This window comes from Chenopodium quinoa, unplaced genomic scaffold (assembly GCF_001683475.1).
Source record: "Chenopodium quinoa cultivar QQ74 unplaced genomic scaffold, ASM168347v1, whole genome shotgun sequence".
NCBI lineage: Eukaryota > Viridiplantae > Streptophyta > Magnoliopsida > Caryophyllales > Amaranthaceae > Chenopodium > Chenopodium quinoa.
The window spans coordinates 885,213-1,024,792 of NW_018742881.1; the positions used below are offsets into that span (position 1 = coordinate 885,213).

The 139,580-nt window shown below is 35.3% G+C and overlaps 17 protein-coding genes, 1 long non-coding RNA gene and 2 other non-coding genes across 35 annotated transcripts; 14 read left to right on the plus strand and 6 right to left on the minus strand.

Moving 5' to 3' along the window:
• Window positions 1–8,142: 8,142 nt before the first annotated feature.
• Window positions 8,143–9,108, minus strand: LOC110726641 (putative expansin-A26). Its single transcript, XM_021906111.1, has 2 exons — window positions 8,967–9,108; window positions 8,143–8,762 (listed from the first exon to the last, which is right to left on the minus strand). Exons 1-2 carry the CDS (start codon window positions 9,106–9,108, stop codon window positions 8,143–8,145), a joined length of 762 nt encoding a protein of 253 aa, XP_021761803.1.
• A 4,746-nt stretch (window positions 9,109–13,854) lies between these two features.
• On the plus strand, window positions 13,855–13,925 carry TRNAG-GCC. The gene has a single exon. It is a non-coding gene; the product is annotated as a tRNA-Gly (tRNA).
• Window positions 13,926–15,218: 1,293 nt separating this feature from the next.
• On the plus strand, window positions 15,219–15,289 carry TRNAG-GCC. Its single transcript has one exon. It is a non-coding gene; the product is annotated as a tRNA-Gly (tRNA).
• Window positions 15,290–15,622: 333 nt separating this feature from the next.
• On the minus strand, window positions 15,623–17,200 carry LOC110726742 (peroxidase 60-like). Its single transcript, XM_021906229.1, has 4 exons — window positions 16,926–17,200; window positions 16,649–16,828; window positions 16,328–16,493; window positions 15,623–16,205 (listed from the first exon to the last, which is right to left on the minus strand). Exons 1-4 carry the CDS (start codon window positions 17,145–17,147, stop codon window positions 15,787–15,789), a joined length of 987 nt encoding a protein of 328 aa, XP_021761921.1. The 5' UTR covers window positions 17,148–17,200; the 3' UTR covers window positions 15,623–15,786.
• Window positions 17,201–18,656: 1,456 nt separating this feature from the next.
• Window positions 18,657–20,558, minus strand: LOC110726743. The gene is made up of 2 exons (XM_021906230.1): window positions 19,762–20,558; window positions 18,657–19,020 (listed from the first exon to the last, which is right to left on the minus strand). The coding sequence occupies exons 1-2, from the start codon at window positions 19,965–19,967 to the stop codon at window positions 18,798–18,800; spliced, it is 429 nt and encodes a 142-aa protein (XP_021761922.1). The 5' UTR covers window positions 19,968–20,558; the 3' UTR covers window positions 18,657–18,797.
• A 2,392-nt stretch (window positions 20,559–22,950) lies between these two features.
• LOC110726744 lies at window positions 22,951–24,517 on the plus strand. 2 transcript variants are annotated; one of them, XR_002512401.1, is made up of 4 exons: window positions 22,951–23,022; window positions 23,958–24,013; window positions 24,119–24,219; window positions 24,394–24,517. It is a non-coding gene; the product is annotated as an uncharacterized LOC110726744 (long non-coding RNA). The 2 variants fall into 2 exon arrangements; XR_002512400.1 differs by lacking the exon at window positions 22,951–23,022 and having other exon boundaries at window positions 23,773–24,013.
• Window positions 24,518–26,068: 1,551 nt separating this feature from the next.
• Window positions 26,069–32,200, plus strand: LOC110726741 (vacuolar protein-sorting-associated protein 11 homolog). Its single transcript, XM_021906228.1, has 5 exons — window positions 26,069–26,535; window positions 28,365–28,544; window positions 28,706–29,026; window positions 29,124–30,872; window positions 31,365–32,200. Exons 1-5 carry the CDS (start codon window positions 26,314–26,316, stop codon window positions 31,731–31,733), a joined length of 2,841 nt encoding a protein of 946 aa, XP_021761920.1. The 5' UTR covers window positions 26,069–26,313; the 3' UTR covers window positions 31,734–32,200.
• A 1,446-nt stretch (window positions 32,201–33,646) lies between these two features.
• LOC110726746 lies at window positions 33,647–35,820 on the plus strand. 3 transcript variants are annotated; one of them, XM_021906238.1, is made up of 3 exons: window positions 33,647–34,223; window positions 34,882–35,004; window positions 35,527–35,820. In XM_021906238.1, the coding sequence occupies exons 1-2, from the start codon at window positions 33,827–33,829 to the stop codon at window positions 34,971–34,973; spliced, it is 489 nt and encodes a 162-aa protein (XP_021761930.1). In that variant the 5' UTR covers window positions 33,647–33,826; the 3' UTR covers window positions 34,974–35,004; window positions 35,527–35,820. The 3 variants fall into 3 exon arrangements, with proteins under 3 accessions (XP_021761930.1, XP_021761931.1, XP_021761929.1); XM_021906239.1 differs by having other exon boundaries at window positions 35,632–35,820; XM_021906237.1 differs by having other exon boundaries at window positions 33,648–34,223; window positions 35,536–35,820.
• Window positions 35,821–35,953: 133 nt separating this feature from the next.
• Window positions 35,954–45,435, minus strand: LOC110726745 (E3 ubiquitin-protein ligase MARCH8-like). Of its 6 annotated transcripts, none has more exons than XM_021906236.1 (8): window positions 45,158–45,435; window positions 43,140–43,447; window positions 42,818–42,903; window positions 41,428–41,574; window positions 40,032–40,134; window positions 38,672–38,784; window positions 38,216–38,340; window positions 35,954–36,080 (listed from the first exon to the last, which is right to left on the minus strand). In XM_021906236.1, exons 2-7 carry the CDS (start codon window positions 43,357–43,359, stop codon window positions 38,251–38,253), a joined length of 759 nt encoding a protein of 252 aa, XP_021761928.1. In that variant the 5' UTR covers window positions 43,360–43,447; window positions 45,158–45,435; the 3' UTR covers window positions 35,954–36,080; window positions 38,216–38,250. The 6 variants fall into 6 exon arrangements, with proteins under 6 accessions (XP_021761928.1, XP_021761927.1, XP_021761926.1 ...); XM_021906235.1 differs by lacking the exon at window positions 35,954–36,080 and adding an exon at window positions 36,086–36,546; XM_021906234.1 differs by lacking the exon at window positions 35,954–36,080 and adding an exon at window positions 36,086–36,571.
• A 1,711-nt stretch (window positions 45,436–47,146) lies between these two features.
• Window positions 47,147–56,570, plus strand: LOC110726748 (mediator of RNA polymerase II transcription subunit 8-like). Of its 2 annotated transcripts, XM_021906240.1 has the most exons (11): window positions 47,147–47,487; window positions 48,320–48,444; window positions 49,327–49,451; window positions 49,542–49,725; window positions 50,404–50,511; window positions 50,618–50,685; window positions 51,852–52,127; window positions 54,044–54,241; window positions 55,327–55,377; window positions 55,911–55,971; window positions 56,167–56,570. In XM_021906240.1, exons 1-11 carry the CDS (start codon window positions 47,243–47,245, stop codon window positions 56,349–56,351), a joined length of 1,626 nt encoding a protein of 541 aa, XP_021761932.1. In that variant the 5' UTR covers window positions 47,147–47,242; the 3' UTR covers window positions 56,352–56,570. The 2 variants fall into 2 exon arrangements, with proteins under 2 accessions (XP_021761932.1, XP_021761933.1); XM_021906241.1 differs by lacking the exon at window positions 55,327–55,377 and having other exon boundaries at window positions 47,243–47,487.
• A 1,862-nt stretch (window positions 56,571–58,432) lies between these two features.
• On the minus strand, window positions 58,433–69,082 carry LOC110726749 (uncharacterized protein At3g06530-like). The gene is made up of 5 exons (XM_021906244.1): window positions 68,634–69,082; window positions 62,145–67,788; window positions 61,070–61,496; window positions 59,915–60,161; window positions 58,433–58,906 (listed from the first exon to the last, which is right to left on the minus strand). Exons 1-4 carry the CDS (start codon window positions 68,794–68,796, stop codon window positions 59,931–59,933), a joined length of 6,465 nt encoding a protein of 2,154 aa, XP_021761936.1. The 5' UTR covers window positions 68,797–69,082; the 3' UTR covers window positions 58,433–58,906; window positions 59,915–59,930.
• Window positions 69,083–81,683: 12,601 nt separating this feature from the next.
• Window positions 81,684–88,167, plus strand: LOC110726750 (7-dehydrocholesterol reductase-like). Its single transcript, XM_021906245.1, has 13 exons — window positions 81,684–82,007; window positions 83,724–83,946; window positions 84,058–84,113; window positions 84,864–84,966; window positions 85,055–85,120; window positions 85,521–85,634; window positions 85,917–86,043; window positions 86,556–86,656; window positions 86,774–86,899; window positions 87,090–87,154; window positions 87,318–87,399; window positions 87,496–87,578; window positions 87,799–88,167. The coding sequence occupies exons 1-13, from the start codon at window positions 81,916–81,918 to the stop codon at window positions 87,863–87,865; spliced, it is 1,305 nt and encodes a 434-aa protein (XP_021761937.1). The 5' UTR covers window positions 81,684–81,915; the 3' UTR covers window positions 87,866–88,167.
• Window positions 88,168–90,836: 2,669 nt separating this feature from the next.
• LOC110726751 (protein FAM32A-like) lies at window positions 90,837–94,169 on the plus strand. The gene is made up of 3 exons (XM_021906246.1): window positions 90,837–90,990; window positions 92,330–92,491; window positions 93,679–94,169. Exons 2-3 carry the CDS (start codon window positions 92,335–92,337, stop codon window positions 93,942–93,944), a joined length of 423 nt encoding a protein of 140 aa, XP_021761938.1. The 5' UTR covers window positions 90,837–90,990; window positions 92,330–92,334; the 3' UTR covers window positions 93,945–94,169.
• Window positions 94,170–94,900: 731 nt separating this feature from the next.
• LOC110726642 lies at window positions 94,901–95,701 on the plus strand. The gene has a single exon (XM_021906112.1). It carries the CDS (start codon window positions 94,901–94,903, stop codon window positions 95,699–95,701), a length of 801 nt encoding a protein of 266 aa, XP_021761804.1.
• Window positions 95,702–95,897: 196 nt separating this feature from the next.
• On the minus strand, window positions 95,898–100,389 carry LOC110726752 (E3 SUMO-protein ligase RanBP2-like). 2 transcript variants are annotated; one of them, XM_021906247.1, is made up of 5 exons: window positions 100,072–100,389; window positions 98,555–98,807; window positions 98,267–98,462; window positions 97,132–97,734; window positions 95,898–96,820 (listed from the first exon to the last, which is right to left on the minus strand). In XM_021906247.1, exons 2-5 carry the CDS (start codon window positions 98,713–98,715, stop codon window positions 96,140–96,142), a joined length of 1,641 nt encoding a protein of 546 aa, XP_021761939.1. In that variant the 5' UTR covers window positions 98,716–98,807; window positions 100,072–100,389; the 3' UTR covers window positions 95,898–96,139. The 2 variants fall into 2 exon arrangements, with proteins under 2 accessions (XP_021761939.1, XP_021761940.1); XM_021906248.1 differs by having other exon boundaries at window positions 95,899–96,820; window positions 98,555–98,749.
• A 7,814-nt stretch (window positions 100,390–108,203) lies between these two features.
• LOC110726755 lies at window positions 108,204–112,107 on the plus strand. Its single transcript, XM_021906252.1, has 5 exons — window positions 108,204–109,750; window positions 110,081–110,335; window positions 110,731–110,882; window positions 111,192–111,328; window positions 111,497–112,107. Exons 1-5 carry the CDS (start codon window positions 109,581–109,583, stop codon window positions 111,662–111,664), a joined length of 882 nt encoding a protein of 293 aa, XP_021761944.1. The 5' UTR covers window positions 108,204–109,580; the 3' UTR covers window positions 111,665–112,107.
• Window positions 112,108–113,244: 1,137 nt separating this feature from the next.
• Window positions 113,245–118,535, plus strand: LOC110726753. Of its 3 annotated transcripts, none has more exons than XM_021906249.1 (5): window positions 113,245–114,203; window positions 114,693–115,451; window positions 116,712–117,116; window positions 117,381–117,586; window positions 117,921–118,535. In XM_021906249.1, exons 2-5 carry the CDS (start codon window positions 115,028–115,030, stop codon window positions 118,161–118,163), a joined length of 1,278 nt encoding a protein of 425 aa, XP_021761941.1. In that variant the 5' UTR covers window positions 113,245–114,203; window positions 114,693–115,027; the 3' UTR covers window positions 118,164–118,535. The 3 variants fall into 3 exon arrangements, with proteins under 3 accessions (XP_021761941.1, XP_021761942.1, XP_021761943.1); XM_021906250.1 differs by lacking the exon at window positions 113,245–114,203 and adding an exon at window positions 114,210–114,381; XM_021906251.1 differs by lacking the exon at window positions 113,245–114,203 and adding an exon at window positions 114,230–114,304.
• Window positions 118,536–120,852: 2,317 nt separating this feature from the next.
• Window positions 120,853–125,824, plus strand: LOC110726756 (pumilio homolog 5-like). 2 transcript variants are annotated; one of them, XM_021906254.1, is made up of 9 exons: window positions 120,853–121,524; window positions 121,746–122,971; window positions 123,063–123,204; window positions 123,307–123,414; window positions 123,825–124,037; window positions 124,113–124,223; window positions 124,340–124,534; window positions 124,834–124,999; window positions 125,495–125,824. In XM_021906254.1, exons 1-9 carry the CDS (start codon window positions 120,934–120,936, stop codon window positions 125,560–125,562), a joined length of 2,820 nt encoding a protein of 939 aa, XP_021761946.1. In that variant the 5' UTR covers window positions 120,853–120,933; the 3' UTR covers window positions 125,563–125,824. The 2 variants fall into 2 exon arrangements, with proteins under 2 accessions (XP_021761946.1, XP_021761945.1); XM_021906253.1 differs by having other exon boundaries at window positions 124,834–125,824.
• A 596-nt stretch (window positions 125,825–126,420) lies between these two features.
• On the plus strand, window positions 126,421–131,885 carry LOC110726757 (protein FAR-RED IMPAIRED RESPONSE 1-like). Of its 3 annotated transcripts, none has more exons than XR_002512402.1 (3): window positions 126,421–127,425; window positions 127,836–129,024; window positions 129,782–129,910. XR_002512402.1 is itself a non-coding variant. In XM_021906257.1 (3 exons), exons 2-3 carry the CDS (start codon window positions 129,788–129,790, stop codon window positions 131,853–131,855), a joined length of 1,554 nt encoding a protein of 517 aa, XP_021761949.1. In that variant the 5' UTR covers window positions 128,837–129,024; window positions 129,782–129,787; the 3' UTR covers window positions 131,856–131,885. The 3 variants fall into 3 exon arrangements, 2 of the variants coding, with proteins under 2 accessions (XP_021761949.1, XP_021761947.1); XM_021906257.1 differs by lacking the exon at window positions 126,421–127,425 and adding an exon at window positions 131,627–131,885 and having other exon boundaries at window positions 128,837–129,024; window positions 129,782–131,112; XM_021906255.1 differs by lacking the exons at window positions 126,421–127,425; window positions 127,836–129,024 and adding an exon at window positions 131,627–131,885 and having other exon boundaries at window positions 129,035–131,112.
• Window positions 131,886–131,907: 22 nt separating this feature from the next.
• On the plus strand, window positions 131,908–132,830 carry LOC110726643 (protein FAR1-RELATED SEQUENCE 6-like). Its single transcript, XM_021906114.1, has 2 exons — window positions 131,908–132,743; window positions 132,797–132,830. Exons 1-2 carry the CDS (start codon window positions 131,908–131,910, stop codon window positions 132,828–132,830), a joined length of 870 nt encoding a protein of 289 aa, XP_021761806.1.
• The last annotated feature ends 6,750 nt before the right edge of the window (window positions 132,831–139,580 follow it).

A 139,580-nucleotide genomic window follows, 5' to 3' on the forward strand; every position in this document is an offset into this window, starting at 1 on the left:
CCGCCGCCGCCACCGCCACCACCACCAGCGCCGCCGAAGGTCCTCCCTCCGAATCTCAGCCTAATCCGCCTCGAATCACCCATTTTCTTTTGTGTTTATGATGATTGTTGTTTTTTTAAAAAATGAAGAACAATTTTGGAATTTTTTTTTTTTAAAAAAAAATTGTTTTAGAGAGTTAGAGAGTAAGAGAGTTTGAGAGTTAGAGAGAGAAGTAAAGAAGTGAGAAATGTTGGTCAGGAAGGAAAAAACCGTATTTATATATTAGGGGTAAAATTGGAATTTCAAGAAAAAAAGGGAGCGTTACCCGGTAAAATGGGAGCGACAAATAACAACACCCTTTTTTTTTTTACTACGCGGTTTTCTCTTCCAAAACGGGGTGTTTGGTACGCTCGGATATATGGACACTTCACCCAATTGTCGTAGTCGTATTGTGTTGAACATCAATACTCGTTCGAATGTTTGGTATGTGTAAATGAGAATCGCGGGATTAAAGGTTGAGCTAGGGATTGGGTTTATGTTTATTTGACTTAGGAAAGATTGAATTCGAGCTATCAATTAAGGATTAAGCATGAAAATCGGGTGAGATTGGAGAGCATATTGTTTGTAAGTGGTTTATGGATATTTTGTTTATATGCTGAGTCAAGTTTATAAATGAGTTTTTCTTGTAACTGAGATATGTGCTTTTGGCATTTGAAAATCTCAACATCAAGCATAATAATTGAATCCCGACTATATAAAGTCTAGCATTTTATTTAGACCAACTGATTTAAAGTGAGGATGGTTTCAAATAAGTAATTTTGAACATTTTCTTTTGAACATTTCGTAGGTATATAAGGGTTGTTTTTGTATTTATAGATGAGCAAGTATACTTATTTTCATGTACATGTTCGATCTCGTTTATTTTGACGAATTTCAATAATAGTTCAGATTTGGCTTATTTATCGAGAGAACATGAAAAAAAAAAAAAAAAAAAAAAAAACAAAGTCAAACCTGAGCTGTTAACTGAAAATCTCCTCTCGTGTACACTCCTCGCATTTTTTTCTTATAAACTTTGCCTTTACCCCATTTCGAGCTAAGATCGGGGTCAATAAGCTCATTAGATGGATTTTTTTGAAGGTCAAAATTAATTATGGTCTTGTTAGATTCGTAATAATGTGCATTTCATTGATATTTAATTTTCATTATACATTTTATTTCAAAATTATAGATATTTAGCGACAAAAAATCATACATAAAACGATACCAGAATTTATTTTTTCCAATCTAATTTGATTTGAACTTATTTTTTCTATATATTGTCAATTTTCGATGGTCAATGTTGTAGGGTACAAATTAACTAAATTTCCTTCATGACACTAAATTTTTTTAACACCTGCATGCACTTCATTTTTTTAATCGCATAATTTTTGAATTTTTCACTATTTACACTTTTTTTTTATTACACGTTAGAATAATATAGTCATGAGTGATGTTATTAGTTTCTCCTCGAAATATATTCTCAAAATGCTACTCAATTAATTTAAGTTGTAAAAGGGGCGCCTTAGTTCTTTAAAATGATATTATAGCTGGCTTAACAAAAAGGACACAAATTCAAATAATATGTAAGAACTCTAAAGCTAAGAATACATGAAACAACTTAAATTCATTAAATAAATCAATTGTTGCATTATGAATTTCCTGATTTATTCAAATAAATAAACTTGAAAAAAAATTCCTAGAACTAGCTAACAAAAAACTGCCAATCTATTTGTCTATTCATACGATTACGCCTATTCCTTAAATTCTCTTACGAAACATAAATAAAGAACACAAGCAAATTTCTCACATAGGAGAAGGGGAAGGTGGGCTAGTACAATGGTTTTTAACAAGTTTAAAAAGAAAGGGGTGGCGAGCCTTAAAAATAGGACAAGCCTTCCCAACCTTTTTTAGGGCTGAACAACAATCAAGACTTATGGAAATCTGGTGTGTTTTGTAGAACTTTCGAAGATCTCTTGAGCACTCTTTTAATTTCGGGTTATGGAATGCCTTAAGGCACTTGTTATGGCCATGGCCGGAGTTGGATGCAGTATTTGGATTAAAATCGTCGGTATAAGCAGCATTATCAATATAAATATCATTTTTATCATCGTTATCAATGTTGAGTTCATAACCTTGAACTTGTGTTTGTGCCATTGTTGTAATGGCCAAAAGCAAGAAGGCTAGAATAGCAAAAATTAACTTCATTTTTGATGAGTTTTTTTAAATGTGGGTTTTGAAAATGAAGGTGGTAGAAGAGAGGATATATAGTAGCTAGGTTTAATTTGATGTGGATTAAGAATAATGGGAGTTTGGAGGGTATTTATAGAGTTCTTAGTTATGAGAGTATTAAGTAAAAAAAAATTTAGTTACAAGATTGAAATTTTCAATTCACGAACCACGATAAATTTGTGTAATTAGTTGTGCTTATTACTACATGATTTCCTATAAAAATTGTCTTTGAAAGGGTAAGTAGTAAGACTAGGAGATGTAACATTACATTCTTACACATTTAATTTATAGATGGCTCTTATCAACCACAAAAAAAGAAAAAAAAAATAAGAAGAAAAACTTTTGTTTGCACCTGGTTTACACTAATATTAGTGTATATCGAGCAGTATAGGGTAACTTTTAGCTAATTTTAGGGTAACTTTTTGCTTTTTTTGGGTAACTTTAAGCATAATACAATTTTTATATAAATAGGCGACAAGAAAAAAATTATAAAAGACAATTTAATTATATTCAATCACTAATAATTGATTTTTAGTCATTCAAAATGCAATTCTTTACTAATAAAGCGTAGAAATTTTTTATATGTATTGGGTTTCATATTGGGGTAACTTTTCTTCATTTCAGAGGCAACTTTTGCTCATGTTAGGGTAACTTTATAACGGATGTACAATATTTTATTGTACACCTGATTTTTTTAAAAGTTTGTCAAAAAGGAAATAAAAAAAATCTCCTCCATCCTACTACTACTCCTACTACAATTAAACCTATAATTATGGATTATATTCTAGTTATATATGGTTGAAATAAATACAAAAAATTTCTTTATTTCCACACATTTGTGACATTATGAGCTACATCGACAACAAATTAAATTAAAAGTGCATGTTAATTTGGAGAAGAATGACATTGGATGTTCATTCAACATATAGTAATGATCACAAGTTTAATCTAATATACTTAATCGATTATTTTGATAAGAGAAACACCTAAAGCATTGTTAAATGGAAGCAATTAGATTATTTTCGATTGTTTGCCACATGAATATTCTACAAGAGTGATTTTATTCTCTTAATTTTACTCACTTAATTGATCTTTAGACATGTTGGATTAAAGAATTTATAACTTCAAAACTTGAAAATAATTAATTACTTCGTATTCTAATTTTTATATCTTAATTTTACAAATTTGTTTTTATTACCTTGATTTAATATATGTGCTTGTAGAAATATCTACACTATTTTGAAATCCATGACATGTCATTGTTGGAAACCACATGAAGTTATTATAATTATTATCATATATATGGTACTATCTAGTACATTATCTACTATGGAAGTGTTTAACACAAAATATTAATTACAAAGATGCAATCAAATTCCAAATTTCCTCCTCGACGGAGTTTCTACTATGGAAGTGTTTAAAGTGTATTAGTAATTTAATTAGTATTCATATTTTTCCGTAAAAAAAAAGGTACTCCATTTCGTATTTCACGATTTAAACATTAATTACGAAGCAATCAAATTCCAAATTTTCTTCTTTTAATTTCTTATATTAAATGATTGATTTTAAAGGGGACTAATAATGTGAAACGGATACATGGAGTATTTACCATGGAAGTGTTTAAAGTGCGTTAGTAATTTAATTAGCATTATTTTACCGGCCGTCAAAAAAAAAAAACAAAAAGAGAATTTCCTATTTTACGGTTTAAGTTATACGTTATAAATTACTAACAAAGGCATTCATTTGCCATGACTTGCTGTTAGGCATAATTAATTCAAGTACTAACAAACTTTAGAAAATGATATGTAAGCATCACAGATACGCAATCAAAATAACTAATCATCATTGAAATAAAATTAAAAAAAAATTCATTGCACTATGATCAACTTATTTTTCACATTGATAAAAATGATAAGATAAATCAAACTATGCCTAGCTTGGTTGAAAATTAAACAAATCCCTAAAATTGGCTTAAAAAAACCACCTATCAATACTTTATTAGGATAACATAAGATATGCTATATTTTCCTACTATTATGTCTATTCCTTAATAAATCTAAAAACATAAATAACGAACTAGCTACCCTTCCACTTAATTAGAAGGGGAAGGAGAAGGAGGACTAGAACAATGGTTTTTAACAAGTTTAAAAAGAAAGGGGTGGCGCGCCTTGAAGATAGGGCAAGGCTTCCCGACCTTTTCTAGGGCAGAACAACATTCGGGACTAATGGAAATTTGGTGTGTCTTGTAGAAACTTCGAAGATCTTTTGAGCAAGCTTTCAAGTGAGGGTTGTGGAAAGCCTTAAGACACTTATTGTTATGGTCATGGCCTTGTTGATGAGATAGAGTGTTTGTATCGAACAAATCAGTATAAGCAGCATTATCGATATAAATATCATTATCATTATCATTGTTGAGTTCATAGCCTTGGACTTGTGTTTGTGCCATTGTAATGGCCAAAAACAAGGCTAGAATAGCAAAAACAAACTTCATTTTCGATGACTTTTTAAGTCGGTTTGGAAATGAAGAGAGAAAACTAAAGTATGCCAAGTAAATTGTTGGTTATTTGTTGTGGTTTAAGAGTGAGAGTTTTAAAGGGTATTTATAGAGAGTTTTTGACAATGTTAAGATAGAATGAAATATTTGCACGATTGAAAACTTCAGCTAATCACGATAAAATAGTAATTTGTTGTTGTTAGAGATAAGTCTAAGTAATTTAATTAGTTTAATTTACTTAGTTAATAATATTGTTATTTCTTCGTATCTTTTTTTTGTTTTGTAAAATTGTCATACTTAGATAAATATTCTCTTGTAATTATCCCTAGTATTTAGAAAGTACATAATGTTGTATTTATCTTTCTTTTTTTTTTTTTTTTTTTTTTTAAACCATTGTATTTATCTTAGTGATGGTCTTATACAGTTATACTCTTATTATTATATGTAAGCCGATTTAAAGGGATCTTCTGACTAGTGGAAAATCATCAAAGCTTTCCAAATGGTACTATAGAATTTGCTGTTGGGTTATTAAGAAATAAGAATGATTTATTTCCCTAAAAATTAGCAGTTGAAATGGTAATTAGTAAGACTAGGTCCAACCATTAAAACGTTACTTCGTAATTTTTTTTTTTTAATTTTTTTTTTTTTTGAAGAAACCATTAAAATGTTACATTGTTGTAGTTTTTTTTTTTTTTTTTTTTTTTTTTTTTTTTTTTTTTTTTTTTGGACTACTCAATTGAAGCACACAATTAGGTACTCAATTGTTAAAAATTTCACCTTTTAGGTATTCAATTATTTTTACTTTGCTTTTGGGTACTGAGTTAAGAAATGAGGCCAAAAAAATTAAATCAGCCAAAGAATTCAGTACCTTGGGTTAAAGAATTTAGTACCCTTGGTTAAGTATGTGGGCCCCACCCGATTAAAAAATTCGCGGATCAACCCTTTTTTTTCCCTTTCTTTTTCTTTATTCCCCTTATTGCTCCTTTATTCTTTCCCATTTCTGGAAACTTTGCTGCGAACGTCGAAAAACAACGAGCAACCTTTGTGCTCGAATATGGGGAAAACGACACCAAAAGCCGCCATTTTTTTGAGGTAACCTCAATTTCTCATCGTTTATGTTGTTAATTTGATATAAATTTTGGATTTTTTGCCCATTTGTTGATGTTTGTTGCGACCTAGGGTTTTCGAATTTTGGGGTTTTTTTTGAACAAATTGATGATGTCGATTGGTTGTGGTTTTTGTGTTAAATTTGGGTTTTCGATTTTTTTTTTTTTTTTTGACAAATGGTTTTGGATGAATTTGTTAAGCAACAATGGTTGATTTTGTGGCTGGACAGAAGAAGCAACAATGGCTGATTTTGTGGCAGAGTTGAAGTACCAGCAGTAGGGGGAAGCAACAACCCTTCTGTTTCTGGTTTTTTTTTTTTTTATATTTTTTTTTTCTACAAAATCTGGCAAAACCTTGCAGAATTTATGCCTAAATAACATGGTCAATGAACCTGTTTTGTTGCTGGTTAAGCTGTTATTTTTGATGAATTTTGATGAATTTTCTTGCTGTTTTTGATGAATGAATTTTGATGAATTATTATTGATGAATTTTCTTGCTGTTTTTGATGAATTTTTTGCCAGGTTCATGCCTCTTTAAATAGAGAAACCAACGGCTAGTTTCTTAGTCAAATTTAATACAATTTTTTTATATAAATATTAATTTTTTAATCGGGTGGGGCCCACATACTTAACCAAGGGTACTAAATTCTTTAACCCAAGGTACTGAATTCTTTGGCTGATTTAATTTTTTTGGCCTGAATTCTTAACTCAGTACCCAAAAGCAAAGTAAAAATAATTGAGTACCTAAAAGGTGAAATTTTTAACAATTGAGTACCTAATTGTGTGCTTAACTCTTTTTATCTAGTAAATAGAACCAACCCTAAAATTACTTTAAGTGAATTGAAAATAATTTTACAAAAATTATATTATTTATAATTATCAATCAATAAAAAAATTTGATTTTTTAAAAAATGTTATTAAGGAAATAAATCTTATACAAAACAATTTCACAATCTTATACAATATAATTACTTAAGAAAAAAAATGACATATCTTTAACACAAATATTTATAGTTATAAAAAAATCTTATACATTCCATATTTCCATCCGATTCACCTTTTGGGCTAATCCGAATTCGATGATCAATTCTGGGTGATTAAGTTCCAATCCTCTCCCAATTGTTGTTGTGAAAAAAAAAAAAAACAAATCAATGCTAATAAAAAATCAACAACATATTTCCCAATAAAAAAAATAAATTTAACAACATATATTTTTATTTCCCCTTCGATAATTAATGGTTGTTATAATAATAATAGTCAACAATCTACTATACATATACGGAGTACTAAAATAGAGGAGCCTAATTTTTTTATTTATTTTTTTTTAAAAAAAAACACACACGTCGCTATTCATTATAAATCTCCCACAACCAATACGACTTACTTCGTATTTCTCATACATTTCAATCTTTAAATATTATTTCACAATTATGGTATTTAAATAACACACTATTTTATATCTAACATATACGAAGTATTTCGTAATCTTTTAGTTTGATCAAAATTTGTCATTTATATTTTTTGATCAAAACAAATTATAAATTATACAATGATAATTTAGGGTCTGTTTACTTCAGCTTAATTTCAGTTTAGCTTCAATCAATTCAGTTCAGTTCAGTTTAGCTCTAATCAGTTCAGTTCAGCTCCTAATTTCCTTCTCTCATAAAATATTTATTTCAGCTCAGTCCATTCAGCTCCAATCAGTTCAGTTCAGCTCAGCTTCAATCAATAAATGTGAACAGACCCTTAATAATGATGGTTTTTAAAAATTATTGTGCATAGCACGGGAACTAACCTAGTTTTTACTAGTTAAAACTTATTTTCACTAAGTTTCCATTATATTATTCAAGTTACCATACCGGTTTTTATAAATTAAACATTTTATTAACAAAAGTTTATTTTTGTTAAATTAAAATTAATTTTACGGAATATTATTTGAATGAATAATAAAAAAAACTACTTGTAATATTTTTGCCAACATAAACGGTTACACATAGATGTATGTTTAATTTTCATAATGAACATTCTTTTTTATTTTATTTTGAAGAAAAATTTATTAGAGTTATTTATTTCAAACTAATTTTGGGAGCAAATTTAAAAAGACAATAATGACAATACAAATAAATTAAAAACTCGAATTCTGATACCAGTTTTACCTAGAAATCTCAAATATTTTTATTCAATAGTATGTTGGTCATTGACATAAGAATACCCAATCCCTTCTACAACCATATGTGGCCTTTAATTCACTTATAACCCTAAAACAAAATAATTAAGGAACAAAACAATTATTAATCAGAAATTACTTTTTCCCTCAAAAGTTTGCCCAAATTGCCAATTAGTAGGCACAACATTATCAGATTGCACCATTTTACCATCACTAGTAGTAACTTGGAATGAGAAACCTTGCCCTAATAAATTTTGAGTAATTTGCCAAATTTGCCCCCAATTACGTTCCATTTGCAACCAATCATTCGAATTAGAGGGCTTAATCTTAACGTTAGCAACATCTCCTGCACCTCCAACATTAAACACTAGTACAAGTAACCAACCTTGGTTCCCTTGTAGTAGGAACTTAACGCCACCTTTCTTAACACAAGGAACTCGACGAAATTGAACTGGAACAACCCCGGCTTCATATTTTGCAATTGTTACAAACATTTTTTCCGATAAATCAAAGTGTTTTTGTGGAGGGTTACACCAAATATCGACTGTTTTTGTGTAATTAGGAGGGCAAAAATTGGTGGCCGTGATCTTAATAGTTTTAGCATCGGGTAAACAATTTTTCGAGTTAATGCATTGTATCTCGTAACATGATCCACACGCTGATCCATTGTTGAATAACGCTGTGCTTAATGCTGCTGTCTCTAGACCGTAACCTTGATCGAATAGGTTTTTATACCCACAAGCACCATCTACAAATCAAAAATAAATTCGCACATTATTTTATATTTTAACAACAAAAAAAAACACACGCTCAATTAATAATTTTACACGTCTTCTTAAACTGACACGACCAACCATCTTAATAAATTGGTTGATACTATTAGATGCATTTTGACACGAGAATATAAAAATATTAAAAAAATGAAAATAAAGTGAATAAATTCGAGCCTTACACATAGTTTCTCCTCCTTTCCCGTCACCATAAAATGTAGCACGGGCATCGGTCCACCCATCGCTAGCAGCTTGGCAGCTTAACGAAAATGCTATTGTAATAGCCAAGAAACAATAAAAGAATGGCATAACTAATCTAACCATTTCTACTGTAAAATGTAAATGTATAATTTATGCTAGAAAAAAAAGTTTTTGATGAGATTTTTTTTAATGATTATTATGGTCAGTATACATGAATTTTATAGAGGATTAATTGGTCCAAATTCGGTAATATTTAGCTGTATGGCAATAATCTTTTGGATAGAAAGGAGCATATCTCACTTTCTATGTTTATAATTATTCTCTGATTTTATTTCATAAAAAATTTGATAAAAGTGGAAGTAAATCACATTTTCTATGTTTGAAATAAATAATACAAGTATATACAGTATTTTTCCAATTTATATCATTAAGAAAATTTATTAAGAAAATATAGAAAATAAATATATAGAAACAAAAATAATTAACAAAATTATTTTCATGGCTAGCTAAGACTTCCAACCCAAACCCTATTCAGCATTATTGATCCTAGACAAATCACAGCTATTGTTAAGCAAATGTGGGTATATTCTATTCACCTGATTTTTTGTTTATCTGAACTTACTAGGCCTTATTGAAAACTTGTTCTAGTTGTAAATTTTAACTTGGGTAACCCTTATCAAAAACTTATTTTCCCGAGCTGAATTTAGGGTCCGTTCACTTCAGCTTAATTTCAGTTTAGTTTACTTTAGCTCCTAATGTTCTTCTCTCATAAAATATTTATTTCAGCTCAATCCAGTTCAGTTCAGTTCAATTCAGCTCCAATCAATTCAGCTCAGTTCAGTAAATATGAACATGCCCTTATTTAAATTAATTTGAGCTTAACTGAACTTATTAGATATGAAATAATTGAAACTAAGGTACGGTGAACATAACATGTCCTAATTGACTCACACGCTATAAGCCTATAAGATGATTTAGAACAAGTGTAAGAAAAAAGAAAAAAAAAAAAAAGAAGAAGATACTTTTCAACTTTAACTTAATCTCCTTCCATATAAGTTCATTAATAATTAAGGTGACAGTCTCACATTGAGTTTTCAATATCTTATATTTATATATTTATACATTTTTTCATCTAATAAAAGTCTTCTATTACAACAGTTTGACTTTTAAATTGTAATTGGATAAGTGGCTATGATTAGATATTTAGATGTTTATATAAATAATCCGAAATTTTAACTGATTGAACAATTAAAGATTTTTATGTTCAATATATGTTGTATGTTGGCAAAAATAATCATCAAATTATTGCTAAGAAAGCGACCAAAGTATATTTTAGAGTACATTCCTCTTGAAGGATTTACACGAGAGCTAAATTAATCAGTAATACGGGGAACTTGAACTTAAACAAACCTTTGTAATATAGTGGATTCAATTCTGCATATTAAAATGTTAATTTACAGCGAATTTAAGTTTTGATTAAGGTTTAGAGAACAACTAGCATAGTGTCCGTGCGATGCACGGTTTATAAATCAAACTATTTAATCCGTAGGAAAAATAAAAATAAAAAAAAAGGAAATTCATTTACTATTAAAGGACTTGGTTACTAATGGTCAATAAAAAAAAATTAAAGGAACGTTATTTGAATAGTATTTTATGTTATTTGAATTTCTTTTAATTTTTTATAATGTTATTTTATTTATTGAAAAATAATTGAATAATAATACTCCACATAGCTATATAAGAAGTGGACTAATTTATTTATATCTCCCGTTGAGAAAAAACTAAAATTTTCTTATCATACCATCCGCATCAGTAGCTACAATCAATCTAATATATACATGCTTTATTTACCCGTCGCACTCATTAAATCTATAGACACAATAATAACCTTATATTTGACCTACCAGAACATAAATTTTCCTAAGTTAAGCATTGTGCCAAAAACTATGTATCATATAATAGTCATATATATAACCAACAACTGATTAAATATAGTATACAACACAAATACTTCGTATATAGGTATGGATACTGATAATTTTATATAAATAAAATATACGGAGTATATATTACTAAGATTTATCCCTACCTTAAAATGATTAACAAAACTCTTATAATAGTGCATGGACATTTATATATCTAAAAATGTTCTTTTTTACATATATTTTCCCCCATTTAATTTTAAAAGCCTTAAAATTGTCTCTTGAATTTGCTAAATTGATTTAAAAGATTATGTTTATTTCAATATTTAAAGCCATTTACTATTTTCATTTCCTTTTGTTTTAATATTTCTATTTAGAATTTATTAGACTATTAGGTTTCAAGATCGAAGTCAATATCTTTTTACCGTACAATCACTAAATCAAAGTCGCTCAACTAAAGTTTTGGACATTGCATAGCTACACAACATCCAATACATTTTATGATTACATGCAAATAATTTTAATAAAACTACGCATTCGATATAAGTTATTAAACAATTTAACTATATATACATTTTGATAGGTTTATATCTTTCATATTAACAAAAATTTACAAATGTTATTATATATTGAAAAAAATTTAGACTTTGGAGTTTTGTATAAGATAGATAAAGGATAAGTTAATTCCCGTCATATATGCATTGTGTTTTGGGTGTTCTATCCGGTTCACCCTTTGGGCTAATCCAGATTTGAGGATTTGTTCTAGGCTATTAGGTTTCACTCCCCTTCTGATTGTTGTTGCAGGGGAGTGAACACAGGTCCTCCCTACCAAGTGTAGTCTCAATCACCACTACACCAACAACCAAACACTTGGTATGGAGGACACGTGTTATAAAATATTATATTATATACATATACTCTCCTAAATTTTATTTAAATGACATTTTTGTAGCATCATTTTTAATTTACTTGTATTCTTTGGTAAAAATATATGAATGCGGGTATGAGGCGAACGGGCAGTACTCATAATAGTCATAAAGTTGTAATACCAATAAGACTTCTTGTAATTTAACGACAATTTCCTCTTTTACCATTTCTAGATAAAACTAAAATAAAATCAATTTCTTTTTCCTGTTCTCCCCCAATATCCCGTAAGTCTGATTTTTCCCCAATTCCCAAAATTCTAGGGTTTGAGAAGCCCCAATTTCATTTCGTCTCAAACCCTAACTTTGAAAATTAAACCCACCCCATTAAAATGTTACCCCAAATTCCCAATTTATCATTCCTAATTCTCTCTCTCCTATTCATCTCCTCCACCCAAATCGTAATATCCGATACCCAATCCTCCATCATTCAATTGCCCACCAATACTTTCGTCAGCGATTCTAATTTATGCTCGATTGAAGAATCAGAACCTTCTGGAAAATCTTGCCCGATTAAATGTTTTCGACCCGACCCGGTTTGCGGCGAAAATGGTGTAACTTACTGGTGCGGTTGCGCTGATGCTCATTGTGCGGGTACTCGGGTCGTAAAATCTGGGTATTGTGAAGTTGAAAGTGGTGGATCGGGTCAAGCTTTTCTGTTGTTTCATTTGATTTGGCTTATTGTTTTAGGGTTTTCTGTTCTTTGTGGTTTGCTTTGAGATTTTGAGTGAATTCTTTTGTAATAGTATAAGGGATTGTTTTTATATGTAATTGAGAAGATGGGGTTGTAAATTTTGTTTTTCTTATAGGGGATTATTGATTTTTGAGTGTAATCAAATATTCATTTGTGAATGTAATATTGTAATGTAATTGGAATTTGACAAATTTATATTGAAAATTAATTATATGTGTTACTATATTGTTTGATTCTTTTGTGTGTATAATATATTGATTTTTTCCTTGGTAATCTTGTGTCATTGTTGCATTTGGCAAAAATTTCTATGAAAATATTGTCTGATTTACTTGCTGTGAAGGAATTTCATTTTAGTATTGCCATTTTGGACTGGTGTTGATACTTGATAGAGTTGCACTGTGGTAGATTGATAGAGATGGAGAGGGTTGCAATGCTGGCATGGTCGATGTCGAATGACCGAAATTCTGTTTTCTGTGTTGGAATGGTGCACCGCACAGCTGAAATTCTAGCTGGTGAAGATTCCATTTTGGCAGTGTTCAGGGAGAGAGTGAGGTGCAGCCTGCTGGTCAAGGCGTTCGGGTTGTGCAGCGAGTTGCTGCTGTTTGGTAGCCACCTGAACTAAGTTTCCTTGAACAGCACTAGAACAAACATTAGGTTAAAATTAAACTACTAACCGAAATCACTAATGCAGAAGCAGCCCTGTTACTTGGTTGATTGAGTCCATCTTTGCAGCATCTGATAAGATGCAATATTTCGGGCATTTCTGTAGAATATATTCAATATAAGCCATAGATAACAGGAACTAACTTGATGCCAAAAATGTGCAGGACTAGAGGAGTAAAACAGCCATTAAAGCCTTACTAAGGACCATACCGGAAAATGTTTGAGCTGTTGCATTGCAAAGCTGGAAATGCTATGAGCAACTTATGCAGGAATTTATTGAAAACTTGTGGTAAACTTCAACTCTTGTTTTAGTATAATCGAATTTGAGATGCTAACCTAAAAACTTCCTAAATTAAACATTACATTCTATGACCAACAATAGAATAAACTTTTCAAATTATACTGTAATCTATACACTAGTATAATATTAATCATGACTATTAGGTCCACAATGTGCAATGGAAGGGCAGAAAACACAGCATATGAATATATGAGTTGCCAATGGTAACATAAATTATCTAGATAAATTTATTTAAACTGCAAAAGTTCCACTCAAAAATTCTAATAAGTGATAGAGGAAATGATGTTTGCTTACTTTGTATATGTTATTCCAAACAATAAAGTGGTCATACTCTAATTGCAAAAATAGCTAACAAATATCAAACAAGCACCAGTGGTCTAGTGGTAGAATAGTACCCTGCCACGGTACAGACCCGGGTTCGATTCCCGGCTGGTGCACTAAACCAAGCTGTGATGAAAAATGCACATACTGTGGCCCAAGGGTTCGCCACTTTCTTCAGAACACCTGAAGAAGCAAACTGTGCAGCTGAGCTTTGTTATCTTTTTGTTTCTTGCATTAGAAACAGTAGAAGTTTGAGATCAAGTTATAGCCAATGCAGATTGCAGAGCAAAGCTACTTCCTGATGATATGAGGGGCTAGGAGTCGGTGCGCGGGATAGTATTGTTGGCTGGTGCAGTCCTTATGGGCGTGCTCAGGGAAGCGAGTGAGGTGTAGCCTCAAAGAATTAAGGTGTGCAGGGAGTTGCTGCTGTTTGGTAGCCAGTTAGCCACCTGAACCTCATTTTCTTAGAGAGCATTAGAAACCTTAGTCCAGCTAAATGGTTAATTGAGTCCATCTTTGCAGCATCTTAAGTTAATATGACAGCTTCTTATCACTCTGTTACACAAATGATGCAAGAATGATGTGATTTTCAGGCAATTCAGGAGAACATTAAGTATACATTCAGGAACTAACTCAATGCTATAGATGGACAGGACAGTAGTAAAAGTAATCATTATCGCACACCCATGACTAAGAAGCATACTGAAGAGGTTTAAGCTGTTACTTTGAGTATTATTTGAAAAGCTATGTGCAAATTATGCAGAAATAATGAGTGGTAAACTTCAACTCTGGTTTTTAAAAGGTGCTAATTGAAAAACTTCTTAAATTACACATTAATCCTAAGACCAATCATAGAAGAAAAAATTCCACATCATAATTTAAAATGTTAATCATGAATTTTAGGATCGCGTTACGCATCAAAAGGGAAGAAAACACAACATATTGTGAAGTGTCAATAGGAAGATAAGATGGTCTATAGCTTCAATGTAGACCTCTATGGCTTTATGTTCTTAGGTGGGGGATATATCATGAGAACTAACATTACCCTATCATTATTACCCGAATCGCTAATTAGAGTAATTATCTTACCAACCGTCTAGAGTGTTATCCATTTCTCATCAAAATCTTCCAATTCTATTCACAATTTCACATTAATAACTATAAAAAATTCGAGTAATTAGCTTAAAAATGTTTGCACTCTATCATAAATTGATACTCCCTTTATCTCATAATACACCGTATTTTTTGACTTTTTTTTGTGATTTTTTTCACAATAATTAAGAATTAAAAGGAGAAACTGAATGAAGTACATTGAAAAGATAAAAGTATAATCATTGGCCAAGGTTAGAAAAAGAATGACCTTTATAGACACATAGTATCTACAAAAAAAGTTAACTAACATTCAACAAGCACCAGTGGTCTAGTGGTAGAATAGTACCCTGCCACGGTACAGACCCGGGTTCGATTCCCGGCTGGTGCAAGTACACAAGCTGTGATGAAAATTGCACATATTGTTGCACAAGGGTTCGCCACTCTCTTCAGATCACCTGAAGAATCAAACTGCTTTTTTAATTTTTATTTTATTTGGCACAGCTCACATTAGTTTGCTGAACATGTTACAGACCTTAAAATCTTGACTAGATTTTGTTTTATGGTATGGAGAAGCTAAGGAGTCAGTGTGCAGGATAACAATCGCGCCTTGTTAGCTGCTATAACAAGGACACCGTGATTGTGAAATGAAACGAAGAAGAATCAATTCATGAGGCAGTACAAAGAACAGAACGCGCTTAACATTTGTATCATACACAAAACATGCTACTAAAATGATTTGTTATAAATCAAATTCTGAAGCTATTACAGAATTATGCCTCAAGAAAGCCAAACTTTATTAATACATCAGTTAGAAAAAAAAAAAAAAAAAAAACAATGTCATACATAGTTGAACAATTTACGAGTAGTACAAAATCATTAGTCCTTTTAGTGATTAACAGCACGACAAGATCTTCTAATCTCTCCTTGATTACCAGTAAGAACGCCAACTCTTCCCAAGTTAACCATTGCAGAGCCAAATCTATTGACGAAATAATCAGGGGAATAGGCCAATTTTTTCACAATGCTGTTAGTAAGTGGAGACCTTCCTATGTTTGCATCAATCTCAAGCTTTCCTTGGTTTACCAATAGTTGCTTGTAGTAGCCATTGTCAAAGTGATAATGTTTTTTCGGGTTGTACTCGAAGTAAACCTTGTTGTGAGCACCACTACCGTCTTTTGGACACATTTTCTTCAATGCATATAGCATACCGGTATGCATCCTAGGGTCTGGCTTACCGGTGTTGTGGAAATTGTATAGACGATGGTCAAATTTTTCACAGTGTGTAAATCCAACAGTATGTCCACCTGTATGATCGACGTTATAAGTTTAATTGTATAGTCTATATAGACATTAAAATAACACAAAGTCCATAAAATTTAACAACTTTTCTTTTATTTTTAGGTGAATTGAAGTTAATAATGCATACCTAGAAGAACAACAAAGTCTTCCTTGCTTAGTCCTCTTGAAGCAAATAGATGGACAGCGTCACGCACTGGCAAGTTCTCTGATGGAAGATTAGCAAGGGCTTCTTCTACTTGTGAAACAACACCATCTCGTCGTCCTGTTTCTACATAATACCATTTACCTCCAGCCTGCATTGCAACTTTGATTAGTTTGAGGTATCATATACAAAGTATATAATTGTATTAACAACTAATTAATGATGGTAAATAGGTTATTATTGTGTACAAATTTGTAAGTATACCAAATGATCAAATTGAGATTATGAAAAGATTTGCATACTCACCAAAAACACAGCACTTCTAGCAGCCATGTTAAGTACATCAGCACAAGAGACAACTCCGGGACAAACTTCCTCTACGGCCGCCTTTGCAGCATCCACAACATTAAAACCCCTAAGACTTGAGTTTGGATTTGCTGTTTTCTCTGATTTTGGCCCATCTAGTAGGACTGATGCATCACATCCCTAAATTTAACAAAGAAACAAAACCGCGAAATAAGTATTAATTAGCTAATATTGATAATAAATTGATAACATCTAGTTCATTATCGAATTTACTTACCCTAACAATGCAATCATGAAACTGTAATCGGATGAGACCAGCAACAATAGTTGGATCCTTAATGAATTCAGCCTTAACTGCGCTGAAAATAATTTCTTCAACGTTATGACCCCAACATTTATCCTTATAGTATCCGATAGACAATTGACCATAACATTGGCTAACAAGGGTTACTAGAACGAGCCCTAGGGCTAAGGCTATCGAAGGAGTGGTACACCTCATTTTCTCGAACTAGCTAGCTTGTTTAACGAATGCTAAGTACTTAATTAATTATGTTCAAGCTAAGTGATGATGAGAATTGCTAAGAAACTCTCCTTTATATATATAGTGAACCTAATGTTGTTTAAATTAAAGGATAATGAATTAACAACTAACTAGACTTATTACTTAACTTGCATGTTAGGGTGTATTATTTGTTGCTTATTATTGCAATTATACATGCATGTCATGAACGTTATATCTACGTGAAGAAATTAATATTTAATATAGCCTCATTATGCTATGATTATGGCTTTAATTTGGCTAAATTATCTTCATAAAGATTGTTTTTTTGGCTTACAATCAACATTATGCCAATCATATGATTGACACACATACCATATAATTTAACAGACATGCTTCTTGACTTTACGAGTTTATTGACTTGGATTAATAATATAAGTAGTATTAGGCTAATTAATTACAAGTCAAATTATAATTAGATTACTTATTTACAAATTGGTGGAGGTGGGAGGTTTAAGGCACATGCAATTGTGACAAATTGATGCGACTTTGTTTTTATGTACGTATATAATATGGTTTTATATGTCACGCTAGCAAAATGGTAGGTACACGAAGATGATTAGATATTTAGATGAAGCATCAAGCAATTATTTGTTTGAATTGAACTTTGAATGTTTCAAACCCAACATTTATGATCTGTTAAGGATGTCTTCCATAATTTGAATTTGATGTTTTTTAATCAAAGATTCACATTTGGCCCATGGGCCGATAACGTCGGGCCGTTCCATCATGCCATTGAGTTGCCAAAATTGATAACACATACACATTATGTTAAGGGTAGATATCATCAATTGATATCGTACGTGAACTTTAATTTATCACATTGAGTTATGTTCTTTTCATACGTATTTGACAAATTAGGGAGGAAATATAATGAATGGTTTTTGTATTGCTTGTTTTTTATTTATCAATAGGTTGAGTATTTATACAAAACCTAAGAACATAAGATAGGAAACAATCTTCCTAAAAGATATACTTAAATAATATCTTAACATATAATAAACCTAAAATATATCATACGTATTGAAAGGCAAGTTACGTCTTACGAACACTTTATATTTATATTGATTTATATACTCGTAGAATTTGATAAGCTACTAACCCCGATCTGGTGCCCTTTACATTGATATCACTTAATATAACATTTTTATTGAGTTTGTATGTAATTTAATTCTGATCTCACGCATAAAAGGTTATTTTAAGACAAAGTTGAACATCCTATTGGATTTGAATAATTCCTCATGCTTCTGTAATTGTTTTACTTTATCAAGGACGGGTCAGGTGGCTGGATATTAGTATATTACTATAACCGAGTTAATTAACATCCGGATATATCATGTTAACAAAAGAACCCTGAGTTTATCGAGTAGAGACTTTGGTTAAGTTTTGACCTAATTAAGTTCAAAGCTTCAATTTGCTTGCAAGAGAACATAGACAAAGTACATTTGATTAGCACTCTAATATAATTAAGCATCCTATAATATAAAACAAACTCTATAGTCCATGTAACTTATGGATAAAAAAGGCATAGTATAATATTAGAAAAGAAAATAAAAATTAAGATAAAAATGCTTAAAATTATGGTTTGAATTAAAGTTCATCCTGGTGATGGTGATGAGAGAAGGCCTCCTTCATAATGTCCGCAGTCTTGTGCACCGCCTCGCCAACCATCTCCGCCGCGGTTTTAGCAGAATCCTCCATCATCATTTTTGTTTTCTCTATACTCTCCTCAGCTGCTTCTAATACCTTGTTCTTTTCCCTTTCATCTGCTATATTGGCTTCAACTATTGGGAGCCCTATATCATCATTTCTCCTATACAACAAATATTACCACATTGTTAATAATTGTTAGGAAAATAACTCACATGTGAGCTGGATCGGGACTAATTGTCGGTTTATTAATGAAATTATTTTTACTGATTCTCTGTTATATTTTATTTTTAAAGTTACTGATTTTATTGAACTAAAATTATTTTTACTGAATATTATTTTTTTAAGGTGAAGTGAACAACACTTTAGTTGGTGAGCTACTCCTACTATCACTAATCGTCTTAAAATATAGATTGGATTTGTATGTGATCAAAATCTTCTCCTCATGTCACGGGCTAACTTTTATATTTGAAATGAGAAATTAGTCACAACACTGTGACGGGCTTATTAACCACCATTTTTGAAGTTGAATGAAAAATTAATTAATTTGGTTCACAAGCTAGTTAACCATTGAGATGCAAATTTGCTAATAAGCTATAAATGAGAGTAGCTTCAAAAATTATATTTGCACTATAGAAATTAGAACACTAATTGTATCCAATTTATAGTGTGAAAAAATAAATCGTTTATATTATTTATCATTAAAATAATAAGATAGTCATATTTCAAACAACTGCAGTAGAAACATCCAACAACTTCTTAGAAATACTAATTCCTATGTTCAATCAACCAAACAAGCAATTAATTGGTACAAGCTAGAATACTACGTAATAATCGTACATTACACTTAAGACTTGAGATTAAATTTCATCTGTGACAAATAAAAGTAAGGGATCGAACTTACTCGATATGCTGAGAAGACGGCCAAAAGAGGTAGAATTGTTCCGGAATCGGAGGCAGGTTAAACTTGTTCCAGTAATGGCTTCCTCGACTAGTAAAACAATGCAACTGTCCTAATTTTTTTTGTAATGGAGAATTTGTGAGATAATAGAATACAAAACATAGCACCATTGCTATTATAATTATTCTCCAAGTTGATACTTTAGCCATTATTATCCTAATTTGATTACAACTACTACAAACATAATTTAATAAATTTTTACTCCGATTCTATGAATTTAACAAATTAATTTTTGTTTGGTATTTTATCTGCTCAATACACAATGATGAGCTAGATCGTGGTGGATTAGTGTTTACTGTTTAGGATAATTTTAAATATGAATTTTATATTTTTGTTGCTATTAATTATACTGACACGTGGAATGAACTTTTTAAGGGTGACGTGTTATTCATGCATATAGATTTTATCAAATGTAACGTGGCTTCTTCTCCACATTCCGTCGATGGATGTTATAGTTTTCGTCTTTTTTTACTGCTTTTCATGTCATTAATATTTTTATTATTTCTATTTTGATGATAAATAAGGAGAAAGCTTTTTATTAAATCAGAGCCTCTCATTAGCCAACTTGATTTGGGTACACAGGCAAAGCTTTTAAGAATAGGGGAAGGGTAATTAATCACCATCTCTAAATCTCTAAGTTATAACCTCGTGATTGTGAGATGAAAAATACGAAATAGATTTGTAAGTAATTAACTGTAAAAAGTATAAGTAAAAGGAATAAGGGCATGTACTTATTTATAGAACTGAGTTAAGATGAATTGAATTGAACTAAACTGATTGGAGCTGAATTGAACCGAATAGAGTTAAAAAATAAATATTTAATAAGAGAAAAAAAATTAAGAACTGAACCGAACTAATTAATGCTAAAATAAATTGAATTGAACTGAAATTAAGTTGGAGAGAACAAACCCTAAGTTAGCTGCAATTTTGCCAAAGACACATTTGCAGGTCAAATAGCTTGCCTAATTAGGCCTGCAAACGGTCCAAATTCATAATTTAGGAAAGTCAATTGCAGACCCTTTTGGGCCACATATCCCAAAAGAAGTCCACTAGCTAGGACTAGGCCCAACTGTTAAAAGGTATTGAGAGTCAATATATGCCAAAAGGTAAATCCAAGATACATTCATTTTTATATTGTTGGGAAAGATGCACACAAAATTCATAATTACGAATCCAAGATACAAAGGGAGTGTTTGGTTCGCAGAGTAGTATAGGTTTGGAATCAGGAATAGGGTTAAGGTGATATCGGGTTGGAACTTGATACTTAATATCATCTGTTTGGTTTAATTATAGAATGAAATATCATCCCCTTAATTTCATATATTTGCAAGGGAATGGAATGAGCCAAACCCACCTTCCCCCCACACTACTACAAAATCTAGAAAAGTGACCCCTAATAAAAGGCCCGTTATCTCAATAATAGGTATGCTTGATGTAAAAGATCTAATATTAGAGGTAACGGGTCTCTTATGTGTAGAAGAAAATAAGTCTAATAGATAAGAGACCCGTTGGTAAATTAAACGGGTCTCTTAAATGTACTAGGGTCCACTACTGTGGTGGGAAAAAGAGAGTGAGATGCAAAAGGCCTGTCGTTTTACTTATTGAAGGTTTTATTTCCTTTGCTCCTTCTCTCTGTCTAAAACCCACATTGGAATCATCTCCTTTTTCTATTTTTATCACCTAAAATTATTACAATCTACTTCATCAAGTCGCCAAAGAATTGAAGTACTTTAGATATCAATCACCTAGCACTGTCAAAACGGTTTGACAGTTCGGTTTCGATTCGGTTTGAAATCGGTTCGGTATTTAATCGGGTCGGTTTGGAATCGGTTTAATTGTCTCACGGGTCGGTTTTGGTTCGATTTAAATAGTTATCGGTTCGATTCGGTTTTGGTTTATTCTTAAGCGGTTTTAATTCGGTTCGGGTTGTAAACAGTCTGGGTAGTAAACAGTTCGGTGCAGACGGGTTGCGGTTTGTTAACGGTGCGGTGTAAACGGTTTTTATCCCGGTTCAAACAGTTTCGGGTTGGAAACTGTTTCGGGTTGGAAACTGTTTCGGGTTAGAAACAGTTCGGTTTTTTTTTGGTTCAGTTTATAACTGGTTCGGTTCTTTTTCGGTTCAGTTTTTAACTGGTTCGGTTCTTCAATTACATAACCACTTTAACGTTATTCATATCGGTTCCATTTCAAGTTTACTAAATTATAGTTGAATCTGAATTAAAACATAGCCTAATAGTATATTCATGTCACTAGCACACTCCCATTTTTATTTCATTATTACTCACAGAATCAATGTAATCATATGCTTAATAGTCTCTGTGAATTAATTTTATTTATTACGCCTTCAACCAAGCCTTGGTACTTAATATTACAAGATTTTTGTTCATTTGGTTTCATCACCTCAAATGTATACATGACTAGAGGCAGTAGTGTTGCTAATAGTTTGAGGCAGGGCCTGAGCCTGCTTGTTTTGCTCTTGTTTGTGAACACTAATTATCCTTAAGACCTTAATGAATGATTTGCCTTGCTATTTTAAAAAAAATATTCTAAGATTTCTAATATTTAATCCATTTAATTATATCCCCGTCAAAAAAAAAAAATCCATTTAATTATATAAAAAAGTTTGTAAACGGTTCGATTTAGAAGCGGTTTGGTTCATAAACGGTTCGGTTTATAATCATTTCGGTTTACAATCAGTTCGGTTTTTAAATGGTTCGGTGCAAACGGGTAGCAGTTTGCTAACGGTTCGGTGTAAGCGGTTTTTTTGCAAGTTTAAACGGTTTCGGGTTGGTACCGGTTTCGGGTTAGATACGGTTCGGTTCTTTTTCGGTTCGGTTTTCTTTCAGTTCGGTTTATATTCGGCTCGGTTTGTTAACGGGTTCGGTTCTTATACGGTTTAACATTATTCAGGTCGATTCGGTCTCGGGTTTACTAAAATACGGTTCGGGTCGGTTTTCGATTTCAAAAAAATCAGTTTTTAATCGGTTCGGTTCTCATTTGGGTCGGTCGGTTTCGGGCAGTTAAACGGTTTCGGTTTGAAATTTGACAGCACTACAATCACCAAATAAACCAAGATCTGATTTACAAGTGTTTCACCACCACTTAAGGCGGCATCCGGTTGACCACACAACAACAACGGCTATAGTTCGAATTTTCTTTTTCTTTTTACGGCATAGTTCGAGTTTCTTCTTCAATTATTCAAAGGTTAAGTTTTTTTTTGGTCAATTGCTAATTTGTAAACTGAATTCATATCTAATTTGTTGCTAATTGCGATTTTGTTGTTTTGAGTTAGATATTAGATTAGCTTCTGAATTGTGAAGAGTAGGGATGGCAACGGGTCGGATCTGGACCGGGTCCGGATGGACCTGGATCCAAATCCGTTTTTGTATATAGGATCCAGATCCGACCCGGATCCGTCGGGTCTAGAAAATGAAGACCCGGACCCGGATCAATCGGGTCCAACGGATCCGGGTCCAGATCCGGGTCCAAAACGGGTCCAATATATTTTGCCTAATTTTTTGCAATAAATGTAATGTTCGGGTCAAAAAAATTATTTCAAACTTATGGTTATTAATTAAGTTCAACCCCAAATTAACCAACTTATACACTCATATTTTGAATTAAAATTATAAACATTAAAAAAAAAATACGATGTTACATATGAGCTAGTGAAAAAACAACGATGCTGTATATAATATGAGCATCCAAAATTCATCTCTTGAAAGGGTTAATCTTTATCATTACTAACATTATCAACATTTTTAATAAAGAAACAAACAATTTTAGTTTTTTTAATCGGAAAAATTAAAAAAACGGGTCCACGGATCTGGATCCGGGTCTAGGGCCCAGACCCAGATCCAGATCCGTTTTTGTCAGCAGGACCCGGATCCGTCGGGTCCAAAATTTGAAGACCCTGATCCGTAAAAAACGGATCTGGATCCACGGATCCGGGTCGGGTCCAGATCCATTGCCATCCCTAGTGAAGAGTAATTTGGATGGATTAGATCTAGGGTTTCATTTTTTTTATATAAAAAAAATTTGCTGAATTAATTAAACATTTAATTTTTTTTTTCGCTAATAACTATCCGTTTATTTGTTATTTTTTTTTTAACTTCATTTGGTTTGATTATTTGACACAGGAAGTCTCAATAAGACGGGAAAAACTAATGGCCCTAAAATTTGATGAATGAAGGGAGTAAGTGATTATGCATTTTAATCTGTTTTTTTTGTCAAATTATCCTCATATTTATTGTACAATTCCTTTTAATAGCGTGAAAATTTGGTTGATATAATTGTTAAGAAGGCAAGGCTACGCTGGTGGTCTAAGCTTGCGGAAGCGGTGGATTCGTACTATGGTTTGCAGGTGCCCTGAATCATGGTTGGGTGATTGATTAAGCAGAGGTCACACCTTTTCCATTTCCATATACTTCGTATATCATTTACATATATAATTGTGGCCTGCGGCCTGCCTGGTTGTAGTGTTTAATTAATTGTGCATCACTTATTTTATTCATTAATTATTGGGTTTATTTTCAATGATATTGATTCTTTTTTTCTTTCTTTTTTGTTTGTCAGATGTGCATATGCTAAACAGAAATCTCACTTGGAAATAGTACTCAAGCTCCATATTGATGTAACTATATTTGTAATTTTTAGTGAAGTTAAATAATTTTATTTTTATTATTATGGTTCAATCTAATTTTTGTTGATTTTGATTGTATATCATGAATTCTATTTAATACAATGTTATTCCGCCAATTTGAATTCAACATAAAAATACAAATTTCAAATGCGAATTGTACATATGAAATGTAATTTTTTTTTTTTTAATTTTCAAAAATACAACAAGAGACCCGTTATCTAACGTAACTGGTTTCACTGATACCACCAAAGAGACCCCCTATCTCAAGAGACGGGTCTGTTTACCTTCTAAAATATCAATTCCATACCTTACCTAACAGACCCCTTATCTCTAACAACAGGTCTTGTTGTTCTACTAAACAGACCCCCCCATTAGAAGGGTCTCTTTATCAAAGAGACCCCTGAGATAGAGACCCGTCCAAATGAGGTCTCTTATGCATATTTTAACGGGTCTCTTTGCCCATTTTTGTAGTAGTGCCAAGGTTTCTAAAACCCATACCTCATGGGTTTGAGGTATGAATTTAAAAATTATATTTTTGACAACCAAACATATGGTATGAGTTTTGGTCATTCTAAACCCATACCTAATACTTATAATCCGCGAACCAAACGCCCCCTTATTTCATTAAGCCCTAGTGTGTTGTAGAATGGGCAAACACTATCAAACTCGAGAAAACACGATATGGTCAGCAACAAGCAATTCTAAATAGCCTAAAGCACACCAAGCTACACATGGAAATCCAAATCAGAAAAAAAAATGTTGTAAATCGACACCAAGCCCTTCCACTATCAATAATAATTAATGGGTATGTCAAATTATCCTTCTAAGCAATGTTAGAGGCTTTATAACATCAAACAACATGTTGGAACAAACCATTCTTTATATACATCACTAATAAGTTGATAAATTCAACCATAAAGAGGAATTAGGGCTAAAATAGAAATTGACAACATTTATAGCACAAAACGATAATTCAACCATAAAATATGTAGCATAGGATGACAAGAACTTTGTGTCAAAATTTGGCATTGAACGACTCCATTTGGATCTCGAACAAATGACAAAAACGACAGCTTGTTTGGAGAACTCTCTTTCTCCTTTTTTGTCTTCCCCTCAATTTTGTGCATGAGATGCTTGTAATGGAGCGACCCCTGCTTAATAAGGCTGATATACAAAAGGGTAGCTATATAAAGTAACGATTTTACCAATAAATTAAACGATATATTTTCGGCTTGTGATATACTTTAACTTGCAGAAGCTACTTTTCTTATCTCAATCCATCTTTTAGGAAATAACCTCAACATATACTCCTTACTCCTTACTTCTTACTTCTTAAGTATTATCAAACACTCCCAAACTCAATTTTATCATATTTGTTCGAAGATAAAAATAATAATAATAATAATAAATAATAATAAAAAAAAACCTTCAAGATTAGATTATCTATTATCATATCCTCAGTTTGGTGATTATTTTATTCTCAAAAGTATTCGATCTTGGATGTTTAGACTTGAAATAGTAATTTCAGGGTAAAACTCCTATTTCAATCGATTTATCACGATTTTACCCTTCGTCATAAACAACATACGAGTATGTTTATCAAAGAGATAAAATGAGACTTCCAAATTTTTACACATTCAAATTGTTACCTGCTTCCATCAAAAAGCATTAAGAGAGCAAATCCAGCGATTAGTGCCAGATCTTTCCAATACAAACGCTCTCACTTTCTCTCTCCTTCGTGGCCAAAATTTTCCAAAGCAAACATTTTTTAACTACTATACAACCAATTCTTCTATCTCATGACTCAAATTAAGCTTCTGATTTAATCTTCATTCTAATTCAAGCGATTTACAATGTATCAATGGAGGAAATTCGAGTTTTTTGAAGAAAAATACGGTGGAAAATTCAAGGTACCTGATGAAATTACTGGGGAAATCAAGTGTTGTTCTAGTGGAAGAGGGAAAGTTTCAATTGGATGTGATGATGGGAATGTTAGTATTCTTGATCGAGGTTTCAAGTTCAATTATGCCTTCCAAGCTCACTCTTCTTCCGTCCTTTTTCTTCAACAACTCAAGGTTTTTTTGTTTTCTTCAATCTCTATATTTCTTTCTTCATTTTGGATGGTTTTGATCTGGGGTTTTGTTTGACTTTGATTTTAGTTCGAAATTTGGGAATTCTCTATGTGATTGACTTATCATCTTTTGTTGTTTTTTGGGTTTAGAAGCTATTGAATTTTAATTTTGGGAATTGGGATTGAGATGCCCTAGAAATTTTGGATGAATTTGATGTGGGATTTTGTTTCTACTTCAGTATAGTCTGGAAATTGATCAATTTGGGTTGAAGTTGATTTGGGTTTATTTATTTATTTATTTATTTATTTATTTATTTTGAGTTTGGTAGCTATTGAAATATATGGTTTTGGCATATGGGTTGGTCTATTTGGGTCACATTAATTCATGGATTTCATGTTGCTAGTAATGCAATGCCAACTTGCCAACCCGTCTCTTCGATGATTGGGTAGCAATGGTAACCTTAATGGAATTTTGGCAAATTTGGGTTAGGCAAAGGTTGGTTGAACCAATTATAGTGGATTAGTATTATGATTAATAGTTTTATAGAATAGGTGATGTGCATATTGTATAATAATGGAAATGAGGCATAAAATTTATGTGTGATGCATTTTGTTTGCTTTCTGTAGACTGCCAACATGATCCTAAGAAGCTCAATTTTAAAAGGATGGGGGAAGGGATTGGGAAATTTGAGTATGAATATCATAACTTGAAGTCTTATTAAGATCACGAGGCGAGTGAGGAGAATTAGAGTTGAGCTCAATCCCTTTTTATGCTCTGGATGAGTGTGAATTTCTAGAACTTATGAAATCACTTTTGAGTCTTGATTAGTGAAAGACAAGCATGTTTTCCAGTATTTGCAAGTAGATTCTTATAGAGTTTCAGGATGAATATTGCAATTTTATAGGTGCATCAGGCGCCACCCTGCCATTTGTGCTGCTGGAATCCAGGAAAATAATAACATATAAGTATCTGTGTATTTGAGAACTATGTGAGCATCTCATCTGAAAAATTATCTTGGTGAATGTTCTACTGGCTCTCAAGCGTAGCTAAACTATATAACTTACCCCAAGTCTTTGCTAATTGCTAAAATTAATGTGGGCATATGGCTTAAGGCTTTGTTTCATCTGGGTGTCATAGAAAGCCTAGTGTTTTACATTATGCAATAAAAGTACTTCCAAAACCAAATTACGAAAACATGCCTTCATCGTTTTGAGAGGATTGATACTTTTCATATGAAAGTAGCGGACTGTTGTGTGAGTTGATTTTACTCAGACTGTGTTGAAACTTTGTTTATGATTTAATGAAGGTTAGAAAATTTTCAAATATATGTTTGGTCTCTGTTCAATTCTAGGGGTCTGATAAATAGTTAAACTTGACACACTCCCCCGCAAGTGCACAGAGTTAAGGAAGTTGCTCTCAGTAACATATTTGTACCTTGATTGTCCTTTGAAATCTTTTGTCAGCTCTGGAAGGATTGACGTATTGCTATTAATTGGTTGTAGCCTTCTGCCCGTTGTTTCCTCTGTGATAATATGTTCCAGACTTCCTCCCTATGAACTTGTTAAGCCTAACTTAGTATAATGTAACTCTTGGTAATGTCAAAGAGATAAATGCTGCAGCATCATCCTTATAACTATGAGAGAGATTGATGAGAAAGTAGAAAGTGGAAGTAGAAGGGCAATGTGACGTGCATATCCTGTGGGTATTTGCCTTCAAAATGAATAAGGGTTGCTAATTCCACTTGATAACAGTAACTATTACTCCATTAGCGGTGGTGATGATTTCCTTTGAGGGTTCATGCTAATTAATTTTTATCAATTCTGTGTGTACAGCAACGCAATTACCTTCTTACTATTGGCCAAGATGAACAGATTTCTCCACAGGCATCAGCTATGTGCCTGAAAGTTTTTGACCTTGATAAAACACAAATGGAGGGTACAAGCACGAGCACATCAGTTCCTGACTGTGTTCAAATATTACGTATATTTACTAACCAATTTCCTGAAGCAAAGGTAATATCTTCTATCTTTTGTTTTTTTTCAGTTTCTTCCTTCCTGTTGGTGCTTCCGTTACTTCATGCTGTTAACTGTATTTTATATTCATTTACTTGATTGCTGAATTGATTCTGTTGCTGCCTTTGACTGTCGTTATAATCACACATCTTTTCATGCAGATTACATCCTTCTTAGTTCTAGAGGAAGCGCCACCAATTTTACTCATTGCCATTGGATTGGACAATGGCAGCATCTACTGCATCAAGGGGGACATTGCTCGTGAGCGAATTACCCGTTTTACACTTAGAGTGGAAAATGCTTCAGCAGGTCATGCTGCTATTACAGGACTTGGGTTCAGAAATGATGGTCCAGACGTTCTTCTATTTGCAGCAACTCCATCTTCTATTAGCTTGTTCAATCTCCAATATCAACCAGCAAAAAGGCAAACCTTGGATCAGATTGGGTGTAATACAAAAAGTGTTGCAATGAGTGACCGCTCGGTATGCTGTTTTAAATTTCTTTGATATTTGAAAGGTAATTCTCATGCATTATAAATATTTGATAAATGACTTGTGCCAAAAATTCAACTGTAATCAGGAGCTAATAATTGGACGACCTGAAGCTGTGTATTTTTATGAAGATGATGGGCGTGGTCCTTGCTGGGCATTTGAAGGAGAGAAGAGATTCCTTGGATGGTTCCGTGGATATCTTTTGTGTGTAATTGCAGATCAAAGAAGTACCAAGAATACATTTAATATTTATGACCTGAAGAACAAATTGATAGCACACAGCGCTACGGTTAATGAAGTCTCACACATGCTCTGTGAATGGGGCAACATAATTCTCATCATGGCTGATAAATCAGCCATTTGTGTGGGAGAGAAGGATATGGAAAGCAAGTTAGATGTTCTTTTTAAGAAGAATCTCTATTCTGTAGCTATTAATCTTGTTCAAACTCAGCAAGCTGATGCTGCTGCAACTGCAGAAGTCCTTAGAAAATATGGCGATCACTTATACAGCAAGCAGGAGTATGATCAGGCTATGGCTCAGTACATCCACACTATTGGTCACCTTGAACCTTCATTTGTGATACAGAAATTCCTGGATGCTCAGAGGATCCACAATCTAACCAATTACTTGGAAAATTTACATGAAAAAGGGCTTGCGTCAAAAGATCATACTACTCTCTTATTGAATTGTTACACTAAGTTAAAAGATGTTGATAAGTTGAATTATTTTATTAAAAGTGAGGATGGTGGGGAGCATAAGTTTGATGTAGAGACTGTGATACGAGTCTGTCGTGCTGCTAATTATCACGAACATGCGATGTATGTTGCTAAAAAAGCAGGTAGGCATGAGTTGTACCTGAAGATTCTACTGGAAGATCTTGGTAGATATGATGAAGCCTTACAGTATATTTCAAGCCTTGATCCTAGCCAAGCTGGGGTTACAGTTAAGGAATATGGAAAAATTCTTATAGAGCACAAACCTAGGGAGACCATACTTATACTCCTGAAGCTCTGTACAGAGGATGGAAAACCTGCCAAAAAGGGTACCTTATCCATGTTGCCATCTCCTGTTGATTTTCTCAATATTTTTGTACATCATCCACGATCTTTAATGGATTTTCTTGAGAAATACACTGATAGAGTGAAGGATACACCAGCACAGGTGGAAATTCACAATACCCTGTTGGAACTGTATCTATCCTATGACTTGGCCTTCCCCTCAATGTCACAGTATAGCTTCAATGGAGACCTTGGTGACAAGGAAACAATATCATCTGGAGTTACGGCAGTGTCAAAACCTTCATCAAATGGGAAACTATCACTGAGTGACGATGAGAAAGGCCGTGCTATAAGACGTGAAAAAGGATTGCGTTTGCTTCAAAGTGCATGGCCATCTGACCAGGAAAATCCGCTTTATGATGTAGATCTTGTTATTATCCTCTGTGAAATGAATGCATTTAGAGAAGGGCTTTTGTTTCTATATGAGAAAATGAAACTGTACAAAGAGGTGATTGCTTGCTATATGCAGGCCCATGATCACGAGGGGTTGATTGCATGCTGTAAGAGGCTTGGAGATTCAGGTAAGGGTGGAGATCCTGCTCTTTGGGCTGACGTATTAAAATACTTTGGTGAACTTGGAGAAGATTGCTCCAGAGAAGTTAGAGAGGTCTTGAAATATATTGAGAGGGATGACATTTTACCACCTATTGTTGTACTTCAAACACTGTCCCAGAATCCATGCCTCACTCTATCTGTAATTAAGGATTATATCGCTCGGAAACTTGAACAGGAGTCTAAGCTGATTGAAGAGGACAGGCTGGCCGTTGAAAAGTATCAGGTAAGCTTTTGCCAGTTTTCTAGCCTTGTGTTTATGCAAATAGTTATGTACTTACCTACCAATTTTAATGGTGGGTGTTACATGACCATAATTATTTGAGTAGGATCTGGTAATCTATGCCAAACAAAGTAGAATTGTGCGATTTTCATAGATAAAAATATTTCAGACTACTGCCTTAAGTTCCGAAAATGCATTTTTTTTTTTCAGTAATGAAGATGCATTTATGTCATATGTATGGAATCTCTCCTGTTCAATAGACTATGACATATTTTGTTACATTGCAAAATTGTATCTCTTTAGGTAAAAACTCACTGATGGTCTTGGTTCATGGTTGCTCCAGGGTAGAAAATGCTCATAATAGTTTTTCCTCCCTATTGTTGAAGCAATTTTTATTTTTATTTTTTTGAGTCAGCTGTGTTATACGAAGTATATTGTGTAATTGATGTTCCACGAAAGAAGAATTTGAACAATGTGGGATTTATGATTTTACAGGAGGACACATCAGCAATGAGGAAAGAAATTGAGGATCTGAGGACAAATGCAAGAATCTTTCAGCTCAGCAAGTGTTCTACATGCAATTTCACTCTTGATCTTCCAGCAGTCCATTTTATGTGTATGCACTCTTATCATCTACGTTGCCTTGGTGACAATGAAAAGGAGTGTCCCGAGTGTGCTCCCGAGTACATGTCTGTGCTGGAAATGAAGAGAAGCTTGGAACAAAACTCAAAAGACCAAGATCAATTCTTTCAGAAAGTTAAGAACTCCAAAGATGGATTCTCTGTTATTGCTGATTATTTTGGAAAAGGAATAATCAGCAAGACAAAACCCAATGAAGATTCTTCTTCCGACAGTGGCTTTTAAGGGTCTAATTATCTTAGTATTTGTCCAAGTTTCTTATGTTCCCAACTAATTATCCCGTATCAGTGGATTACTGATTATATTGATGAGTTCTAGACTGTGTGGCAGTAACAAGGCTGGATCTGGGGCCAAAGTTGTTATTATGTTAGTTGGCCAACATCCTGACCCAGATTATCTGGGAGTTACTGCATTTATAATGCATTTATCTAAAATGCTCCTCACCTGTTGCACGATGATTGTTTGGTTTTGTAAGGATCTTACTCGGGAACATTTTGATTGGTATTTGAGATGTTTATATATCTGCGCAAGTTTTGAAATAATAGTAGGTAGCAGCTCCATCTTAGAATTTTCTCGCTGTAGATGAGGCTGAAAACTGAGGAATTTTTGTATAATCATAAAAGGAAGATCTGATTCCCTGATGATGCTTCTTTTTCAGTGTATGCATTATACTCTGTTCATTTTCCTGATTATTTTTTTCTTTTTACGTGCCACTATTATTATAACAGATGATTCCCAGTTGCTACTTCAGTGGAAAAAAATGATTTTGTATCTCATATTTTTGTTCCATCTTAGATGAATAAATGCTTCATTGTCGTAAAATGACAATAATTCGCAAAGCCTGTTGCTTTGATGATTTGAATCAGTAAGATTCAGACTTGTTGACTCAGAATTGCTCGATTGCATTGATCTTTCACATTAAGCCTACTATTGCACCCTTCTACTGTCAATTGCTTTGGCTCCTGTATACTCTTTCCTTTCTTGCTCTATTCCCTATTCTCCTTCTCTCCCTAAATTCGCTCTTTGGACCAATGTCTCTTCTCTGCAGCAAATTCTATTCAGAAGCTCATCCGCATCAGAATTGGCAAGCTCTATCGGGACAGAATCCACATCTTCAATCTTAGTGCAGTGGTCGAGGGATCTAATGGGAAGGTCTGCATCAACTGAAACTGTATGTACTGGTTCTTTAGACCCATGCCACATTGAAGTGGTGAATTTTCCTCCATATGCTGAGTTACTGCCTGCATTAAATTTGTTGCCATTTGCCAAGTTACAGTCACAACATGCTATCATTGTCTATCTTTATTGCAAATTGCAAGTTGCAATGCCAATGGTCTTTTTAACAGATAATAAAACCAATCTATCCTCAAATATAAGAATCAAATCTAGTCATTATCAAATCCATACTTATTCTATCATTAACATTAAATAATAACATAATTTCACAACCATAGACCATGCACCTTTTTACACTGTGTGAGATGCTACCTCTAAATTTGGACAATTTCATTTATACCAATCTAAAACTTTTAAAAGTTTGTTTGGTTATAATTTTTTTTTTTTTTGAAACAAATTGTAAAAGTACTTCATTTGTCTCAAATTCCTTGTTTCATTTGCTTATTGTCTGTCATTGATAGTTTCCATTGTTCAAGAATACACTTTAACAACATGAAACCTTATTATAAAATGATTAAAGTGCGTAGTATATAGAATTAAAATTTAAAATCCTCATTTAAACAACATATTACTCGTACTAAAGTGTGGCCATAGTTTTATGAATGGGTAGTCGACTTTGTAATCAATCTTTATCTTGACATTTTATAACATTCGTTTCTTAAAATAATTTTACAATTATTCCAACATACATGTACTATGTATTTATTCAAAAAATTAACATTTCTTCCCCATTCAAAGAAGTAGACAACTTATCCACAGTATAATTGAAAAAAAACACTGCCAAAATTAATAAACTTTGATGTTGATACCGACGATAAGTCAAATCGAACTACTAATTTAAGATTGAAAAATTATTTTTAAAAATATTAATTATTATTTTATTTAAATAAATTATCTCCCTCACAAATCTGGGTTACCAGCTAATCCACGTTCTCTATCCACTTTCTATAAATACAAAATACCCCAATTTTTTCCAATTTCCATTTTTATAATTTATCCTCTCTTCAATTTTTCTGGTTTCTTCTTCCTTCGTCTTCCTTCTTTCCTTTTGTAGGTGGCTGGGTTTAGCTTCTTGTTCATCTTCAAGATTCAATTCCCAACCCACTTACAATCAATCAAATCAATTCAATTTCCAATCAAAAATGGCTCGATCTCTTTCTCAAACCCTAACTCGATTCCCCAATTCCCTCTCCTCCGCAACATCCACCCGTTTCGTCAATTTCCGGCACCGGTCTAACTCGGCGGAGGTGTTTTCCGGCGAGAATATGGCGGCGGAGGAGGTGGAGAAGGTTGCGATGAAGAATCTAGAAGATGCAATTCATAAGATTATTGTGAAGAAATCTCAACCTGATTGGATTTCTCTTGTTCCTGGGGCTTCTTATTGGGTCCCACCTAAGAGTAAAGCTCAAGGTCTTGCGAATGTTATTGGGAAATTGGTGCATAATTCTGCTGCTGCTACTGCTGTGATTAAGGGTGGTAATAAGGGTTTTTCTCTCTCTTCGAATCGTGGGTGGCCTTCTTCTGCTCATTTCTTTGAAGGTGATTCATCTTATCTGCTAATTTTACATTCATGATGATTTAATTATATGTTTATGTGTTGATTGATGGTATTTGTTCTTATATGTTTATTGAATTATTATTGATGATATAACATGGAGTTTGAAATATGAAATTAAAATGATGGATTGACAATGATAATCATACTTTATGTCATTTGGTTCATTTGAGGAATGACAAAGATGATTGCTTTTCAAGACGAAAGTGGACCGATGTATGTATAATACCTCTAGGATTGGTAGGAGGGTATTTGCTTGTTGTGTGATTGAGAAAGGATAGCTGCTTGTATAACTATTCTGAAGATAGAAGTCATAATTATGCTTGAATGGTGAGGAGAATAGGAAGGATATGATTATAATCCTTGATTTCGAGGGGTTTGGACAATGCCATTGTCGCAATTATTGTGGTAATTGGAGAAAAGAACCCTTTTGAAAATCGGGGATTTGGGAGTTGTTGGGGATAGGAGTTGTATTTGCTACTATTGATAAGGAATGTGCGAATGGGTAATCTCTAACCCCGTGTACCCTCACCTTATGATTGTGTAGTGTATTGCATATTCATAGTAGATTTCGTGGTTGCGAGCTTTATGTATTTTGGGCTTTCTGGCACATGAAAGACTTATGAGAAAACTTAATTGCAGGGGCATCCCATTCTTCATTAGAGGGAGAGACGGGCAAGAGCTGCAAGACGGCATCTAAGCATGCATCACGATTTGAGGACGAGGAAGGGTGAATCTGCTCTTTAGCAGAAAACTGTATCCAAGGTTAGTTTTGTGCTATCACCTTAAAGTAATGATCTTAGTACATGTTATTCTCTCTGTGGATTGTTGTGCAAATTGGTGGAGCAAAAAGAAGATAACTTAAGAGCACTGTTTGAGTGTCAATAAATTCCATGATCATTACTTGGGCATTACTTTACATCGCACAAATAACTTGGACATTTTGTGCCTTTTTAAATAGTAATAGAGATCATTTATCCTTTTGTTTCTGGTCACCGCATCATATCTAAATCTTCAGCTCTCCCAGACTTTTGATGAAATAGATGCTATAGATGTTTGGATGTGGTTGTTAATGTGAAACTCTTAAAAATTGTTAGTGATAACCCTGATAGATGGTATCTCTTGTCAGTCATATACTCAATTGTTTAGCTGGAAATTCGACCCTTGTTTACTACCTTACCTTTTCAGATATCAAGAATTTAATTATTCATATTAGATGTCAATAATTTAATTATTCATATTTGTTAGTATAAATGTGAAGGAACCCAGAATTTTGAACTTTTATAGTGATTGCAGGCTTCCACCTACTGTATATTATTCGTGGGAAAGGTGGGAACTTGAGTACTTGACTGATCTATCGGGGATTGACAGTTTTGATACATGGTTGCACAGCTGAAAGAAGGCGACAAGGAAGCAGTCTGATTGCTCTTAGACAACAGCTGCAGAGACCGGATTTTATCATGGTGAAAATCAACAACCAGTTACGCAGACAGAAAGAGTCCTGTATCGGCTGTATGTTCTTTGTAATGTGGTTTAGAGCTGTTGAATGTAACTTTAGTGTAAAAAAAAAAAAAAAAAAAAGATTCAACTTTGTGAATATTCAAAATCTTGATCTGTTATTATTATGTATGAATAAGAGGTGCCGGTTTCTACTTTTAGAAAATTAAGATTCTATATTCAAATCTGTATTCTACTCCGTAGTATTCATGTAATTGTCTGAAATGAGGCCTTCTCAATTAATAAAATTGTATTCAAATGAAAAAATGCGTGTGTTGCTCGCGTGCAACCAGTGACAAGGAGCATCTATGTACTTCAGGTTTCGATGATAATACACACTTCCCCTGCATTGAACAAAAACACCTGAATGAATTATGCCCTTTTGGACCTTAGCAGGTTTAGAAAACTACACAATGATTCAGCATTTTCCCCCCTATCAATGGGAAATGGTGAACATCTAGCTTACAGATTATTACATCAGTTCTCAACTACACAATGATTCAGAAACCTTGCAAGAAGTTAAAGACAAATTATTACATCAGTAATCAACTAACAAAAGTTTACATGTCACAAGGACGAGATCAAATATGCTTGCAGTATGACTTCACTAGCAAGGAGTAAAAAGACTATACGATCGAGCCAATGCACTTCCATCAAATATCTGAAAAATGACATTGTGGCAGCATGCAATCTTTACATAAGTAATGCAAGGGGCACCTAGTCTTGCAGAATCAATCCTGTACCCATCTAGTCTCCTAGATCTGTCCTGTTATATTCCAGACACGTACGGTTCCTGCTAGAAAGCTAAGCCTGATAGAGAAATTATATACAGCTCCTATACAAATTCACACGAGAAATCAACAAAGATTGGTTTTCAAGGTAACCTCGACCTTAACAAGGTCCAGTTATTTAACCACAAGGGTTTGTAAAAATGGTAGGCAAAGGTCAAAACCCAAGAGAAATCAAATGCCTATAAGCTTTACAGCATATTAGAATTTTGTAAATTGTTTCTCTATGACACACAGAGTATAAGAAAAGGTATGTATGCGAGTATATATGCATATCTCGGAATCTAGTAACAGAACCAAGGTTGGGACCTGAAACAGATTTAAAGTCAGAGACAGGGCAGATTGAAGCAATTTATATCTATTGACCAAATGATCTGATAATTTTTAACACTTAATATGATATTTTGGTTAAAATTGGGATTCGTGAAAAGAACTTTATAATATGATATAAGTCCCAATTTATATCTTCGGGACTCGTGAAACCCTACTTCGAGGGACTTATATCATAATAAAAACACGCTACTTCGAGGGACAGAAGATTCCAACTTCCAACCAAAGTAATGTGTTGTATTGAGCTGATTTTAACACTAATATCATTTGCCTAGCCCAAAAAGGCGAATTGAAATCTCTCGTACTTTAGATGACTTGTGCACGCCAACTTGCATAGTTAAGCAATTTCCATTCAAAAGAAGCATATTCCATGATATAGAACATGTTAAAAAATTAAGACATGAAATAGGAATGAAAAAACAGAAAATCTTATGTCTTATTCATCATTATAACATTATAAAAGCTTCCTTCAATTCCCTCGAAGTAATTCCGAACACTAAAGCATATATTACTCACAATTCTCTTATTCTCTCAACTCATACTCAAATAGCACTAACTCCAACAAATTTCCCATTGAAATAAGCCACCAAGAACCTGTCCTCAAAATCAACAAAAAATTGACATCATAAGACTGTAATTTTTTCCCATAATAATGAGATTACAACGATGTTGTTCATCTTAAGTAGTTTGTACAATAATGTATGAAAGATAGAACATTTGCCAAATTTGGAAGTATAATATAAATGTAATCATTTCAGCATTTTTGTCCATGTTTTTAAAAAGGAATGTTTGCCCATGTTAGTAGTATATTATATAAGGTATACACTAGAGGGGGAACACCTTAATTATGACTTGTACCAATGATGATAATATGAAACACATCTGCCACATGCAAGCAATCCAACTCCAATTCCCAAATTAAAAAACTTTACCAGGGTAACGAAATTTAGTAAGTTGCCAATAGGAAACCTCTCCACCTACAGAAACCAAGATTAACCCCCTGGCACCAAGCCTCTGAACTTTAACAGTATTCTTCTAAAAACAAACCAGCATCACTAGATTCACGGCTTGCATTGTCAGAGTCATTGATCCTCTCAGTACTCACATTCAAAACCCAGCATTCAAGACTCAATTATTGTCTCTTTCAATCCACAAACATCTAATATCCTAAACAATAAATGCTAATGAGATACGAATCTGAGCAGCAACGCACTAACAGAAAACTTTATACTTTGAAGTTTTCATCTAGTTATGCTGCCACAAGTGATCAAAATCATCAACTAATAATGAACTAAATTTCGCCTGAATGTCGTACTTAATCAGAGAAGGGAATTTTTTTTTGAGAAAATTAGAACACACACCTAAAAGAATGCCAAGGAAATGCTATTTGATTGTTTCAGTAGAGGCCCAACATTCTCAGCTCTGATATGTGGCTAGGGTCAAGTTCAGGAACATCTTTACTCTCACGGTCTTCCACTATGTACTCCTGCACAGAATTTAAAATCTTCAATCCAAATGCATGCAACAGAGAACTTAGTAAGATCAATGAATTACAGCCATCACTCACACAGAAAGACAATGCAAGTAACAAAACAGTACAATAGAAGCCTCTTGTCACATGATACGAAATGGTAGACATCTCTTTAATAAGTAGGTCATCAAGAGGCTAGAGTAAGTGAAAGCATTAAAATTTCAGTTCAGATGCATTATTTAGGAGCATGTGATGCATGTCTAATATTGACATCCACTATAAGACATAATTGCATTGCTCAAGGCTTCCCAATTTTAAGCAATCAACATTAAGGAATAATCAATACCTTTGTCAACTCTTGTTTTGCAAGAACATGATGGTGGCGCTCATTGATCCTCTGTCCACATATTATCGCTATGAAGAAACCATAAAGCAAGCCAACAAGTATAATAGCCAAAACTGCAAATATTGGACCAAGTATGTAGGACATCATTAAAAAAAATTCCACAAATGAACCCACAAAAATTACAAGTTAGATTAAGACATTAGTTGTCAGTCTTGTGATACAAAGGGAAAAAAAATTATGTAGTAACAGAGAAACAAATAAGATTGCAGCTACAAGTGTCCACAAAAATTCAAACCACTCTACCATGAATTTTTATTCAAAAAAAAAAAAAAGAATTTAAAAATTAAAAATTAAAAAAAATAAAAATAAATAATCCATACATAAGTGCTTAGTCCATATAATACTATAACATTAATAAGAGTGTATATATTCTATGAAAAGATTATTCCCTCCCTTTCTTTTCGTTAGTCCAATATACATAGAATCTAATGTTGACTTTGTTTGAATTGAAAGGGTACCAAAGGAATTCGATTATGCATTAAGCAAGAGTAGTTGTTCAAATTTGCAAGGAGACTCATTTAATTGAATTGCAATTCCACAAATCCTAATTTTCAATGCAAAAGACTAACCAAATTGAAGCTCTAAAAGATTCTTTCTTGAAACCCCAACAACTCTTCACACCTAATTAGTGATATGTTGAGCAGATGTTGAAGAGTGAATGAAATAGGAGAGCTATAACCCAAAGTTTTACAAGCCCAAAAGGGAAACAGAAGTTTTAGGGAGAAAAAAGTGGAGCAAAAGTGGGCCATGTGACAAAAACTGTCTAACGATCTGTAAATGCTTGGAACTTTGGTAGTTTAATACAGAGTAATAGTAGTCGTTAACAAATTTTCCTACTACACAGAAATATTTGAGTAAATCTTGCAAGACAAGAGCACAAACCAGCAATTCCCTCTGAAACTCTATCATGTTCTACACATTAAAGGTTTTGTAACAAATTTGTGAAAGCATAATATTATGGGGTATAAATGAACTCAAGCCACACATGTCCACATTAATTCAGATCCATAAACCAAATAAGATTCAACATCACACTTCTCGAAAATAGCATCTCAGTCACAAAGTTAGATAACATTAGCAACACAATTACAAAAAGGAGCAAAGAATTCTGGTGGAGTAATATAGCTTAGTTCAATATGTCATATGCAGGAGAATCAACTCAGACCACGAAAAATTTATTCTTCCTTAGCAACAACAAAGAATAGCTAACTGGCTTATAACACCTAGACTTGTCCATGAAATGAAAAATAGAAAAGTACATATAAATTATTATGCTGCTTGACAGAAAAGAATCACATACCAGCCATGATATAAAATGCATATGGGTGTTCTTGATAGCCAAACATTTCACGCAATTCTTCACCATAGAATTTGTAAACCAGAATGCCTAACACTGCCACAATCTATTAAAACAGCTTAATTAGAATTTTAAAGCATGCCAAACAAATAAGTAGTACTAAATATGTGCTTAGTATGTAATATGAGCACACATGGACATACGTATATGTTATGTTGATTATTGTCTAGTGTAGTAACTTTAACGTAGCAACTTATAACACATGTGCTTAATATGGCATCCCATAAATACTGTCACGGCAGGTAAAGTGCATGGGTAGAACTAAAAAGCTAATAAATAGCCCACACATGACTTTTAAAAATTCCATGAGAATAGATTATGGAAAATCAATAATATGATTATATCTTTCATATGCATCATTGGAACATAATAGGGATAAGGTCGAAGCCAAGAAGAACATAGGTTTACTCAACATTTCTCTTCAAAACAACACATCTGAGAACCCTCCTACTTCCACCACCCCAAAAAAAAAAAAAAAAAAAAAAAAAGAAAAAAAGAGTAAATTGTATATACTTCCTATGTTCCAAATTAAAGTTTAGTTAAGTACACACTAAATGGATCTAACAAGATCCACATGATTGTATTTTTCCATATCTATAATTCATAAATGTCAGTCAAATTAAAGTTTACGAATACTATCAAAAGTCAAAACGTGTCAACTAATTTGGAACTAAGTAAGAATACCATTGAACCAAAAATCCTTAGAGTGGGCATTCCAAGCTTTTGGGCATCTGCAAATGGGGGTCTCAGCGAAAGAGACAATCCTCTTTAGAAAAGAAGAGGAAGCAATTTGTAGCTTTAAAAAAAGAATCACAAGTTTTACCTACTGTAATCATTCTATTAACAAAAGATAGCATTTTGTATAGGTCAATCATCTTTTGAGGAAAAAAAGGCTTAGCTATACATGGTTCTAAAAATGAGATTGCCAAATTTTTTCAGTACCAACTTTAGAGGACGAGATATGCCTAACCACATCCTTTAGAAAAATATAGTAGAGAATTGGTAAAAGACTCTAAAAATCTTAAACTTAAAGATGTAATGGAATAGGAAAGTTGTCACTTTATCCTCGATCTAAAACACCATGGCTTTTGTTTAAGGAATCTAGTGCACGCCCTTCACTTAGAAGCTGATACTAAAAGAACTCTATAAGTGTCACAGCTTAAAATCACTCCAGCAACAATTCTAGATGCATAGTCCAAAAATGGAAAGTTATTTGCAGCCAATTAATCAGTGATGTTTATTAGGAAACAAAATATTCATACTGTTTTTTTTTTTTAATGTATGTTTACTGTTAACAATATTTAAATACTTTACAGAGCATCATGTTATGTCATTATACCATCTGAACAACTATAAAAATGAATGCATGATCTCTTGCAACAAGGAACTGAAACTTTAATCTCAACCACCAGCGATCCGATGGAACATTTGCTCGCAATAAGAAATTTGCCCGGCATTCTGTACAATGAGCAAAAGCAAAGCCCTCCTGAGAAAATGACATAAATGCGATAATAACACTAAGTTAGTCCTCCAGAGAGAAAAATCTACAAAATTAAAATCAGAAAAATGATTACACATCAGGGTAGGTACGCGGAGATTTTTTTTAATGCTGGTTTCCAACTTCTCTTGATAAGCATTTAAATTTTAAGCAACAAATGTTTCTAGAGCACAATTAGCATGAGTTGAAAAAGAAAAAGACCAAATATCTAAAAGAACAAAGGAAAGTAAAAACCTCAAGAAACTTTAATAATATAAAGATGTATCCTAACCCTTAAAGGAAATATATCACTTTAGCTGAACTTTAGAAGACAAGAAAGAAGCTGTATATCCAAGAAGTACATAAAATTGAGATAGGGACAGGAAGGGAAAATAAGAACTTGCTATTCAGTATCCTCTAAATCAATCACTGTTCAGTATGGAAAATGTTGCCTCACTTGTTTTGAATTTCTTCAGGTTATCATCCCATTACACAGCTAGGAAATTATATTTTATAATTAGTAGAACATTATGTAGCAATCCTTTCTATCATGACTAACTGCAATTAAGAGCACAGTGCATAGATTTTAAAAACGCAACCAATGATACATGTCTCTTGAAATTAACCAAAGATAAAAATCATTTACGAAATGTTCTTCCACAAGTGGTCACTGAAAGTAAAATGAGAGTGATATTTGTTTTTGGAGAGCAATCGTCGCTAATTGCTGCAGTTTGTGGGTGCAAATACCTATTTTATCAAACTCAAAAATATGGAAATCAAACAACTTGGTCGACTTCTAAACCATCACGGAAGACAACTTCAATGATCATGTAGATCTTCTAAACATATAGACGATACAGTTATAAATCACTGTGAAAATAAATTAACTTTAAATTGTTCCTGTAATTAATAATACCTCTGTTGCAATATTGTATATAATCTGACAACTGAGACAGCTATTTTTCCATCAGCTTTACTTGTCACTTAAAAATTAAAATATCAATGCATTAGTACTAGTCGGTCTAAGAAAAATAAAAGCAATATTAGTTCTCAGTTTTGGATACCAATGCAATGAACAATCACTAACGATTTTTCAAATGAAAGTGAGTATAAATATTTAATATAGGGGCTCTACTTGGTCTAGTACACTTTTGGCTATAGACGATCAGATAAAACAATAAATCTGGCTGCATGCATAATGATACTGTTGTCCCTGAGTAAGACCTTTAAGGAATGAATTTAAATCATTTACCTTTGTGGACCTCCAATTATCAAGACATGATCTGTGGACATACTTCTGAGTGCCTTTGCAATGGCATGGAGCAATTAAATCCTCTCCTGACACCATACATCAACTTATTAATCTCTTATAAATCAAATTCTTGTATAAGAACAAAGACATATCATCTGTAAACAAGAAGCGACCATGGGTACAAGATCCTCATATGAGAAATAAATATTGAGCAAGGTATAATTAATACAGGCTACAGGCCTGCATCATGATTAGAGGCAGGGAAAAGGAAAAAAGCAGTATTGCTGGTATAAACTATATAGTTCCACAAGTGGTAAAATACCTTCAATTTCTAGGCATATCCGGCATTGTGGTTGCTCTGGATTCACTAGACTGCAGTTCTCATCAGCTTCAATATCTGTCACAGCGGAAGTATCACAATCAACAGTTCTAATTTCATAAAGGGTTGTTTCCTGAGATTCTTCAATTATATGGGAATCCGACAGGATAGGCTCTGTTTCCGAATCATCTTCTCCACGACTGCCATTCGAAGCTAATTGCATTGCAGAGAATATTAAAATTCAAATAGTCCAAATCATCCCTTGATTTGTAAAACTTGCAAACCATTTCACCTGTCAATGAAGGAGATACCTGCAACAAGAGAAAACAAAGATGTAAAAGCCAAAGTCCAAAGTAATCCCCCACAAAGTCAATTATTGACTTCTTGGTATGATACTCAAGTTCTATTGTCATGCTAGTGTTTGTCAGCTCAATGTATACATTACAGTAACAATAATTTAGTATGATTCCCAACGAGACAAGGTTATGGAGGTCCACATATACATAACTCCTATTCTAAAATTATCTACAAATGATACTAAGAAAGTTTGAAATACCCAACATGAAATCAAGATGTATTCATAAACATTTTGGAGCCAATTTATGCACCCACTTCTTATACAAATGCTGGGGAAAAAAAAAGGATTTTGTCTATACATGGTAACGCATGACCTCTAATTTGGAAAAGCAAGAACTTATCCATAAATCTACTACAATCTCATTATTTCATCTTTCAAAGAAAAATGATGTCTTATACGAAGTACTTAACATCTCTTTTATAGCTTTTCAAAAGTAGTTACACCTTGACTACTTAAGTCTTGTTCAGTTCACCTTATTTCCAATTTTTAACTTATTTTCGGAAAAATGATTTCAAATAGGGAGATTAAATTTCAGGATTAATAGTTCATATAAGGGGTAATAAGGGTGACACAGGTTCAACCTACATCTAAAATAATTTTTAATAGAGTCTAATAAGTACATACTCCATATAAATAGATATTAGGTGAATAGAACTATGTTATTAACAAGAGTATATTATAAGTGTATTCTGTTACCAATATACTAGTATTAATCTTAGCTCTTTTTTTTTTTCATTTCCAACCTTCTTAGTTACATTACTTTTTCAAACTTCATATAATTGTTTGTAGCAGTAGTCTCCTCACTAGATAATAGAATAACACATAAAATCCCGGGACATCGCCCAAGCTATTATTATAATTGGAAATGCAGGTATTAAGCAAATAAAGCAACTGCTATAAATTCCTAAGTGCTAAATTAGACTCCAACATTGCCTTCCTTATTTAAAAAATTAAAATTAAAAATAAAAACAAAACAAAATTTGCTTGTTTAGATTCAATTTCCAACTTAACTTACCTCACTAATCTCAGCATTTCATGCCTAAATAGACTATATAACTTTTGTCCAAAAAAAAAAAAAAAAAAAAAACAACTTTTGTGTGTACATGATCAAAACACAAAATTTCGAGCCAAAATAAATAAAGAGCAAACTTCCACAACCTTAAATCTATAATTGCCAAATGCTATGTTTGGATAAGAAATTAGAAGGGAAATGGAAGGGAGGGAAATAGGAGGAAGGGGAAGGAAGGGAAAGTGGAGGAAATGATGAGCTTCATTTTCCCTCCAAATCTCCAATTTTGAAGGGATGGTCTTTATTAAAGGAGGAGGGAAAATGGATCTCTCCCTCCCCCTTCCCTTCCTTCCCCCAACATATTATCCAAACAAGGAACTTTGTATCCCTCCCTTTCCCTTCCCTTCCTTTCCTTCCATTTTTTGTTATCCAAACATAGCCTAAAGGAAATTCACTAATCACTTCAAATTTGAACACTCGTATAATGCGGATCATAAATCAGCTAATCAATGCAGAAAAATTAAACATCAAAAAACTTGCAATCAATTCAATACCTTAGTAATTTAAAATTAGCTAAACAAATCGATCAAATTCGCCAATAATCGAAAATCTTAAGAGCTAAAGCTAAAATTAAGAGAAAATTAAAAAAATAACCTGATTGAATCCGCCATTGTTGCAACCTCGGAGATCACCGACAATCCAAAATAAACAGCAGAATTTAGGGTTTCGTGGAAGAGAAAGTTTGACAAAAATGGCGGTTAAGAAAAATTGAGCAGAGGAAAATTGACAGAAATTGGATGAGAGAGAAAGTTGCGAGATTTTGTTGATTTACTGTGTTTTTATTTTTAGTTGGAGCGCAAAAGTTAGAGGAAAAAGAAGAAAGGGGAAGTTCAACTTGTGGTAGTTCAAGTTGGGATGAGGTCAAAGTCAAGTGAGGGAATATTGGATGCCACGATTTTTTATTTTTTTTTTACTTTTTTTTGGTATAAACAAAGATATCAACTTTTGCTTAATTTGGGTTAAATTTCCATTTTTGTTAAACAATTTTTTGTTAAAGAATGAAATGATGAAGTCATTTTTTTTTTTTGAAGCTTTTTAAAACTAAATCTTTCTATTATTAGTTGCAAGAGTGGATTTTGTTTGTGTATACATATAATCACAAATATGATCACAAATATAATCACAAATATTATATCTAAAAATACATGTTAAATACCAAAAATATTAAATACATATTACATCACAAGGTTTAATAAACGAGAAAATACATGTTTAATTGTGTTTATCAAGGGGTGTATATGTAAATTATATCTAACTTTGGTTAACTGTTTTTTTCTCTCTCCTCCTTCAACCTTTAATTGTTTTCTCTCTCCTCCCTTAACCTTTTATTGTTTTCTCTCTCCTCCTTCAACCTTCAATTTCAATGGTGGAAAATACATCTTTTCATTATATGACGTCGAACAAGTCAAAATCAATGGACAAAAAAAGCTTATATATCCTTGAGGGTACATTTTAAAAATAATCGCCATTTTACATGAATATAAAAAAGAATTATGTATCATTCTATGTAGGAGGTCATTTATTATTAAGCTATTTAAAATTATTTCAATTTCTTATGATAAATTGATAGGTTTAAGTTGTAAAGTAGAAGTTTCCAATATTTAAATTTCAAAAATGTTAAATATGATAGTTCAAAAAAAAATGACATCATCATTGCATTTAGGCGGGAAATTTTTTTATTGAGAAAGCGACATGTGGGAAATGATGATGTCAACAACTTCTGTTTTAGTAATAGTTAATAGAATAGAATGGATGACACAAGAATCTGATAAAATTACGGGGATAATATGAAAAGGACAGAGAAAAACGACAAAAAATGAGGGTATTTTGGTCAAAATGTAAAATTATTGCTACTTGAAAAAGCAAAGGAGACTATCAATTTCGGACTGAAAATATGTCATAAGGGACTATCATCTAGGAACGGAGGGAATATTTATCATCCACGAGCAGTTGCAACTTTCATAGGCAAATTAAACTTATAAGAGCCCAACTTATAAGTGCGACTAGCTAGTTGTTTTCCCAGGTGGTCACAACAAACCACACTTGGCACACCAGCCGTTTGCATTCCGCATAAATCAATACTCCCTCCGTTCCTAAATTTTTTTACGTTTCCATTTAGGGTGTTCTTTTTATTCTTTACATTTAGGGCCTGTTCTCATACGTTGAAATTCAGTTCAGCTCATTTCAGTTCAGTTGAGCTCAGTTCAGTTCAGCTCAACTCAGTTCAGTTCAATTCAGCTCAGTTCAGCTCAGCTCAGTTCAGTTCAATTCAGCCCAGCTCCTAATTTTCTTCTCTTACAAAATATTCATTTCACTTCAGCTCAGTTCGGTTCAATTCAGTTCAGCTGAGTTCAGTCAATAAAAACAAACCCTTAGTATATTTCCTATTTTGGTCATAAATTAATCCTTACTTTTCAACACTTATTACAATTTAATAGTTTTTCAACACTTCTTATTACTTTGTCTTTCCTCTCTCCTCTAATTTCTTCACCCCACATGCTCAATTTTTCAATAAAATTGTACTTTCAATCATTGAAATATTCTACTTTACACAATTTCTTAATATTGCATAATTTCAAATGTAAAAAACATTAGGGATAGGAGGAAGGACTGTATTAAAACTTTGTTTTACTTCCTCCTGAGTCTCATTCCCTCTTCTCTCCCTCTCTGGTGGCGATCATGGAAGCAATGATGGGCACACTGCAAGATCAAAACCAAACAACTTCGCAACAACAGCAGCAACAACAACAGCAACCGCAACAACCACCGCAACCGGCGAAGGTAGTGGAGAAGCTAAATTCAGCAGTTCAACAACAGCTCAACTTAGAATCTGTCAAAACTCGCGCCATTAGTCTCTTCAAAGCTATCTCTCGCATTCTCGAAGATTTCGACGTCTTATCTCGCTCCAATGCCCTCCCCAAATGGTCCAATTTTCTATCTCTCTTGTTTGTCTCACTTTTGTTGTTATTGTTGTTCAGATTCCCCTTAAATTGATGTTAATTTTTGCATAATTCGGAAAAAAAATTTAAAAAAACCCTAATTTTTGTAAAGCATGGTTATTACTGCGTGGATTGGGAATCTTGATTGTTTTAGGGTTTTCTAGTTATATACTTTATCTGCTGCGTAATGCTGAATTTCTGATTTTTCGGAGTAGGTGTGTTTGTATTGAGGAAATTGATTTTAAGCTATGAAGTTCGGGAAGACTACTGTGTGATTAAGAATTAAGTTTTTTTTTTGAAAAGGGGTTTTTGTAAGCTTTGTTTTCCAATGGAGGTAAGAGCAATGGACTGTCTTTTTCACTTGATATAAATGAACTAGTCTGATTGGTGTGGAATGATGGCATTGGCGATCCAAGTTTCCAAACTATAAGTATGTTTCGAAATCTGTAAATTTGTGAGAGTAATGTTATTGAATAAATTTCCTAGTAAATTTGATATGAAGAAAGAAGAGTATTTGATTTCATGCTATACTGTATTCTTTTTTGTTGATTGTATGTTAACAATTAACAATAGAGTGAAAATTGCCCCAATGCCTTTAAAGAAGCTTCCTTTTACGCGTGGAGGGTTTCACTGTGCATTACTGATTGCAATGCGATGATTATCTTCTGTTTTTTTGAATCTGTAAGATTGTAATGCAATGATTTGATAAGCGTTAGAGGATATTGCTATTTGATGAGAATTAGAGTTAATGCTTTTTTCTTGTCTAAGTAAATTTATGTAATGTCTTTTAACCACTAACTGTCATATCTCACACCAGGCAAGATGTTGTTGGTCAATTTTCAATGGTGAATCTGGAGTTGTTCAATATTGTGGAAGACATCAAGAAGGTATCGAAAGCTTTTGTGGTCCATCCCAGGAATGTTAATGCCGAGAATGCCACAGGTACATGACTTTCTGTCATTTGAGGTTATGGTTTTGCATAAATCATTCCTTTTCAATGCTTACCATCTTTTCATAATTAGGGGTTGATATATGCTATAAGGAAATCTAGAAAGTGAATATGTAAGTCTTTTTTACTAAGCAGCAAGCCAGCAACCAATGTCTAGATTTCAATTTTACATTTTTTATTTGACATAAGATATCTTAAAATTTGATGACTTGAAAAGTTGAAATCTTAGAATCTATTGACTTTCTTTCTCTCTTTTTTCTTTATTTTTCCTTCTAGTGAGCTTAAAAAAAAAAGAAAGAAAAAAAGAAAGAGAGTAATGTACTCTTTCTATAAAATAAGAAAGCCATTGATAGGTTAGTGGCCCAGTCTTGAATAAGTTTGCCTACTCCTCCAATTTTAAGGATAATGTGCTATAAAAGTGGAGGGAAAGTAGAAAAAGATGTAAAGCAGTGAGGACTGAGGAGAGAGATTGAAGAGCAGATTGAGAACCTGTTCTCTTCACCTTATATTAGAAACTTGTCACTCAATCTTTTCAGAATCAAACTAGTGATATTCATCAGATCTATAAATCTGTTTTTTTTAGTTCTATTTATGTATTACTAAAAATATTTGATTGGGAAATGGGAATTAATAAAAATTAGAAAATTAAATATTTGGAAAATACACATTGGAACAAATCGAACAGTATTCGTTCAAAATGCAATGAAAGTTTAGCCAAGTTAGATAATTATTGTACAAAGATTTAAATCGGATAAGAACATCTTATTTTGTGTGAAGATAACAGATGAGCCCATTGATATATGAAGACTGAATAATTTGGCACTGTGGTGTACATTATATTAACCCTTTGTAATTACAAATCACTTTCCATGCAGTACTCCCTGTTATGTTGTCGTCCAAGCTCTTGCCCGAGATGGAAGTGGATGACAATTCTAAGAGGGAGCAGTTGCTTCTTGGCATGCAAAATCTGCCTATACCCACACAAATTGATAAGCTTAAGGTAACTTGATTTTGCTAATTTAGCATTTCAACCAGTAACTTCTACGTAGTATCAGATTGTTTTTTTAAAATAGACTGGCCACTGTGGCAGGCTAGAATTGACATGATTGCTTCCGCTTGTGAAAGTGCTGAAAAAGTTATAGCTGATACCCGCAAAGCCTATGGTTTGGATACCCGTCAGAGGATGAGCACTGTCCCAACTTTGGACAAGGCCTTTTCTGCTAAAATTCAAGAAAAGGAAAATTTACTCCGGGCTGCTGTCAATCATGGTGAAGGTGAGTCTTCAAACAGTTGCAAGTCAAATGACTGTGCGTACTCTAAGATCTTAATGTAATTGAAATGGCGCTCAGACATTTGTTCATGTAGCGTATCACTTTCTCTCTTCTCCTGTCCAGCTTTGGTTTTTTTTTTGTTTTTTTTTTGTTTTTTTTTTCCCCTTTTTATTTATTTATTTCTTGCAGCATTTGCAGTAGGGTTGCTGCCTGGTTTGTTTTCTTTGCTTGGGTGATTATCAGTGAGCCTGCTTTGAATTCTGCTATAGGACATTACTCTCTGTTCTGTAAATTATGTTTGTATTTTTGTTGAAGGGCTAAAGCCTTGGGAGAGGCCAGGTTAAAATTATAATGCATACCAGGTGAGATTTTAACAGACATTTATTGTAATTGATTAGTTCTAGAGTTGGTAATTCGGGTCAATGGGCCAGGTTCGTCCGTTCAGGTTTGGTTTCAAGTCAATTTCATGTTCTGCTAAAATAATCAAAATTAGCATATAATTTACTTGTACAAAATGTAATAAATGAGTAATACTTCAGGTTGGGTTTAGGTCAGGTCAGGGATTGCCAGTTCTACTTAACTCACCACTATGTTGTCTTGTTCCTGTCTAACTTATTGTTTTGATAGATCTTTTGCTATCTGTATTCTATCTTTGAGGTGCATGATTTCTATGTTGTACAGGATTAAGGCTGCCTGCAGACCAGAGGCATGCTACTTCTCCACTTCCCTCACACCTTGTTGACGTGCTCACTGTTGGTGATGGGGCACCAACTTATGGTGATGGATCTGGTAATAAGGAATTGCATTCTCTTTATGTATGATCTTTATCTGCATTCTATCTTTATGTCGTATCTTGATGTTTTCATAATGGAAGTTGTGTGAATTATTCTATCAGGCATGTACTCAAAGAGTATTCCTCCTATGTTATCCAGCAATCACAGTAATCAAGGAACTCCAATGCAGGTAGATATTGTCTTTAACATTCTATTTTCCTCAAAAATTCTGTATTTATATCCATTAAATTGCATTTAGTTTCCTCCATTTTATTGCCTTTTCCCCTTTTATTTAATTTTTTTTTCAAGATTAGCTTTGTTTAAAATTTCAAACAAAGTAACAGAAAAGAAGATATATATATAAACCTTCTTGTAAGTTCTAGAAGTAAACATCTCTCTTGAAGTTTGCATCAGTCCATTACTCATGCCAAGTCAATCTTTTGTGTGTGTGTGTGTGTGTGTGTGTGTGTGTGTGTGTGTGTGTGTGAGAGAGAGAGAGAGAGAGAGAGAGAGAGAGAGAGAGAGAGAGAGAGAGTGTGTGTGTGCGCGCGCGCGTGCGTGTGTGTGAGAGAACCTAACATATCTGTTGAAGTTTGTGTCAGTTCGTTAGTCATGCCAAGTCAATCTTTTTAAAGCCAGAGCATGAAAAGTTAATGAGCAGCTTGGCTTGCATCCTACCTTATGTGCGGTCTTTGTTTCTGGGTCTATTGTGTATATCTTGTCTCGCATAGTGGTCATGTTAATGGACTTGAGCATGATGTTCAAACAATACATTAAACAACTGCCACCACCATCTAGTATGGTTAATGCCTGACTGGTCTAAAACCTTTTTGTTTGGATATGAACGATCTGCCTATTCCCTTGTTTAGTCAATTAGTTACTATAACTCAAGTTCAAGTTTTTTTTTTTGGCACTTGGTGACCAAAGTTGATTGGGAGCCTATATGCATTCTCTTTGCACCTGTCTGGTGATTAAAATATTTAATACAGCTGTTATTGCTGCCTCTCTCTTTATTTTATTTTTTGGGTTGGGGGGAAGGAGTTACGAAATTGATATATGCAGCCCAAAGCTGCATTAAATGCATTTTCTAAATTGGTTTTAATTTAGGAATGCAATATAAAATCACGCATCGAATGGTGTAATTACAGTTTAATTTAACTTGATATTTTTAACTTGTGGCTCTTTCTATGCAGCCTAAAGGCATTGTATATCATTTCCCTTTAATTTTTGAAGTTCTACAGTAAATTACAGCTCCTGCCAGTACTTTGAACAAAACCAGGGCTTGTTAAAACTTTTATTGTAAAATATTGTCATTTCTTCCGGGCCTGATTAGATGTAAACCTCCTTTTGATGCAGGCTTCTGGTGGACAGCATCTTGGAAGATCAGTTCCTTCACCTTCTACTGGCACAGTACCATCTTCCTTTGAGAATACAGCATCCCCAATGCAGTATGCAAACTCGCCAAGATCTGGTACAAACATGATGAATGCACCTTCTCCCCAGCAGCAAACACTTCAACAACAACATCAGCTGCAACAGAGAAAAATGATGCAGCTTCCTTCTCAGCAGCAGCAACTTCTTGCTCAGCAGCAGCAGCAATATAGAAACTCTGCTATGCAGGGTTTGGCTCAGGTAATTATTGTGCTTGTGCTCCAAATACGTCGATTCAATAAGTTTAAGTACTTGTGTCCTCTCTATGGTTTGCTCTTGATTTTAATTATGTTATTGTTTCATGTTGAATTTTCTAAAGTTGATTTTTATATTACAAAATTTGCAATTCACTAGTATATATTATCATGTTCAGATTACCTTTTGTTGCCTCTGGCAGTTTCACTTGCTTATCTGCTGCTATTGGACATGTACTATAGATGATAACTGTGTCTCAGTTCCTACTAAATATTGCCTATTAATGAAAGTCCTGGCAATTCCTGTGTTGGAAGGGAGCTGATTTCTTCCTAAGCTTAATTTCATTTTCCTGAGCTTAATTTGAAGTTCAAGAGGAGGGAGAAGCTTTCCTTGTATCATTGTGAATGGGATAATATATTGATTTTTTCCTCTCCATCTCATGTCTACCTACCAGTACTTTATTCATGACTTCTTTTTTTTTTTTTCCACTTCCTGTTGGCTTTTGTTTGCTTCTGACTTTACCTATAGGAAAATGAAAAATAAAAAATTAATTTCTGTATATTTACTTCGTGTTGTCTTTTGCACGAGAATCAAAGATTTGATGAGGGGGTGTTTGATTTGGGGAATTTAGGAAAGGGAAGACAATTAGCACCCTATTTTCCTTTTAATGTTATTCGGATGGCAAGAGTTTTCTACCCCTCTAACATGATTTCCTAGCCTTTTGGGTATTTGTTCTTGAATTCCTCCATTCCTCTCAAGTCTCAACATCATGAAGCTTAACCAACCGTGACCATAACCATAACGAGTAATGAACTATCATTATTACCTTAGATCCCAAATTCCCAACCCCACCAGCCTTCTATCCTATCACCATTGCCACCAAGCAACAGCCACAAGCCCACACACAGTCACCAGATAAACCAACAGCCTCCACCAAATACTAACTCCGTTTTGTTTTAGTTGACACGTTTTGATTTTAGCACTATTCACACATTTTCCTTCGACCGTATTTTGTGATTTATACTTAATGAAAAATATAGTCATGCGGGGTCTTGTTAGATTCGCCACAATGTATATTTTCAAAATATCAACTTTTTGGTTATTTGGTAATTAAAGTTATTAACGATTGAATTTGTGCATTGACAAACGTGACTGAAGAAACGTGTCAACTAAAAAGAAACGGAGGAAGTATTAGTTTGTATTCCTAGTTTGGTGACTGTTTGCGATTCTAAAGAATGATCTCGCAGAACCAATTATTACAACCACATGATATGCAGACTCAGCAGAAGTTTTCTTCGGTATTTTTATACACAAATTTCACTTTGCTTTACAATGTTTTTCCATTTACAAAAATTTGATTCTTCCTGCCAGATGCTGGCTCTCCGTTCTGCACAGAGAGCATTCAAGCATACATAATCTTCTTTTATTCATGATCAGTCATATGCTATCTTTCTAAATCTTGTTTACCCTACTGTATGTGGTTACATTTGTCCACAAGACCAAAGAACTAAAGATACCTCTTTTTTTTTTTTTTTTTTTTGGGGGGGGGGGGTGGGGGTGGGTTGTAGTTGTTCCATACAGAGCTCTTAGGAGCAGCCCTCCTTTGCCTATTTGACTATTACTATGCCCAGATCATACGAGATTATTTGCTTATTATGCGAGCAGAAGAGGAATTTTTCTGTTGAAAATTAGTTTGTAGTCCTAATTTTATACCGGGGAAGTCCTATTGCCTTATAGCTTTCTTGTTTCAACTTATGTCTGTTAATCTGTTATGAGTGTGGGTTAAGGAAAATAATTCTTACCTGTATCGAAATTAGGCAAATTTTTTTTAATGATATCATAACGAAGTGAAAGTAGGAGTTTCATGTGTTTTTAAAGTTGATTCTATCAAGATTCCTTATTTTTATATATTTATATGTCAGCTGCAAGGACAGAACCAGATGCAATTTTCTCAGCAATCAGCGAATCAGCAATATCAAGGTAGGCAGCTGCCCACTGGACATATTGGACAAACCCAACTGAACCAAGGAACCCAGCTCAACCGTCATATTGGCCAATTTTCTGGAGCTGCTAATACAGCATTATTCAACGCTGCTCAGAATTCACCTAATGCTCCTGTGGTAGAACATGCACCTCAACTTTTACTTAATCTGTGATTGCATCCTGTATTTTGTTATATGTTGGTAAAGCAACTTGCTGCTGCCTTCTTTACATGTTTGCATTAGACATACTTGCTGCGTGTAATTTCTCTTTTAGACAAATTGACAACCGTTGGTCTTTTTCTCCTTCTCATGTAGATTTCCATTCCTATTAGAATGTATATAAGAAATGGACTTGACTGAAGGATGACATGAGAATTATAGCTGTATGGATGCCAATTGAATAATGGAATGTGTTATCTTATAATTGATCAATAATATGTATTGGCCCTTGCATTATAATGAACACTCGAGCACAATTGGGTGGGGGTGGGGGTGGGGGCTGAATTATGGGATATCCATGCAATATATGTAATCATTTTTAAAATTCTTGGATGCACTGGAAATCAAAATGATTGTTGAAGAATTTGGTGTACTGCAAGTGAGTTGTGATTTCTTATCACAATCGCAAGAATTAACTTCTCCGTATTAGTATCCAGATCAATAATCTAATTAGAATCTCAGTATGATGCAATTTTCTTTACTTGGCCATAATAAAACACAGAAAAATTGAAGAACTTATTAGAATACATCACCAGCTGCTTATAGACATAATGTGGACCTACTGAACCATCACCTTATTTTCTTTGCACGGATTGATAGAGACACTTCATTGTTTTTTCTTATTAGTTTTTGCTATATTTACTGTATTAGAATGTAATATGCATCAGCTTCTTTTTGGTATTTAAATTTCAGAATATAGTATTTTGCTAGTTCTGTGTTTTTTAGATTTTGATCAACTATGTTACTTCTTATAATGTTTTAGATCGAATGGATTAACTGTGTTTTTGTAAATTGACATATCATCTACTCATACGACATAAAAAAGATAGATGTTATCATCTGTTAGTTAATAACTTTTCATAGGTGACTTTGTTGGATTGTGGAGGCTTTACAATGACATTTTTTAACACAAAAATATAGCAGTATATGTTGATAGCACTTCAAGTCTCATTTATTAATGTAGAGGAATGATTTAATTGATAATTTCTTTACCCTCATTTCAGATGTCCATGCCTTCTACAATGACATCTCAAGCAATGCTCCCAAGAATGCAGGTTAGCTTATTATTATGATATAAAGTGATATTACCTTGTTTTGCAAGAAGGCTACATCAATTTTCTTTTATTACAACTGTAACTCGTGGATATAAACTCAAATCATTTTTGACATTCTATTTATGCCGATCAAATATCATTTTCAGACGACACTATATCTACAGTTTATATATATGTTTTGTGTGTGTGTATGTTTTGGTTTGTGGAGGGGGGGGGGTGTATGGAGTGATGGGTGTTAGGTAAAAGGTTTGTGTGAATATCTCTGTTTTGGTTGCTTGTTAATGTGTGCTGTGATTTAGGATTTAATGACTTCACTTTCTTATGCATTTTTGTCTACATATGCTGCAATTTTGCCCCTAATTGCTGTTTCATTGGTGTATGTATGTAAAAGTTCGATTGGTAATAGCTATTCCTTTTAATTTTTCTTAGGTACAGGAACAAAAGATGTGTATTAATTTTATATGTTGAATATACTGCTTTGACCTTGTTATACTACTAATATGCATTGGCAATCACTTGTTGCACACCTTCAGTTTGCATTACCTGGTGGAAACACTCAAAGGACTCATCCTTCCCAGATGCTTAGTGATCAGAGTATGTAATCTTTTTATTGCCTCTTTGTATGCGTCAAGTCATTGATTATTATTGCTTATGTGTTGGGTGATCGTACTGCTGGAAGGAGAGGAGGGGGGGGGGGGGGGGGGGTGGTGGTGGGGAGTGATTGGGGTGGTGTTCTATCTAAACATTCAAGTTTGGACTTAATTTCTTGGTGCTGTCTCTCTTTTACAGTGTTCAATATTGGAGCAAATCAAGCCAGTATGATGAGTTTACCCCAGCAGCAGCAAGTCCCTCAAGCTGCTTTTGGAAGCATGTCACAGAATTCTCAAAATCTCCAGTCTAATATGGTACCTCTCCAAAATGCATCTCAGAATCTCCAAAATTTTCAACAGCAAAGACAACAGAATCAGCAGTGATTCTGTCAAAATTTTGTTTTCAAGATATTTAATGATGTGGATTGTAATTTAATGTATGTGATAGCCGTTGTAAATGTGAATACAGGATTATAGTTCATAGAAAGTGATCACACTACCAGGTTGAATTTGTACCATTGCTTATCTGAGGGATATTGTAGCCACTGTAAATGTGATGGTTGATTCTATTTATAAAAGTAAGTTAAAGCCATTTTGGAGTTCCATCATTGCATTTCTATGGCGATGAGTATTTCCTTAGTAATGGCTGAATAATAGTAAGTTATTGATGGTTGCCACAGAATCTTATACGAAGTATACTTTTTGTTTTGGAATTATGGACTTATAGTCCTTGTTTCGTAAAGAGCTTTTTGGGGGTTTTTTTTAGCTTATCGAGTCTGCATTATTCAGATGCGCCAATAAGACCATCTTATTATTGAAAGACTAGACGGAGCATACTGCAATCCGGGTTGGTATGATACTTGGCTTGAGGCAGTTGTATAGTACGCACCAATTTTCTTTGATGTTGCTTTCTTAGTCTGTCATTTGCCAATTGAAGTTAAGATGGAAAAGTTGATTGTTGAACTAACAAAGTGGGTGAATAAATGAATGAATCAAAACAAGATAGAGATGCCTACTAAAAAACAATATGATATCAAGGGTAATATAGTAATTTAGTCAATACCAAAAAGAATTACCAAGTGATCACATGGAAATACTCATTAAAAATACTGTAATTGAAAATGCATAGATTTAAATCACTCAATTGTGACTTTGTGAGGGAGCATGACATATCTAAATTTGAATTGAAATGTAGCTGTGCAATCGCGGTTATCTTTAGGTACACCCGGGTGTATAATAGACACGTTGTAATTCTTTCTACATTATAAACATAACTTACTACATGCCTTTTTAAGTTAGGAGACTTCAAAGTTGCGTTTATTATATTACAAGGACATCATAAGTTACTTGCACATAAAAATGCACCTCACTTGTCCTTTCTTTTTTTGGAAGGAGTCAAATTATAATATCCCAAAAATAGCAAGGAAATTGCTCATCCTTACAGGCTTACAGCCCTTCTAACCACAGATATTTACACATAAATCTTCTGCAACAGACATCGAAACAGTTAACATTAACCAACCAGTCAAACCATGTGGACTTATAACATTAACCACAAATATTTAAACTCTCTTGTTCCCTTTCCCCTCATAATGAAAAGAAGATGAAAAATGTGATCTTTAGTTGCAATAAACTAGCTGAACAACACTAGATGAGTTAAATCAGTGAATCATCTAGTTATGGTGAAGTTTCGACGGTGGGTTGAGGTTCCAATCGCAGCAGCTACAGCATCTGAGCGCAAACCACTCGAGCCTTAAGTTACATGACATGAAATAAGCACAGAAATGCGGTCAGTGTATGGACAGTTACCCATATTTTGTTGCATCTTATTGAAAATTTGATGAAGTTATTTCTGTTTTTTGATGTAGACTTTATGCTAGCAATACTAGTTCACCACTTCAACTACTAGTCATACTAATCAAATTGAATGATACTATATAGTATAAATTATGCTTGATCACATATTATCTTGCACATTTTATCATTTTCACTTATCTTAAAGGTAAATGAAAGGCCGAATTTTAAGGGCTTACAGTTCCAAGAGGCAAGACAAAGGCTGCGAAGAAGAATTATCTGCAGGCTGAGAGTGATCCAAGGAGAAGCTTGAAATGGGAGATGCTTTTTTGGATTTAGAAACCTTGGTGTCTTGTAGTAGATAAAGTTTCTCGGCTAACAAGTTGGATGAACCAGGCGGCGATAATGGGGGTGATGGAGATGGTAAGGATGAGAACGAATACTTGAGATTGTCAGGCCCAGTGCTGACAGGAATCGGGGACGAGGAAGCTGATCTTACTTCATCTTCCTCATCCTTCATCTCTCCTCACTAAGAGCCTTTTTCCCCTTTGTAAGTTTGGAATCTTTCAAAGGGAAAAAAGTTTGAATATTGAAGAAATCAAACTATATAGTAGCATATACAAGTACTTGTTTCCTAGTGAATATTTTTGGAAATTTATGAAAAGTAGGTGTGGAGCTAACAGTCTTACCATACTGTAAGCAAATACATGGTTTAAAACAATGACATAAAAATTTCAACCCTGGTAAGATTGTAAGAGCAGTTGGTGAAATATTGTAGTCTTCAAAGCTTATAAATTGCAATAAACATTAAATTTCAAGCCTTCACGGTGTTGATGTAATGCCAGAGATTTTCTTGCCAATTCCTCATGTTCACAAATACAATTGATGTGATTCGAAGTGCTTGAGTTTTAAGTTTGTATACAAGTACATAAGAAAATCAAGCCTTGACATTACGAAAGACAAAAAAATGATAGTTCTGCAACTATAAGGACCAAAATTTCACGGCAAAATTGGGATCTAGCTCATAAGTGCTCTCTCCTGGTTAGAAAGAACTGATAAGAAAACACCACAGTTTATAAGGAGTATTTTCTTCAGCCATCCCTTCTTGTTTTCTCAGGATTGATTGGTAACAATTCGCCAGGAGCCTGCACAACAGAAGCAAACTTCAATACTCAATTTTCTGAGATTCATTGGCTTGCCTCGTGGAAAAAAAATCATTATACAGAGTATTATGGTGGCATGAATCAGCTTATTATACGGAGTAATTGAATAGGGTGGATGGAAGGCCTCCAATGGGAGGCATTGACTCAACAGTGAATACATAATCCCCCTCTTCTCTACACACTGTATGTGCATTTCTCAAAAGAGAATCATCAGTGCATAAAACTTTCATTCAAAAATTAAATTTAGCATAACAGGCATCCACTATGCAGTTCACAGCTTAACACCCCTTCCCTTTATTTAAGCCCAATAGATGTGCAAAATGCATTCACCCACATGTTTACAAAAATTGCAAGTGCCATAGGAGAAAATCTGTTGGAAAATTGTTAAGGGTGACAAAGAGCAACAACACCTACTACTACAACAGCAATAATGCATACAGGCAATAGATTGGATTGTTAGTAATTTGATGCAATCGATCAGCCAAAGCTCGGTATCTTAGTATGAATACATGATTCTGGACAACCACCAGACTTACAAACATAACAACAGCAAATTATGCACAAAGTTATGGGTTTTTTTTCAGGACCACATTTACCAACACAGCAGTACTTAAAATGTCAATTCTAAGTTCACACTGACGCCTTCAAACTCCAAGAGGTGGACCAAAGGAATCCTATCAATACCAGGTCAACTTAGGATGCATCTATCGAATTGAAACTTTAGTTGTTCAATAGAAATTCAGGGTCCTTTATTGCATCCAAGCATTACAAATCAATAGAAAAGAGAATACACAAAACAATAGAAGAAGAATATCGCAATAACCAGGGTACAATCGGGAATTCTACACCAAGTATTGAAATAGAAAGGAAATCACAGAAGCATCTATACTGAGTATTGCTAAAAGGCATCCACAAAATAAGCCGAAACTCTGTTCGCTAAATTATTTTTTGAACAAATTCAAATTTACGAAACGAAAAAAATAAGAATACCTGGTAAATCACATGATCAAAAGTATTCCTGAAGGTTCTCGCCACTCAGAGACTCTAGCTCCTTGAGAATTTCTTGTGCAAGTGTCTTAACTGGTAACTCCACATCCTCCAGCAACTCAGCAAGGAAAGGAATTGTTTCAGCCAGTAACACCAGGTACTCCTCTTTCAAATTCTCGACCAGGTATTTGATAATTCTCAGGCCTAAAAGACGGGATCGCACCATTTCACTCCGGGTTTGCATCAATACCTGGATATGAATAACAGAATTAGGATAATCAGCAAAAAATTTAAATACTACGTACGTTCCTAGATTAAATAAACTGTAATTTAAGTTTGTCCACTTCATAAATCTAGTTGATTATAATTTGCACATTATCAACAATGGTACCCTAATAAAAGAGTACCAAAAATGATTGCCTTGATATGGTGAAAATATACAAATTTTAAAAGCCAAGAGTATATATGTATTAAGCTAAGTTCCTTACGGTGATCACAAATCAAATGTAGCCTATATTTTTGGGGCAAAGAGGAATTCATCGAATAACGGGGTACTCACACGGTGATACAGCCATACAGGTCAACATTTTTTTATGAAACAGGAACCAGCAAGTCTAATATCTAATACTTCGACATGGATTGCACATATGACATTTAATTTTAACGAAAAACCTAATTATGAACTAACCGAATCTGACATCTGGAAATGGTCAGAAACCAGTAGCCTAATATGAGTAACACATCACCGATGAATTCCGAGAACGTCGACCAAGGATATACCTAAAGCTTACTGTATATCCCGAAATAAGCATTACTCCTTAAGTAAATTCTTCAGCAACTCACAATCAAAGATCAGCCAAAATGATATTCACTGGATGACATCTGAACTTCTTACTCAATGCCCCCAAGGATGAATATTCCCTTGACCCCAAAGACTTCATTTATCTTTCCTTTAAAAATTCCCTGGCTTATTTTTATTTAAGTTGTACTCCCTAATACTACGTTTATTCTTATTGGACATTTCGAATTTAGTCTAATTTACTCTTAAAAATAAAATGTAGCTTCTCCAATACAGAACTATCAAAATATCATCTCAAGGACAGAGAAATGCATGGGAGGGCTATTAGCTAGTAAAATCCAATAGAAACCAACTATTACCTCATAGTTCAGGGGCTTCCAAAGAAGGTCGGAACCTGCGGTTACAGCCATTTGACCAACGCAAGAAACCAAGATTTCATCTGCTTCCTCCAGAGATGGTATATCTGGATGATCTTCAATACAAGCTGGTGGTTCAACAATAAGCTGTGAGACAATGGGCTTCAAGAGAAGTTGGAATTTTGTGGAGTCCAGAAATTTAACACTTCCAGTATCATAAAGAAAACATTTATGCAGGGACGACAACACCAAAGCCCTGAGATGCCATTTTTCAAGTGACAAAGAATCAACTGCCTCATTCTTTTTGCTTTCAGAATTCTGAATCTTGGCCTTCTTTTTCTTTCTAGATTGACTAGCCTTATCATCATTATCAGATAAAAAACTGATAAATCCCTCAAGCAAATACTTGAAATATGGGACAAACAGTGACCTGCATTAAATTAATGTATCAAGAGACTTACAGAAAGAGAAGACCATATTTAAACAAGCAAAATAAACAAATAAATCAGTGAATCCTATCATATATGCTATCAGTAAAAATAAACAAATCAGCACTCCCACAGATACAGTCAGTGATCATATATGCTAAATCAGTGTCACTCAACTCCAATTAATTATATATGAACTTAAAAAGATTACCAAGACTATTAATAGAGCTTGGAAATTAAAGAAAGGATACTGCCAATTGCTGCCTCTTGCAGCTTAAATGTCTGTCTAAAAGGTTCCTTGAGAAGTATACATATTTTCAGTGGATTATAGTTTTTCTTTTCATTCTTGCTATTCAGTATAAAATACTTCCTCCGTTTCTATTCAGTTGACACGTTTGATTTAGGCACATATATTAAGGAGATGAGAGAGTGTGAGAGAGAATGATAAAGCAAGTGGGGTAGCTTGTAAATGCAAGGTAAAAAATTTACCCCAAAAGGAAACGTGTCAACTAAAAAATACTTCCTAAAAAGGAATACGTGTCAACTAATAAGAAACAGAGGAAGTAATTTGTTTAAAAGAAAATAAGCAACAAATGACATCAACATTTATACACACTAAGAGAGTAACAACTAAAGGTTAATGCACTTACCGATGATTTTCAGCAAGCTTGTTGACCAAATTATAGAAAGAAACTGCTCTTCCAATATTTCTGGGCCCCATATGATTAGTTTCTGCCAAACTTGACTCTACCCATTCAATACTTCGTAAGAAGAGAGGCTTGAACATTGTCTCTGTCATCTTCATCGTCAAAGCAATCATTGCACTGATGACATGTTTCTCCACGAAATTAATATTCTTAATTGAAGCAAGGTGCTGACTGCGAAGATCCAGAGCCATCATACAGAGGTCAAATATGTTTGTGTGGTAGCCGCTCACTGATGATTTGTCCATTTTGCTAACAAAATTCTTGAGTAACTCAAATACTGTAGACAAGCTCAAATCCCCTGCCTTCACAGCTTTTGTGTACACATTCTGCAATGCAGGTAATGCTAGCCTGACAGGAACTTTCTCACTGACTAACCTTCGCACATTATCAGCCTGGGATTTTATTTTCTGATTGGATTCTGATACAAAGTCTTGATGCAGCAACACAATTTCTACAATATCACCAAGGTAGGGATTCAAAAAGGCACCCAGATTTTCTACTAGTGCCTCTAAAGTGACTAGTACAGCTAGCATAAGGGTATCCTTTGAAGATGTCTGAATATTATTGTCCTCAGCAGATTCTTTGCGTGCTCCTGATGACGGAGACACAGCCCGAGTCCTCTGCAAAACATTTTTCATGATTTCAGGAAGCTCAGGCAGTGCCCTTGGTCCCAGAACATTTATCAATGCACCAGCTGTACGGAGACAGCCAGAAGAAACAGCAAGATCATCAGATAACACATTTTGCACAACAATCGCAAGGCATTTGCTGAAAACAGCATGATTGGAAGGAAACTTGTTGGCTAAAATCTCCAATGCCGAAATTGCGGCCAGTCTGACAGATACATTGAGATCATTATCAGAACCATCAACTAACTGCAAGATTTCCAGACAAAGTGCAGCAAAGGAGTCTAAATCAATTCCATCAAGATGATTCCAAGAGCCTCTCAAATGCACATTTCGCTCCCTTTCATGTTTAGATTTAAAAGCATCAAGGTCTCTCACAGATTTACACAGAACTTGAAGGGTCTTCTTCCTTGGACCTTTATCAGTCTGAACCAGCAACCTAATAACACCTTGGAAAAAGGCTGAAGGGAGCATTCCATTTGTTATCTTCATTAAAACAGCATGGATAATCTCCTTAAGCTCCTTCTTCAAAAAGATTGGAAGTGATGTCTTTTTCTTGCTTAAGTCAATGAATTGCCAACAAAAAACAACCTGTACCATGAGTTCAGTAAGTGTTTTCTGGATTGTTTCCATATCTTCCATCGACTGAAGCTTCATGACAACTTCAGGATTTTGCAGCTTCCCCGAAACAAACTTCAAGGCAAATAACAATGTCACACACTGATTATTGTCAGAAACACCTCCCTGCAATTGCTTAAGCAACGAAACAAGGGAAGGGAGCCATATCAAACATGTATATTGTTCACATATTTGCTCAGCAAAATTATACTCCCATTCTGTTTGAACTACAGAGTTTATGAAGCCAGAAGTGTCTATCTCATTGTGAAGAGATGAAAATCTCTCTTTTGAAACCAATGAACGGAAAAGGAGGACTAACAACGACCCCATACTACTGCTCTCTCCAAGAGTCTTCAAGAGATGGAGTGTGATTGACAGCCTTCGATGCTGAGCAACACCAGGCATTTCATTTATGAAGATCTGGAGCAAATTATCTGCACCATCCATCTTAGATAACCAGCAAGGAACAACAGTTGAAACTAACCCTTCAAATACACGTTTTGAATGACTATCATCGTGGTACACAGTTGATTTACTGATAACAGCAAGAATTGCAGGAATATAGTGCAATATCTTGCCAGGTTCGACCTTAGCAATTGTAGCAAATAGTGAATATACATGATTGCTGGTAACAACATCTGACGCAGACTGTGCACATTCAACAAGTAGTGCGGCATCAAATTTATCAAATACTCCATTGTTCAGTGAGAGATCATCTGAAAGTGAAGAAATGATATCCTCCAAGATAAGCAACACTGTCTGCTGTATGTAAGACAATGCATTAGACGTGGTTTGAGCGATGCCTGATAAAGCTGGAACCCACTCCTCTTGGGTAACTGCACGGACCCACTTATCTGTGAAGGCTTTCCTAAGAAGCTGAAAAAGAGGCTCTATAAGAACGGCCCTGTTTCCCATGTCTTTCTTTAATAACAAAACATCAAGAAGAGAGCTAATAGAGCTAAGTGCACTTCGGCCTCCTGAAAATAAACCAGCGTTATGCTTCTTAGATTTCTTTTTCCGGTGTGGGGAAGCCACTAAATCACCTTCATATACGAGGATAATATTCAAAATGGAGGCAACAGTTGAAGCAGAAACATCTAAACGCAACAATGCCTCCCTAGTGGCATTCTGTACATCATTGTTAGCATCATGGTAAAGAAGTACCAACTGCTGGAAAAGTTTTTGCTGTGTCTCAGAACTTAAACTCCTGTATAGATTTCCGTTCAGCTTCTGCAAAAATGCAACACATGGCCTTACTATAGCGGCATCATCTGGCAACAAACCTTCAATGCATAATGCAGGCAATAGATGGTCTTCAACAATATGTATATCTGATGATATGGGCATGGAACAGATCTCAATTAAAAGGCAGAGGATATCCACATCAATGCCAGACAACTCTCGGTGCGACTTATCAAGCTTAAAATGGTAACTGTAACGCCGCTGCAAAAGATCACACAACAGAGATTCAACATCCTTTACCCGCATGATGGAGACACCCAACTCTTTCAGAAGTGAGAGTACTTTTAGCTTTGCATAACCAGGAAATTTCATAGCAGATCCTAGTATGAAAGTGAGAATCCTATCAATGGTAGACTTATCTAATTTCTGACCAACATCCAGTGGCACAAGAAGGCTCTGGAAAGATGATGATAGTATTGATGCCATCAATGAAGGAAGGAAATCCCTATCCGAAATGATCAACTTCTTATGTTGTACCAGCAAGCTCAAAAGCTCATCAATAGAAGAACTCCAAATGTCATTATTTCCATTTTTCTTGCCCACATATTTTACACGGGAACATAGGGTGTTAAGCTCTTCAACATAGTTTATAGCAGCTGCCCTGATATCCTGGTCATCACTGGACAATGGAACAAGAGTTAGAGGAAATCCACCCAAATGCTGCAAAGCAGAACCCTCATCTGCCTGAGAACATAACATAGCAAATGAATGCAGACTCTCAATTTGTAATCTGGTGGAAACTCCTGGATCACTAACAAAGGCTGAGAGAAAATGGATGGGAGAGACCTTGCAGTTTTGAACAAGATAATTTTTGTGCTCCTTGAAAACATGCTTCAGATTAGATTCAGCAAAGAAGGCGTAAAAATCCTGCAAAGTGCGCATCCATTTTCCATCCTCATCCATGTCAACACCTGTTGGCACCACTGAGATATATGCCTTAATTGCCCTCCAAAACACAAATACCAGGATCCTTGCATTCAAATTCTTAAGATTATTTTCATCAAGCTCATTTAGGAACTTATTGTCTTCTGAATCAAGAATCCTAGAACTGAACTCCTGACCACGCAAAACATGTTCAACTTGCTCAATTGCTTTCCACTCCGCCTTAATAAAAGCATAGCAAGTTTCATACAAAGTGGAAAATTGATGAAAGGCATTCTTCTGCATGATGAATGACTGTAGCAATATCAAGAAGAATAATGTTTTAGATAATTCAGATACAGTACAACACTTGATAAGCCACGGCATTAATTCTTTGCTACCCTCAGAAAAAACATTCACCAAGCTGCAAACAGTTGGCATATTAACACCAGAAACCCACTCTTTCCCAGATTTCTTTTTAAGGTCCTTTTTAACATCAGATGCCAAGATTAGGTCCCTGTAGAAAGGCCACTTTATTTCCTTGGCCAATTTCTGGGCCTTCAAGTTCAACTTCTTTGTCCTTGGAAAAACAAAAATGAAGGGAAATGTCATTGTAGCAACTTGCTCCACAAAATCAGTTCGGTCTTGCAAGAAAGAAACCGCATGCTTCAGGCATAAAATAGCAACCTCACCAGCAAGAGAAAGATTCTCAGATGCACCTGACCATATAATCTGAGTGCATTTCTGAAGCAAATACTGAAACATCTCTAGGAGACGAGCAGAGTCTATAAGCTCGGACAATTTATCAAGAGAAAGAGCTGCCTGAACAACGCTCAGGTCTTCATCAGAGAGACAATGAACAACTGCCTCCTGAACAGTTACAAGCCTCTCTGACGTAACACCACCATTCAAAAAGGTAGACAGGTCAAGATTAGTGAGTGTAGCCCGTCTGATTTCCGCCTTTGGATTTTCAAGTCCAAACCAGACCTTTGAGTCCGTAAAGGCTACCGATGATGTTATGTTTCCATCCAGCATCTTGCACAAACTCTCAACCACTGAATTTTCACCCTTCAGCTGCACCTTTTTGTCATTCAAGAACTCATTAACAGAAGAACGCAATTCATTGGGATACTTTTTATTGAGAAGAAGCAAAATTTGCTTTGCAAAGCTCCCTGAATCTGAGATATCTAAATTATCAGTGTTCTGTGACAATCGCACACACGCAGAAAGAAGCCTGAAAACTATAACTCGAACAAGACCCTTGATAATAACAGTATCAATAATAGATACTACAGCAAGCTTGCACCGACTGTCAGAAATACTGTAGTCAATAAGGGACTCCAAGAGCACAGTAAGAAATCTGTCAATATTGAACCTTGTGGTCATTTGTGAAAGAATTCCAGGGAGAGCTTCAATCTCTTTCAGGATGTCTACCACCTTCTTAGGGAGTGTTTCAACAGACTGCAACTGCACAATGTTGATTAAAGCCATAATTGATAACTGAACCCACTGTAATTCTGCTGACGCTTGTGCATCTGCTTGAGCCAACTCAGCCACTGAACGAACCAAGCTGCTGACCAGTTTGGAAGACAAGGATACTCTGTTTGCTAATAGTCCAACAATCATCAAAGTGCCAGCTTTATAATCAGAAGACCCTTTACCACCCGATTGCAGACCAGAATTCAGAAAGGGAAGAATTCTCTTCACAGTATCACTATCAACAGTTGCCAGTGACCCCAAAACCTCAACTACAACTGCTGTGCAAAAACTAATCATGGGTGTGGCAGGCTTATGCTTCTTTACAGGAGTTGCATAGGTGCATATAACCTCGAGAACACCCATGTCACGTATGCATTGCTGGACAAATACCTCTCTGGGAGGTGGCGCCCCAGATCCTTTGACACCATCAAGGAATTTCCATCGACTATTTCCCAAGTCAATTAATTGCACGATTCGAACAAATGCATGAGTATCGTGATAAGGTAGTGCAAATAAGATTAACTCCTCAACATTATACACATGAATCTTATATCGTCGAATCAGGTACTCAAGTGTCTTAAACGCAGAAGGTGATTGAAAATGTCCAGAAAGCAAGTGCAAATAAGCACTGATTGAAGAGTTAATGCGTTTATTTTCTTCAATGCCCATCAACTCCCTATCTAGATCTCTGCTTTTATGACTAAACAGATCATGCTTGTGATTTGTGAACCGATCATCAATTTTTTCAAGAACTTCCAAACCTAAAAAAGAAAGAAGAAGAATAGTATAGTTAGTATCCACAAATAAAAATTGTCTGAGATCAAACCGCTCATCAATGTGTTGTCATAAATCAGATTCAAAGTTCCATCTTTGCTAGAATAACTCAATCACAATATTATAAGAACTAAAGTCCACCCCCCCCCCCTCTTCAATCAGTGACAAAAGTGTTCAATCTTTGCACATCTATTTAAGTGTTCCTGTTCATTATAAAGATGAGATGAAACATTTGGAACCCATCAAAGGAGCATAAAATCACACCCCACTTTACAAGAAAAAAAATGACACCACATTGCTGAAAAACCATTATAACAATTCAATGTGGGAAAAAAAATTATCTCATTGGTTCACCAGCCATTATCTATTCTCTAATGCTGTTTAACCAGTAATCACCCAATCATTGACGTCGTCCCCCAAAAAGAAAATTCATACAATGCACTAATCCATAAGAGAATAATCACACAATTATCAGTCTTTTAAAATTTCAATACTCAAACACAAGCAGTACACCATAATAAACTGAATTTAGCTCATTATTATCAGCTCCATTTTTATAAATAAAATGCTAAATTCCTCAATTCCTGCTTCAAATATAATCCTATACAAGTCCCACTCCGAAGATTCTATAAGATTCAACCATTACACATAACAATTTCTGCTCCTACGAACACCCAATACACACAACAATAAACAATGAGTACCCAATTCAAATTCCCAACTTTTAAAGGCAGAAAACACAAATTTGAAGAAAACCCAGAACAAAAAAATGCCTTTTATAACTCAAAATCAATAGAAGGTGAAAAACAATATGAAGAACATAAAAAATTACCAGAAAGAGCAAGGCTAAGGATGGTATCAATATCAAGGTCAGCAGCCTCTTTAGGGTTGAATAAAACAGAGGGTCGAGTAATAGGTCTTTTGGGGACCTCAGTATCTGCTTTTACATAAGATTTGAGAGCTTGAAGTTGTGCTGCTATGGAGGTTGCCGCCATTTTTATCGGCCCAACTTCTTCAGAAAACCTCTACTAATTCTCTCTCTATTATTTCAGGGTTTTTTTTTTTTTTTTTGAAATGGAATTGTTGTATTTGCAATTATGCGGCCATTGAAAAGGGTTATAAGTTTACTGCGGGGGCGATAGTTGATGAGGCAAGGGTTTATGCCTCTTGGTTTGAGATTTGACAAGGTTTGTCTACTAGCAAAATTGGCCGCAACACCCTAAAGTATGAATTAGGTGCACCACCCTAAACTTTACGTATTAGTTGAAGGCAAAATTGATCGCAACACTCTATAGTATGACTTAGGTTCACCGAGCATTCTGAACTTTACGTAGTAGTCAAAACACCACCAATTATGGTGTTAGGTGCAACGCATGGCATAAATGAAAATTCCGGACAACTTATTTCACCGAAAGGAGGTGAATCTTCACTCTCTAGAACAATTATCTAGTCTTCCATCCACTTAGCACGCATGGATTCACCTCCTCCGATAAAATAAGTGGCCGAAAATTTTCATTTAAGGCACGCATTGCACTTATCACCATAGTTGGTGGTGTTTTAGCTATTACGCAAAGTTTAGGGTGCTCAGTGCACCTAAGCCATACTTCAAGGTGTTGCGGCCAATTTTTCCATTTTTTGGGGTTTTTCTAACCTATGCCCCCAAAGGTTATTGTTAATAAAAATCAGTGAGATTGAGGGCACAGCTTAACGTTTGAAAAGGCATGGGCCACAGCTTAGAAACTGAAGAAGTTTGGGGTCATAACTTAGAAAAAACCCTTTTTTTTCAAAAAAAGGACAAGGTAAGGAGTCATGATAAACGAGATTAAATAGTAAATACTTCGTACAAGTTCATCAGTCTGATTTGTATATCAAACTTATACTCATATAAGTTATTTTACTCATTAATTTAGGGGTAATTTTGTACTTTCATTGTTTTCTTTCTCCTTTTTCCCTCCTCCATCACATCCATTTGACTTTCTTCCTCCACACAAACAACTACACACCTCACCAATCGCGAATGAGGTGCTTTTCCTAAGAGGTTGATATGCTTCCCCCCTCCTCGTAGAATGTCGGTCGCCCCTCCTCCCACCTTCGAAATCCTAACCACAAGGTTTTGCAGGGGTGAGGGAAGTTTTTCGAGAGAAAGGAGACTTTTTCGGGAGAGGGGAGGGGCGGCGAGTAGTGGGGTGGCTATGCGATGACTAGAGAAGGTGGGAAAGTGAAGGAAATAGGTCATGTGTGGTGGTGGGACTAATGACTTGTTTCCTTTTGTATTTTAAAACAAACAACATAGTTAATTTAAGGGTTTTACATTCCATTCTCTTTATTTCCCTTTGTTCATTCTATTGTGTATACCCTGTGCAAACCAAACAACCCCTAATATTAATAACTTCAGCTAACTAGTTAATTGCCCTGACAAAGCCTCATATCACCCACTATATAGATGTTTTGAAATACTTAATGTTCTAACATCTCATTCATCCAATTCCAATTCCTCCTCCTTTTACGTCCTCATTTATCTAATCCGACTATTTTCTAAATTTTATTGTTATGTGAAAGTCTAAGTGGCGAAATTAATACATTTGAGAGGAAAGGAGAAGGGCATCCATGCCTTTTATTAGACTATTCACGCAACCGTAATTCTACCACATTATTAACCTCTTTACCTTGACAATGACTATAACACTTGCACATTGTTTGGATTGAGAGAATTGGAAGGAAATGAAGAAAAGAGAAGAGAAAAGAAGGGATTTATCCTATATTCTTTGGATAACTTTTTATAAGAGATAAAGGAAAGGAAATGAAATTATCAATTCATTTTCCTTCCTTCTTTACAGTGGCGGATCTTGGGCCAAAGTTTAATCCCTAACATTTTGTTCAAAAATAAGAAACTTAATCACTATGCCACAACTTTTTATATGTAACTAGTGTGTAGCCCGGGCATTGCACCGGATTACCACTTTGATTAAATTGTTTATTTATGAAATATATTATCATCGATTATATTATGTATGTTATGCATAAATGTTAAACATAATGTTACTAATTAACAAATAGTGTAGAAAGACAATTTTAACACTCTTTTTGTTTGAGAAATGTTGTTTTTATTCCTCTTAATTTTTTTTTAAAACTGCTTATCTCGTTCTTCCTTTTTAATTGGTGTGTGTCATTTATAGTTATATTTATTTGCATAGATGACATGAATTATTATTGGCTAAGATGGTAAGGAATTAGATCTTGTTTCCTCGAAGTCTATAAATATAGATCATTATACATATATTACTTATAACTCAAAAATACTTAAGGGGTTCAGGCCTTGCCTGCCCTAACAAAGATCTGCCCTTGCCTATTTATTAAATCAAATCCTTCCAATGTTGAAAAGATTTGGGGAGAAGATGTAACCTTACCTTTTTCCCTCCACTTTCATTCCCCACCCTTCATTTTCCGTCTCTTCCCTTTCTCTTATACTTTGCTATCCAAAAAACTATTACGCAAACTATTACATAAGACCGATATGGGGTTGAGGCATTTACAGTTTAAACTTATAACCCATCGTATATAGACCTCAAATATAAATAAGGTGGTGACCCGTGATGCATGGGTACTTCTAATTATCATCGTACCCATATCGAACACGCAATACGCACCCGTATCCGATCCTTATAGGTACCGGGTACTTTAATATATAAATTTATTATATTTTTAAAATATTTTTTAACAGAATTTGCTTAAAATTTGAGCCCTTTCCCTAAATAATGCTAGCTAAACACCCAATTCCATAAATACAATCTCTATCTCTTTTTTTTTAAAATAGAAATCGAGCAAAGAGATTTATTAATCAAACAGAAAGTTCAGGGTCAACAATTACAAAATAAAAAATACTCCCTCTTCCAAGGTTCCACCCATACTCTAAGCTCATTAAAACTAGAGCTGTCAATTTGGGTAAACGGGTTAGGTTTGGGTCGGGTAAGAGTGGGTCGGGTCAGGTCAATTCAGATTAATTATGTAATCCCCCGTTGTAATCCCCCGTATTTTTTTAAATAATTTATAAATGGGATTTTATTTCATTTATAAAATATATTTGTATTTTCCGGAATTTAATTTCAAAAGTTTCAATTTTTAATTTGGGTCGAAAATTATTTTGGTACAAATTTTTTATACATACATTCATTCTATAATTCATGTCCAAACAATTTGTGATGTGATCACCCTTGTCCTAAATAAGATTAAAAGTGAATTGATGTATGATTGTTATGTATGGTCTTCTTGAATGAGTCGGCTATTAATTAAAATTGTAATCACGTGAAGTGAAACAAGGATGAGCAATAAAACTCTGGAAAACGTGCACTTCTAGAGTATTGACAATTATGGGTTGGGGTACACGGTGGTAGCCCGTGGCTTTTCGAGGCTTGTTTGATCAACATGTCCTCTTCTCTTTTGGTATTTACATTTTTATTTTATAATGAAAGTTAGATGGGATCCTAGACTAACTTTGTGAGAATGGAGTCGCGCCCATTCTTGCTTCGCGCTAAACTTTTATTTTAAATAGTCATTTGGGACCAAAATGATTTGATGGATTGGACAACCTCGTCTATTGCTTACTCCAAATTAGATTAATTAAATTAAATATAAAGAGTCAAGTGTTTGGAATTGATTAGCAAGTACGTTGAGTCGATTGAATTGTTTAAGTGTGGAGTCTTGATTAATGAATTCGTGTTGTATGTTTATTTACTTTAATTAGTTGAGCATGCTAGGTTTTGTGCGTAGTAGCTTGTATGTACTCAGCTTTGCTAATTGCGTGCTTTTGTGTGTTTTCTTTTGGTCATGGCCTTCGCCTTTCAATGACCTTGTGATAATCCAATTATTACACTTGTATTATTGGGGAGCAATATTGCACAGGTTAGCTTGATGATGTGAAGTTCGGGGATTTGACATACGCATTGTCAAGGGATTGGTGTGATTGAGAGTATTCGCTCTTTGTGTTGAACTTATATATGTTTTACTTTTTTAATTATGTTTTGGGATTTTGAATATTGGTTTGGCTTTAATAAGGGCCTTTATGGTTCCAATTTGTAAGCTTTGACTTATTGGTTTTCTAAATTATATTATTTTAATATTTAAGTTTGATTTCCGCTGCAATACTTTGATAAAGCCTTAACGTTTTAACACGTGGCGGTAACATGCCAATGGTTCTCCTCTATTTTTATTTAAAGTAAGTGGTTTGGAAAAGGGAGAATTATTGGGGTGTTACAAATTCCATAACTTATGTGGGTCGGGTTTGGGTTGGGTCATGCTTAAGTCGGGTCACGCCGGGTCATACTTCTTATCGGGTTTGGTTCGGGTTAATAACTGGTCGGGTTACATTCGGGTCGGGTGAACAATAGGTCGTGTTTAATTCGGGTTTTCACGGGTTAGGGTGATTCTCAGGTTCGAGCCGGGTTCGGTTCAAGTCAATAATTTGTGGGTTAGAATCAGGTCGGGTCATTCTCGGGTTTGAGTCAGGTTCGGTTTATGTCTATAATTTGCGGATTATAATCAAGTCGAGTCATTTTCAAGTCGGGTCATTCTCGAGTTCAAGTCGGGTTTGGTTCAAGTCAATAATTTGCGGGTTATAATTAGGTTGGGTCATTTCCAAGTCAGGTCATTCTCGAATTCAAGTCGGGTTATGTTCAAGTCAAAAAATTTCATGCAGGTTACAATCAGGTCGGGTCATTTCCAAGTCAGGTCATATTCGAGTTCAACTAACTATAAAATATAAATTGATAATCATCATTTTTATCAAGCTAATTATTTCCTTTGACTATAATATATATGACAATATGTTAGGGAACTATAGTCTAAATTTAGGAAGTTAATTATCTTATTTGACCATACAGCAAATATATTCTATATTTAACTCTTAAATTTGAGGATGATGCTCCTTTCTTTTGCTGGCCTGGACCGACTTGGTCTCCCTAGACAAAATGCTTTGATCAATACTAATAAGGTGGTCTAAATTGCATTTAAGGTGATTTGAAATTGGGTCAGAGACAATTTGGGTTGAATTTAGGTCGGGTCAATAACAAGAGTTGTGTTAATTTCGAGTCCAGTTAGTAATAGATCGAGTTGAATTTTTGGGTCGGGTAAGTAATAGGTCTGGTAAAATTCAGGTCGGGTCAATAACAAGTCAGATTGAATTTGGGTCAGGTCAATAACAAGTCGGGTTGATTTCAGGTCGAGTTTGTAACAGGTTAAGTTAAATTCGGGTCGGGTTAGGAACAGGTTGGGCTGAATTCAGGTCAGGTTAGTAACAAGTTGGGTTAAATTCAGGTTTTGACGAGTTAAAACAGGTTAGGGTCAATTTTGGTTCAAGTCGAGTTCGGTGCAAGTTAATTAAATTGGCCGTTGTAAACCGGTAAATCGGTGCAAGTTGTAAACCAGTAAATTGGCCGTTTAACAGCAAATAGGATGGTTCCACACACCCAATTGGACTCCCGTAGGATATTAATGACCATGGTAAACATTCTGACAATTTTTATCTTCGGGCAAAAAAAAGTCCAAAAATTCCAAAATTGAAGGTTTCGGGGCCTGGTGTCGAAAATTCTTGAAATTCTATGGGAGACATCTCGGGGTCATATAATGTCGTTTGGAACCATATATAATCATTAATCATTATTTGTTGTCATAAATGTTCGTGGTTGGCTTGAATTAATGAAATCGGTGCAAGTTGTAAACCGGTTAGTTGGCCGTTTAACAGCAAATTGGATGGTTCCAAACATCCAATTGGACTCCTGGAATGTATTAGGGACCATGATAAATATTTTGGCAATTTTTATATCCGGGCGAAAAAAAGTCAAAAAATTTCGAAATTGAAGGCTAATATCCACGTTTTTTAAAAAAATTTGGAGGTTTCGGGGCCAGTGTAGAAAAGTCTTGATATTTTAAGGGACACATCTTGGGGTCATATAATGCCGTTTGGAACCATATATGATCATTATATATTGACAATGTTGTCATAAATGTTTGTAGTATGCTTGAGCTAATGAAATTTGTGCAAGTTGTAAACCGGTAAATTGGCCGTTTAAAGCCAAATTGAATGGTTCCACTAACCCAACTGGATTCCCGAAGGATATTAGGGACCATGATAAACATTTTGGCAATTTTTATATCCGGTCGAAAAAAGTCAAAAAATTCCGAAATTGAATACTAATATCCACGCTTTTTGAGAAATTTTGGAGGTTTCGGGGCCGGGTGTCGAAAAGTCTTGAAATTTGAGGGGATACATCTCAGGGTCATATAATGTCGTTTGGAACCATATATAATCATTATTTGTCGTCATAAATGTTCGTGGTAGGCTAGAGTTAATGAAATCGGTGTAATTTGTAAACCGGTAAATTGGTCGTTTAAAGGCAAATTGGATGGTTTCACCCACCCAATGGGACTCTCGGACGATATTAGGGATCATGGTAAATATTTCGGCAATTTTTATTTTCGGGCGAAAAAAAGTCAAAAATTACAAAAGTGAAGGCTAATATGCACGCTTTTTGAGAAATTTTAAGGGATTCGGGGGCCGGTGTCGAAAAGTCTTGAAATTCCGAGGGATACATTTCGGGGTCGTATAATGCCATTTGGAGCCATTTATGATCATTATATATTGTCATAAATGTTCATGGTAGGCTTGATTTAATGAAATCGGTGCAAGTTGTAAATCGATAAATTGGTCGTTTAAAGGCAAATTGGATAGACCCACCCAATTGGACTCTTGGAGGGTATTGGGGACCATGGTAAAATTTTTGGCAATTTTTATTTCCGGGTAAAAAAAAGTCAAAAGATTCCAAAATTAAAGGCTTGTATACACGCTTTTTGAGAAATTTTGGAGGTTTCAGGGCACGGTGTCGAAAAGCCTTGTGATTTTAGGGAATACATATCGGGGTCATATAATGACGTTTAGAACTGATAAGTGCATAATATATTGTATTTTTAGTCCCTAATATTAGTCTCATAGCCTCGTTATTTTAGTTAATTTATGAAATTATCGATTTTAATTATTTTAGATTCTATTTTATTTTATTGCTATTTTTATAATAAGTGGTACTTAAAATTATGTTGTGTGTATTTGGTAGGAAAATAAGAGGGAAATAAGTGGGCCAAGATTATACAAGTAAAGATATTAAAGCCCACTTGTATCAAAAGCCACTTGCAACCACAACATCAAGAAGGAAATAAGTGGATTTGTAAACATAAGCCACTTATTGAAGCCCACAAGCAAATGGTTTCCTGAACAAGCACGTGATTAAGAGCCAAAGCAAAAGAAATAAAAGATAAGAAGAAGAGGAAAAGGGGCGTGAATATTAACCAGAACAAGACCCCAAACTACCATCATCTTCCTTAATCAAAGAAGATCAATACTACCTCCGAAATTCAAGCAAAGATGAATCTCTATCTTTGTTCTCAATTCTATCTCTTTGATCCGGGAAAACCTAGGTTGTTTTTACTTATAAAAACCCCCCAATTATTCCTTCTCAACACACACAACTTGACCAGAAAATATTATCCTAGTGAGATAGTTCGAGTGACTCATAATTGGGCAATTGGAGTAGAGAAGATAGCCATTGGAGGAGGGCTTAGTCTCGAGTCCGAGGTAGAACGAGAACGACGACAATTCGCGGGGTCGAATTCGGGTCTTGTACAGTTGTTCTTGGGAGTATAGTTCATAAGTCTTCTTACTCAATTGTTCCATTTACTGTTATTTTGGATTGTCTTTGCTAAGATTGACTAATTACTTTTATTGGATTATTGGTGTGATGATTTGATTATTGATTTTATAATCTATTTGCATGGTTTATTTCAATTTACGGCTATTTGAATTTGCTAGGTATTAATTATTAATTTTGCAGTTCAGCTATGATTGTTACCTTTCTATTGTTGGATTGTAAAGTATTGCTATCTATATGCTTGAGCTTAGTTTAAATTGTATAGAAGAGTACCTAATTTTAAATCGAGTCTGCGATTATGGTTTGGTTTAAGTTAGAGAGCAATTTCAATCTAAATAATCTGACATTTATGTGATCGGATTAGTTAGGACTAATGAGGTCTCCTAGATATTAATGCTGCCAAGACTAATTCATGCAAGTTGCGACCATATTTGTGTTAATTAGATTGGTTTAGAGTCAATTTCGGCTTAGTTCAAAATTGGTTTAAAATAAGGGAAGACAGGAGTCTTTGTTACTAAAGTCTCTACAATTAGTCTGGTAATTAAGTTGATTAATTATGCGAGTCCGGTTTATTATAATCACCAATAGTTTAATTTGAGTAAATGTTATTAATGGAGTTGGTTAAGTATGTAGTCTATTGTATATAGTAGTTTAAATTCTATTTTTTTTTTCATTATAGTACTAGTTGATTATTATCATTTAAACCCACCATCACATGTAAATAGTGTAAATAGTTATTGTATTTTACGAGCTACTCGAGTATAGTAGATTAACAATCTCTCCGTGGGATCGACCCTTTCTTGTCCTTTTTACTACTTGTAAATATTTTTGAAGGTCTAGTTAGGTAAATAAATTATTAATTTAATACGGTAAACGACACGTATCAAGAACCATATATGATCATTATATGTTGTCATAAATGTTCGTGGCAGGCTTGATTTAATGAAATCAATGCAAGTTATAAACCGATAAATAAGTCGTTTAAAGGCAAATTGGATGGTTCCACCCACCCAATTGGACTCACGAAGGGTATTAGGGACCATGGTAAACATTTCGACAATTACTATTTTCGGGCAAAAAATGTCTAAAAATTCCAAAAATAAAGGCTTATATCCACGCTTTTTGAGAAATTTTGTAGGTTTCGGGGCCCGGTTTCGAAAAGCCTTGAGATTATAGAAAATACATCTCAAGGTCATATAATGTCGTTTGGAACCATATATGATCATTATTTGTTGTCATAAATATTCGTGACAGACTTGAGTTAATGAAATCGGTGCAAGATGTAAACCGGTAAATTAGTCGTTTAAAGGAAAATTGGATGGTTCCACCCACCCAATTTGACTCCCGGGGGGTATTAGGGACCATGATAAACATTTCGGCAATTTTTATATCCGGGCAAAAAAAAAGTCAAAAAATTCCAAAATAGAAGACTAATATCCATGCTTTTTGAGAAATTTCGAATGTTTAGGGGCCCGGTGTCGAAAAGCATTGAGATTTTAGGGGATACATCTCGGGGTCATATAATGCCGGTTTGGAACCATATATGATCATTATACGTTGTCATAAATGTTCGTGGTAGACATGAGTTAATGAAATTGGTGCAAGTTGTAAATCAGTAAATTGGTCGTTTAAAGGTAAATTGGATGGTTCCATCCAATCAAATAGACTCCCGGAGGGTATTAGAGACCATGGTAAACATTTCGGCAATTTTTATTTCCGGGTGAAAAAAAGTCCATAAATTCCGAAATTGAAGACTAATATCCACACTTTTTGAGAAATTTTGGAGGTTTCGGGTAGAGTTGTCAATTCGGGTAGACGGGTGGGTTTGGGTTGGGTCATGCTTTAGTCAGGTCACGTCGGATCATACTTCTTATCGGGTTTAGGTCGGGTTAATATATAACAGGTTGGGTTATATTCGGGTCGGGTGAACAATAGGTCGTGTTTAATTCGGGTTTTCACGGGTCAGGGTAATTCTCATGTTCGGTTCAAGTCAATAATTTGCGGGTTATAATTATTAGGTCGGGTCATTCTTGGATTTGAGTTGGGTTTGGCTCAAGTCAAAAATTTGCTGGTTATAATCAGGTTGGGTCATTTTCAAATCGGTTCATTCTCGGGTTCAAGTCGGGTTCAGTTCATGTCAATAATTTGCAGGTTATAATCAGGTTGAGTCATTTTCAAGTCGGGTCATTCTCGGATTCAAGTCGAATTATGTTCAAGTCAATAATTTGCAGGTTACAATCAGGACGGATCATTTCCAAGTCAGGTCATGTTTGGGTTTAACTAATTATAAATAGATAATTATCATTTTTATCAAGCTAATTATTTCCTTTGACTATAATATATATGGCAATATAGTAGGGAACTATAGTTTATAATTTAGGAAGATAATTATCTCCTTTGACCATACAACAAATATATATTATATTTAACTCTAAATTTGAGGATGATACTCCTTTCTTTTGTTGGCCTGAACCGACTTGGTCTCCCTAGACAGAATGTTTTGATCAACAATAATAAGCTGGTCTAAATTGCATTTAAGGTGATTTGAAATAGGGCTAGGAACAATCTGTGTTGAATTTAGGTCGGGTCAATAACAAGTCGTGTTGATTTTGAGTCGGGTTAGTAACAGATCGGGTTGCATTTTTGGGTCGGTTAGTAATAGGTCTTGTAAAATTCGGTCGGGTCAATAACAAGTCGGTTTGAATTTGGGTCAGGTCAATAACAAGTCGGGTTGATTTCGGGTTAGGTTTGTAACAGGTCGGGTTAAATTCGGGTCGGGTTAGAAACGGGTCGGGTTAAATTCGGGTCAGGTTAGTAATAAGTCTGGCTAAATTCGGTGTTTTGACGGGTTAAAACGGGTTTGGGTCAATTTCGGTTCAAGTCGAGTTTGATTCAGGTCAATAATTTACGGGTTACATTCAGGTCTGGTCATCTCCAGTTTAATTCATGTTCGGGTTCGGGTCTCACATACTCGGGTAATTAATAGGGTTGGTTTCAGTTCGGGTCACCATTTTTTCGGGTTCAGATGGGTCGGTTAATAATCGGGTTTGAGTCGGTATTTCGGGTCGGGTCAACTTTTGACAGCTCTAATTAAAAATAGAACTAAGCTTTGCTAACTCGTGTGCAACATGATTACCATCTCTCTTTGTAAAGGAGTACGAACAACCGTGGCAATGAAAAGGCTATCTTTAATATATCATTGACGATCAGTCCAAAAGCATAAATACAGTCTTTTTTCAAATATTCTCACTTTTCCGTCCACATCATCAATTCAAGGGAATTTTATTATTTTACGATTTAAGTGGAAAACTGCTACTTGAAGTAGCGGTTTATACTTACTTAAAACCAAGGTATCAGTTTCTTGTTTAATAAACATCCACTACCATAGTACCATTTATTCAAGCACCAAGGATTTCTACCTCAACTATGAAGAACACCTCCATCCTTTATGTTGACGGTCCTACTGCCGCTGGCTTCTTGCCACCCTCCACCCTACTGCTCTTTAAATTTATTCATTTTGATGATTTTTTGTATTCTTAGAATATATAAATTAAAATTTATCTAGGAGCAATATTGAATTGTCATCCCTATAATTTTTTAAATTGATTCGAATCGAACTTAGATTCAATCTGACTAAATAGATGCGAATCTGAAAAGGAGGCGGATCAGACTTGGGCCTTCCACAAAGTCTATCGAATCCGACTAATATGATGTAAGAAATGAAATTTATATGGGAAATTAGTAGCGAATATTATTATCTTACATAAATGGGGCGGCTTTTATCGAATGTCTAAATAAACAAGCTGAATTAGGATGTGAAAATTTTCAATCAGATCCGACTCGGATCAAGCTAATCAGATTCGGACTTAGCCACATGACCCATCTAACCGTATTGTGTTATTTGTGTACCTAGAGCTAGGCCTAAAAAGCTGGGTTATACAATAGAGTTTGTACAAACATTGAATTTGTCGTCACACAACAAGCTCATCAAGTGGGGCCATTCATTTAGACCAAAAACGTGATTCCATTTGCTCCATTTTACAAGTCACAAAGTCAAGAGTAAACGTTAATGCAAAGTCTCAATCCACAAGTTTGTCAAGGCAAGTTCCACCAAGGCCAACAAATTTTTGTCTATTCGGGGAGTACTTTGCAACATTCTCACTATTCATCATGTACCTCATACCAAAACATCATTTATAATTTAATTAATTATAAAACAAATTATAAACAAAGCACCATAATTAGCAACACAACTACACAAGGGCCGTTATAATTAACCTCTTTGGAGTGGTCTAAAATTTGACAAGACTAACCACACAAAATTAATGGCGTATATCATTGTCTCTTGTTTAGTTGGGCCTATAATAATAAATATATTGTACAACTATAATAAGGGTCTGTTCATATTTACTGAACTGAGCTGAACTGAACTGAACTGATTGGAGCTGAAGTGAACTGAATTGAATTGAACCAATTAGAGCTGAATTGAACTGAATATTTTATGAGAGAGAGAAATTAGGAACTGAATTGAATTGATTGAAGCAAAACTGAATTGAACTGATTGGAGCAAAACTGAACTGAACTGAAATTAAGTAAACAAGTTAAGAGATACACGCTACGCGTGTACAATATAAGAAATTAGATGAAAAAAAAATAATAAAGTGGTTTTATATTTTATGGGGAGTGAAAACAGTTGAATATGTAAATTTATGTGGAAAGGGAGTGATTATTATTGGGTAGTTATGATAGAGTTTTTTTTTTTAATTTTTTTTAATTGGTAATTTTGCAACTTGAGAAGGCTAATTTGGGGATAGTGAAATTTATCACCCAAAAGGCCTTTTCATTTTATATATAGGATATTTTTTATATAGTGCCTCATATGTGTACAAGGAAACATACATTTTTTTTTTGAGGGGAAGGAAACATACATTGTAACCGGTATTTAGCTATGAACAATGGCTTGGACATTACCTAAAATTAACAAATACTCGAAAAGCTCAATATATTCTCTTAAAATAAGACTTATACAAAACTAAATTTGATTAACAATTACAATTACGATTACCACTACACATAGCCTCATACACCCCCATAAGTCCAGATGACCCCACCACAAAAATAGACACATTTGGGCTTTTTATTATCAGCACCTGAGTTCACTTAACATGGTACGGAGAAATTCACTATTTCATGTGAAATAAGCAAAAAGCAGCCATCATTTTGGAAAAAAAAATACGAAGTATATATATATAAAAAATTCAAAATTCAGGCGTAGAAAAGTCCAATTGGTTTTTTAATTGGTTTCATTATCACACTAATTAATAATTAATCAAGCTTTTAAGAATACCCACCAATTTTTTTTGTAGATTGTAATTTCAGAGAGAGAATTAGGAGTGAGAAAGAGAGAAGCAAGAAGCAACAATGGCGGAATCCAAAACTGTGCATTCTCCCATTGTCACTTATGCATCAATGTTATCACTTCTCTCCTTTTGCCCACCTTTTGTTATTCTATTGTAAGCATAATTTACCCTTTTCTTCTTTAAGTTTTTTATTTTTTTTTTTGATGTTTTTGGTTTAAGTTTTAGTGTTTTCTAATTTTTGTTGTTTACTGAATTGATTTTTGGTTTAGATCTGTGATAACCCTCGTTTTGATCATCAATTGTATTAATTTTTTTAATGTTTTTTGGGATTTGAAATGGATGGATTTTGAGTTATATTTCATGAGTTTAATTATTATTATTACTGTTGTTGTTGTTATAATTATAATTTATATTTCAGATTGATAGATTTGTTAATGGGGTTTTAAATTTCTGGGTTTCATGTTTGATAATTATTTCAATTGTTTAATAAGGTGTAATTTGTCAATGGCTTAATAGTGTTAAAACATACTCCGCACTTACTGGTTACTAATTTACTATTTGTCTATGTTTAAATAATTAATTGGGTGTTTTTTTTAACCATGTTTATATAATTGGCTTGTCCTTTTTTGGTGTTGATGCTGCTTTACTTTCAGGTGTTTCTTGACTCTATTGGAATTTAATATGGATTTAATATTCAGTTATTTTGTATACCAAATGGGCAAATGGTCTACATGTGGTATGGTGGCCGTAAGGATGATCTAATTTTTTACACAATCGATTAAAAGATATGAAACTTTCAACGTAACGATGTTTATGACATGTTATTAGGCTCGATTCACTCCACATGATGTTTTTAATCGATTTATTTTATTCAATTAAGCTGTTTTTATCGAGTAAAAAATGGTTGTTGATCATTTTGATTAGTTTTTTCTCATATTTAAATTGATTTTTATCGAGTAAAGAACATTGCCTTGGGAGTTATCAATCGATGGAGACATCTACAATTTTCTTGTAAAAGCCCGTATGTGACAATTACCTTCTTTTTGTCTTTTAACTCGGTCTTTTAAACCTATTGATTCCCATGTGCACATTTCTTTGAGGGCATTTGCACAGTATGCTGATTAGCTAGCAAATTATAAATGACTGTACTCAATGGAAAATCTGTATTGCTGATTTTAAGGTTCGATAGAAATGAAAAAATATAGTAGTGGAAGATTAGCTTCGCCAACATTGTAAAGCAGATTTGCATTGTTAGATATTCATATATGGCAATCATCAGTATTAACTTTAGATGTAATTTATTTACATGTGAGAGTTTTGAATTCTGTGGTAACTCAAGTATCCTTGCTATAACTTATAGGCATTTCTTCCCGATTGACTTGACCTTACCTCATGAAGTACTGGAATCTTAGAAATATTTGGACCTGTTTAGTGAAAGAAAATGGTCCATAATTCATACAGAAACAAGTAGAACAATAATTGCTGCTCGAATGGGTTAAACTTTTATTTTTAACTTATGGCTGATAGTTTTTGCATCTTGCTACTTTAGCCTAATGAATGTCTCATGTCAAAGAATCTGCTAGAAAGTGGTCTGTAGATTCAGAATTCCGAGCTCTGCATTGATTGAGATTGTTTTTTTGGGTACCCAAGTAATCCAACTGAGTTTCCTAATTTGATGTAAGAACAAGCAAAGTTCTCTTTCTGACACATCAAGTATTATTCTTAGACTTTTTACGCACCTTATTTCAGTGATAATAATCTATGCTGCAGATGTGATCTGAGCTTTGGAACTTATTTCCGCTTCTTTATTTTGTAGCTGAGATGCTATGTTGAATTCTGTTTAAGTTGAAAATTTTCTGTCCAATGCAGATGGTACACTATGGTACATGCTGATGGCTCTATCTCTCAAACTTGGCTATACTTGAGGGAGCATGGGTTACAAGGTTTTGTTGACATGTGGCCTAAACCCACATTCACTGCATGCAAAATCATCTTCTGTTATGGAGCATTTGAGGCTGCACTTCAGCTGTTGTTACCTGGAAAAAGGGTGGAAGGCCCTATATCTCCCACCGGAAATCGTCCTGTTTACAAGGTGTGTTATGGCTATTCTTGTTATTGAAATATAATCTTATGTGTACATTTATATTATGAAACTGTACGTTGTCTCGCTGATATTATGGCTTTCCTTTTGTGTCTATTGCAGGCTAATGGAATGCAAGCATATTTTGTCACTTTGATCACTTATCTTGGGCTCTGGTGGTGAGTAACACTGTTCTCACTTTTTACAGATTCTCAAGTCATCATTTTAAACTTTAAAATAATCACTCTGTTCCTATAATTGTCCCAGTTTTCCTCCATGGCAATAACTGGCTAAATATTTACACCACTTTAAGTTTCTGTTACAAAATTGTAGAGGCAAAGTGGATTTTGTGTCTAATGTTGCAAGTTCAAATCTTGTACCTTGAATCTTTAATGTCTAGTGTAAGGTATAATAGGGATGGGTTTTTAAAAAACTTTATACTTCGTATAAAAGAAGGCAAAAAAGCTGGTCATATATCAAAGTATCATACAGTGACTTAATGGTGCTCAAAAGTCAAAATTGCTCGGTTAGTTTCAGTAGCTCCTATGATTCCCATACTACATTTGTAGACTAATGAAGTTTGTACATGTTGTCTAGAGATCTTGCTTGTATGTCACTTTTCTGTTACTATGTATTTAGTTTATAGCTGGGATGCTTACTTTTATGTTTATTTTGCTAAGATTGAAAAGGGAGAGTTTAACAAAAAAAAAAAAAATATAAAGAAAAGGGAGAGTTTAACAAATATCTTTATTATTGATATTTCTTAAAATTGGCATGTCATACACCATAAATTTTATTCTTGGAAGGCATGTTAGATCCTTGCTTCCTTGTTAACATAGTTAACAGAACCTGTGTTAATAACAATCAATGTGTGGCACTAACATGTATTACATTTTATCCAACTGTTCATTTTCTCGGTCTGCTTTCAGGTTTGGTATCTTCAATCCAGCGATCGTGTATGATCATTTGGGAGAGATATATTCAACACTGATAGTTGGAAGCTTCATCTTTTGCATCTTCCTGTACATAAAAGTGTGTTATTTTTAAAGAATGTAATTGACATCTTCCTTTCTTTTAATCATGCATGGTCTTTAATATCAGAGTGCTGGTTCACATGTAGGGGCATGTTGCACCATCGTCATCTGATTCTGGTTCCTGTGGAAACTTCATAATTGATTTCTATTGGGTGAGCTTAACTGAACCATAATAACATCTGTATTTGTTCTCTCATCTTCCCTTTTTCATGTTAAAATTCGTGCTTCGCTTCATGTGTTACATTGGATACACATTATAAACCCATGCTTGCGTGGAGAATGTTGAAAGACTTGAAACTTACCATACTTGGTGGATTTTAACCCAGGAATGTATCTGACATGGACTAGAGACTTACCTTACTGACAAATTCCATTTTTATGGGCTGCTAGTATACATGACCTTGAATAATTCGCGAACTTACTATTTTATCCTCCTGATAATTAGAAATATAGTGGCTTTGATATAAATTAGATCCTACAGAACCTCATGTGCGTTGAACATGATGTTTAGAATCATTCATGCACTGATATTGTGATTGCTGTGTTTCCTAGGGTATGGAGCTATATCCACGAATTGGTAAAAACTTCGACATTAAAGTTTTCACGAACTGCAGATTTGGGATGATGTCTTGGGCAGTTCTTGCCTTGACCTACTGTATAAAGCAGGTAACTCTTCTGAGATGCTTCTGATCTGAATGTCAAATATGTGCATAATTTAGGCTTGAATTTTCAAACAAAAGCTATTTGGTTTAGAATCGTCTTTGACCATAGGTGTACTCTATAAAAAGGAAGAACTGAAAAACAGCAACAAAATTACTTGTAATGGAAATCATTTTCTATTAAAATTTAGGAAGCTGATGTTTGATTTGTAACACTTGTACACGTCAATGTTTATGTTTTATTGGTACTGAAAGCTTTTTCTCCTTATTTGGGCGTTAATATCTACAGTATGAGATGTATGGAAAGGTTGCTGATTCCATGCTGGTCAATACCATTTTAATGGTAGTGTATGTCACAAAGTTTTTCTGGTGGGAAGCTGGGTATTGGAATACCATGGACATTGCCCATGACCGAGGTTTGTTGTTTCCAATTTTTTTTATCTGGTTGATTGGTTAGTCTTATTATTAGGATGATATATAGTTGAGGTTGAGCCTGGATGAAAATTTAGCTGTATCACATGTCTTTCGAGCAACAAGAAAAGCCAAGCAATCTAGCTTGTACCTATTTAATCTGTTTATCTAACATTTATATACATTGTATATTTGTATATAATATCCTATAACTGAAATTTCTAAATGGTCATGGATAGTGTCATTATTTTTGCTCAAAACCTCGAACCTATTTTGTTGGTTGAATTCTCAGAGCAAAATGATCCTTTCTAGTTTTAGTAGTTTTCCATAACATATAATAAATGTGGAGATTTTCCAGGCAATTTTCTTGATTAGGTGTTTTTTTTTTTTTGTAATATCAAAAATGAAATGATATCAAAGCGTACTTTGAATGTTGGAATTCTGCCTCTGTTATTTTTATTTTATTTTTTTATTTTTTTATACTGTGTCTTATATTCTGCAAATTTGATTCTGGCAGCTGGTTTCTACATTTGCTGGGGATGCTTGGTGTGGGTCCCATCAGTGTATACTTCTCCGGGCATGTATTTGGTTAACCACCCTGTTCATCTTGGAATTCAGGTAACTGTATCTATGAGAAGTATCCTAGATTGAGTAGAGTCAATGTATAGTAGTTCATCATTGTAGAAAAATGGATCACATATCATCTCCTGACAATCCTTTTTACCTGTGCTGCAGCTCTCACTATACATTCTTGTGGCTGGTATTTTGTGCATATATATCAATTACGACTGTGACAGACAGAGACAGGAATTTCGCCGTACTAATGGAAAAGGCTTGGTTTGGGGGAAACCTCCATCAAAGGTTCATCTTGAATTGCCATAAATTTTCCCCGTTTCACCTTTACTTTTGCATTTTTACTTTTTGTTATAGACCCGGTGTTAGTCTATTACACTTCCTTTTTCCCCTTTGTACGCAATCCTGTATCTCTGGTTTTGTCTTTTTCATATTTTATATAAAGACTATCATGCTAAAGTAGATAAATCATTTACAGATTCAAGCCTCTTACACTACAACATCAGGAGAATCCAAGACTAGCCTTCTCTTGACCTCAGGATGGTATGTTTCTTGGTCATTATGATTAGTCTTGTGCATCATTACGTCTTGCAGAGCATAGTTTTCAGTTCTGCATTTCCTGGGATAGGACCATGAGGTGGTGGTCTTTGACTGTTTTCAGGGACAGCTTTATGTAACTCGGTGATTTTACATCTTTGATTCACAGGTGGGGTTTATCTCGACATTTTCATTATGTCCCAGAAATTTTAGCTGCTTTTTTCTGGACGGTTCCAGCTCTTTTTAATCATGTAAGTAAATGTTCTGGTAAACCTTTTTCTTTTAATAGACCTGTGTTTGTCAAAATTCCATTGACTGAACTGTAGTATTGTGCTTTGTTTCTGCAGTTTCTTCCTTACTTTTATGTGATATTCCTCACTATCCTCCTTGTGGACCGAGCTAAAAGGGATGACGATCGGTGCCGATCCAAGTAAGGAATACGTACTGTTACTATATAAGTCAAGTTTTCACCATAGCAAAGAATCACTGCATGCTTGTTTCTCTTGATAAATAAAGGGGCTGGACCCGTGTTTGTCCAAGAATCACTGCATGCTTGTCAAATTGCCATCCTATTTCTCTATTTAGGTTCTTTTCTTTTCTTTTAAGCTCTGAAATTAATATGTTGTTTGTGACACTTTGCCCATTTGCAGGTATGGCAAGTACTGGAAAACCTACTGTGACAAGGTTCCCTACAGGATTGTTCCGGGAATTTATTGAGATTATCTTTTGTATGAGCTATGTAATTTAAGTCATAGCTACGTAGCTTTGCTATATCATCGCTCAATGTTGTACTTTCTAATTTAAGTCGTGAACTCTGTTAATTATGTGTAAATATTCAATGTCTGTAGTATATTGGGCATCTTCCCTGTTTCTTTGGGGAATATAAGAGGTTTGATGTTTAAATGCTGTAGTACTAAATACATTACTGAATCTTACCTTTGCACCTTAAGAGGGCACGGGTTTTCTCCTCGAAACTTCTAGATTTCATCCTTCAGGGGAGTGGTTTTCTTCAGTATTAATATCTGATGTCAGACAATTGCAGCAGGCACTGAACTGCTATGATCATTTTTAGCTAGATAGAGAATTTTATCAATTCAACCTTTTCATTTATAACCTAAGGAGGGAATGTTAGATGGGTGTTGAATTTGTTGATTCGAAGAACTCCCATTCCTCCTGGGAGTGAAGAATAGTGTGCAGTCCTCAAGTTTACACAGCCTATCTTAACAACCCTCAAATTGTAATACTCCGTAATTCCTGCTATAATACCAGCAGAAACCTTGTAATGATAGAGTGTGCAGTATTTCATCACTTAATTCACGTAGTGAGCAAACACAACATTTATTTTTGGACATAATAAAATAGTGTATGTGACACATCAAATCCAGGCGGAGGGAGGTTTATATAGAACAGATTAAAGTGAATTATGTAGAGTAACAGGCACAGTATGAATATGAATGCAGTGTCTTACTTGGATCAGCATCGGTCATCAACCCTTTTAGCTCGGTCCGCCAGAAGGATGGTGAATAATATGACTAGAAATAAGGGACTGTTGAGGAAAAGCACAATACAAGAGAGAGATATGGGAGAAATAAGAACACTTGTTGTATATGTTTGGAGTGTTTGGTGAAAGTGAGGAGCAAAGCCAAATGTATAAAACATCTTATAAACACTTGTAACCCATTTGATGGATTAAACTAGAATTCTTTTATAAAAGTTGAGTTAGCTTTCTTTTTATCACTTAATTTAATCTCCGATGTTAGAAAATTCAATCATAAACCATTATTATTTTAGAAAATGTGACAACTTTTTCTAGACATCCTAAATTTAAATATTTTTATCAATTGTAAAAAATAACATCAAAGGGGAGGGGTGTTTGGGGATGAACACCACCGGAACATTATTGTAATGCTTTGAGGAAAATGAAAAATTACACAATATAACAAATTAATAAGAAACTCCACAATCCTAAGGTCAAGAGAAAAACTAGTGTTGATTTCTCTTGATGCTGTAGCATGAATGTATGAGCCTACAATCTGCAGGAGTATCTACCTACTTCAGCACTCAGCAATTCTGCATGATAAAATTTGAACAGCACTCCAAAAGAAAGAATATATCAGTCTCAGATATGTATAAGAAGATTGCATTCAGATCAGAAGTAGGAAAGGATACGACCAGAAATAGACACGGCAAGTGAAGGCCAAATGTGGAAAACTTATGAGATGCTGAAACTACAAACCTCGATCATGGGTAATGTCAGTGGTGCCTTGTTATAACACCCAGCTTCCCACCAGAAGAACTTCATGATATACACAACTAACACAAACATTAACATGAGAGTCTCATAACCTTGCCATACACCTCATACTATTTTAAAGTTTCTGAAGAAACATTTAGTGCCAAGAAAACTGCCAATTTATAGTCTCATAGATGACAGTAAAGGTATTTTGCTGTTGAAATTATCTTCCCAAATAGTTATACAGTTGCGATTGAAAACTCCAAACCTGAAAGGGCTGAAACAAAGTCAAGGACACGAGGGTGAGTCCAATACATTTGATTTTCACTTACACTTACCTTATATGAGCTTTTTTTTTTTTTTTTTTTTTTCATGGTCCGAACTTAACTAAGCTGAAGCTGTAACAATAGAACTACAAACAATCTTGAATGGCTGAAAAACAAGTAAAATCAGTCAATCTATCTACCACCAAAGTCCATGCATGATAAGAGAAAAAAAAAAGCATCAATGAAGCTACATATAGTGTTTAGTACTAATAAAATTACTAATAAAAGAAAAAAAGCATCAATGAAGCTACATATAGTTTAGTACTGATAAAATTACTAGGTAGATTTCATATGAATCAAATGTACAAGTTATGGGCTACACACAAAAGAAGATCAACAAATATCAGGATCTTATATGGTTCAGAATTAGTTGTCACATTGTTTTAACCTCTCATATAATTAAATTTATGACGCGATTTACAAATAAATGCTTTTAATATAGCTTTATTTATTCTATATCCAACTCTCTCCTATCTCTTATTTACTTATAGACATATTGGAAAATATGACACTTGATTTTTGAATTGCATGAAAAGTGGGTTGAGGCCATTTTTAGTGAAACCTTATAAACCATGTCTTTTCATGTATAGCTAAGTTTGAGATATAGAGCCATCAGCATGCAACATTGTATACAACATCTGCATTATTTTCAAAGAAAATCAAAACTACAACATCTGATAAAACAGTGACATAACACATAACCATCTATACCGTTTACCCAAACCAAAAATAGATATCGTGCAACCATAAACTATAATCACCAAGTACTCCATATAGTGTGACCTTGCCTCTCAATGTAAAACATGACTGGAAGATAACAATCTTTGCGTCACTCCTAAAAGATAGTATTATTTCCGTCATCAACATACCCGTAATGATTAAAAAACCGTAAAACCTCTCTAATAATTCACCACAATGCCATAATACAAGTAAATTGAGATCGGTAAACTTGATTTGTTGGTTTAAAAAGTACAAGTTAACAGTTCATATATTATTTTAATTACTTCGCACTTATATTTTTTTTTGAAATCAAATTACTTCGTACTTACATTATGCTTATCTTAATGAGATCATTACCGAGTACAGATTAATTCATTAATACACATCGGGAGCACTTAGAGCTAGGTGCATAGCACAACAAGGTTATAATATAAACAAGCCTAAAAGCCGCGCCCCTCCCTTCTTGTTTCCCCCAAATTGAGGGATTGAGGATCAAAGTAAGAAAATCGAGGAAGAAAGATTTGGGGCATATTCAAATTTTTCCAGAAATTAATTTCATCTAGGTAATTAATTATGTTCTTATATTCTCAACACTTTCGTATTCAATTAATATTTTATTTTTCAATTTTATGTTGGTAAGCTCAATTAAATTTTCAGTTTTTATTTTGTAATTTGCTCTGTTAATTCGCCCTTCAACTTCTTCATTTGATAATTCTGGACTAACTAGACGAATTAGGGTTTTCAATTTATCATTGTTATTGCAGTTTAAGGAACTCCCAAATTTAGGTCTTTCCGCTAATTTGATTTTTTTTTGTTGTTGGGTATCCAAAATTTTGAAGAAAGCTTATCATAGAATAAATGTTCACTGTTTTTTTTCACAAATTCGAGGTTACTGTTAATGGGTTTGAGTGTTGACCACTAAAGTTGGATGTGTATTATGAAATTTAGGTGAATTAAGTAAATTTTCAAATAAGGTAAAATGCAGATATAATTTCTTTGTTTTATGAAGTGCAAATGTAGTGGAAATTTACTTTTTCCACCAAGAATGAAACTAGGAGATGCCTCCTATGGTGTTATTGGAATGGTGTTAGGTCTGTGCAGTCTTTATGTAATGGTCGTTTTCGAATGTGCCTATTTGTATATATAATTGAGGTGTTGGATGATGGGTGTTTGTAGGGTAATCACGGTGTTAGGCCTGTGCAGTCTTTATGTAATGGTCGTGTTCGAATGTGCCTATTCGTATATATAATTGAGGTGTTGGATGATGGGTGTTTGTAGGGTAATCACGGTGTTAGGCCTGTGCAGTCTTTATGTAATGGTCGTGTTCGAATGTGCCTATTCGTATATATAATTGAGGTGTTGGATGACGGGTGTTTGAAGGGGTTTTGGATATTTGGAATCTTTTCTTGGCTTGTGGTTTTTACAAAATCTAAAGGCCATTACTTCATTTTCATAGCTGGATCGGTGAGGTTGATTCCTGTTATGAATTTTGCCTGCGTCGTCCTTAAAGAGTTACAACAATACAGCCTCGTATGACTGGTTCTTGGAAATCTTGGTTATAGTTGACTCTAACAAGTTTATTGGAAACAGAGTGCCTTTTCATCTAATATGTTCTTTAAGTGTAAACATAAGGAATTCATTATTTTGTGTCATTCGTTACTGTTGTACTGACTTCAAGAGTCTTTGACGTATGTGAACATGAGTGAAGATGAAAATTATGTCGTCTAAGGCGAAATGAAGTGGGAAATGGTTATTAATTTCATAAGTTTGCTGATGTGATGCAATGTTTACCATAATCTTACCTTGGCAGTGTTAACATGAATGCTTTCAAGCAAAAGCACAGCTTAATTTTTATTTATAATGTGAATGTTGGAATTTGATATCTGGCTGTCCTGTTTCCAGATAATATGTCAGCATATGACAATGTTATTGGTGGTAAGCTGAAACTAAAAGGAAAAGCCTTGGATGTGAAGACTGGGGGCATAAAGAAGAAGAAGAAACAAAAGAAACAGTATGATGAAGTTTCAGAAATAAAAGAAGATGAGAAGATAGAAACTAAAGAAGGTAAGAAAATAGATGGTTAGTTAGCATTGTAATTATTCGAGCTTATTGCTCTTTTTTTCTTATTTGTTTGACACCTTAAAATATGAAAATCATGTCTTGTATGGTTAAAGTCTATTGTCTATACAGTTTCTTCATACCAGACTCTGGAGCTGTATAATTTCCTTTTGTGCCATGATTTGATCTCAGTTTCTTGTGTTACATATAGTCTCTCAATTTTTACAGATACATATTCTTCGTGGTTTGCAACATTTAGGTGCATTTGTGTTTACAAAATTTCCAGTTTTTATCATGCTGAAATAACAGCAGCCACATACATATTTTTCTTTGGCTGGTTGAACTTTGAAGAAGACATCTTATGTTTTTTTTCCTGAATATTTCATTCATCCTATGATCTTCTTTGGAATTTTGCTTGTTAAGTGCTGCCTGACAGTATTCTTATCCAAGTACGGCATATATCAGTATTACTACAATTTGCACTAATACCCTTAAGTGAGTGAGAGTTGCCTTTCCAACTATTGTCCTATTTCTAGAGGCAGAATATTATATTGGTCATAGTGCCGTATCATAACCACATTGTAAAGGCTTTGATCTTACCGCGATGGTGATTTATTGCCATGGCAGCCCAAACCATTGGCATTGTCTGTGAAAGTGGCTTTGAGAGGCATGAACATTTTCATTACTGTGAACACATCGGTGCTGTAGGAAATCTGACTGTAACTTAGTTTCAATTCAGGTAAACAGCCCTTGCTACTGAATTTTGATAAGAATGGGAGTGACTTGTTTTCCATGGCCTCTCTTTGGCAGTGGCTTTTGCATTGTATTACAGCTTGTTAATTTAACATTTGATACATAGTTACAATTATCAAAAAAATTAGATTCTCCTTGCTATTCAAACAGTTGAGTGCGAGACCAATAAACTTCCTCCTGTCATTAAAGATACCAAGTTAGGCCTTCATAAATTTTGCATTACAAAATCACTTTCCTGAGATTATTTCTTTTGTTACAACATTTGGCAAATAATAGGCATGTTCAGTCTCCTTTCCTTCCCTTCAAGGTTGACAGAGTAATGAGTTTATATAATCTTCTATGTAGTACTTGTGGAGTTATGGGCTAGTGCTAGTTTTACTGATATAGGAACTAAAAAATCTATTGATTTTTTCACCACCTTATATTGGCTTCTGGTGTAGGAGAAGATGCCGAATCTGCTATTACCAATGTAGAGGAGAACAACAACAATGAATCAGACAAGTCAACGGGGAAAGGAAAGGCCCCAAATTTTGCTGATCATCTGACGCCAGCTGAAAAACGATACATAGAGCAGAGAGAGCAGCTTGATGTCCAGAAGTATTCAAAAATGTCTAAGAATTCCCATCGTGACCGTCTAGATGACTTCAATCAGTATCTAGCCAACTTGAGTGAGCATTATGACATTCCAAAAGTTGGACCTGGCTAAGTATCTTGTTTATTTTACTCTTCTAAACAGTTCATTATCAGACTCCTTGTACATTGGGCAGCAAATCGTTTCTAGGTTTCTTTTTGCTAGGTATTGCGTTTCTTCAAGTATTTGTATTTACAATATTCCTGTAATCAGAGCTTGTAACCTTGTGCAACATCTTATCTTAAATTTACTTGCTTGAGACTATTATTACTGCCCAGCAGACCAGCACTCCTGCAACCACTCAATTCCGAATGACAAATTTCATTCAAGTTAACATTTGTTTATGCATATGGCTTTCAATAGATGTGCTACCATGAAAGTCGAATATTTTATGCAGTACATATATGAACTGCTTCGAATACGGAGTATAAGTTTTCCCTCACACAGCTTATTTTTTGAAACTTATTGATAGTTTGATTTGAAACTTTTACTAGTTTTTTCCTTCAAACAACTTCTGGTCTGATTTGAACTTGGGATAATGATCTGAATTCTTTAAAAGTTTGGTATTGTCTGATTTGATCTAATTTTTTGTTTGATTGTATTGTACTCTAATACCTGATACATAAGAAAAACCATTATCTAACGAAGATTTGTCAATATTTTGTATTTTCCAAATTTCTAATATTCATAATTTTATAAACATGAAAATTCATATATTTTGAAATTATAAAAACGTTTGGTCTAGTCTTGTAATTTGTGTGCAGATTAATAAGTTCATAAAATAAGATGAAGATAGCATAAGTGATGTATTATTTATACTTCGTATTAGATAAGTGACAAAAAAAATAATCTTGAATAATATGGCTTTTTCATCTGAAATGGCTCAATTTTCGGTTTATAACAATAATAATAAAATAAATGTAATAACTATAAAGTTATTTGGAACCGTTGGAATTTAAAATTAGCCTTGTCTTGACATTGGCTTAAGATAAGGCATCAAACATCATCCACACCACCAACACAAACCTCTCATGGCTTCTTTCCTAGGCCATAACTCTTTGCATACATTCCTTAGACCTTCAAACATCCCATGCTCCCAAAAGCCGAAAACCTCGAGTTTCACAGTTACCTTTGCATCACTCCCAGCAAGAGACAGAATCATAGACTTCGGAAAATACAAGGGAAGAATGCTAGGAACCCTGCCATCCAACTACCTAAAATGGGTGTCCAACAATCTTAGAGCAAGGGACTTTGAGGAGTGGGCTAAGCTGGCTGATCAAGTCCTCGAAGACCCGGTATATAAGGACCGTATTGAATGGGAGTATGCTGAGAGGCTACTCAATGGTGATGTGGTACACACTAATACTAAGTCTGAGGGTGTTGTTGCTGAGTTGCTTGAGATAAGTCAGAGGTTTGGGTGGGATAATGATGATAAAGTTGGGTGGAGTAAGGTTGATTATCAGCTGCTTGGGACCTCTAAAGGTAGGAGAATTCCAAGGGCTAAGGCGAGGAAGGATGAGGAGGTTATGAACTTGAAGAGAGGTGAAGATGAAGACCGCGAAAGATGGAGAGGTGATAGAAGTGAGGGTTGCAGTAGAGAGGTTGGTGTGAGGGAGAGGAGATTGGAGAGAAGAGATAGGTTGAGAATGCAGAGAAGGGTGTCTAATGTGAAGAATAGCAGTAGGTTTAACAATGTAGTTGGGGAAGAGGATGAGGGGAGTGAGTATAGGAAGAGCAATGAGAGTTCTGAACAGAATTCAGGGGTTTACAATCCTTTTCCTGGAAGAGAAACACTCCTAAAAAAAGCTCTCAATCGGCGAAGAATTGTATAGCCAATTCTATTTCAACTTATGGATATTCGTATTATTAGTTTTGAGTAGAGGTGGCACATGGATTGTTCGGTTTCAATTAATTCAGATTGAGCCATATGGGTTGGTTTGGTTTTATCTGGATAGGATCGTATTTGAGTCTATCAGTATTAGTCACGAGAATTTGAGTCAGGTTCGGATTAGTTCGGTCAAGTCAAATTTAGATATTTTAGATAAGCTATAAACTCTTATCAGTGTATACATCATAATTTCAGCACTCAAAACTAGCTGCTATTGATTATGAAATTTACAGACCAGTGGTAAAATAATACCTGGATAATTGTAGTGTTACAAATTGATTTTGTACAAAGAATACTTTTCTAGTTTTCTGTATGTATAACTTTCCTGCCAGAATTAAGTAACAACATCCGGTGTGCAACCGTTACCAGGAGGGGCTTATGATTATCTCTGTTCTCCACAAGCTGAGCATCTCTTGAGATTGCTGTCATTGATCAGGGTACAGAGTTTACATGACCAGTTACTGACACGAGGACCGTCTTCCCTTCTCGGGCCTCTTGGCATATGTAATGTTTCAATTGCAGGAGCTGTAGGAGGTGTGTAACTGCTAGCAGGAGGGCCATATGAATACCTCTGTTCTCCACAAGCTGAACAATTTTCTAGACTGCTGTTGTTGATTAGGGTACAGAATTTACATGACCAATTACTGATACTCGGATCATCTTTCTTGCTTCTTGGCGTTTGAAATGTTTCAAATGCAGGAGCTTCAGGAGGTGTGTAACCGCCAGGAGGACGGACATATGAATTCTTTGGTTCTCCACATGCTGAACATTTTTCTAAATTGCTGTTGTTGATCAGGGTACAGAATTTACACGACCAGTTACTGGTACTCGGATCATCTCTCTTGCTTCTTGGCGTTTGGAATGTTTCAAATGCAGGAGCTTCAGGAGGTGTGACACTGCTAGGAGGAGGGCCATATGACTTCCTTGGTTCTCCACAAGCTGAACATTTTTCTAAATTGCTTTTGTTCATCAGGGTACAGAATTTACACGACCAGTTACTAATACTCGGTTCATCTTTCTTGGTTCTAGGCATTTGGCATGCTTCACATGCAAGGGCCAGTGGCTGCAAATCAGTCATCAACCATATAAAAGTATGAGCTAGAGTAAGGCTAGTGCTTTTAAGAAGTTGGAACATCAACAAAGATAATATAAGCGTATAGGACAATTTCATTGCTAATATTACGAACTAATATTGTGCAGTATTACAAATAGTGCATATGAAACAAGAACACTCACACATCAAATTTCGATTTTGGTTTAGAGCATGTGGGCCTCACTGGTTCACTTAAGAAAAACTCCTCTCTAACCTCACAAAGATTAATACATCATATCTAACAGTAGATGACAAATCCAAATTAGAATTTAGAGTTTTACCTTATTGATCAAAGTACACATAGAGCATTGCCAACTTCCCTGACTTTCTATCTTCCCATGGGGTGGCTGAGATTGCAGACTCGCACGTGGATGAGATTGCAGACTCGCACGTGGCTGAGCTTGCAAACTTGAAAAGGGTTGTTGAGATTTCATTGAGGAAGATGCATTATTACTAGATTCCATTGAGGAGGATGCATAATAACTTGATCCCATTGCGGATGATGCATTATAGCCTGATTCCATTGAGGAGGATGCATTGTTACTTGATTCCACCGAGGAGAATGCATTATTACTTGGTTCCTGGCCATTGGTCCTCAAGGATTGGGTTCCACACCATAACTCATCACGAAGTCTTCTTTCTGAAACCATGGCAGCAGCTTGAACTGGGGTGAGGTCAGCCATCGTACTACTATTACCACCAATTTTCCTAGGTCCCGATGGCAGCAAAGTTCCATGTTGTGCTCTTCTTTCAGCAGCAGTCAATGCATTTTGACGGAAAAATGGCAAAGGTGGTGGTTGTGAGGACCCACCCATACGTCTTTCAGACAGATCATCTCCTCTCCCAGTGCCTTTAGTTCCTCTCGCCATTGATTCCTCACACTCCTAGAGATATATAACAGAAACATTCAGTGTCAGTCATTTTACATGGTGGATTGATAACTTGATATCATTTTATCAATAATGAGAAGAAGAGTTCTCATTATTCAACAAATTAAATTGTGAATCATTTGGCGAGAGCCATTGCATATTCCTATCCAGCTATATGTAGCTGAATCTATTCTTAACAATTAATAACTTCAATATTGTTGAACATGCAGAACACACTATGAAATGATGAAAGAATTGCTTTATATCCTGGCAATAATAGATTTCAAAAAATACCAAAACAGATTTTAGTGTGTGCATGATTTCTACACTTATTCTTAACCCATCCAAGGGAATTCCACATATGTTCAGTCAATGCATGTATATGCTATAATGGACAACTTTTGCCAAGACTGAACAATGATGAGGAGAAGTTGATTGGCATCAGCACACAGAATCAAGTATGAATTAAGTAGAAAAGCTAAACAACAGTTTATTTGCTAGAATATGATGGGGAAAAAAAAACAAATGAGTTAGCAAAGTCACTAACCTGTCTAAGTTCATCGAAGAGTTTGTAGAAGTCAGCGTTATGGGGACCATGTTCATTGTGGCACAGTTCATGCAGCATAGTATCAAGCACCTGTTCATCAGAGAAGAAATCCCACTTTCTTTCTGGCCTCCGCAACCGTAGCTTAATCTCTGCACCTCCTCCTATGTTCAATCCCATGTGGGATGGATTAGATGGGCTGTGATTGGCACATTAATAATTTCATCAGAAAGTTGTAAAGCAACTTAAAAGAAATTAACTAAGTTTAACTAGAAACTTGTGCCTTCATACCTAAATTCAGAAAGGACCTCAACTTTCCATTTATGCTTACGCAGGATTGGCTGCACATGTTTCACCACATTCTCCAGAATTTTTCGAGCCTCATTTTCACCAGTCGTCTTCAGAGGCTTAACTTCCCAGACCTTGCAAAGATCACTGAGGTCCATTGGCATAGCTTTGGTTCAGACAGAGCAATCAAGAATGCAGCTGGTATGTGAGTAACCAAATTTATCAGCATCCAATCATATGACAGTCAAGTCAAATTCTGAAAAAAAAAAACATTATTGTTTGGCCATTCTCTCCTTAAGAAATATAGCAACGCAAAAGCTTCAACTTGAGCAGTCGATAGAAATAAAACCGATCCTTCCCCCCCCCCCCCCAAACAACACACACACCCACATCCTCCAAAAACAGCAGGAAGTAATGAACAAAAGAATAGGATGCCAAATGAATGGTATAAGAAACCAGGAACCAAGTCTCACAAAACACATCCACTTAACTTGCTTGCTTGAACGCCTTAATCCCATAAGTGGTGTCAACTACATGAACCAACACGAGGAATTTCCAAGAGGTCACCCATCCTAGTACTACTCAGCTACTCTCAATCATTGTGGCTCATGTCATGTAATGTGGCAAAGTTTTACACTCCATATTTCTAATCTATTATACATAACTCAACTATATTAAAAATGAAAAACATTGACACGGCCATAACTATAACAGTAAAACTAATACTTCGAGCACAAACTAACCATAACTCAAGCAACCTTTAGGTGTTATGTAGCCAGTAAAACGAGCACGTTGAGAGGGAAGCTTGCTTGAACTGCAATAACTAACCATATGATTCAAAGTGCCCACCCACTATGCCAATACACAATCGATACGACCCTTTTCTCCATAACTTTGTGGATAAAATCCGGCCGGTTTGTGTAGCCAAACCCGTCCTTTGGGGATTAAAGCCAGATATCATTGTTATTGTGATGATAAACATAAAGCACCCAGAAAAGTCCCACAATATTGACATTTTCCCTACTCGTCCTTGTTCATTATTCTAGTCATTCTCTCTAAAACGAGTAATTTCTTCCACACTTTAATTATTCATTGGGAATAAGTCAATTCTCAATTAAATTATGTTAACTTCAAAACAGGTGCATATAACATCCCTAAACCTCACATCAGAACCTCCAATCAAAACCCCAAATCTCAAGTTAATCTTATTCAGACAACATAACAGATTTTTAACAATTAATGACCAACACACAAATCATAATATTTGCACAATACCCAAATCAAAAATCTACAAAATGATCAAAATCAATTCAAATTACAAGCTTCTGAAGAATCAAAATCACAGGTCTTTGATACCAATTTGATGTTACTTTCTCTACTAATAATAATCAAAAGATTCAAACTTTAAAATGATGCTTTCTAATAATGATCAATATTTCATTTCGAAGAGAAAATTGAGGGTATAATTGAGTAAAAAGCAAAGAATTCATAGCTGAAAATTCACAAAGTTGAGCACATACCTGAAGCAAAAGCAGAGAAAGAAATGCCTTTGATTGGAATAACTGGAATTTGAGTCGGGTTGTCTTCTTTCCTATTATAGCTTAACAAAGAAGAAAATTGAACGATTTTTCTTTGTTTGGTTGCTTTGGACAATACCAATTGAAAAGAAGGATATGACCAACTTGGCAGATTGAATTACATAATTAATTACTCTTTTAACAAGTGTCATTAAGCTTATTGAGGTTTTGATTTAGTCATATAATAATTATATTAGTTTATTTTTGTCTTTTTTTTTAATTGGTATTGAGAAGTTACTTTATATATGGTCACCTTTATTGAAGTGTATGAATTTTGTTCCCATGATTTCTAAATCATTAAGAAAACCCCTTTAGCAAAAGGTCAAGTAACTACAGTGCAATATATGATAGTTGGATGACTTGGATCTTGTTTACCACTTTACCTATTGATAACATATGGAGGACGTTTTTTTCAAAGTGAGCCAATTTTGGCAAATATTAACCAAAATGGTTGCGTGGCAAAAGTATTTACCAAACTAAGATTCCAGGCTAAAACGCTGTCTCGGTCAGCGTTTTATACCTGGTTTTTTTTTTTAAAAAAAATCAACCTAAAAACGCTGTCTGGGACATCGTCTTTGTTGTTGACCTTTTTTTAAAATTTTTTGTAATTGCCTTTTATTTATAAAAATGTTTTAAAAAAAAACAGTTATACCAAAGATGTTGTCCCAGATAGCGTTTAACTCTGGAACTATAAACGCTGTCTCAGACAGCGTTTAAGGTTATTAATGAAACGCTGTCTGAGACAGCGTTTCTGTCGTGTTTTTTTCCCTCCAACAGCGTATTTCATTTCATTTCCTCCTCCTTCATTCTCAAACCCCTTCTTTCCCAAACTCTAACTTAATCCCCCTCTCTCTCATACTTGTGCTCCTCCGTGTAGACCGCCGCCGGCGCCGCCACCTCCACCGTCGCCCTCCGTGTAGCCCACTATACACTCCCCTCACCCTGCAATAGGTATTCATTCAACTTTCTTTGTGTTTTAAATTCTAGGGTTTATGTTGGTGATTTCTAATTTTTTTGGAATTGGGTTAAAATGTTGATGAGGTTGAGTTGTTAGTGTTAAAAATGTTGAATTGTTAGTGTTGGTATTGTTGAATTATTAGTGTTGGTAATTGTTGAATTGTTAGTGTTGATAATGGTAGTGTTGATATTGTTAGTGTTGATAATGGTTTGGATAATGTTGAATTGTTGTTGTTGGTTTTGTTGAAAATTGTTGACAATGGTTGATAATTATTAGGTTTTGAACAATTGTAATTACCTACATTGTTGTGTAATAATGGTGATTTAGGGGTTCTTAATAGTTAATTTGTAGAGTATGTAAAAAAATTTTGTTTGATTGTGGTGATTTAGGGATGATTTAACGGCTTTACGTAAAATGTGTTTTGGTTGTTATGTAGAATATGGCTGGACAAAATGTAGCGTTGTTATGTCGATGGGGAGGTGAAATTTTGTGTAATGGATCAAATGTGGAGTACAGTGGAGGGAATATGGACCTTATAACACTTGAACCGAACATGACTGTGACTGATCTGATGAATGAGGTTCACAGTTGTATTGGTTCAAACCCTATGACTGTTGAACTGAACCTTAAAATGAGGTGTGATACTGGTCATGGGGTGCAAGTGTTACCTGTCTCTACGAACAGACATTTGAAAGATTTGAGGAGCATGGTAGGAATGAAGGGTTTTCCCAATGAGATATATGTAGAAACAGTGCCTATATGTACCCAACAAAGTACTCGGGCAGAACAGCAAGCTACATATGTCTCTGATTACAACACCGCGTCCTTCCAAGAGCCCGCAAACCACATTCCATCGAATGCATATAGGATGAGTTCTTTCACTCGAATGATGTAGGACGACCAATTTCACTTGCCTTTTAGTTCTCATATAGCTTCACCAGTACATGCGGGGGGACGCGTGACAGTGTTCGGCCAGCCTGCTCCGTCGTCATCGAACACCGTGGCATCTTCGCCGATGCAATTGCATAGCTACTCTCCTATGCAAGGTGATGATGGTTCACCGTTTCGAGAAGAGCCAAATCATTTTGATGATGCTGTGAATAATGAATTGTCGGTGTATGATGTGTATGCGGAAATGGATGATGAGGACGAGAACGGAGAGGGGGATGATGAACCTACACAGGTGGAAGATGGTCAGCCGTTGGTTAGAACTCCCATACCTTGGTTCAGTGAGGTACCCGAGAACTATGAAGTTGATCAGTATTGGGCCGAATCGGGTAGCCACACCTCTTTTGTTCCCGGGGGAGAATTTGAGAAGGGAATGTATTTTGAGAGCAAGAAACTGCTTCAAGAAATGGTGAAGATGTATTCTATTCAGAGGAATCAATTCTACACCACAATGACCTCGAATGATGGTGTCCTACATCTGCGATGCAAGAAGAAATGTGGTTGGATGCTACGGGGTACCAAATCGAGTGAGCACTCACGTGGTTTTACCATAGTCACGTACAAAGGCCCGCATCGGGAGACATGTATCACTGAAGTACTATCTAATGATCACCCACACTTGGATTCGTCCGTAATAGCCGAGTATGTGAAGTCCTTTGTGCGGAAAGATCCTTCGTTGAAAGTGGAATTCATACAGGAACTGATCTCGAAGCAGTTTCATTTCGATGTCCCGTATCGACGAGCGTGGTATGCCAAGGAGAAAGCTATAGCTGAGATATTTGGGGATTGGGAAAGTTCATATGGCAGACTTCCCCACTTCATGCAAGCACTCCTACGGTCGAACCCGGGAACATGTGTCGTATGGAAACACAAAGCTTTAGTGGATGGTGTATACTACAACAACATGGAAGTGTTTGAACGAGTGTTTTGGGCCTTCGGTCCTTGTATCGATGGCTTTAAACATTGTATGCATGTTATCTGTATCGATGGGACGCACTTGTACGGGAAGTATAAAGGAACATTGTTGGTTGCTACGAGTGTTGATGCAAGCTTCCAAGTATTTCCTATTGCATTTGCGGTGGTTGAAGGGGAAAACACTTCCAGCTGGTCTTGGTTCCTAGGTTGTATTCGAGATCGTGTCACGCAACGGGATGGCCTTTGTGTTATTTCTGATCGGCATCCTGGGATCATTGCAGCAATGAATGATCCTAATGTTGGATTCACCCAGCCCCGAGCGTATCACAGGTTTTGTGTCCGCCACATAGCCTCTAACATGAGAGACATGTTCAAGGCCGCTGCGTACCAAAGGTAAGAAAGAAAACTTCAAGCTGATCTGTGTTTCATTGGTAAGGCCTGTCCCAAGGCCATTGAGTACATTGCTCAAGTCCCGTTCCCTATGTGGTCTCTGTTTCACGACAGTGGTCGCAGGTATGGTATATGTACTACTAACTTCTCGGAGACATTCAACAATGTGCTGAAAGGAGCTCGGTTTCTACCGATTATGTCCCTTGTCGAGTTAACCTTCCACAGAGTTAACAAGTATTTCACTTTGAGAAGGGAGTCTTCTGAGGCTAGGTCTGATCAGGGACTTCCATACCCCCCAAAGGTCACTGCCATCCTCGAGAAGAACACCGCTAAAGCCAGATATCATAGAGTGGATGCCTATAACCGGCGATTGCATATTTACCAAGTGACAACAGAGAGGGGAGAGAGAGTTGGTAATAAAGGAGGCCACAAGCATACGATGAACTAGCAGTTGAGAACGTGTACGTGCAACAAACCGAAGATATTCCACCTCCCATGTTCTCATGTGCTAGCAGTCTGTGCTACATACTCACTATCAGAACGACCTTGGGTGGACCCTCTGTTGCAGTCGGCCGCCTACATGAACACCTATGCACCACAGTTCTGGCTGATCCCCTGCGAGACAACCTGGGCACAGTGGGCACAATACGTAGGCCCTAAACTCATTCCGGACGGCACAATGATACGTGGAAAAGGTCGTCCAAAGTCGAAGCGCATACGCAATGAGATGGATGACAGCAACCGGCCCCCAACCAAATGCAGCCGTTGTCACCAGCAAGGTCACAACCGCACTGCTTGTCCATCTAGACCAACATAGGACCTAAGTGTATATGTGTTATTTGATATAGTAGTATGTAGTGGTGTTATTTTGATGAAACAATTATAATTTTCTACATTATGTGTTATTGTGTTCAATTCGATGAATTTTATTTTGTACGTTGGATGTTCGAGATTTCCTGTTTATGCCTTTCAATCGAAATTAGTATTCAATATATTGTGTTAGTGTTTGGTGTGTAACGTTTTCAATGAACAGATATCATGGACGTACGGGATAGGACACCCGGACTTGTTGACCCTTCTGTCCTGACACTACAGGACACCCATCGGAGCGTCGACGTATGGAACCTGACGGTAATGATTCATCTTTAACGTTTTTGGATTCTTTGATGTACTATCTTTTGTTACTTATAAATGCTCCTGTGTTTTCAGGATGACGTAGCGAATCCACTACAGTGCAGGCACTACAGGACCCCCTGGGTTGTCCATGATCGCTGCCTTGAGTACGTGACGTACGCTGGCTTTGGCGGTGTACATCGCTTGGGATTCAGGGAGATCGACCGACACCTTGTCACGGCGTTAGTGGTGAGATGGAGGCAGGAGACGCACTCCTTCCACCTACCAGTTGGGGAGGCGACTGTGACATTGCGGGACGTGGTAATACTGACGCGCCTTCCAGTACAGGGGACTGCGGTGACGGGATCATTTCTAGTCGATCCCGTTGGATTGGTTGTGCGGGTTCTCGGGGTGCAGCCGGGTCCCAACGATGTTAGGGGCTCCGCCTTGAGGACGGTCTGGTTACGAGATACTTTCCAGGGCTTGCCTGCGGACGCCGATGACGCCACAGTACAGAGATACGCTCGAGCGTACTTGTTCTTCCTCATATCCGGCGTGTTGTTTGGCAACAAGAGCGGGAGCCACTTGCAGCTTATTTACCTACAGCTGTTAGACCACGACTGGGAGCATATCCGTGGATACAGCTGGGGTAGTGCCTCTTTGGCGGTGTTGTATCGCCAACTTTGCAGAGCCTCACGGAGTGGTGCGCTCGAGATTGGAGGACCTCTGTTTGTGCTTCAGGTATACTACGTATATTATCACAAGCGAATTATGCAATGAGTAATGTCATATTTAACATAGTTTTGTGTTTTGCTATTGAAGCTATGGGCTTGGGAGCACATCCACGTAGGAAGACCAGGTAGGCCTGCTGTACATCGTCCGGGGCAGCAAGACCAGGATGACCAGTATGAGCCGTACATCGCTCCGCCTCGCCCTGCAGCTGATGAGGCTTACGGTTGCAGGTTTGTAACAATTGTCATTTTTTTCCCATATACGATTTCATTTTGTAAACATACTTACCAAATTTGTTGCCCCAGGTGGATGGTCCCCAGACTCACACAGGCACATGCGGCGACGGGTCTCCTATACTACCGAGACGCCCTTGATCGACTCACTGAGGATCAGGTACAAACTCTGAAGACATTTGTAATCATTTAGGTACTGTGTATACTGATTGTGGACTAACTTATTTAGGATGTGTTATTGCAGATCACATGGGATCCGTATGTACCGGAGTTGGTAGATGTCATGCCTGCACATCTACTGGAGCATCAGGGAGAGTGGCGTGCCCGGGTCCCCCTGATCTGTTTCGAGGTTGTGGAGAGTCACCTACCTGACCGCGTCATGCAACAGTTCGGACTGCAGCAGCCTATTCCCCAGAACTGTGACACTGTCGTGCGTCTTCACGACATTGACCGTCGGGGAAAGACGGAGACAAACTGGGCACTGGAGCATTGGCAGTATCTTCAGCTATGGGAGCAGCGGTTGGGTCATGTCGTTCAGGGTTATCCCATGCAGGGCGTTATGGATCATGACGATCCGTACATGGTGTGGTACAGGCTTATCACACGCCGTTTCATCAACCCCAGCTACACACCACCGTCCACCAATTACCACCCGGCATATGACGTCATTAGCGGATATGTGAGTTTCTTTTACTATACTTATCATCCTCATTTTTTAACTTTTTTAAATATCATGTACTTGACTGATCGATGATTACTACAGGCGGCGGATATGGTGGCGATGTATGATGCACTGTCCCTCGCCCTTACAGACGGACCCACCAGAGCCCAGGTCCAGCGGATGCGAGATATGTCCGCGACTTCCTTACGCAGACATGGTCACGGTCATCTCATCCAACAGCGGGACGGTGATGATGGTCACTCCATCCATTCGCGGTTCGACCCCGGCCAGAGTAGCAGTGGAGGTGATCCTACGTCGCACACAGAGGCAGAGGAGTACATCTTCCACAGTTCTGCACCCTTCAGAACCCAGGAGGACGCATCGTCCAGCCAGCTCACTCCCCCCCCGCGCCGGAACCCATTCACCACCATTCACCATTACACTCGGCGTCGTCCAAGACGAAGGGACGACAGTGAGGCTAGGGAAGGGTTACACCAAATTGATGAGTAGTGAACGTATTGTATCATTGTTTTGTCCTTTTTCCTGGAATGCTGTATATAACGATTGCATTATCAATATAAGACATGCTGGTTGAATGAATCTGTTTGTGTTTTGAAGTTTTGTTTGCTTATTTATCCAAATCGGATTTATGTCAGTCAAAATAGATCCTTCAGGGCTAATGTACATTAAACAACAGACATTTGGAATCCATAGTCGAAAATGGGGAAGAAAGGATGGCCCGTGGTGGTTAATGTGGTTGTTCATGGTGGTTTTAGTGTTGTTGGTTGTGGTGGGTGGTTATCGACGGTTGTTGAATGGTTGGGGTTGGTGGTGGAGCTGGTTGAAGTGTTGTTGGAGGTCAAAAGTGGTGGCAGATGGTGGTCGATGGTGGGGGTTGTTGGTGGATTGTGGTGGCAAGAATCATGGCAGGGGGTGGTGGGTGGGGGCAGAAGAAAGTGGCAGATCAGTGGCAAAAGGCTGATTTTGCTGCTGTTTTGCACACCAGTAGAGAAACGCTGTCCCAGACAGCGTTTTAGGTTGAAAATAAGACGCTGTCTGAGACAGCGTTTTAGGTACAAGGAAGTTTGTACATAAAGCGCTGTCTGGGACAACGTCTTTGGTATAACTGTTTTTGTTTTTTAAAAACATTTTTATAAATAAAAGGCAATTACAAAAATTTTTAAAAAAAGGTCAACAACAAAGACGCTGTCCCAGACAGCGTTTTTAGGTAATTTTTTTTTTTTTTTAAAAAAACCCAGGCATAAAACGCTGACCGAGACAGCGTTTTAGCCTGGAAGCTTAGTTTGGTAAATACTTTTGCCACGCAACCATTTTGGTTAATATTTGCCAAAATTGGCTCACTTTGGAAAAACGTCCACATATGGAGGGTATATTCTTATGTGTATTGAAGTGTAACTTTTTACTTCTTTAGTCATCGAATGCATCTTACTTTGAAACCTTCCATATATTTTTAGGGTGTGTGACATAATTAAAATACTAGCGATAACATGTAGAGAAAGATATTACTTCTCTTAAAATCCTAACTATGGAGTAATATTATGAGAGTTTAACTTATTCATGTGGTTAAAAATCCAAATAAAATAACTTTAACTATATCTGATAATGAAAGACGACACTAATGATAAAAAAATGAAATACCGTGCAAAATCCAAGCGAGTTACAATTTCAAGAACGAGTTTAGTATTTGCTTTATAATTTGTAAATCCATAGCCTTTACAAAGGTAATAGTGTCAATAAAACCCCAAATCAAATTCCTTTTGTAACATTGTACATAAACTCCTTTAACACTTTATTAATTTTCCTCAACAAAAAACATCATTGTCATTGTGTATGCGATAAAGACATCATTGTCATCCGTGACTCTCTCAACCCAAAAAACCAAATGACTTCTCCAGCTAAAATTGTTTAGTAGGCTACTAGTTGTCCTTGACGTGTAGTTGTATCTAATTCATCCACATCTTGTTGCTACAGTAACAGTATCTGCTGTATACTTCTCTGTAGCAGCAGCTACCAAACTAGGAATATTATCTGCAAAGCCGCTCACCTCTCACCTCACACTTCTTCTCTACCTTCAATTCTTTCTCTAAACAGGTTTGAAATTCTCTAACTTTGTTTCTTAGGTTTGTTAAAGTTCCAATTTTTCTTCATTTTTTGCTTGAATTTGTAAGTAATTACTCTATATAGTTTATTTAATCCGTGGAATTTCTATGCTTTTTTATTATCAGGAATCAGAATAGTTTGTTTGTTTGAATTATATTTCTGGTTAAGTTCTGCTGTTTTCTGTTATAATTTTGTAATCCGAAGAATTTGTTTTTATTATCAGGATCAATTGATTTATGCCCAAAAAAAAAAAAAAAAAAAAAAAGAAAAAAGAAAAAAAGGACCTTAGTGAGGATTTCATGGAGATAGTTTATATTCCATATTTCTTCAATTTGTTTATGAAATTACCATGTAAATTATGGTAATTTATGATGAAAGCAAATACTAGAATTGTGATAAATTAACAGGTTCTTAAATTTTTAGGTGTGATGATACAAATTTTATGCTACATATGTATCTTGAATTCCATGGATTTTTGTTCAAACTCTGTACTATGATTAAATTGTTTGGTTTAAGAGAATTTAGCAGGTGGGGTGAAGGTTTTATCACTCAGATTATGACTGTCTGCCCTAAATTAGCTGTTTGATTAACAAACCAAGTTGTAAGCTGTTGATTAGTTCAGTCTAGATTCTTAGCATCTGGGGTGTTATGGTGTTGATGCAATTCTTGAGGATTAATAGAAGATGGGAATATTCTTGATGGCTTGTTTGAGGCTGGAAGCATCCGAGATTGGATTGCCTATTGGCGAAAAGATTAGTGGGAATCTTAGACTAGTACTCTTTAAAAAGAGTGGTGGAGCTGATACAGAATGTTAGTATGTTACCCTTCGTACAATAGATTAATCTTATCAAAATAAAAAAGAAATGGGCTCGTTGGGAAGGAGGAGTGTTCTTAAGTGCATTTATAAATATTATGCATGACTTAACGGATGAATTTACTAAGTTGTGCACTCTTTGTTTAAAAAGTAATGTACATTTAAAGATATTGAAGTTGTTCATTAGATTATGACCAGCTATAGGGGTATAATCAGAAGTGTACAATAAATCAGTTAAGAAACTTGAGGAAATTTGCAGGAAATAGTTAGAGAAACAGGAATCAGGAAGCCTATATAAGTAGAGGAGGATATCAGGAAACATGATTGTGGAAGATAACAATATTGCGTCATCAACTCTTCTAAAAGATAACAATATTTGCATCATCGACATATCTGTATAGATTAACGGATATAGAGTATGAAAATGTTGTCCTCAAACATACAAGTACTAAGTTCACATTTTAATGATTACTTCGTAGTTGTATTACATTTATAAGTTATTATTGAGTACAGAATATTTTACGGAGTACATTGAGAGCACTTAGTGTTAGGTGCATAGTGCAACAAATGTTTCTAGTACAGAGTTCATCAGGAGGACTATATAACTATATAAGTAGAGGAGGGAATCAGGGTATGAAGAGAAGGTATTATGAAGAATTAAGAAGTTTTTTTAGCTTTGGGAGAGCCTCAAGTCTCTCAAATACTTGGCGTTTATCTTCAATTAAATGTAATACCAGGTTTGCCAATCAGAATCATCATTTTTAGCTTTTCATCAATTTCTTCAATAAGTCAATTCATAACAGATCACTATAGGGAATTCTTCAATAGGCGAGACCAAACCGCATTCCTCACTAACCTTCATCACCCTAGCAATGAAAGTTGTATTTACATTAAAGCTGCTTCCTGATTTTGGTAGTTTTTAAAATGTTTTTAATTTGAGCAATGATCCTCATGTACTTCCTCATCATTCTTTTTCTTCACTGTCTATACGTGTGTGTTTCTTTTTTCTTCGTGACATGGTCTACCTCCTTGGTCTCTTAATATATGCTGTTTCAACTCTACTGTAGGAACCTGATGACTTATGACAGGGAAACTGCAAATTCATATGAAAATCCACTTGGAAAGCTGCCTGATCATTTGCTAGTTGAGATATTTATTCGAGTTCCTGTCACTGACTGGGCTAAAATATCCTGTGTCAAGAAACAATGGGCGAAATTGTTTGAAGGAGAGTGTCTATGGCAAGCTGCTCTAATAAAGACATATCCTTTTGCTGATCTGGCAAAAAGGTGGCCTGGACCAATTCCTCGAGGATTAAGTAAAAGGTAACTCTTGAGTATGATTAACTATGAGAATAGTCTCAGTTTTTGGGTTAAAGACTATAATTGTGCTTGCCAATATACAGCCTTTGATCATTGAATAACTTAACCTTTCACTAAAGAACTAGTAAAGTACCTTGTAGTAAAGTACAGTATTTTATAATACTACCTTTGTTGTTGTGACATCCTTAGCTTAAATTGAGACTTTTGAAGTGAAAAATTGAGCTGCTCTGCAATTCTTTCTGGAGTGAGACGGACCTTTAATGAGCAGTTTCTCCTCGACATTACTATGTCTATACCGCCTATCCCTCTGATGTCATATAACATGTTTTGGTGTTGAGATTGTGATAATGCTAATAAGGGCATATATTAGCTTTTAATGTTCCAGCTTATTTATGCAGGAGGTTCACAGCTTTGTATGTCAGTAGACACATCTTTGCCCTAGGTGATGAGATGGATGAGATTGTTGGTCATACATACCTTTTTCTGAAAGAACAACTTGAGATTTCTTCCATGCCAGCCCCTTCTACAATACTTCACGGGACAATAATAGGTGAACATCAGTGATTTGTCTATCATGGTTCATTTTCAATCATTAATTTATATTTTTCCGTAAGGTCTGCAATTCCTGCTCTATAATATTGAGAAACATAACCTCCTGTTACTGGTGGAAAGCATAGTGATTTAAGCTCTATACATCATTGAGCTTGTTCTGAGTACAAATATAAGGATTTGTTAGGTTGATCCGTTGTTGTAATCAGGTCTTATATCTTGTGCTAGAAAACCTCATGAAGTTAGACTATCTATGTGTTACGCACATTAATTAATCTGACAATTTCTCACCCACATTTCTTGTCGGCAGATCAGTTCATATCATGTGGGAATCCAAGAGAAAGAGCTCATGAGCTTGCTTCTTTAATCTGGCTTGCTGTCATTGACAATTTAGAGGAAGACGAGAGGACGTTCCATGTACTTAAGCGTTTGGCTCTGGAGGGAAATGTAAGAAATCATCATTTGTACCTGATATGAAGTATATAACATGCACAAATTAACTTGTTAGGAATCATAGGATGCAACTTTGTTATTATCCTCAAGTTATCATTTTTCAATTGTAGCCTGCCAAAGTGTGAGCGACCTTTTAACTATCATTCTTTTTCTGTACCTCAGGTGTTTCTTCCATTTCCATATTCAAGATCAAACAAAGTGCTGTGGAACATATTTGAGAAGCTTTTCACAGATTTTCGTGACTGCTTGAATCATGCCGACTACTATGATCTCCTGGGAAGTGCTAAGTCTAGATTTCAGCCAATACCATCTACTTGGTTAGGTTACTAATCTTTGTCTCACCTTTGCAACCACACTTTCACTTAATTAGAACTTATTAAGTGTACTTGGAAAAGCAAATACAATAGTATCTAAGTGGTTACTCATCTGATGCGGTGTATATCAATAGGCATACAGTTAACAAAAAAAGAAGACAAAAAGAATCGGTCAGTGTAAATTGAGTATGGTAGTATATACCCAGTGTGTAGATGTAGCAATCACCAAAGCAACTCAATAATGGCGTAGAAACTCAAACGCTACGTGACTGGTGTCTATAAATGTCGGCGTACAGTAAAAAAACATGTAATGAAGTAATGGTGAGCCCATTGCAAGTGGTAAATACTGAACAGATTATAAAATTTTGTTCATTATTAGATTTGCTACTTTGAGTGGGTTGACACATGAATGTTATTGTGTGTTTCTGATTTATTTGAGAACATCTTTGGATTGTACTATATGCTGTAAGACAACGACGAAACAGGAGGACTCACACTCACTAGATCACATGAGTGACATGACCCAATATAGTGTAGGGGTCGCCCTAAAACTGGTCCAATGGGTCCTATTGCCCCCCACTGGCTAGTGGCTACTGCTCTTCATGAGTCCACACTCTTGCAATTCTTTTTCTAGTTGGTGTCAAGGTTGATAAATAAGCGTAGCACAACTAGCATTGATGACATGAGATGCTCGCGAACATGATCAAATTATTTTAAGTGATTTACTCGTGATTTTTACGTAGTCACGAGTAATTAATTGCGAAGATTTGTGAAATAATTTTGAGGATCTCAAAACATAGTTAATCTTAAAAATTGTTGCAGAGTACTGTATGATTTTTATTGTGTAACAATGTTCAAACGTATTACACAGCTTGACTTTATGAGCTTGAGAAAGGTCAAAGACTTTGCTCGAGATTGGATGCAAGTGTCACAAGTTGTCAATATGAACAAGTTTGGCTTGTTTGTTCAGAACTCTATTCATCTACTAGTAGTCTACTGTAGTGACTAGTACTCCGTATTAATAAAATTGTAATACCTTTTTTTTGAAAGAAAGAAGGAAGAAAAAAAAACCTTTATTTTAGAAAAACTGATAGTCCACGTTTGTCAATGCATTAATTTGATCATTAACGTATTTTTCTCGGTGTTTAGAGAGCTATTAAGGGTGGGGGTTGAGAATTGATTCCAAAATCTATTGAAATCGGGAGGAGAGCCCTAACCACTTGAGTTATACGGCTTATACTCCACTCTAACTAACCTTATTCCGAGTTACTGCCTTTGCTTTATAAAGACGACCCAATATATCATTTTGGAATTTTTTTTGAGTTTCTCCGATGTCTATTTTGGATTTTTGGTATATTTTCTAACTCACTTTATTTTCCATATATGCACAGCTTTGTCGATCTACATGCATACCTTTAATCAAGCCTTGATAACATATAGAGTATGAGTACTCATTAATACATAGAACAATCATTAAGAGACAAAGAGAGACAAAGAGAGTATATGGAATAAAACAATTGTTAGATTTGAATCGGTTTCTCAATCCGGGTTAACTTTTTACAACACATATGCTACAACTCTACAAGCCTTCAAAAAGGGTGTGGGACTACAAAAATCAATATGCTAGCAAAAGAGGGGGATGACATAAAAAGCACTATAAACTCATTAGTCATAACCAGAGTACCACTTCATGCAATCTTTAAACTGTGCTTCATTAGTCAGTCATATTATATAATTATAAAACAAAAGATTTAGAATAAGGATCTGACTACTTTGACCATGATAAATTTATCCCATAAAAATTAATTTTGGGATCTAGGTTTTGGGCCCCACACCCCACACAACCTTAGATCAGAAATTCAGAGCATAAAATGGGATCCAAAGTATCCAACCAACTTATTTATTTATTTATTTTAAAAAAAAAAAAAATCAGCACAAAATTTCACTATATTCCAAATCCATGCATGTTGCATCATACCCAATAAAAAACAACAAGGGTAAAAATGTAATTTCACATGCTATTTACTCGAAAAACCTCTGCTTTCGCGGCCTTTCTGTTTTAGAGGGTTTTCTCTGACAATATTCCTTTGCACACTTCATTTTAGAGAGAGAAAGTGTAATGAGGAGAGAGAAAGACATTGGCATTCATTATTATTTAATTGTTGTTACTTGTTAGTCCTAGGGTTCCTCAATAAATGTCAAAATAAAATCTACACTTTCTTCTAAAATTCAAAGTTTTTAAGTTCCTAAAACTTCAAACTAATTCATAAATTTAACTAATTATTCAATTTTTAACAGAAAAAAAAAAAAAAAAACAACAAGAAAGAAACATATTTAGTGGAGTACCAAAAAGAAAAAAAGTTTTTTTTTTTTTTCTTGTACTTGTGCTGCTACTATTACATTTCACGAGAAAATTGAGAAATAAATATAAAAAGTGAAAATAAAATAATACAAGTAAAAAAAAATTAAATAATATAAAAATGGGAGATGGGTTTTTAATGCTTGTATCTAATTTACTCACCAAGCTCTCATTTACTCACTCACTCACACATTTGGTACTTTCTCAACTCTTTTCTCTCTGTTTTTCTGCCTTTCTTTTAAATCACATGGTTTGAGCATTCTGGGTTTCTTTGATTTTGGTTTATTTTCTATTTGGGTAAGTTTTTTTTTTTCTGTAAATCATGAAGAATGGGGTTTTGGTTACAATTTGTGGGTTGATCTTCTGATTTTTTTGTAAGTTTTTTGCTGTTCAACTGTTTTTTTCCCCTTGATTTGCTCTTCATTTTCATAATGCTATGTGTGTATGAACTTTATTTTGGGATTTGGTTTCAGGGTCTAGGGTACTTTAAAGATAGGATCTTTATAGTCATTTTGAATAAGTTTTTTTTGGTACTTTGCTAGCATTTTTGAAGTTAGTTTTCTTGTTAGATATTTCTGTGAGAATTTGGAGTATCCCATTTTTATGCTGTTACATTTCCATTTTAATCCTTTTAATTTATCTTTGATAGATCTTTGATAATTTCTTGTTTTGGTATTTTTTGCAGGGAATGTGGCTTGATTCAGTGATACATCTTTGCTGTTTTAGTCTGCCAAGCAAGTGAGTTCTGACTGTGAGTAGTGATAGAGTAGAGTTTATCTGCAATTGGTAGTTAATTAGTATATTGGTGCTTGTTACTGCAAGAAACCTGGCTTTGTGCATTGTGATTTTTGACTAATTAATTGGGAGAATCTAGTTAAGGGTTTTGAGGAAAGTTGGATTGGATTATTGTTGTATCTTTCTACATTGAGATTTTTCACCTTTTGGTTGGGAGAATCTAGTTTGTGACTTTGTGGTATCCGTTTTGAGGAAAGTAATTGGATTGTTGTTGTATCTTTGGTGATGGATTTTTTTAAAGTAAGGAAGTTTAGGAAAGCTCGTAAACCAAATCCGCATGAGGAGTTAGAGGAGAAGCCGATTCCTCATCCGGAGGAACCAAACAATGAGAATGGCAATCTTAATGGTAAATCAGTTGCTGTAGATGCTCCTGCTGATGTGGATGATGATGATGATGATTTCATCACGAATGAGGTGAAGAGGAGATTGAAAGAATTGAGGAGAAACAGTTTTATGGTACTGATACCGGAAGAGGAAGGTGCTGAAGGAGAGGAGGACGGTGAGGAAGGTGAGACAAGCTCGAGTGAGGGAAGAGATGTGGGATCTCAAGTTGAACATTTGTACTGTGATTTAGAATCTATATACGAAAAGTATTGTGAGCGGATGCTATTCTTTGATCGGATGAGTTCTCAGCAACTCAATGTGGCTGGTAAGTGGTGTTCGTTGTGAATGATTACTTTTTGGATGAATTTATGCTTTTGGGTTCACAAAGGTTTAATTATCCTTTACTTTGCAAGGGTTTCACATAAGGCTAATAGATTTTATTTGCTCTTGTTTTTCGGTGTTTATATGTTGTCTTATATCATGCTTGTTGAAAGGACATATTACCTGCCAAGAATTTTTCAGAAAATGTCTTTCTGTTGTAATATGTTGTTGAGAGCCGGTCAGTTATTGATCTTAGTCTGCAATTTAGGATCAGTAAAGAGATTTTTAAGCTTCATTTGACTTGAATATCAATGCCTTGAGGGCTCATCGTTTCATTTTGCTGTGTATTTATCTTGATATGTGCCTCTGTCATTTACCTTGTTATTATGTCAAGTTTTTGAGTGTGTTGGCTGCTGTGAAGATTCAAATTTGATTGATGCTTAAAAGATAACATGATATGCCTTCATATTTAGCTAAATTGTGCCTTTTACTTTTACTCCAGTTGAGAGAAGTTATGTTGTTTTTGTCCCACTAACAATTTGAGGTTCTATCACGGGATCGCCAACTAGCCACTAGCCAGCAATAATGCAGCTCTGAAGCTAGCAAACAATTTGGTGCCAACATTTATTTTACATGACTTGCACTTTTTGTTGAGAACATTTGAATTGTAGATATCAAAATGATTTAATTTAGGAGTTAAACATCTAGGATGTTATTATCATCCCTACCATAACTAGAAAGGAAATGCTTTTTTTTCTTTTTATAGAATAGACTTTTAGTTGAGCATGTGCTACCAGCTTTTGCGTTTCTTTGTGATCATTAATGCTTTAGTTAACTTTTTTTTTTTCTTAGCTGTTCACATTTTACGTCCTTACATGTTTAGTAATTAGTATGAATCGAAGAGGAAAGTAAATCCCTTTTGTACCTATTTAAGTTGATTGTGAAGGAAGTGAATTCCTTTACCATCATAGTCTTGCTATCAAGTCTGTGGCTAAATGATCCTCTATGTAGTTGTCTTGAGCACAGTACCATACTACCATATACTCGTAATATATAACAAGTTGCTTAATCTTACAATCTTATTAATATGATTATGGCTCAAAATGATATTGTTGCTAATCTTATTGGAAATGCCTATCCTGCTTAGCCTTAGTGTTTGAATGAATTTTATTACTTCATATGTTCAAAAACCCTTGGCAACACCCATCTGTTTTTATTTTATATCCAAAGATTGAACTTAAATCGTGTTACTCTTGTGATGCAGGCCCCATGAGTCCTTCGACGCCATCTCCAAGAGCTGCATCTAGAAAGCTTGTATCTTCTTTTAGATGCCTCTCTCTGAAAAAGATGGAAGAGCCTGATAGTGACACTGAGCAGCTGCAGCAACCAGATTATAGTCCTTTCCAGGACCTCGAAACAGCTTATGTAGCTCATATTTGCTTAACATGGGAAGCCCTTCATAGCCAGTACACACAGCTGAGCCAGAAGATATCATGTCAGCCTGAGAATCCTACTTGTTATAACCACTGCGCACAGCAATATCAGCAGTTTGAGGTGTTGTTACAGAGATTTATTGAAAATGAGCCTTTTGAGCAAGGTTCAAGAGTAGAAAAATATGCTCAAAGCCGAAAATCTTTGTCCAAATTACTACAGGTTCCGAAGGTGCAAGGTGAGATCCCATATAGGAGAGCCTCTGATATGCTTCTTCCATCTAAAATTAGTTGTCACATTATCCCTACTACTTATAAGTCATAATTGAGAACGTGACATGATTTTACAAAAAGATCCTTTTTATCATAGTTGGGTCAGTTAAGTAGTGGCATGGACTATTTGTTCTAGACAGAAGTACTAGTTATAGCTGGATATATCATTACTTGCATTTATACTCGTCAAAATGGAGTATGATTAGATTTTGTCTTATTGAATGGTTCAGGTACCTATCAGAATGTGGTCGAAGATGAGGAATCAGATTACAGGATTCTAGCCCCTGACCTTCTTAAGTTAATTCAGACATCAATCTTGACTTTCTACACATTCTTGAAGTTGGATAAGAAAAAGGCCGGTGGGGTTCGTAATTTGTTTGGAAGCCAGAATCAAATGGCTAAACCTCTTCAGCAAGTTCAGTCAGTTTCAGAAAAGGTATTGATCCTTGCTTCAGCTTCAATCTTTTTCTCAGCTTGCATGGAAGGCATACGTTGGTCTTAAGCTGAAATTTTGCAGTAATCGCTGAAAAATTTGATTCCCTATTTTGTTATAAAATCAATATGCATTTCTTACTGTACAGTGTATATCAGAGAAAGCACTATGGTCCATATTAATACTCAATTTAATCATGGCCTTAGTTCATATCGAGTTTGCCTCAAAAAATAAACTATCTAGACGGTAACTATTTTTTGGCGATGGCAATGTCAAAACATGTGAAAGGGTGAAAACAAGTCTTAACCTATCCATCATCATTGGTACTTGATTGCAGAAAGGGTTAAAACTGAAGGAATTGCGCAAGAAGAAGAGCTTCAAAAAGAAGGCATGGCCATCAACAAACGAAGAAGTAATTCTGCTCTTAAGTCTTGTTGATGCCAAAGTTGTGTCAAGGGTACTAAGAATGGCTATGATCACAAAAGATCAACTGCTTTGGTGCGAAGACAAGATGAGAAAACTCGATCTGACAGAAGGGAAGCTCCACAGGGACCCCTCTCCCATCCTGTTTCCTTGTTGAACGCCTGCATTGCAAAAGACTCCATTCTTCAGCATTATGTTCTAACCCCCTTTCATCCAACTCTTCGTATATAGCCTTTTCAAGTTTCCTTCCTTCAAGGCACAGATGCGGTGGAGATTTTGTCGTATGCTGCACTTAGTTAGTAGTCCCTCCTATGTTCTACCGTCATTGTGATGCTGATTAATACTGGGGTGTATGTGAGTTTAATGGCTTAAAAACATTGGCTTCTGACTTATCATATGTTTGAAAAGCCGTTAGTTTATGCTACCCTTGACTAATTATGTAGCTGGGCATGAATATTTGGTGATCTGCTACTAGTAATTTTTAAATCAATGGTTATGGTCTCTTCACTCCTGAAAGTATTGACAGGTTCTTCAGTTGCATTTTGGAGGAATTAGAGGTCTCAAGTCTTTGTATATGTTTTAATTTTTTAATTTCAAATTGATTTTAAGTAAATAGGAATAGATTATTTTGATATCATAGCATGGTTCAAGACTTCAAGCTAACCAAAGGTTATTTTTTGAAGCATCCTGTCGTTTCTATACATGACAATTCAAGATGAAATTACATGAAATCTATTTTCATGGAAGTCTGAAATTTTGAATTTCAAGTTACAATGGAGTATCCGCTTGACTAGAATTTAACTGATCTAATTAATTACGAATTGACTCGATAATTAATGTGTCATAATCATAGCTATAACATCATATCCCTCCGTCCCTTTTTTTGCACCATGGACTTAATTTTTTGGGTCAAATGGTGTAAAAATAAGGGTCAGAGGGAGTATTACTCGATTGTCACCTTTACGTATCACTATAAATATTTGTCCAAATTTAAAACTTTTATATACCCGCTATTTTCTTTTGTATTTACAATTTTCTTTAAAACATTGTGTTGAGAAACAGAGGGACTAAAGGAGTACTCCGTAATAGAAAAATCAAACTCGACTCGAGTAAAAGAGCCAGGGATGAAGGGATACAAAATACAGAGTACTAGTTTAATTCTAGTCAGTAGTCACAAGTGACAACCAAGGCCCAAGAGGTCTAAAATGTACACAGCATGGACTTAGTCGGGTCAGTTCAACATGAGGGAGCTTTGCAGTATGTTGACATTTTGAAACCTTTCATTTTCTTTGTTTTTTTCAATGTTAATGGCAACAATCCTATTTCGTGACGTGTGAGAATTCATGAATAATTAAGTACTAATGCTACTATTTCAATATTATAAGTTACTCCATATTATATTTATATTTCTTGCTTCTTTAAATTAATTTTTAATTTATGTTCTTGCACCAACCAGCAAATTTATTCATATTCTATAGTTTGGATATTATTTGATCAAAAGGGTTCATTCATTTCCTTGTTCTTCTCCTTCTTCTATTTCAAATTCTGATCATAATTTTCCAGAAAGTTGGGATTTTGACTGCTCTTTTTAAAGGGATTTTACTTTCTGCTCTTTTTGGTGGGAAGTTAAGTTTTTTTGTCAACCTTTTTTTTTGGGTTTACTTTAACTTTACTTTTTGGGGTTGACAATGATCGTTTGCTAATTATTGTCATTTCTCATAATTATGCAATTTCATGAATTATTTTTTTTTTTTTTTGGAAATTTCTCAGCCAAAAGTACGATAAACTTGCTTAATTTTTTTTATTTTTTTTATTTTTTGGGAAAAGGCTTAATTTTGCTTGGTTATGAAAGTTTTTTTTTTTTGGATATAAATCTGTGTTTTTTACTTATTGTTGGCCATTTGTATTACTAGTATTTTGTTTATTTACTGATGTTGGAATCTTACTGGTGTATGTCAGTATGTGTATGGTGAGCTTTGTAAATACTTATGATGCTGGAATTGTAAAATGATTGTAACATTTTAGCAACCTTAGCGGGTAAAGTCTTGGGGGGCCGGGGTAGGGGTGGGGGCGGGTTTATTTCTTTAGACTTAGGTTTGAAATTCAACAATGTATATAATTAGGTGCACCTCGGAGCATGATATAATCCTTAATGGAATTAAGGACTTAACATTTTATATCCCCTGTAGAACTATAGATAGAAGATAGCTCAAGGAGGTATTTGACTAATTGGGAGCATGCCTTATAATTGGGGGGGGGGGGGGGTGCATTGTATACTTTATTACTTAAAATTTATAATGTCAAAGGTGGTGTGTAATTTTGAAGCAATGACAAGTAAGACAATTAATTTAGAATGGGAGAAAGTAACTCTTTAAGTTTTAATCCAAAAGCTTGAGAGAGGAGAGGGGTGACAAAATTAAGAACCTTGATTTACAATAAAGCAAATGAAATGTTACTTTCAGTGTGTTTTAATCAATTGGGACATCTATTTTGAGATGGAGGGTGTTGTTCTTGGAAGCTGATTGACCTCTTCATGTCGGGTGCTCGGGTTTCTACAACACATCTGTATACTTGATACAAGTATTTTGTTCCATTTTCATGTATAATTTGAAAAGAATCTGCTTGTAATTAGTCCTCGTTTTCTGAATTCGCACCAGTCAACAATCATTCTGTTTTCTTAAGCTGTACATTTGTCTTCTTCAGTTGCCATATTGTTTTGCTCTTGAATGTTAGGCTACTGACTACCACATTCTGTATGTCATCCATAGGCTACTAATCATTCTTGGAATATGGGGTTGATATATATCTAACAAGCTGTATGTTAACTATTTGTGATTAACAGACCGTGTGCTATAAAGGGTTACCGGCTGCAGCGTTGAAACTAGAGTCTCTGAGGGTGAAGAAGCTGACCTTTAACTCAAGGAAGGATGACAACTGAGAGTCCAATCAGGATGTTAGACAGTGATGAGTCCAAAAAGTGGCTACCTGCTACTGGTTCTGGATTGTTTTCTTCACCTTTCAGTAATGTTGCTGGTCATGAAGGCGTAGGTAAAGTTTTACAAGAGACTATTGTTCGCAAAGAACAAACTCGCATGATGCCTAGTAGAAGTGGTAGTGCTCCACCTACTATTGAGGGTTCAATTGTTGGCTTTCAGGCTTTTATGGATCAACAAAATTCGAGTTTGACCAGCTCTAGCAACGAGTTTTTGGACTGTGAGCCTGAAGAACAAATGCGAACTGATCCAGCATACATTCAATATTACTATGCTAATGTTAACTTAAACCCGAGGCTACCTCCTCCTCTAATATCACGAGAGAATCGTCGTCTGGTGCAACATATGGAAAGTTTTGTTGGTAAAAAAGTTTCTGCAAGGGAAGGTTTTCTGGCAGCTCACAAGGAGGAGCCTGAGGAAGCAAATTCACCACACGAAATATCTGGTGATCAGGGGAATTTTGTGGATGGTACAAAGATGACATCAGAAGTTGGCCATAATGGAAGCAGTGGTGATCTAAAGGAGGTTTGTAACTTGTAACTTGGCCATACTAAAGTCTCTGATTGAAGTCACTGTTTATAATTTTGCATATATGAACGCATCAGTTAGGATCATTGTGTGGAATATCTATTTCTTGTAAATAGGTTTTGAGGAGCTTTTGTATTTCTGATACAGAGTATTACCTAGTAGCTTTAGTGTCAAATTTCATATAGTACTCATGGTTTTTCTCTTTTCTTGTGGTTTAGGGAGACTTTGTTCAGGCTCCATCTTCTGCATCTAGTACAACTATTAAAGAAGGAAGTGATCATGACAATGTCAGAGTTTCAAACACTGATGATGAGCATAGTACCATGAGCTCTTCTATCAATCCCTCTGTATCAACTGTTTCTTACTGCAGAACTGCTGATTTAGAGGATAATGTGTCTATCCAAAGTAATATTGGGTCTGAAGTTTCTGTAGTAGAGTCAAGAATGAAATTGTTGGATGTTTCAGGCGAAATAATGAGAGAGGAAGACCAAAAGAGACTTGACTATCTCCATTTGCTTGATGAGAATAAGCTTCATCCTCATCCTTCACAAGGCGCACCATACCAGATATCTGGATTCCAAGCTTACGCTGTTCCCCGAGGAATGTATGCTGCTCATCAGAAGCCACTACCACTGCATCAGGCATTCATGCATAACACAGGACTGGTACCACCATTATATGCATCAACAGCTGCCCATATGAATTCAGGAAACCTTTTTTACCCAAGTGTACCACAGCCAGGATTCCCTAGTCCACCACTTGCTCTGAGTGGATTAAGTGCTAACACTACTTTACCTCCTCATTTTGGCAGTTATGTTCAGGGCAATGCATTTCCAATGCCAATTGATACATATGGGAAGCCTGGCTTCTTTAAGCAATCAGTGGAGGCTTTACTTGGCGAAATGAACCCATATGCAAGTCAAGTGCTACGGCCTTCTTTTGGTGGTCCTGCTCAAGGACAAAGCTTTCAACAACTCTATGAGAATGCTCATAAAAGTGCTGTTCAGAGTCAGATTGATGCACTTGCATCACAAAGAGACACTGTTGCAAGTGCATCTTCAATAGGTGGCAGGGGACTAAATCATCCTGCAATAAACATACCGAGCTTATTTCCTCTAATAACTGGGACTCAGCTTAGATTCAACTCTTATGGATATCCTCCAAGCTTAGGAGAACCACAATTTCAAGTGCCTCCTACATTACCAGGATCTTCTGTACCTAGGATTATTCAACACGGGCTAGGAAATGATGTGAGTGTTTCACAACAGTCATCAAAAAGTACAGCTGCATATCCTGGATGGAAAAGACAAGGTGGACCTGAGAGTTCTGATAGAAACAGTATTGATAATAATGCTAAACGGCCTTCTTTTCTTGAATTGCTTAAATCCAACAGCTCTAGGATTCTTGAATTGTCTGAAATTTCTGGCCAGATTGTCGAGTTTAGGTAGGCTTTTAGAACATCTTTTCATATGCTTCCTTGTTTTTGGCACAATTAGGTCTCCATTTAATTGACATGGCTGGCTATTAACCTGCAGCACTGATCAACATGGTAGTCGTTTTATTCAACAAAAGCTAGAAAGCTGTGGCAGTGATGAGAAGGAATCTGTCTTTAAAGAAGTTCTTCCACAAGTTGCTAAATTAATGACTGATGTATTTGGAAATTATGTTGTTCAAAAGGTGAACTTTTAACACCTCTATGTCTTCAAATAAGTCTTTGCATGTTTAATAAATTGTGGTTGGATTTCTTAAACTTCTGAATTGTGTTTCATTTTAATACAGTTTTTCGAGCATGGAACTGTTGAGCAGAGGAGAAAGCTTGGCCAGCAACTTACTGGACAGGTTTTGACCTTAAGTTTGCAAATGTATGGCTGTCGTGTGATCCAAAAGGTAAATTAATCAATTTTTAATTTTTTTTTTTTTTTATTGTGTGCTCATCTATATGAAGTTTTAAGTTCAGAGAATGATTATAATTTCTGTTTTCTACAAATGTAGAAGGAAGTTAAAACTTTGTTCTTCTATATTGTCTCTACCATGAGTGAAAGTGTCATTTGTTATACAAGGAGTTCTAGAGCCTTTCTTATCTTATATGCATGTTTCATATGCACCTTTCTTTTCCTTTTCGTTCATAAATGTACAAGTTAAAAATTAAGAAGAAGCCAGGCAGAGGATGAAAGTAAATAAATAAAATATAAGACAATGGCCATGCAGGAAATCTTAGTTAAAGGGCATTTTTGTTAACCAATATTATTTTACTGTTGTCCCTTTAAAACCATTTTCCCCCTGAAAATTTTCTGTAGGCACTGGAAGTAATCGAGCTTGATCAGAAAGTGGAGCTTATGAAGGAGCTTGATGGGCATGTTATGAAATGTGTGCATGACCAAAATGGAAACCATGTGATACAGAAATGTATTGAATTCGTCCCAACTGAGAAAATCAAATTCATCATTTCTTCATTTATTGGTCAAGTTGCAACACTTTCATGTCACCCATATGGTTGTCGTGTCATCCAGGTATCTTTGAATTTCAGCTGTATGGATGTTATGTTGAAATTCCATATAAGGTATTTATTTTTATTATTTGTGTAGAGAGTTCTGGAGCATTGCTCAGATGAGCAGATAAGTCAGTGGATGGTTGATGAAGTCCTTAAATCTACTTCGACCCTTGCTCATGACCCGTATGGCAACTATGTCACTCAGGTACTGACAGTTACCGCTATTAAAGTTCCTTTGGAGAAGCTTGTAAGCTTTATAATATTACTCTTCAATAATATCCTGCAATTTTATAAATTTGATCAACTTTGACTCCCTTGCAGCATGTTATGGAAATGGGAAAGCCCCATCAAAGAAGCCAAATTATACATAAGTTGACTGGTCGATTTGTACAGTTGAGTCAGCATAAGTTCGCGTCCAATGTTGCTGAAAAATGCATAAAATTTGGCAGCGATTCAGAGAGAAATCTCATAATTGAGGAAATCATTGCACAGTCTGACAACAATGAGGCACTATTGGTAAGTTTGCGAGATATATGTTCATAACTCTGAAAGCTGACACCTGATGCAGAGAATTGGTCTAGTACTGTGAGATTTTTGCTCCCTGTGTGACAAATTTAACTTCGTATGTGTAATACACCAAATTTGTAAATATTGTGCTTTTGGTGTGGTTATAGAGTCCAAGCGCTTTGTTAAGTGCTCGAGTAATTTCTTGTGGATTACAGTAATCTGAATTAATCAGGGTTTCTTTGGATGTTTTATTATGGCAATATTGCCTCCCTTTGGTTCCTCATCTTTTTTTGAACTGTTTTATTCAGATGATGATGAAAGACCAATTTGCAAATTATGTGGTTCAGAAGATTTTCGAGATTGGCTCTGAGAAGCAAAAGGAGACATTGCAGAATTGTATACGATTACATCTTCCTGTTTTGAAAAAAGTCCCCTATGCAAAGCACATTGTATCTCGCTATGATCAATTGACAGGTGGAGTCTTTCTGTCTCTAGTTCTGTATTGCTTGAGACTTCGTTCTTTTTACCTAAACACTAATTTGAGCTTGTTGGATCTCATAAATTTATTTGAACTTAACATTTCAGATCAGATTTTATACAATATATTTACATACATGCTTTGCATTTTTTTAGCACATGCATTTGCCTAGCAATACAAAGACTGAGGAGTAGATATTTATACTAGAAACACAAGCCAGAATCACACTTTCTTTACTCATTCATACCAAAAAAGAGGAGCAAGTTAAGTGACCTAAGTTGATATTTAGCCATTTACTAACCAAATCAAAAAAAATTTCTGTCTTCCAAAGATAAGTCTGTAGGACATCCAGTCCAGCACGAGTAGCACATGATATGATGAAAGATAAAGACTTCATAAAAACATATAGTTGCGTGTTCAATGCTTTCATTTCTCGTTTAAGGCATTATATCAGTCCTGCATATCGTTAGCCTTGATATTTTGAATTGCAGAGGGCTCAGAACAGGAGACAAAACAGTGTACAAAGATGGCTGACAGCGTTGCGAGCACCTCTGAATGAGCTATCCACTGCTAACTTAACTAAGATGGCAGGATTTGATAATTTCCGATGATGTTAACACTTAACATAATGCATTGGTTGATATTTGATTACTGATGTTTGATTTATGTGCAGCGTTTCTTGTATTCTTGTACATCCAATCCTCTTTTGCTGATGTCTTTTTTAACCTCCGCCAACTTGTAATTGTGTAGTTGTATGTCTATTCCAACTCTTGTATTTATTTTTCAAACTTCTTATTGTCATATTATGATTCTTCCAAAAACTACGCTCTGTATTTCTTTTTGTTGTTCATGTTTGAATACTTTTAGATTCTAATTCTAATACAAATGGAATCTTGTTTCATACATACAAATGGGTCCTTGGATACCAGTAATCAGCTGTTAGTGATGGTAATGCTCTTATTGATGCCGAACTGTCAAGCTACTAGTCATGCAGAGTAGGCGAGTCGACTGCTACTGCTAGGAACAAGAATGCTGTTCTTCACATCGGTTCTAGCTCTTGAAAGTTAGAGTTTGTCCATGACATTTTTACCATTGCCGTTGATTCCCTGACAAGTTAGTTACAGCAGAACTGGGAACAGGAAAGAAAGGGGAGGGGGGGAGCTGAGTTTAGTGTGTCACGTGACTTGCACGTGCAACTCAACGCAAGGAATTGCAGTCAAAGGTTGGTATCCGGGAAGTAGGGGGACTTTACAAAAAAATTTAAAATAGGTGTGTTTTGACAAAAAACAAAAATAAAAAAAAATTATAAGATTGATTTAAACAAATTTTATGATGATTTTTAGCAAAATTTCCTAAAGAAAATTAATTCAAGTCAATGTTTAAAATACTACCTCCGTTATAGGTTATGTGTAATAATTAGACATTTTTCCTCTCTGTTTTATGTCAAATCATTACACATAACCTATAACGGAGGTAGTATGTGGTATTAAATACTCCGTGTCTCCGTAGTCCGTACCTGGTATGTCCAAAAACAAATGATAAGGGTTTGGGATGGGCGAGGGTGTTTCTAGCATTGTCTTTTAATACCTTTTCTATCTAAATTGTAGGGAGGCAAATGCATTATCTCTTACATGGTCCCAACGACTTTCTTAGTCAAGATTTAAGACATTGATATATTTGAGCTTAAGTGTAATCAGTATATTGTACATACAATTCCCCCCCAAAAAAAAAAAAAAAAAAACCTGTTAATCGATCCAAATTTCACCCATGTCAAATTATGGAGGCAGTGATGGTAATACTCTTATTGACACCGAGCTTTACCAACTGCTAGTCACCGGGGATGTTATTGGGTTCAACAGAGTCGTATCGAGTAGTCAAGTTGATGTTCTTGAGCTTCGGTGTGCACGTGACAACAACACTGTTCTTCACATTGCTTGTAGCTCCGGTGAAGTAGAGTTGGTGAATGACATTCTTATACAATGGCCAGAATTAATGGTGCAGGGGAATTCTCAAGGTGATCTCCCCATTCACACGGCAATCAAGACTGGTAGAATGAACGTTGCTGTTGTTGATGCCCTCGCGAGCTGGTTACAGCAACAGAAGGCATCAGGCATCGACGTTGTAGTTCATCAGGTATTAGAGTGGAGCGATGTTGAAGGGAACACCGCCCTTCACACTGCCTTGGAAGTGTATGATGATGAAGAAGTCAAGCAGGCAAGGGAGTTGGTTGACTTGTATCCTCCTGCGGCGTATGCCATGAATATTGAGGGAATTTGTCCTTTGTATTTGGCCGTCGTGAAAGAGCTTGCTGATCTTGTACAACACATGCTACAAAAATTGCAGCCATTCAGACAAGATGCACTCAATTGTTTGACAAAAGGCCAGTCGGTATTACATGCTGTTGTATCCGCCCAAAAGACAGGTATGCCTACGAAGTTAAGGACACTTTTGCAATGACTACAAAAATTTTGTTAATTTTGAAATTCCACCATTGATCATCCTCTTCTATACCACTCCTCCATTTTCCGTAATCTAATGCATGCTACCATGTGTATAATTGTTTATTTGCTATTTGACTATATAAGTTGAACTCCTAAAAATTTCGTAATATGTAGAAAAATTAATTCCCAATCTCCCATCAAAACCATTTCAAAATAATGGTACCTAGAACAAGTGTAGTCAAGGAGAAGCATGTAGTATTCTTTTTTATTTTTGTAAAAATATGTTAAAAGCCGTTTTTCATTTGGATTTAAACAAAAATTATCACTTAGTCTAATATTGTGTGAAACATTACATAACTGGATATATATTTAAAATTTACAACAATTGCAGAAATGTTGGAGCACCTACTTCTCTATGATGATGGAAAGCTTATCAATTTAGTGAATGAAGAAGGGTTGACACCTCTATCTTATGCAACTTTTAAAGGTTATCTAGAAAAGGTTCAGATTTTTGACATGAAAGTCCCTAATAGCACCTTTATATGCAACAAAGACAAATCCTTTCCAATTCACCAGGCGGTACATGGAGGTCATATTAGTATCATAGGGCTACTAAGTAGCTCAAGATTTCTGCTTAATGGAAGAGGCCAAAATATTCTACATTTGGCAATATTAATAGGTGACTCAAAATTGGTCTCTTATGTGCTTAGTTTATCAGATGTAGACCCTTTACTCAATCAAAACGACGATGATGGTAACACTCCTTTGCATTTGGCTACTCTTTCCAAGCATGTTGAAGTGGTTGAACTTCTTATCCAAAATGAAGGGGTCAATGTTGGATTACTGAACAAGGAAGTAGGGTTAATGGCAAATGATTTGGCAAAAGAATTAACGTTTGTAGATGATACAAGCAAAAGAGTGGTTATGAAGCTAAATTTGATGCTAGATAAAGCTACAAATGATATAAAGTTGTTTCCTATCAATGGTAATTTGCATCTACACTTGGCTAAACGAGAGATAAATCGAGTTTTTGAATCAGTTAGAAGGCTTCAACAGTTCAACTTAAGGACCTTCTAACCCCTGATGAGGGGGAAAATGTTCTTCATATTGCAGCTTGTATGGATAGTACCCAACTAATTCACGATCTCCTTCAAGGACATGGTTGTACTACTCTCATGTACCAAGCCAACAAGAAAGGTGACCTTCCGATTCATTCAGCTGTTAAGGTTGGTAATTTCCAGTCCCTTAAAGGTCTTTTTCAATGGTCGCCATCTATCCCTTCAGATCGTATATGTATAAGGCCGAATATTGATGGAAACACAGCATTGCATGTTGCGGTACGGTGCTGTATAACCATAGGAAACTTGCCAAATACTTGTATGAAAAGTGTTCACAAGCAGCATATTGCTTAAACAAGGACAATATCTGTCCTTTGTTTCTCGCTATAAAATATTGGAGTACGAGTGAGGATAAATTGATCAGCAATATGATCCAAGGACTTGAAGGCAATACACAGCTTCAAAATAACCTAAAGGGCGCGGAATCAATAGTCCACGTAGCGATTCTTGCAAGGAGCAAAGGTAAGTGTATTTTGACAAATTTCCATTATCAATTGTTTGAGCGAATGCCCCAGTTTCTCATAGTTAGAAATCAAATTTGTGTCTCACATTGCATTTTTCGTAAATAAATCAACAACTTTATGGAAAATCCTTGTTTCTCATGGTGAGAAATGAAATTTGTTTCTCATGGGGGTATTTTCGTGAATTAATCAACAACTTTTTCATTATTGTGAGCTCCACATTTGAATGAAGTTGTTGATTTATTTACAAAAATGTCATGTGAGAAATAAAATTTGTTTCTCGCCATAAGATTCTAGGGCACCCTCCTTTATGGGAAACTGTAGAACTCCAATAATGAAAAAGTTGTTGATTTATTCAAAAAAATACCTCCACGTGAAACAAAATTTGTTCTCACAAGGCATTTGAGTCAAACTATTAAATATTATCAATTGTGGTTTGTGCTAAGGATAGGTGATTATGTTAATTATTTGTTGTTGATTTTGCTAATTCTGTTTATGGATTCAACTGAGGAGGATTATGTTAAGTCAATTTGTTGTTGTTGTTTTGCTTAATATTAGTGTTGGTGGAGTATATATGGACTATTGGTTCTTTAATAATTTGTGTAAATTGGTTTTTTTTTTTTAATAATGGGTTGATTTATTTTTGAGACTAATCTTAGTTGGTTGTGTTATTGTGACACTGCTTGTCAAATGTGGTGAATTATGTGATGAATATTCTGTTCAAGTGTTGTTTCTGAAAAATGGTTTGGTGGAAACAGGGTGTAATGACCGATTTTTTAGAGGACATGGAAATAGAATTGCTAAGGAGAAGTGAGGATGTTGTTGTTGTTGATCAGGGCAGCGGAGTTAAGTTTAGGAGTAGTGTCGATGTGGAGGATGGGGATGGCATAAAAGAAATAGAGTTCGAAGATGATGTGTGTGTTAACACTGACGCCAGTGGCCATGTGATGTATTTATCCCCCATGAAAACAGTTCACACGACACACACGGTTGTTGGTAGCAACCAAATGACTGTAGTGGCTGTTGAGGAGCCTAAGGTTGGGATGGTATTTCGATCTTGGCAAGAAGTGGAAGCCTACTATAAGGAGTATGCTGAGCAGTTCGGGTTTGGAGTGACAAGGGTTCAGGCTGTAAATTCTTTGGACAAGACTGAAAGAATAGCAACCACATGGAAGTGTGAGTGCTGGGGAAAACCCGACATGCGGGCTAGGAGGGAAGCGAAGAAAAGGGCAAAAGCAATGGGGGTTGATGGTTCTGGTGGATTAGTTGAAGGAATTGTATGTGAGGATGAGTTAAGTAGGGCAAAGAGGACTTCCAAAAAGTGTGAATGTGAGGCCCGGATTTATGCTAGAGTAACTAAGGATGGATGGGTGTTAAAGAGGGTGCATTTGGAGCATAATCACTTGGTAGATCCATCACAAGCAAAGCTTGTGAAGGAGTACCGTGTAAAGCACATTACCTCGAAAGTGAAAAAGAAATTGATGGATTACTATGAACAAGGTGTACCGATATCTCAAATTCATGGGTGTATGGCGACCGAGCGAAAAGGTGGCAACATGCCGTTCACAGTAAAAGATTTACAACATGAGGTGTATAAGGCTAAGCAATTGAAGATGGTCGGCGGTGACGCGGTTGCAATGATGGAGTATTTTGAAAAAATGCAAACCGGCAACCAAAACTTCTTCCATGCCCAACGCTTGGATGAAGATGGGAGACTTAAAGACGTGTTGTGGGTGGACGTAAGGAGTAGGGTAGCGTATGAGGACTTTGGTGAGGTGGTTTGTTTTGACGCTACCTATCTAACCAATCAATACGAGCTTCCATTTGCTAACTTTGTTGGTGTGAACCACCATGGCCAATCGTTGTTGTTGGGGTGTGCTCTTGTATCACATGAAGATTGTGACACATTTTCATGGATATTTCGACAGTGGCTAGCATGCATGAACAACCGAGCTCCGAATGCCATTTTGACGGACCAAGCGACAGCCATGCGGAAGCCCCTAGCTGAAGTCATGCCAGACACCATTCATCGTTGGTGCATATGGCATATAATGAGCAAGATTCCTGATAAACTTGGCAAGTGTGCACGGTTAGTGTTTCCGAACCCTCTTTCACTGTGTGGTTCCCGTTTTGTTCTACGAATTGGTTGTCCGTTGTCTGTCAGGTTTAGTCTGATATTGCTTCAATTTTGTTCTTGTTCCCAATATGTGTTCCTTCTCCCTTTGATCCTCCCCATGATCTATGTTGCACCCCCATGATGTGATGCCTTTTAACAGTTTATGCCATCCCTGGTAAAAATTAATTTTTTCCTATTATTCCCTATTGGTTGATTGCCTTTTAACGGATCTTATAATTTGTTGATTGGTGACTGTGTGGGTGCCATTTAAGCTCTTTGAATTGGTTGATTGGTCAATGTGTGGCTGCCATTTTGTACGTTAAATTGGTTGATAGGGGACTGTGTTGCTGCCATTTTGTTCTTTAAATTGGGTAATTGGTTGTCTGTTATAGTCAGGTTGATTCTGTCTTGTCTTTTATTAGACAATAGCACCCCCTTATGTTGAATTTGTGTTGTCTGAATTTTGTGTTCTGAATTTTGTGTCTAGTTACGAAGAATTCCTCAACCCTCTGAAAGAGGTTGTTTATGAAAGTTTTACCCCTGAAGAGTTCCACGAGAGATGGGCAGCACTTATATCTGAGTATAATTTGGAGGGTAATGAATGGCTTGAAAGCCTTCACAAGGAGAGTCACATGGGTGCCTGCGTACATGAAGGAGTATTTTTGGGATGGTATGAAGACCACGCAAAGGGTAGAGAGCATCAATCGGTTTTTTGATGGATTCGTTAACCAGAAAACCAAACTACATGAGTTCCCTAGACAGTATACCATGGCGTTGGACAAACGTGTTAAAGATGAGATCAGTGCAGATGACCGTTGCTCGAAGTACTTGAGGAGGTTAGTCAGTGGGTTCAAAGTTGAAAAAAAATTCCAAAAGATATACACCGACAACAAGTTTCAAGAAATTCAAACAGAGTGTTCAAGGATGATGTACTGCAGTGTTCGAGAGGAGAGGGTTTTGTCTGAAAACCTTACACAATATTGGCTGGTGGATCGTGTTTGGATTGTACCTCCAGGGGCAAGTGAGGAGGTTATTACAAATCGCCGAAGAATCTACAAAGTGTTGTATTTTCCATTGACAAAAGAGGTTCAATGTGATTGTAGAAAGTTTGAAACACACGACATTCTTTGCAAACACACCATTAGGGTTCTTGATGAGAACTTGGTGGAGGTTCTCCCTGATAAGTACATAGTATCCCGATGGAGGAAGGACATACCCCGGAAGCATACTAGGGTAAAGGTGGCATACCATGATCCCGGAGACACGGAGCACGTCAAGAGGTTTGACAAGATGATGGGAAAATTTGAGCCGTTGTGCGAAACTGCTTGTAAGGTAAACGATCAAACCGTTCAAATGGTGATTGAGGCACTATCAAAACTCCAAATAGCTGTGAATAAGTGTAGGGACAAGAAGCGTGAAGAAGATAAACCTGTGCTTAGTTCACTCTCACTAACTCATCAGTCCGGAACCCTATGTCAGAGCCTACAGAAATATGCCCAACTGCAATGGATCCTATTATCAAAGACCCTCTTATTAAGAAAAAGCGTCGAGGAAGGCCAAAGGGTACAAGGCACAAATCATTGGTTGAAAATCAGAAGCGTCAGGTTAGTTACTTTTGTTACCATCCTACACCTTTTAAACATAAACTACAATTCAGGTGGAGAAACATAGCTTATGAAGCAGGAATGTAGGTTGCAGAAGCTTAGTGTAGAAAAAGCCACACTAGGTCGTGAAGAATGGCGTACTACAATGTATGGAGTACAGAATCATTGGTTTGATAATAAATAGTGATGTTGATTATGATGTTATTGGGTTGAATATTTGATACCCTTGATCATAAGTTTCTAAGGCTTTTTTTTTTTTTTTTTTTTTTTTTTTTTTTTTTAATAAGCACGTTCAAAATTTGTAAGTTGATGCTCCCTTTTTTATGTGCATAGATGACTGATAGTTAAGCTTGTTTAGTAGAAGCATATTTGTTTTTGGACTGTGCATATTGAGAACCCAAAATAAGTACTAAAGGGGTAACTACACTTTCTCGTTAACCTTCCTATTTGGCATGGTATATCCAAACCATTTAAGCTCGTGAGCCATCCAGAAGTGCTTTTTTACATCCTCATCCTCTAACGATTTAATGTTGTCTTTCTTTGGGGAACCAATTATACAGAGTACGTACACGTTTAAATTGCTTTCGTGACTGAGCTATATTTGGAATTTAGCTTGCTTAAATAAAATTAATATTGGCAAGAACGCATTGGACTTGTCTTGTACTCATTTTTCTCTACTAAATAAATAAAATAAATACAATAAACTCTTAAAAATAGTCGCTCCAACTTTTTATCATAATAAAATAAATACAATAAACTCAAACTCTTAAATATCAAATAATATTTATTAAAATTGGGTTACATTTATCACATTTGTACTCTAATTAATAAAATAAATACAATAAAATGTTAAAAATAGTCGTTCCACATTTTTATCATAATAATTATATAAATATTTTCAACAATGATTATAATACGTAGTAGTTAAGTACTACGTATTTAAATTTAGAAATTGATATACTCCTCCTTGAGAACATTTGGACCAAGTCAACTTGCACAAATATGGGAATTCTCCAAAAATCTTTTCACTGTACGTAATAGCTATTTGTGTGCAACTTCGTTTGGGTAATAACCATTGGTAATAAATGATTTTGAGTAGTCCTCATGGTACATGGTGAATGTGACTCATTTCAGATAGTCCAAATATGAAATATCACAAAATCCCCCAAATTATGGATCTACACCCACATTTTAACATTATAAGCTAAACTTTATGGTTTGCAAATATGTAGCTGCATGCATATAGCTGTTTAGTAGCCTACTAGTCCCTCCTTTTTTTTATCTTTTCCCTGACTCATTTAATGAGATTGTATCTTCTAAGACTTCAAGAAGGAATGTGAGCTTCTTAGCATCTAGCAACTAGATACAATAATGTCTCTAGTAGCATTGGGATCTATGTAGGGACCTGAGTGGCACCAGCCCTCCCAAATTTTTATTTATTTTAGTAAATGTGTAAAGTTATAAGTTAAATACAATTTTAATGCAATAAATATCATTAAATTAGTTTTGTCATAGTGGTAATGCATTGAGTTTGGACTAAAAATCTTAGGTTCAAGCCCTTATACAAGCATTTTTAATTTAGTGCCCCTCCACACTAAATATTCTACATCTACCACTGTCTAGTAGGGGGACTAATCTATAAATAAAAAAAAAAGATGTAAAATAGAAAAGGAAAATGAAATTGTAAAAATAAAAAAGTCACGAGACCCCAAAAGAAAGAAATAAGAAAGTTTTGCCTTGCCTTTTGTCATCCACTTTTGCAGTACAATGTCACATTTTCACCCACTTTTGTAGTACAATACCTCGGAAATTGTGAAGTCTAGTATTATTTTGTCAATCTTTTATGAAATACCAGCAACATAACAAAGTTTTTTTTTGGTGCAAAAGGGGGCAAAGCCCAAGCAAAACAAAAGAAACTAAGCAATAAAGCGAGGAGTAGTAACCCCTAACATGTCCTCCCTAACAAGTTCCTTTATCTCAATAGGAGGGACCTCGAAATAAAGGCACTTATCAGCTTGAAACACCCCTAAATTAGCTAGTCTATCAGCTACTTTATTCCCCTCACGAAAGCAATGAAAAATACGAAAATTACAACCAAAAGAACGAATGATATTACGACAATTGCGGAGCATATGCACGCCTTCACCTCCAAGGATCTGGTCATTCTGAATAGCTTCTATGCAGGCCTTGTTATCCATCTGAGCTTCTATGTTGCTTACACCCAAATTGCTTGCCATCTGCAGCCCAATCTTAATTGCCATAAGTTCAGCCCTGTATGCTGTACATATACCAAAATTTGCCATGAATCCCTTGATCACTCTGCCTTGACAGTCCCTAAGCACCCCACCACCACCAGCAAGCCCAGGTGAGCCATGAGCAGCACCATCTGTGTTCAAAGTAAACCACCCAGCAGGTGGTGCTTGCCCTCGAATCAGTACCTGCTGCTTCATCACAGGGCGATTAAACAGAGCAGCAATGCCATCACCCATCTTGACACTCCACGTTTCATCAGCCTTGCCTTTGATAAAATTGCCTTTGTTCAAGGGAATATCCGAATCACGTCCAAAGATCTCACAATTGCGCCATTTCCAAGCCCACCATAGCGTTAGAGCAAATACAACTGGCCATTTTTCAGAATGAATAATCCCCTCAGCTTTGAGATTTGATGTCATCCAAGATGACAGATCACCAGTGTAGAAAGATGGGTAGAAAGCAGCCCCACCAACAGACAACCATAATTCTTTTGCCCTTGGACAGTCACGCAACATATGGATAAGAGTTTCCTCTGCATCTGTATTGCAGCGATTGCAGCGAGGTTCATCTGATAGATGTCTTTTGACTCTATTTGCATTACACAAGACTCTGTCATGAAGAATTAACCATAAAAAAACCCTGACCCTTTGCTGAACCTGAGCAGACCAGGCTAAATCCCATTTGGGATCCTTCAAAATGTATTCATCATTCTTCATAATTTTCATTGCTTGTTTGACAGAAAATGCTCCAGATTTCGACCCTTTCCAGTACCTTGAATCTTCAATTTCTGGATTTTCAATGACTTTGTGCGCTGCAATCTGGTGAAGGGAATTTTGAGGTAAGAAATTAGCAAACAGATCCCAATTCCAGCCTTCCCCAACTGTCCACATTTCTTCAACAATAGCCCCATCAATACTGTCAGGTATGGGAGCTATAGCCAAGTCTCTGAGGGGCTTCAAAGTTGCCCAGCAATGATCCCAGAAAAGAGTCCTCTTCCCATTGCATATTGCTACAGCCGACCCTTTGCTAATCCACTTAGCATTGTCCGTGATTCCCCTCCACACATTTGACATGTTAGAGGTAGGGGCAAACATATCTATGTCACAACGGCCCTTGCAGTATTTAAATCGCAGCACCCTTCACCACAGTGAGTCTGGCTCTTTCAACACCCTCCACCCCAATTTTGTTAAAAAAGCAGAATTTGATTGTCTTGCTGATCTTATAGTCTCCATAACAACTTTTTTGGTATGAAATGAATCTTGATAAAATTTATCGTTTGTTGGTATAAAATGTAAAAAATTTGGTTTATAAGGTTGGAAGTGGTAGTGATGTGTATTGAACGACAATAATTGTACTTGATGGTACAATTGAGTTGACCCGTAACAATAATGGGTATTTGGGCGGGATTTTTCCCTCTTAATGAAATCATATTACTAAATGAATTATTAAGAAAAGTAAGAAAAGAAAATTGGTTATAGTCTTAAAACCAAAGCAACACTCAAATTTAGATTTCAAAACGTAATTTTCATAATCAAACTTTTCATTATCATAAAAGGAACAAACGTCAGTTTTTGCATTGATTTTGATAAGGAACCTTTGTAATTTGCAAAACTACCTATGTCACATTTACAAAAAGATTTAATAAACATATAACAATAATTAAATGAATTATATAATTTAGATTAGTTGGGTTATATAAACCATATTATGTGGGACCAGTTTCGCATTGTTATTGAAACCAAACGGAAGTTAAATTCGATCATTCAAAGAAAACTAAGTAATTAAATCAAATGAAAGTTGAATGCATGAAGCATGAAACAATGCTAATTGAATCAAATGGTTTTAATAAAGCTTATCAGATCGTATGGTAGTCCGATGTTTGAATTAGATCAAATCATATCAACAATAAGTGTAATTAAATCAAGTGAAAGTCAAATGCATTCAACAAAGCCAAATGGATCATATGAAAGTCAAATGCATTTTTATTAAATCATGTGAAAGTTAAATGCATTCAACAAATCCAATTAGTTCATATAATAGTTAAATGCATTCAACAAAGCCAATCGAATCATTTTATTAAGATGAAAGTGAAATATACTAAAACATAGGTGATTGAATCAATTGAAATAGATGAAAGTCAAATTCATTCACAAATAGGTAATCGAATAATTTGAAATAGATGAAAGTAAAATTCATTCACACATAGGTAATTGAATCAATTGAAATAGATGAAAGTTAAATTCATTCACAAAGAGCTAATTCAATCAATTGAAATAGATGAAAGTCAAATTCATTCACACGTAGCTAATTGAATCAATTGAAATAGATGAAAGTCAAATTTATTTACAGAGAGATGATTGAATCAATTGCAATAGATGAAAGTCAAATTCATTCACATATAGCTAATTGAATCAATTGAAATAAATGAAAGTTAAATTCATTCACACATAGCTAATTGAATCAATTGAATGAGATGAAAGTCAAATTCATTCACACATAACTAATTGAATCGATTGAGTAAGATGAAAGTCAAATTCACTCACACATAGCTAATTGAATTAATTGAATGAGATGCTAATTGAATCGATTGAGTAAGATGAAAGTCAAATTCATTCACACATAGATAATTAAATCAATAGAAATAGATGAAAGTCGAATTCATTCACACATAGCTAAGTGAATCAATTGAATGAGATGAAAGTCAAATTCATTCACACATAGCTAATTGAATGAGATGAAAGACGAATTTATTCACATAGATAATTAAATCAATAGAAATAGATGAAAGTCGAATTCATTCACACATAGCTAATTGAATCAATTGAATGAGATGTAAGTCAAATTCGTTCACACATAGCTAATTGAATCAATTGAATGAGATGTAAGTCAAATTCGTTCACACATAGCTAATTGAATCAATTGAATGAGATGAAAGACGAATTTATTCACACATAGCTAATTGAATCAATTGAGTAATATGATAGTCAAATTCATTCACACATATCTAATTGAATGTGATTAATGTTGCGGATTTTTTTTCCTTGATTTTACTTAATTTTTTTTAGATAGATAGTATGAGAGTTGTGAGTGTCGTGGAGTGAGTCGTGAGTATTTATTTGATAAGGGTAAAAATGGAAAATCCAAAAAAAATGCGAGCGATGCCTAGTAAAAGGGGAGCGACGTTTAACAACCCCTAATTATTTTTTATCTGATACTAATAACATCATGGTATCAGTATTATTCCGACACTAATAGATTTGTAACTATCCAAACTAGTTTTGTTACCAAAATTTGAAATCTTCATTTTCATTTCATTTCACAAGCTTCCCGCCGCTAAAGTCACATAATTACTTTCTAGTTCACTCCTCCTGTCAGTGCTCTGTATATGCTCCATATGGTTCCTTCAGGTGGTGTCAAAAATCATACTTCAGTTCTTGATGAGGCTGGTAACCCAGTTACTGGAGTTTATATGACAAAATCTAATGCACAAGTGTAGTCTACTCAAATAGAAGAAATTGATGATTATTCTAATAATCTATCTTAATTTATTCGACAATTAAAGCATATATTCAGGTTTATTCTTCTCCTTCTGTATAATTACTTTCTACCATAAATTATATTGTAATATCTCGTGCTGTTTAAATATCGTTACCATGTTTACTCAGAATTACCCTTTTTAGTGTCACAATTAAGTTTTTAAAAGGATAGTTTTGTCTAAAAATATATGGCAGACTGAATTCATAGTTTTGCCCAATAGTGTATGTTTTCCAATTTTAGTTATGTTGAGCTGATACTTTTGCGAAAATACAACAAATCATGGGCAAAATAGACTCATTTGTTGACCAAAACATTGGAGTGGGCTTGATATTTAACAAAATGTGCATTGCAGGTGCAGGCACCCATGTCCAACATTAACTTTACCATCATCCAGGATCAGTTCATTGAAGATGAGCCAACGAGCCGATACCAAGGAATTACACTACGGCCCGAATTAGAGATACACAAGAATAATATCGATGTTGGAGCTGCTTTGGTGCTGTGGAATGTCCTAGGATCACACAACTTTCATTTGTCAGCCACTTTCACCAAGTCGTTGAGACTCATAACCCCATTTTCATCATTCTGACTGAATTGCTTTGGTTTGCAATTTATATTGCAAATTCTGTGTGTATTGTCTTATGAGTTTGCAATTTATATTGCAATTTCTGTGTTGTAACACTGTTGTTATGTATGTTAAAAGTCTGACTGTGTTTTCTGAATATGGGTTAATGGGTTAATGTTTATGCATGTAGCATAACAATGGCTACCAAAATTTCAAGAATATGTATGGGTTAAACGTCTATGACAGTCCAAAATGAATAGGCCCACGCCAATTTGATATGGCCAACCCATTAGAATGTCCATAATAACAACTCATATATATATATATATTTTTTTTTTTGATCCAAGTGAAGATGCTTACATCCAAAGAAAAAGAAAATACCGAAATAAAAAAACACAAGCAAAGCAAACTAACTAAGGAGGGATTAGTCGTGGCATAGCCACACCTCGAATGTCCTCCTCTAAAATACGACTAAGCTCCAC

Coding starts and splice junctions, on each gene's coding strand:
- LOC110726641 (XM_021906111.1), bottom strand. CDS start 9,108: ATGGTTAGATTAGTTATGCCATTCTTTTATTGTTTCTTGGCTATTACA. Junction 8,763..8,966: donor GAAAGGAGGAGAAACTATGT/GTAAGGCTCGAA, acceptor TTTGATTTGTAG/ATGGTGCTTGTGGGTATAAA.
- LOC110726742 (XM_021906229.1), bottom strand. CDS start 17,147: ATGAGGTGTACCACTCCTTCGATAGCCTTAGCCCTAGGGCTCGTTCTA. Junction 16,829..16,925: donor TTCATGATTGCATTGTTAGG/GTAAGTAAATTC, acceptor TGTTAAATTTAG/GGATGTGATGCATCAGTCCT. Junction 16,206..16,327: donor AGACTTTGTTGTTCTTCTAG/GTATGCATTATT, acceptor TCGATCATACAG/GTGGACATACTGTTGGATTT.
- LOC110726743 (XM_021906230.1), bottom strand. CDS start 19,967: ATGGCTAAAGTATCAACTTGGAGAATAATTATAATAGCAATGGTGCTA. Junction 19,021..19,761: donor CCGTCTTCTCAGCATATCGA/GTAAGTTCGATC, acceptor TTTGTTGTATAG/GAGAAATGATGATATAGGGC.
- LOC110726741 (XM_021906228.1), top strand. CDS start 26,314: ATGTATCAATGGAGGAAATTCGAGTTTTTTGAAGAAAAATACGGTGGA. Junction 26,536..28,364: donor TTTTTCTTCAACAACTCAAG/GTTTTTTTGTTT, acceptor CTGTGTGTACAG/CAACGCAATTACCTTCTTAC. Junction 30,873..31,364: donor TGGCCGTTGAAAAGTATCAG/GTAAGCTTTTGC, acceptor ATGATTTTACAG/GAGGACACATCAGCAATGAG.
- LOC110726746 (XM_021906238.1), top strand. CDS start 33,827: ATGGCTCGATCTCTTTCTCAAACCCTAACTCGATTCCCCAATTCCCTC. Junction 34,224..34,881: donor TTCTGCTCATTTCTTTGAAG/GTGATTCATCTT, acceptor ACTTAATTGCAG/GGGCATCCCATTCTTCATTA.
- LOC110726745 (XM_021906236.1), bottom strand. CDS start 43,359: ATGCAATTAGCTTCGAATGGCAGTCGTGGAGAAGATGATTCGGAAACA. Junction 41,575..42,817: donor ATAATTGGAGGTCCACAAAG/GTAAATGATTTA, acceptor TCATTTTCTCAG/GAGGGCTTTGCTTTTGCTCA. Junction 40,135..41,427: donor TTTTTATAGTTGTTCAGATG/GTATAATGACAT, acceptor CTGTTTTAATAG/ATTGTGGCAGTGTTAGGCAT.
- LOC110726748 (XM_021906240.1), top strand. CDS start 47,243: ATGGAAGCAATGATGGGCACACTGCAAGATCAAAACCAAACAACTTCG. Junction 49,452..49,541: donor CACAAATTGATAAGCTTAAG/GTAACTTGATTT, acceptor CCACTGTGGCAG/GCTAGAATTGACATGATTGC. Junction 54,242..55,326: donor ATTCACCTAATGCTCCTGTG/GTAGAACATGCA, acceptor CCCTCATTTCAG/ATGTCCATGCCTTCTACAAT.
- LOC110726749 (XM_021906244.1), bottom strand. CDS start 68,796: ATGGCGGCAACCTCCATAGCAGCACAACTTCAAGCTCTCAAATCTTAT. Junction 67,789..68,633: donor CCTTAGCCTTGCTCTTTCTG/GTAATTTTTTAT, acceptor TTTCTTTTTTAG/GTTTGGAAGTTCTTGAAAAA. Junction 61,497..62,144: donor AAGCTTGCTGAAAATCATCG/GTAAGTGCATTA, acceptor AATTTAATGCAG/GTCACTGTTTGTCCCATATT.
- LOC110726750 (XM_021906245.1), top strand. CDS start 81,916: ATGGCGGAATCCAAAACTGTGCATTCTCCCATTGTCACTTATGCATCA. Junction 85,121..85,520: donor TCATAATTGATTTCTATTGG/GTGAGCTTAACT, acceptor TGTGTTTCCTAG/GGTATGGAGCTATATCCACG. Junction 86,044..86,555: donor GGACATTGCCCATGACCGAG/GTTTGTTGTTTC, acceptor TGATTCTGGCAG/CTGGTTTCTACATTTGCTGG.
- LOC110726751 (XM_021906246.1), top strand. CDS start 92,335: ATGTCAGCATATGACAATGTTATTGGTGGTAAGCTGAAACTAAAAGGA. Junction 92,492..93,678: donor GAAGATAGAAACTAAAGAAG/GTAAGAAAATAG, acceptor CTTCTGGTGTAG/GAGAAGATGCCGAATCTGCT.
- LOC110726642 (XM_021906112.1), top strand. CDS start 94,901: ATGGCTTCTTTCCTAGGCCATAACTCTTTGCATACATTCCTTAGACCT.
- LOC110726752 (XM_021906247.1), bottom strand. CDS start 98,715: ATGCCAATGGACCTCAGTGATCTTTGCAAGGTCTGGGAAGTTAAGCCT. Junction 98,463..98,554: donor GAGGTCCTTTCTGAATTTAG/GTATGAAGGCAC, acceptor TGCCAATCACAG/CCCATCTAATCCATCCCACA. Junction 97,735..98,266: donor TCTTCGATGAACTTAGACAG/GTTAGTGACTTT, acceptor ATATATCTCTAG/GAGTGTGAGGAATCAATGGC.
- LOC110726755 (XM_021906252.1), top strand. CDS start 109,581: ATGTTTCTAGTACAGAGTTCATCAGGAGGACTATATAACTATATAAGT. Junction 109,751..110,080: donor TCAATTAAATGTAATACCAG/GTTTGCCAATCA, acceptor ACTCTACTGTAG/GAACCTGATGACTTATGACA. Junction 110,883..111,191: donor ACTTCACGGGACAATAATAG/GTGAACATCAGT, acceptor TCTTGTCGGCAG/ATCAGTTCATATCATGTGGG.
- LOC110726753 (XM_021906249.1), top strand. CDS start 115,028: ATGGATTTTTTTAAAGTAAGGAAGTTTAGGAAAGCTCGTAAACCAAAT. Junction 117,117..117,380: donor ACAGGTTCCGAAGGTGCAAG/GTGAGATCCCAT, acceptor TGAATGGTTCAG/GTACCTATCAGAATGTGGTC. Junction 117,587..117,920: donor TTCAGTCAGTTTCAGAAAAG/GTATTGATCCTT, acceptor ACTTGATTGCAG/AAAGGGTTAAAACTGAAGGA.
- LOC110726756 (XM_021906253.1), top strand. CDS start 120,934: ATGACAACTGAGAGTCCAATCAGGATGTTAGACAGTGATGAGTCCAAA. Junction 124,038..124,112: donor ATGGTTGTCGTGTCATCCAG/GTATCTTTGAAT, acceptor TTATTTGTGTAG/AGAGTTCTGGAGCATTGCTC. Junction 124,224..124,339: donor ATGGCAACTATGTCACTCAG/GTACTGACAGTT, acceptor ACTCCCTTGCAG/CATGTTATGGAAATGGGAAA.
- LOC110726757 (XM_021906255.1), top strand. CDS start 129,764: ATGGTTTGGTGGAAACAGGGTGTAATGACCGATTTTTTAGAGGACATG. Junction 131,113..131,626: donor AAACTTGGCAAGTGTGCACG/GTTAGTGTTTCC, acceptor TTTTGTGTCTAG/TTACGAAGAATTCCTCAACC.
- LOC110726643 (XM_021906114.1), top strand. CDS start 131,908: ATGGCGTTGGACAAACGTGTTAAAGATGAGATCAGTGCAGATGACCGT. Junction 132,744..132,796: donor TTGAAAATCAGAAGCGTCAG/GTTAGTTACTTT, acceptor ACTACAATTCAG/GTGGAGAAACATAGCTTATG.